The following is a 141253-nucleotide window of genomic DNA, read 5'->3' as shown; positions in this document are numbered from 1 at the left end:
ACAAAAATGACGTCATCCTAAAGAAGCATTTTTTCACCTTACAAAATTGTAGTGGTATTTTTGTAGCATTGAACGTTTATAACAAGGAGATGCATTGGGCTCTCTCTTTTGGTAAATCGCTTCAAGACGGGGGAGCTGGTCAATTTATTGCTGAAACATTAAAACAGAACATCTATGATTTCGTGGAAAATTTTGCTTAGTGTCTCGAGTACCTGTTACCTAGGGAAATTAAAGACAATACTTTCAGCCAGAATCTATTATTTGAACTTACTCAAATAAATTCTTGAATAATAATTAGTTCATACTTCAGATGAGAATGTTTGAATCATTTATGTACCTTCAAATAGTCATTTTTCATACACATTTTTATTTTGAATAATATTTTTCGACGAGGTCTTCATCAGGTTTACAAACGTTCAATTGAGATCAATGCAATGACCTCAACCTGATATGCGAGAGCATTGGTTTCAAGAACCTAGACGTCACATACTGACCATCGTCTAGATTTAGATCATGTTCACTATGTGGCACCGTCTTACGGAACTGGATCTCCATTGCTTCTCGCACCTTCCTATCAAATTTATTTTCCTCTTTTTTAAGGAGCGTTACATCATCCCATTTCAGTCCCTCTTTACATATCCTCGCATGATTCGCAATACCAGATAAATCCCACCACGATTATCGTAGCGTAGTACACTCTGTGAGCATTACCTGTTTGATAAAAATTTTCCCGTACGGAAACCTCTGCGATGAAGTATAATTTTAAGATATAATGGCAGCCATCAAAGCTACTACGACATTGGGGTCCATGATTGAGGGTCACTTTCTAAGCATGTTTTGGCTCCTTTTTTAAATGTTTTTGAGCCAATTTTACAAAAAGTTATACCAACAAAACACACTATAGCCTTCACTACAGCCCCCCCCCCCCACTATAGGCTTTTGCTCATCCTCTAGCGAAAAAAGTTTCTTATAGAGGCTGCTTAACCCTTAGGAGGCGAAAAAAGGTATATATACGTTTTGAAAAGGTCATTTTACCGATACACAGTCTTTTGGTCATAACTCCTGACCACTTGAGATTCAGAGAAAAAAAATCTGCTATTTTTTGTAGCTGAGAGAGAGAGCTTTCCAACGATACCAAAGTTGATACCTGAATCGTTTGTCCTGGTCGAGAAATTACCTTTGAAAGAATAAATTTCCACAAAAAAATGATGAACTTTTTGGCCTTTTTCAAAAAAGTTAGCGGCTTTGAAAGGTTAATACTCAGTAGATCCTTTTTCCCAGAATATGCCGCTTTTCGCCGAATTTCGGCGAACAACCTATTTTAGCTGGCGAGTGCTTATGATGATTAATTTGCAAAAGTACGTGGTTATTTTAGAAGCTTACAAAACCCCAGGTAGTATAGGTCTGCTTAATGATCTACCAACCGCTTTCCGGTTCGCAAAGGAAATCTTAGCGAGTTAATAATTTGATTGACATTGATGTGTACGCAAAAACGATCGTTTCGAACGTTTTCAATGGAATGTTTACATTCGAAATTCGAATCCCAGACCAGAAAAACAAAACAGAAAAAAGATAAAAAACAATCTGATGCGCGCATTATGTACAGTCTGTAGATTTATTTTTGACTTTTGCTTTTATAAGATATCTGGTCTGTAAATTTATCAAAACTTTTCTATCAGCTCTTCGGTCGAAGCTAAAAAAAATACAAATATGAACACGAAAGTGAAAGAAAACAACCAGAAACACTCCAATCTTTTCAAAGAATTGAAGCTAAGTACCTGAAAAGATACAAAGGCCACACAGTATTAAAAAGTAAAATGCCAAAGCTGAAGAAAAGTTCTTTGTTTGTTTTAACATTTAAAGGCCCTTGTTGAAGGAACAACAACACTCCCTTTTGTAGAATCATAAAGAACTAATGTCAGAAATATTCAGTATGACCCCCAAAATGTACTGTATATACATAACTAGAATACATTCAATACATTGAAATAATCTACAACACCTGTAGAACTGACAAAACAATTATCTGGAGCCAAAGTGATCAACGAATCCAGTGTGGTAAAAAAATATACACTCATACAAGTCCAAATTCAAGCATCAAAATGTAGTTTTATGAAGCAGAATTTTGTTGGTGTACACAGAAGATACATCAGGGCACTTAAATTCAATAAATCTAATTTCTCATCTTTCACAAAATCTCCACATTAAACAAGAAAGAAGGAAGAAAAACAAGCAAACTTCCTTCCGCCTACTTTTTTTTCGAAATCCAAATATATTTTCCAATCTATGATTTGGTCTAAAGGCGGCAAATCTCTGGACAAAGGAAATATAGCTTATTAAGCAGCCTCTATAAGGAGCACGAATCCGTTAGTGGATGCCAGCAGCCTACTTATGATAGGGAAAGATTGTTGTTTTAAGTATTTAATAGTAATATTATTTTGTGGCTTTATCTCTTTCCAGGGAGCCTTCTTTTCCCTTTTACTTTGTGTCTACTTAAAGTTGTTTGAAAAAGTGCAGCAGCAGATTCTCTGTTATGCTTTTAGACAGGAAGCTGAGGTCACAAAAAAATTGGACGGGGCGCGAACCATCCCAAAACACTTTTAATTGAAAATATACAACCTAAATATCTAGAAACCATCAACCGGAGTTGTTGAAATTATTTAACGAAAGTGAAAGAAAACAACCAGAAACACTCCAATCTTTTCAAAGAATTGAAGCTAAGTACCTGAAAAGATACAAAGGCCACACAGTATTAAAAAGTAAAATGCCAAAGCTGAAGAAAAGTTCTTTGTTTGTTTTAACATTTAAAGGCCCTTGTTGAAGGAACAACAACACTCCCTTTTGTAGAATCATAAAGAACTAATGTCAGAAATATTCAGTATGACCCCCAAAATGTACTGTATATACATAACTAGAATACATTCAATACATTGAAATAATCTACAACACCTGTAGAACTGACAAAACAATTATCTGGAGCCAAAGTGATCAACGAATCCAGTGTGGTAAAAAAATATACACTCATACAAGTCCAAATTCAAGCATCAAAATGTAGTTTTATGAAGCAGAATTTTGTTGGTGTACACAGAAGATACATCAGGGCACTTAAATTCAATAAATCTAATTTCTCATCTTTCACAAAATCTCCACATTAAACAAGAAAGAAGGAAGAAAAACAAGCAAACTTCCTTCCGCCTACTTTTTTTTCGAAATCCAAATATATTTTCCAATCTATGATTTGGTCTAAAGGCGGCAAATCTCTGGACAAAGGAAATATAGCTTATTAAGCAGCCTCTATAAGGAGCACGAATCCGTTAGTGGATGCCAGCAGCCTACTTATGATAGGGAAAGATTGTTGTTTTAAGTATTTAATAGTAATATTATTTTGTGGCTTTATCTCTTTCCAGGGAGCCTTCTTTTCCCTTTTACTTTGTGTCTACTTAAAGTTGTTTGAAAAAGTGCAGCAGCAGATTCTCTGTTATGCTTTTAGACAGGAAGCTGAGGTCACAAAAAAATTGGACGGGGCGCGAACCATCCCAAAACACTTTTAATTGAAAATATACAACCTAAATATCTAGAAACCATCAACCGGAGTTGTTGAAATTATTTACCGGACGTGTCCGGTAATATTTTTGGACCTGATGACGTCATGTGTGTCCATAGGCTAACTGAAAAATTTTTGAAAACCAACATAGACATATTATATACCGATCGAAGCGTTTTTTAACGTAGATTAAGAAAATGGTCAGTAACCATATTTGAATATTTTGCAAGAAAATGATAAAAAAAAAATGAAAAATTCAAACTTATCAAAATTGAAATCTAAGACCGCCATTCGAAAGCTCTTAAAAATCGATATAGAAGACTTTTAAGTGGATATGTATGATATCTCACAGAAAGGTCATATCTATTGAAAACAACTGTTTAAAGTTTGCGAGCAAACTTTGTAGCTACTGCACTTTTTTATGTGACCTCAGCTGCCTGACTAAATTGATAAATTTATTCGAATATTTCAATTCGGGAGGGGTTTATTTTTTCCAGGCTATATTCTGAGCCCTATTGGACCATTCTTGGTCCTTCTTGGACTTTTAGTTTCTCAGATCTTAAGGTCGTAAGTCATAAGTTTAGCGTTAAAATTCAAGAGTTAAAATTTTACCCGTCCAACTTAATTTCAGGGCGCTTCCAAATCGTTTGTGGTTGTAAGATTTCGTGGGAATTTCCTTTTTTTCTCAAATATTATGACTTTCATTGTAACAATGATCTAATTGTAGCATTAGTAACTTTGCAATGAATCACTATTCAAAATTTGAGACCAAAAGGACTATTTTATAAAAAGTTATTCGAGAAAAACCATTTTGTAGGTTTTAAGGGGTAAATAACTAAAAGGGCATTTTTCACTTCCTCGTGAAAAACTGAAAAATGGCTTCTACATCACTGCTAAGGAAGACAATCATAGACAGCGTACTTTCAACACAAAAAGTTCCAGCCTCAATTGAAACTAAATTTTCAGATAGAGGGTACCTCTATTTTTGTAGGTTTTAAGGGGCATCCACTGGTAGATAGTTAACTATCAAATATAAACTTTTCTTAAGATAACAAGTTTCTTTGATTTTTTCGAAATTGTTTACGAAGCACAGCTGTTGAAAATATGTTTCGCCATTGTTTCCTTGTCCCAACTTTTCTCATTAGAGGAGGACAAGGGTCAAATCTGATTCGAAAAAAGTGTCAAATGAAAGTTTATTTACTTGTCATTGCTTTTCGCACTGTATACACTACTAACTGGTAAAATCATTATTGGTTTGCACGCTTTTTTATTTAAGAATATACTTTATAAGAATGTCCATGATGAAAATAGCCAAAAAAATAAGAATAATGCTAAAAATATCACCATCATAGAATTTGGCTACTCATGCTAAGAACGCCATTCTACATTCTAGAGGATTTTCAATTACAAGTCGTCAATTACCCCCAAGTAAGGCTCACTTCTTTCACAAAAGTGCCATTTTATGCTTGAGACGTATGTACTAAATGTTAAATCTAGTCTGAATTAGGATTCTAACCTAAGAATGCTGTAAGAATATTTTAGGATGATTTTCCCAAAAAAGTTAAGAATATTCATGGTGAAATGGATTTACACCATTCTTATAAAAAAAGCGTGTATCTTTCGTTTCTTCTGTCTTTTTCTCGTCTTCAGCAAGGGCCTTTGTAACACGCATTGATCCACAATCTTGAGAGGTGTTCACGTTTCACTGTCGTTTTTAGAATGAGAAAACCATCAATATCATAATGACTGACAGGTGTCACTTTTAAGGACCTCGTGGTTGGATTTTCTAACTTCTTTTTGCAATACAAAGCCGTTCCTTTTCGTAGACCATCGATTATAGGGACATTCTATGAACAGGGCTGAACCGGTGTTGAAATGGACTTTGATCTTTCTTTAATTTTCCAATCTTTGGTATTTTCTTCCCGCCCTTTTTATTCTGCAGAATCGGAATTTGCAGAAAATTGAAAACATGTCTTTCGATGCTCTTTCTCTGTTTTCGCTGAAGGTAGCGATTTCAGTTTCTTTAATACGAAACAAGTGATTTTTCTGCCATCACCAGTTACTATCTTGCAAAATTTCCTTTGTTTTCTATGGACAACTTTTCCGTCCAAACACGAGTTGATTGTGCGTGAGTCTTTGATGCTGGGAACGGGACCAGATTTCGTTGCTTCTCACCACGACAAATATTCAAACAACTTATTCCAGTTTTTTATCTCTTGGAACCTTGTCTCTTTGGTTTGGGAATCCTACACTGGTGCCCGTTTCTTTTCGTACTGCACATTTTATATTTAAATTAGAAACGTAGGTTTGTTTAGGTGAGACAAATTCAGTTCATTGTTTTACGGGAAGACCTTCAGAAAAATATAGGTCGGTCGGTTAATGAAAATAGATTTCTTCAAATCTAGGGTTGGAAGGTCAAGATCTGAAAAATTTGTGACATTTCTTTATCGATGAGCGACTTTCGTGCCATTTCCATTGTGATATTGTAAATTCTTAAAATTCTGAGATAAATTTACACCTTGCAATTTGTTTTAAGATATATCTGCTGCAACGCTTATTAAGTCTATTATCCAGCTTTGCAAATTCAATATTATGATTTTATTCAATTTAGGAAAACAGAGTCTGTGCAGAGTCTGTGTGGCCCCGTAGAACCATTGAGTTTCAAGCTCGAAGGGCTAGAGGCGAAACTTTAAGCCTTCTCAGGCAAGAGAAATTGAAACTACTTATCTTCCCATCCAAACCGTGGATTGTATCTACTATCAAGGTCATAATATTTGAGAAAAAAGGGAAATACACCGGGAAGTTTTTGAACCACAATCGATTTGTAAGTGCTCTAAAGTAGGTTGGAAGGGTAGAGTTTTAACTCTGAGTTTTAACATGAGACTCAAGACTTAGGACCTTCGGATCTGAGGATCCAAAAGTTCAAAAATAGTCCAATAAGACTATTAGTCTATTATCTACTACAGAATATAGCCTGGAAGTCTGCCAACCCCTCCCAAATTGAAATATTCCATTAAATCAAAGAGATAGCCCAAAATCGACTTTCTCGCCGGAACTTTAAATCTTGAAAAACGTTAAAATAACCAAAATTCTCAATATATTATGACCTTTATTGTAGCGGTTCCTTTGTTTTGGAGGACTTACTTTATTTTCTAAATCTAGAGATAGAATTTAATTTTAACCCGGCGTTTTGTGTAAAAACTACTAGCGGGCGTTCTGAATGGGAAATAAGTGGTTTCATTCCCCATTCAGGAGTCTCGCCTCTTTAGCCCTTCGGGCTTGAAACTCAACGCGTAGAACAATAGATTAATTTGATCTCGCCTTATAAGTCGTTTTCTCAACTGGACGTCTAGAAGTGAAACGATTAGTTTGGAAATGAAAGTTAGTAAAGAAAAAATAAAGACTGTTTTTAAGTCTATGATACACATACCTCTATAGATCTGGGGGTGATTCAAGGTGAATGACCTACCGTACGTGTCTTTTACAAGTTTCCCAAAGTGCACTCTAAGGGGCCATTCAAAAAGTACGTTCGTCGCTGAGGGGGGGAGGGGAGGGGGTCAGCCAAAAAGCGAACGAAAACGAACAGGGAGAGGGGGCCAGAAATCTAAGATTAAAAACGAACGTACTGAGGCGGGGGGGTACTTCGAAACGAACGCCGACGAACAGAGGGGAGGAGGTGGTCTAAAAATAGGCGAAAATGGACGAACGTACTTTTTGATTCAGAGGTTGAAATACCCCTGAGTGGGTACGTATACTATATACTATACCGGGGGGGGGGGTACTTAGACAAATGAAGGGTACGGTTTGTGCTGCCCTTAACGGTACCTTTTTGGATTTCCAAAGTCCCGCTAAGGGTCGGAATAATCACAAAATTTTCTTTTGTTTTCTCCTTTTTAGTCCCGGTAAGGGTCTGAGTGTCGAAAGTCGGGTGGCAACCCCCATCAGCTCGCAACCCTAGCCCCCCCCCCCGGATACACGAATTATAAACGACTCCAGTCTAGACAGTGAGGAACAAGGAAGGGCTTCATAAATGTATGATATACACCCGGGGGGGGGGGGTACTTAGGCAAAAATAGGTGCTGGGTATGTGCGGACGGTAAGGGTCGGGTTTTTCACCTTTCAAAGTCTCTCTAAGGGTTACAAAAATCAGGAAATTTCAAAGTAGTCTCTCTAAGGGTGGGAAAAATCACGATTTTTAGAAAAATAATTTGATTTTGAGAGAAAAAATTACAAAAAAGTCTCACTAAGGGTAGGAAATTTTTGAAAATCAGAGAAAATTTTTCGAAAAAGTCTCTCTAAGGGTCACTTTTTCACTAAAATTTGGTCTCTCTAAGGGTCGGTTTTCGGAGGTCCCGTCCGCACATACACGTTTTTTTTTTTATTAGAACACCTAAAATTTGGCTGAGCCTGGATGTGCTTATTTTTTTAGCAATTTTCAGCATAAAATGTTCTTAAACGCGTTCTTAATTTTTCAGACTACTCTAAATCGGCAATATCATGCAAAAAAAAGAGCACTTAAAATTGGTAAAATTGGGACAATATTTGACTCTCGATTTTAGAAATCCATCCCTAAGCTAAGTTCGGTTAAAACTGCTTGAAAATAGGAAAAAATTGTAGTTTCTTGTAATTTTTTTTCCAAACTGAGGCTGGGCATCAGTGGCGTTGTGGCAGGGGGGGCCAGGGGGGCCATGGCCCCCCCAGCGTAGCTTTTTTGAAGGGGCGCCGAAGAGCAAGGGGCGCCAAAAGAGATTTTCTAAATGCCCCAATCTTAAAAATCATCAATCAATCAAGCCTTAAATTGCGCCCAGGACCAATTTTACTGAGATAATTTTGACATACTTGCATTTTTTTTCGCTCGCTTCGCTCGCAATAAAGTTAATTGGTAACTTCTTTGCAATCTAGGTATTTTACTTTTTTATTAAGTTTTTTTTGTACAATATAGCATAATTATTAAATGAAAATCTAACTGCGCCCCAAGACTAATTTGCTGACAACAATATTGAAATCATGAACCATCAGTTTTTCCGCTCGCTCCGCTCGCATTACATATTGTTTCTTTAAGTTTCTTTTCACTCTAGCAAGTGTCAAATTTGTCTATTTTTATTTAGTGATTTAGGGTATCTTGGCAGTCGATTTTTAAAAATTTTCTAGTCGGCCCCAACCATGGTGGGGCCTGTTTTTCCCTTTTTCCATTCATCAAAGATATATCTACTCTTCTCCATTAAATATTTCCTCCCTCATTATGCCTAGGCAAATGACTTAGTAAAAGTTTAGAAACTGGTGAGTGAGGGCACCACTTTCGAAAATTGGGGGTGGGGGGCGCCATTTCTAAAAAATTGACTTTGGCCCCTCTAGAAAAATTTTCCCACAACGCCACTGCTGGGCATGTTCTTACAATGTTCTTAATTTTTCGACGAATTTAAGCCTCAATGTTCTTATAAACTGGGTTCTAATAAAAAATAAAACGTGTACCCCTCATTCACCAACCTTAGTACCCCCCCCCCGGGTATATACATCGGATAATTTACCATTCGAATTTCTCTCTTTTACACAGAAGGCTCCTGGATATTAAAGTTGTCCATAAAAAAGCAAAATGAATTTGACATTATTTTGAATATATTGTGAATATTTTTTGGCTCTGATTTCCCAACCTCTTCCATCTGTGTCTCAACTTCGCGATAAAAAAAATTAGAAATTTATAGTCTAAGAAATTTATTGAAATTTGAGTTTTTATTTCTATTAAATTTTAGTACTACCAACCGGCTTTTAATTGATCCTTTCAGATGATCAGTCGCAAGTTTCGCCTCACAATTTCCAAAAACTTTAGTCCAAAGTTACTACTAGTGACTTGTACGAGGATTTTCTATTCTAAATCCGATTCTAATACACGCTTGTTTATAAGAACACCCAAAATTTTTGAAATTCTTATAACTTTTCAAGCTTTTCAAGCTTTAAACTACATTTTTTTACGTTTTCACCATTTTTTGAGCACTTCTGTGCTACTTCTGTCCATTTTTCTAAGAAATCGGGTGGTGTTAGAGTCCTGCAAAAAGTCTTTAAATATTCTTTCTTAACTTGTTCTTGAAATTTAGCTACGGGTTTAGCTATCAGAGCCTTTTCTTATAGTCCTTATACAGTTTATGTTCTTATAAAAAAACACGAGCAAAAACGTGTAGTTCCCGTTTTGTTTTCAGCAATTTCCATGTGTAAAGTTATATCATATTGCGTTCATTCTTAGGGAATCCCCTCAATAAAAATATTCTTCAGACCAAATTTATATTTTTTTTGCTTTGAAATTTCAATTCTTTGCATTTTTGCATTATTTGGATCAGATTATTTTATTCTTTATCTGAAAATATCAGGTACTGAAGAATATTTCATAGTCACGTTTCAGAAATAGGAATCACCAATGTTGTAAACTTTTCTGAGAAGAAAGGGGATATCAATATTTACAGCCCTGTCTACACATAGCCAATGTATTTTCTAACTTTGAAAATTGAGTCTTCACTAAATATTTAGGCATTATTTTTGCCGTTATGGGCCAATTACAAAAGTGAGCTTCACAAATTGTTTTTTTTTTTGTCTTTATATATCTATTTTTGACAAGTTATAGCCTTCATTGTTTCTTTCAGTATAGACAGAGCTTTATGTGGGAATCGCATATTTATTTTCATTTTAAAAACATTCTTTCATTGCTTGTGTTATGATTTTTTAACATTACAACTTTGGAAAGGAGATCATTGAACATTGTATTGAGATTGAGTACTCTGAAAAGCCTTTCATCATTTTCATTTTTATCAAGATCTTAGTGCTTGATAAGTTTTTTTAATCATAATTGATCTTGGTCACTAACCTTGCATGTCGCTTTTTCTGGTATGAATCTTTTGATCCACATTCTATCTATTGGGCTATTCCATTTTTAAACCATACAGGGGTATTGACGAACTTTTCCAGAGGGGACTGAGCCTTGATTTTCCAAGAAGCTTTTAATCATTTTCGGATTTTCCAAGGGGGTTATTAAAGGGATTCTCTCCTCAAACTGGCATCAATAGTCACTTTCCAGGCCCTTTTTCACAAAATTTCACGTTCCAGGGGTGTCGACTCCTAATTTCCAGAGGTATATAACCGCCACGGAACAAATTTGGGGCAAAGGTCGAGCAGCGATTGGTACCTGATTTCAGCCTGTGGTTAGGGGGGACTAACCATGTTAGGGGGTCACCTAAATTCTTTCAGAAGGACCTGGGGGCTAGATTCTATGTTTGATGATTGAATTATAAGCAGCCTACCAGACCATACCATTATATTTTAATCTAAGCAATGCTCAAAAACTGACAATTTGGTATCTATTATACCGTATTATATGCAGCACCGTAGCATGGGGGGGCAAGGGGGGCTATAACCCCAATAATTTTTTCAAAATGGTTATTTTGCAAAGTTTTTCTTTTTAAATTTGTCATAATAGTCTTATAAGTCTGCTTTGAGTGCATTTTCAAGCAATCTAGAGCTCAAATTTTCAAAATTTTTCCCCTCGGGCCAAACCGTGGTTGGCCCTTGCGGTGTCACTAAATGTTAGCCCCCCTAATATGAAAATTCTTCCTACGGCACTGATCTGTAAAAATTCTTTAATCATGTTGTATTTACTTAGATAAAAATCTGTCTGGCAAAGGATCTGCACTCTGACTTACAAAACCTTGATAATCTGGCATAAACCTTCAGTACTTAGCTTATCTCTAATTTCTTAGGGCATTCATTCTATTTAGCAATAACCTAAACTAACTATTTGTTTGATGGTTTGAGAAGGATTTTCGAAAAAAATTGACTTGTCATTGGCTTAGGGGTCACCAAAAATATTTGGCAACCAGGGGTTACCTAAATCTTAGGGGTCACCTGAATTCTTAGGGGGCACCTAAAACCTGCTGCCAAGCCATGTTAAAGGTGTTAATCGAGTGCATTTTTTTATTTATCCACTCTGTACTGGTATATTTTTAAGTTTCTAGCTCTTTCATCTTTGGCATTGCATTCTGCCATTGAAAAACTTTGCTCCTGTAAGCTATCATGAAACCGTGAAGTTGGGAAACTTGCATAGCCCTCAAATGAATGACCTGGCAAAGTTAAATCAAAACAAAATAGTAAAGTAGAGCTGCGAGCAGGGCTGCGTAGATTTGTTTTGAAATTTTGCTGCTTTGGTTGGTCAGTCATTTGAGATGGCTACCGTAAGTTAGTCTAATATCGACATCCCTCTTCTAATTCTGACACCCTTCTTTAGAGACAGGAATAATATAAAAGCTTGAATCGCTGATTGAAAAAGGATTATTCCTCTCTGACCGCTAAGCAAAGAAAAACAGTTTCAACCTTTCTATCAAGCTGATAAAAAGGGTGTCGGAATTAGAGGAGAGGTGTCGACATTAGGCCAAGTTACGTTATGCAAGTGGTGAAGGCTTCTTATAAAAACAAAAGACATATATATCTATTTTTTGGGTCCGGCATGCGGGGATAGTGTCAGGACCTGCAGGTCCTGAGGTTCTGAGCAAAGTTTTGGCTGAAGGTAAATCCTTTTTTAAGCATACGGGGAAATCAGGTCGCGGCTCAGTATTCAAAATCTTATTTTGAGCCTTAAGTTATGCTTATTTATATGCCTAAACTTTGTTTTGTTGATTTTATTTGGGAATTTCGAATTTTTAAGTCGGAACATTGATTTGGCTAAAAAACTTACAGTTTTTTTGTGATTTGGCGCCGCAGGCAAAAATCTTTGCTTTTGTCTAAGAAAGCTAAAACAACTTTAAAAGTAACCCTGAAAAGGTCAGCGTTTAGAAAAGCTGCACAAGTTTTTTTGCATTTCAGCTTGGAGGTATTCTTAGCATCATGTTTATATTTTACAGAGTTTGAGCCTGAGTATGCTTATAAACGTTATGCTTACAAGAAAAGAGTGTAATACATACTTTAATGGGATAAACTTTTGCGGGGATTTAATTTCGCGGTTGGGCCTATTGGGTGTCAATATTTTCACGATTAATGACTTTCACTGTCAAATCATACATGTTGGTTTGTTGAAATACACATTATTTATTTTTCTCTTTGATGCAAGCAACCATTCAAAAAGTATCTATTTGACATATTTTGAGCTTTGTTTAGAAATATTTCGCGGATCAGGCCCTTCCAAATTTCCGTTGGGACTTAATGTCGCGGATTTTCGCGGATGACACCCAAAGCCGTGAAATCCGCGAAATTTAATCCCTGCGAAAGTTTATCCCATTAAACTAGTCTCTCTAAGGGTGGCAAAAACTCTCTAAGGGTTAATTCTCGGCTAAAAAATACCCATTATCTTGCTAACCTCTTACCCCCACCAGTTTGAATATTAAAAGATACAATGTAGTTTTCCTTCATATTGAATTTCAGGGGTTGTCTATCGAAAATCTTCCCTAAAAGGAGGGGTGTTTATTCGAGGGGGCGTTTAAAAGAAGTAATATAGTTATATAGATTGTTTTTCCTTATTTACAGGTATAAATAACAAACAAATGTAAAAATGACAACAGACACAAGTAATAACGAGTACTTGGACCTTGATGATCTTATTGATGAACTTGATGCACGAAAACAATTGAAGGCAAACTCTGATGAAAATGTCACCTACAACAGCTTGTTGCAAACCATAACACAAATTGGCAAAATGGCTGATAAAAATGATAAACTTTTTCCTAACAAAAACCAATCACAAGACCTTACTGCTGATCTCTTTGCAAATATGTCAGACAGTGAGATGATCAGTCATTTTTTGCCCATGAGAGGAATTGATTTTGATCAAGGAGTTTCAGATGAAATTTCTTTAGAAAAAGAAGAGAAGAAAAAAAATGAAGAAATCAAACAGGCTTTCTATGCTGACGAGTTTATGCCTCATAGAATGATGCCCCAATTAAATCCACTCTATCATTTGTCAGCTTTCAAATCTATCGTATCCAATGCGAAATCAGGTAATAACAAGAGAAGTAAGAACGAAGTGTCCACAATTGACTTTGAAGCAAAAGAGCCTGTATCTCAGGTTGTAATTAAGGAGCCTGTTCCACCACAGATTGAATCTGAGGAAGATGAAGAGTCTGGTTTGGAAGACGATGAGCCACAAGCAAAGCGATCTGCCACACGTGTAATCAAAAGAAGAAAGCCACGCACCTACAAGTATAACCCAAAGCCATTGCAACACAAAGTGTGCCGATCATTCGTCCCAGATGATTTGAAGGATGGTGAATACTGGGCTCGTCGAAAGAGAAATAATGAAGCTGCTAAAAAATCCCGAGAGGAGCGCCGTAAGAAGGAGCTAGAAATTCTCAACAGCTATGAGCTCATGAAACAAGAATATTCTCAAATCAAGATTGAAAATATCCGACTTAAGGCGCGAAATTCTGTACTTGAGAAGCAAGTTACCGAGCTAAAGTGCAAATTGAAGTAAGCTGATTTTAACAACATTACAAAACAAGAGCGATAAAGTTGTTATTTTGCTAAAAGTATACTTTATTGGAAGCTTAAGCGTTTCATAAAAGCTTATAATTGGGAGAAATATGATTTGAGAAAACATTTGGAAGACGTGCTTCACGTTCGAATGAATGCAGTGTCATGGGAATGAACCTTTTGTACATAAAAATTATGGTATCAAAAGTTTTGATGGAAACTGTTTTTTATGTTTGACTTATATATAGAGTATGATTAAATTATGGCATGTGATTTTGTGTGATTCATTTACTTTTTACTGTGAAGCATACCTCGATTGATTATCTAATCAATGCTTGAGGGGTGTAATATTTTGCTTTTACCTGTGAGCTTGTATGGACCAATCTTGTTTATTAAAATAATTCTAAATGACTCAGAATGACTGAAATATGTGTTGCCTTAAACCAAAGTTTTTTATTTTTGGGAGAGCAAAGCTTGGCATCCAAAATGAAAGAACTGAATTTTACATTCGGTTTGATTTTGATTTTTAAAGCTTGATTCATGGAAATGTTTTAGTTTTCCGTTTCTTCTTTGGCTGTTTTCTTTTCGCAAGAAGGTAAGACAGTAAGTAGGAAGCTTCTCAAGAAAGAGAAACCACACAAAAACGAAAAAATATTATTTTCCCCATTTTCTTTCACTTGTAACATAATGTTTTTTTTCCAAGCTAAATGATTATTTTTTTCCTTTTAGGACGGTACACGTTTTTTTATAAGGAACCTTAACTTTGCTCTGAGCCTGGAGTTCCTTATTTTTACAGAGAATTTCAGCCTCAAAGTTCCTTATCGAGTTCCTTATTTACATAGCTGCTAAGTTTGGATTCGCAAAATATTTAACTTCTTTATAAGTATAACTTCTTCTCAGCCTGAGCAGTTCCTTAACAATTCCTTATTTTTTGGACCATTTTCAGCCTCGAGTTCCTTATAAACGTGTTCCTTATAAAAAAAAACGTGTATTCTCTTAAGAGGATCACCATTTATTATTCATGATTTTGACGTGTTTTAGTATAATTTATGTTTATGAATAGATTGCTTTCTTTTTTTAAAATAAATCCTGAAAAAGTACTACACAGTTTTTTCTTCGAACGCAAATATTATAAATCTTCTTAGCTGTTACCTTGAGATTTTGAAAAACATTATGTTGTCCAGCCCCCTTTAAGTTTCTGATTTCCTGGATTTTTTAACCAAAATTCAAACATTTCGTTAATAGATCTAGATTTGGCTAGGTTTGTTAGCTAAAAAACGTTCACCCTATTTTTCTAAAAAAATACCAAAAATGCTAAACTTTACTGATTTGAAGCTTAACCCTATTCGTACTAGGGGAGGAGCTGTTTCTGTTGGGGGTGAAACTAATGGTAATAGTTCCTGAAATAATTTTGGCATGAAATTAATTTTCTGTAAATTCCTAACTTTTATTTAGTTTCAAAATAAAATAAAAATGTGACACGTAAAATTTTACTCACCGTGAGCCTAGGGCCGTCCATATAGTACGTACGCAAAAATTTTCAAAAAATTTGATACCCCCTCCCCCCTTTTACGCAGAGAACAATAGAAATGATATCATTTAAACAATAGATGTACGCTTTTGCTAAACCCCCCTCTCCCCCCTTTACTGCGTACGTACTATATGGATGGCCCCCTAGTATGGATAGGGTTATGTAAATTTGAAGTATTTTCCCTTAGCAGTTTCCTAGCCTGTTCCTCAAATTTTCAAGATCTATCCCCCTTTTAACAATTTTGCTAAAAATGCTACCAAAGTCGAAGAAGTAGTTATTTTCTTCAAATTTAAAGGGTTAATCAGATCTAGCTAGGTCTATGACCTGTATATTCTTTACATGGTCATGAGCAAATCCTCCATAGCTTTTTATCGTACTATTTTCCAAATATTCAGATACTGAAGTAAATTATCTGACTTAAAACTAGGAAAAATAGAATTTGACGTTAAATCTATGTAAGAGAACCCATTTTCAATGTATGATGATTTAAAATTGTATTTTCTTGACTCAAATATGATAAAATAGTTACTGTAATGTAATTCATATTTCCCCAGGGTGGAGGGGGGGTACCTAGGCAAAAATGGGTATGTGCGGCGGACGATAAGGGTCGGGTTTTTCACCTAACGGTCGGAAGATTTACAATCTTTAGGAAAATATTTAGTTTTTAAGGGAAAATTGTAAAAAGTTCTCAAGAAAATGTCTCTTTTTAGGGTCACTTTTCACTATAATTTGATCTCTATACATGCTCAACCTTCTCCAACCTTATTATCCCCCGGGACATTGGGCTCTTCCAGAAAAAAATTGAATATGGAGGGTGGAGGATATAACATTTTTTAGAAATTTATCCCCCGAACATTGTGACTTTTGACCCCCCGAGCAGCAAGTCTAACCCCCCTGACAAGCATCAGTTGACCCCATGGACAATTAAAATTACCCTCAAACAGAGCAAGTTTACTCCCTGGACACTATATCCTCCAACCCCATGTACGGACATTTTCTGGAAGAGCCCATTGTCATGTTTGATGTTTTACTCGGCACTACCGAAGCGTTGCGGGGGCCAAAAATCTCAAAACATCTGATTTAAATCACCATAATGTGAAGCAAACTTATTTTCAAGTACTTCTATGTTTTCATTAGATATCGAAAAACTATTTACAGCTCTAAATGTAAGTCAATTTTCATATTTTAAATAAACTTAGTGTTTCTCATCATCGTGAAATGGTAAATTCTTAGTTCAAATTATTTTGATTTATTTTGTTCAACGTTTCTCAGAACTTGTTCAATCACTGCTCCGTCATTATCATTCGAATCCACCTTCATATTATCTGTTCGCTCATTCGCTTCTGACTGATTTTCTTCGTTTAGTTGTTGTGACTGTCCACTACCACCATTTGATGTTTCCACACTCCTTTCTTGCTGTTGTTGGTCCAAATATCGTAAAACGTTCCCCGATTGCTGTTCATTGTTGTTCAGCATGGAGACCAACTTATTGATGGATCGATCATCGTTGGCAGGGATGCTCCTGATGGCACCACGTATTTCATCATCGTCTCTTTCTCTATCTACTGCTCCATTTTGCGCCGTTTCGACTGGACTGGCATTAACGACCTCTTGGTACCGTGTACCTTTATCAGATTCTTGTTGTTGTACTGGAACATTCTGGTGGTTGTCAGGGAAACGGACCGCTGGCTTGATGACGTTGTTTTCCATCATTTCATGTGGTTGAGACACTGGTGGTTCATGCTGTTCGTCTTCATCAATGTTTATGTTGATGAGATTGTCATGGCTACCTTCTCCTCTGCTATTGACTTCACTTCTTGATGAAGAAGGTACGCTTTTTTCCTATTGATGAAAAGTTTTTGATATTTTATATACACGCTGTACGAGGGCATAGCCGAAAATTCTTGTTGGCAATACCCAATTCTTAGACAAAATATCACATTTCAGAAGCAAATAAAACTAATCAAGGTTTAAGCCAAAATTTTTTATGGCGTTCGTATTTATTGAGTAATTCAAATTCTATGAAAGTATAGGGCTACTTTTCAAGCCAAAGGGCGACATTATGGATTCGTAGAAATATTTTTGAAACACATGTTGAAAATCTCCAAGGAACCTTTTGAAGAGTTATAACACAGAAGATTTCAAGTAAGTGGGTTCAAAAAGTTCATTAACAAATTCGTGCAAGTTGAATAGAACAAATAAGCCCTTTCTTCTTTGCTAATGACAGTTGATCTACCCGATATCGTCATTTACTTCAAAATTGACATATATCTGGAATAGTATTTTATGTTGACATAGGTCATGTTAAGGTCATTTGTCTTCTTCGCTCATCTAAATTGATAACAGAGGACTTGCTATTGTCCGTTTCATATTTGTCATACGCCCTCTTAATAGTCAAAACTGTCCTCAAATCTTGCTCTGTCAAAAAGATTAAAGCTGCAAATTACGAAACTTAGTCACGTTTTAGACCCAAAAAGAGTCAAAATATACCACGTATTTATTTTTTCTCTTAAACTCATCAAAAAACTTTTGAAACGATTTGAAAATCTTCGACCTCGCTAACTTATATCTTTTTAAATACCACCTGTCCCACTGGAAAATTTGGCAAAAAATTTCGTCCTCGTTGGGAAAATACTCTGGAATTTCAGCCCACTGGGAAATCGACTTTGATTTCATCCCTATTTGAATTCAATGTTTAAAACTTGTTCTCCAAAACCATCTTCACTGGATTTTTTAACCTTGGAGTCTATGCCCATTGGGATTTCAATTGAAATTTCCTTTATCCCCACTTATAAGGAAAAAAGTTCCGCACGGGGCTGTGAAACAGTATTCTGAATCCCAGACCTCTATAGATAAACCTCCTACATAAAAAACTTTTTGCTCCCCCATCAATTCTAAAGAGGCTTGTATCCATCTTTTATGAAATTGAGTTTTTTTTGCTTTCCAGAATTTCTGGTTCGATGGCTTTCAATTTTAAAAAGGCCAATCAATTTTTGTCATCCATTATCCTTTTTCAATATAAGGGCTCAATTCCATCAAAATGATTTGTTAACCTGATTCCATAAAAAAAATTACAAGGGCCGTCTGAATCATGCAAGATTAATCACCTCTTTGTCCATCTTCATAATATCTATTCTAAATCTAACAGTCATTTACTTCATTTTGATACGTCATGTTACTAGGTTTTGTGATTGTAGCGGTAAGAATTAACCCGTCTTACAAAGCTTGGATTAAATTTAAAGAGCCCTCAACTCATCTAAGCTGCACGCAATCCTTTCTGATGTCTTTTGGTATAGGGGATGGTAATCGTATATAAAATTCCCGTCCGAGAGTACACATACAGCGCTTGCTTCAAAATAACTGAATTTTCCCTAAATTGGATGGCTTGGAACAAACTCAATAAGCTTAAAAATGTAACGAAAGCATGCAAAAAAAATATCGTTACAAGTTTAATAAGATGTTGCAAATAGATTTTCATTAGCCATTTGATCTGAGAAACAATCCCTCAGATAAAAATAGTTTTAAAATAGTGCATGTAAGAATTATTTTGGGTTCATAGCTCATCTAGATTAGAACTTATGAGTTTATTACGAAACATGAAATAAAACTTAGCGAAGAAATTGTTAGAAGGGTGAAAGAAAAAAAAGTAAGCTCTCTGTTGTACCAGAAAACAAGTAGAGCTGATTTTTTCGAATCATGCATTTATTCATTTGTCAACAAGTAAAAAAATATATTACTGGTCAGTTTTAGCCGAAGGACTTTGAATGTAAAATGATTCCTATCATCCCTGTTCCATTCTTATCAAAACTATCATTTTACATTGGAAAATCCTTCGGTTGAAACTGACAGTAATACACCTTTCTGAAACTTTGAGCCCCATTGATTTCAAAAGTGAATTCAGATCTCTTTTGGGTCAAAAGTACAATACAAAACAATAGGTCATTTAGAACATTTTTAAGCAATTTATCAACCATTTGGACCTTTTCAGGAATATTGTAACTTTTGACCAAAAAAGATATGATTCCTTTATTTAGCGTTTCAAAAAGTATTTCGAAAAATTTTCTAATTCGAATACCAAAAAGATATGATAAATACCAATTATTAGTCAATATTTGGACCGTTCAAAAGAATGAGAATTTGAACATCTTGATATTTATAATAATTTTTTCGAATCATACATTCATTTTTCAACGAGTAAAGAAAAATGAATTAATAAAGTTTGTTCATTTTCAAAATTTTACGAAGATTTTTAAAATCTTAACAAACCAGCCGATCAGAATTATCTTTCCAACGAGGAAAGTTTAAAAATAACGGACTGCCATTTTTTGGAACAGTTTTTTTTTGCTTCTGCAAGTTTGTTTCTCGATGGAAAACATCTTCCATAATTTTCATAACAATATGCGTAGATTCCCTTTTTTTACAAGTTAAGACCTTACCAGACAGACATGAATGATTTCATTATTTACTTCTTGCGTCTTAATTTGCCCGTAGACCCCGAAGAGTTATTTATACGCTGTGTTTCCCAAAATCGTTAAGGATTGAAAAGTCTGTATATGTTTCATGTTTCATTGTAAAGTTTTCTTCAAGTGGTCGTTCTACTTTATTTCGAAACAATTTTCTCAGTTAAAACATTTCTCGGTCTTTAGAAGTTTCGAGAGAAAATCTAACTAGAGCCTTACCTGATTTCTTTCAACTTCGTTGCCTCCTTCACACCTTGCGTTTGAACAAATTCTTTGTAAAGCATCATCTGCTTTCAGGTGAGCGGCATCAACGACACTGACTTGTATGGACGTTTGAGGTGGTGCAACATAAGGAACACCGATCCCGTTTCGTTGGTGGCTTTCAATTGGCTCTATGGAAGACAAAAAAGGTATTCTCTTTCATGGATAGTCTCTACCCTCTTTTTTATAAGTAGAACTTCATAAGAAGTCCCCCCAGCGGTTTGCGTAAATGCATGAATGGGCTTTTTCACTTGCGTGAATACGTGAAATTATAAAAAAATGTGTGAATGCGTGAATTGGAAAGCTTTGCGTGAACAAAAAATGCGTGAATTGCGAAAAAAAACGTGAATTTGGGGAAAAAATTGCGTGACAACGGGGGGGGGGTCTCTAAGAACCATAATGCTCAAATCGTCAAGAAATAAGAACAGGGCGGAGCGTGGAATGTAATTTTAAGTTAAGCAAGGGTCAAAATAATAGTGAAATTGGATCAAAGCTCAATTTTGTCCTAAGAATTTAAACAGGATAAAAACAGTTTGAGTCTCAAGAAAAATTCACTTGTTCTCACTCACAGAAAAGAATGTATTAGAGGGCGTACGGGGTTTGCGATTTCCGCAATACCGAATAATTTTGCCAAAATTTCCGAAATTCCGTAAAAAATACTTGTGATTCCGATACCGATTTTTTGGGTATTTTTCGTCTTTTTGACTAATTTTTCATCAAATTTGATTTTTCATGTATGAATTCCGAAAAAGGGGGATAAAAACTACCGAAATTTCGAAGCAAAAATTCATGGTTTCGTGATTTCCGATACCGATACAATTTCAAAATTCCGAATTACCGAAGAAGTTCTGCCCGATTTCCGAAATTCCGAAAAAAAGGGTCGGTTTTCGCAATTTCGAAATACCGTACGCCTCCCCCCCCCACGTATTACATACGAAAACCTTAACACGTATAACTTCGAATGCAATTACCGGCCCAACATCCACACAGTTTAGAAGTCATAGCGCAAAATCTGCTGTTTTAGAAGACTGGGCCGAATTTTTGTCGAGGTTTAAGTGTTAAAGTGTTAAATTTTCAATTTCGCAATGGATCGGTGGTGTTTACCACCCGTTTGTTAAAAAGCCAAAAAGGAGAGATTTTACTCAAAAGGTGGAATCGGCATAAGCTCTGCTTTTTCTGGCCACCTGTGTTCATTTTTCTGTATTTTCGTACTCTTGAAAGGGAGAATTTTAGAGACTTTTGGTAAACCCTTGTGTACCTCGCCACCACACACAAGTTTTTTACATAATTTCTTTCCTTGCAATAACAAATCTCAATAAATCACGTGTATACAAGGTAAAGTGTATCCTGGAATGGACTTTGTCACATGATTTGTCTGGTGATTGGTATATCGCTTATTGACTTATTAGACCGTTAGACTATCTGCAATGAAGCAACAATAGTGGTGTAATGGGAAATTTAAAAATACTCTAGTTATACAACTCTGAGTGATAAGTCCTAACTAGTCATTATCGTACTTCTTTTTATAGGAATATACTATATAAGAATTTTATTGATAAAGTGTCCAAAAATTAAGAACATGCTAAGAATATCACCATCATAGAATTTGTTAGCTAGACATATAATACCTATAATTGCCAATTTTAGAGCATTTATTGACAATTACCCCCTAAAATGATTAAGAATACCATACCATATTTTTGCCTAAGGTAAGTATTACATGTTTAAACTGATATACACGTTTTTTTATAAGAACAAACTATATAAGAACATAAGGCTTCGAAGCCCAAAAACCTAAGAACATTCTAAGAACATACTAAGGCTTTGGAGACTTAAAAACATGCAATTTCTTAAGAAATTACATCAAAATGCTCAAAAAATGCTGAAAATAAGAACATTTTAAGAACATTTTTAGGCATCAAATCCAAAAAACTAAGAACATTCAAAGGCTTCGAAAATTTTTGACGTTCTTATAAAAAAAAAACGTGTATTGGGTTTGGATTCTAACCTGAGAATACTATAAGAATATTCTAAGATCATTTTCCCTAAGAAGCTAAGAATATACCATGATGAAGTTAAAAAGCACCATTCTTATAAAAAAAGTGTGTATTTTATTTTGATGGCCACCATGGCCTTTTCCTAATAAAGTATTCATTTTATAATCAATGTTTATTCTAGTAGAAAAATGTGTCAACTCGAAAATAATCCCATGGTTTTCTCTCATCAATCAAACTTCTCTCTTTTATACTTACGTAACCATACAGTTGAATCAGGCCATTGACATGTGTTATTGGGGAACATGCATGGTTAAACCATGAAGGGTTTAACTTCAATAATCTGTCCGATTTACGAGCAAGATTGTAAAAATTTTGAGAAATGAATTTTCATTAAATAATTCTTGTCATTTTCAAAGATACCAGTGGCTAGCCTGCACCACTATAGTGTAGTACGATATATAAACTTGCGGATCACAAAGATAATTCCCTTTTTTATGTGTTTCTCAGTCTTCATGTGTTTTTACCGTCAAAAAACGTCCTATAGGTTACAAAATTAGTCCACAATCAGTGCCATAATATATTGGTATTTTTGGTTAATTTACCATTTTTCGAAAATTGAAGTTCGAGCGACAATTTCAGGCCTTCGACTTGATTTCATCAATTATTTCGATATGTGAGGGATTTATTGGTTTCTAGGCTATATTTCAAGCCCTAAGGATTATTTTTCAGTCTTAAGTCTAGCGTTAAAACTCAGAGTTAAAACTCTACCCTTCGAACCTACTTTAGAGCACTTACAAATCGATTGTGGTTTCAAAACACCGGTGAATTTCCCTTTTGTGCCAAGTATTTTGTCACTGATTGCAGATAGTTTTTCAATAAAGGATCAGAAGGTTGGCATTAGTTTCATTCTGCAGGGTCTGAACCATGAAAGTTGTGGACAGAACTTACAACAACCTCCTTCCGATCTGTTATTTAGGTCACCAAAATGAAATCATCTTTTAGAACATTGAAAATCTTAATCGAAAAAAATATGCACTTATTGAAAACCACCTGATCTCTTGAAAGCTTTTCATTACTTCCAATTTACATTCCATTAATACTTTAAACTTCCAGAAGTCGTAATGCTTATCTAATCTTATGTCAGAAGAACCTGACAGTAATTGGTATTTGGGTAGTATTCATTTGCTGGCAAGTCATATTGGATTGCTGAGATTGGACAATAAACCCAAAAAATATCGGGTTAGCAGAAAGAAAAAGTTCTCCTCACCGTTGTTCGTTTGAAACCATTGCTCTCCATACCGATCATCTGGGTCAACTCTCACCCACCTTGATCCACCATCACCACCACCCCCACCACCAAAGTATGGCTGCCCTTGCTGTCCTGTGATGTAGGTCTTCTTGTGAAGTAGCTGCCCCTTTATCCTCATTGCTCGCTTCTGTTGTTTGAGCACTGAATTGATTTTATTTTTCGATTCTGGGTTTTGTTTGATGTATTGCTTTTGGTGGACCAAATCATTGATTTTGTTTTGGTTTTGTTTAGATGGTTCTGAATTTTGATCCATGCTTTTTCCTGGGTTTCTTCTTGAGGAGGATTGTTTAATGTCGGTCTGATCTTGCTCACGTCGGCTTTCTTGATCTGCACGCTGTTCAAGTTGAGATGGTGGCTGACTTTTCTTCTGCTCCATTGGTTGTTTTTCATTTGGCTGCTGTTTTGCACCTAGGTATGTTTGTTGACTTTTTTGTCCATTTTGTTTTTTTTGCGTGCGATCCTTTGCAAATGTTTTGTTCTTCCATCTGACATGCTGGTTTTTCCTTTTGGTGGCAGTGATTCCCGATGAACTTGAGTCTATTTTGATCTGCTTATGGAAATGTTGTTTTGTTTGACGAATCATTCCGTGTCTAAATATTCAGAAAAATGTACAAGTTGACGAATCAGTATCAGACCTATTCCGATAGAATTGCTTGTGTGTTTACTCTAAAAGTTTAGTCGTTTGATAAAACCTTTTGTTTTCTGCAAAGTCAAAAAAGAAACAATCGGATCGATTTTAGAATTCAGCGGAGTTCTCTATTACTCGAAAACGCACAGAAAACGCAAATTTATTCGAGTTAAGGAAATTTCGAGTCATAGAGTAAGTTTTATGAGGCATTGTTAACCGTAGGGGTCAACAATTTGCTCGATTTAAGGAGACATTCGAGTTAAGGAGACTCCATTGTATTTATATGTCATAGATCAGCTTAATAGAGACATATATTGATTTGCACACACGAAAGAAAATGAAAATAATCAGCTGATAGATTCTCCCTCACCTTTCAATTTTTGCAGAAGAGAATCTCAATTTATGTTTAGCTTTCGATTTCCCTTTCTTCTGCTTCTTCCCTCTCTTCGAATGCTGTTGTTTCGTGGCCAACCGTTCGGTGAAACGCCCGAATATGGGTAATTTGTCGACCGCTCTCCTTTTATGTTTTTCACCGATCGAGCGTCGTTTTCGAATCTTTCTTTCTCCTTTGTTGTGGAGGTTTCTTTTGTTGATGTCTGGTTCATCTATTTGAAGTAGCTCCATTAATTCGTTGGCTATGGTACCAATGGCTTCTTCGTAATCGTTTTGTAATGGTGGTGTTGAGATATCCGATTTCTTCATCTTTCTGGCTGCAACTTTATTGGTTTTGTTTTCTTCTTTGGTCAAGTGTAACTTATGACGATCATCCCCTTCTGTGTTTTTATTGTTGCCATTCGCCATGCCAAGCATATGGAAATCTGGATTGGCATAAGGTGATTGGGCACTCCTACCAATCTTATGGCGAACTTCTGCGTTGGCTTGTGAGGAATTGTTGCCATTCATTTGATTTTGGTCATCTTGCTTTAATGAATTGTTTGTTGGTGGAATCGATGTCCTGTTAATCATGTGTGGTGCTCGCCCTTGCACATTGAGAACTTCAAACCACTGCAAATTGTAACCAGTGTTCGTCAAGGTGGTTGTATTTTTTGTTTGATTCTGATATCCCTTTGTATGATTGGATAGTGTTGTGTTAGTCCCGTCATGCATTGCGTGCGGGGGTCGAACGCTGCTCCTCATTGTTGCATTATGAAGTGTTGGGAGACTAGCAAGGTTTTCTGAGATGAGAAGTATTTGGTGTTTTGCCTTCAACTGAGGACTGTAAAACGTCTGTGGTGTTTTACTTTGAGACTGGTTTCCCTTCATTGATAAGGGTGAAGGTTGACCCGATGTTGATCGGCTTGGAGTCTGTTTGTTTGATTTTCTTTGTTCCGATTTGTTCAGTCGATCTTTGAGTTTCAAAAGTTTTCTCCGGTTGGAAATATATTTCCTCGTCTGAGGAGGCAAATTCTTGCCAGTGCTGAGAACAGGTGGCTGATTTTGTTTCCATAGGCGATCTGGGATCCACGAATTCTGTTCCAGATCGTCCACTACTGGCGTGAATTCGGTGTGAATGTCATGGAGAGATATCGGTGATGCAATCATCTCTTTGATTTGTGGCAAATTAAAATCTTCTTTCAACACCAATGTAGGATCCAAGATCTCTGGTAACTCTTGTCTTTTGATGGTCGCATAAGGATCGTTTTGTTGCTCGGTGGTATTTGCGTTCGTTATGTTCGGATCACTTCTTTCATTATTATTTTGAATTGCTTGGTGTAAATCTGTTTCTGTTCCGTTGTTTCCGTTTGTTCCGTTCTCTTGATTTCCACTTATTCCTGTTACATTTCTTTCTGTGACTTTGTGTGCGTCCGTTCCAACTGTTCCGTTCGCATTGTTATCTTCGTGATTTTTGGTTCCATTGGTTGAATCATTGCGTTCACTAGTGTTAGTGGTGTCATTTGTGCTGTTAGTTAATTCGTTAACCTCGTTCTGGTTTGAAAGTGAGTCCATCTCTTCCTTTGTATCAGGACCATGACTTCGTTTTCCATCATCGTGCGTAGTGACAAAGAAGTCGTTCATCTCTACTTGATCGACCAGACTTTTCAATTTGATTTTTATTAAGCGCAAATCATGTTGCGATAGATTCTCCAATGATCGCCTATGGACAAAATTGACGATGCGATGGATCACTTTCTGTATTTCCTTGAGGAGGTGATCTGTGTCAGCTCTGGTAAGATTGGTGTTAGTTGAGCTAGTGGTGGAATTACCAGTACTGCTCCTCTTGGAAAGGTCATTTGTTGGTTTGTTCACTTGGTCTTTCTTCCTCAGGTAAAGATAGACATGAGGCCTTTTGCCAGAAAGGTCGCGAAATTGAAGACGAATTCTTAGATATTTGTGGTTCTGCTTTACCACATCAATCTTGTCCTCTTTATGTTGTTGTTTCTTCTTTGTAATCGTTTTGACATGATGGTATTGTTTGTTCATCGTTTTGACAGGATGGTATTGTTTGTTCTTCTGATGCTGGACTCTCACATTCTTGGAAGTTTTGCTTTGATGAAGTCGTTGAGCTTTTCTCCATTGTTTTCTTGGTGCATTTCGATTGTTTTTCTGTACTGAAAGTATCGCATCCACTAACAAAAAGAAAAAAAGCCAGTAAAGAAGTCTCATCTTTCGTCTTTCATTATATTGACGATCGAAAACAAATTTCTATAAGATATCTATGTTTCTATTTTTTTGCAACTTTTCTCGCATTTTGTGACTAATGAAGCATTGCCGATCACAGCAAGGAGCAAGGAGAGGTTTTTATTTATTCTCACTCCCACTGAGTTGGTTGTTTGTTCTTTATTCTTATTATACGCAATATGTGTAGCTGAATTTCAATGAGCTGCTGCATTGACACTCTCTTCTATTTATCATCTAGCCTCTAAGGATAACTTAAAAAGGAGCACTCTGTATAAGCTTGAACTGCGACAACTGCTGGGACACCGTTTTCCTATTTTTTTTTTGGCAAAAAAGGCGCTAACTAAAAAGGGGTATTGAATTTACATTGCTCAGATGCTAAAAATGGTCAAAGATTTCATTTTTCAACTTTTAAGTCGATTTACTCGTTACTTGCACGACAATATCGTGAAAATTTTTTGATTTTGGAATCTACATATACAAATTCGCGAGTCTCCATAAAAAAAATCATATCTCAGACATGTATCACGAAAATCGTTTTCTAGCCACTTTTTTGACATCGTCAGCGCTATTATATTATATATTTCCAATCGCAAAAGTCTTGTGTTACAATCTAATATCGCTTCATAAATGAAGATAAAAATTAAATAGTAAAAGTAAATTTCAAGGTCAAATGAAAAAGGTATGAGAATTACTGACATTTTTTCATGTCATAGGTGTTCATATAACCCTTGCTTCTGATAGGCCGGCTTCTTAACTAATTCTAGATTTCTAAGCCGGGGAGTTTCTAGCAAATCCAGTGAATATGTACTTCAGGCAGCCAAACGAATCATTAGACCAGCGAATTTTAATTTTTTGATTTCTTTGCTTGAACCTGCAAAATTCGCCGTTTGCCGGGCCTAAATAATAGCCCTGCTCATAGTGAATAAACTTCCCTATTCCACCTATTTTTTAACAAAGCACTAGTAGCTTTAACAATGTACCTTGGACTACAAAACTTAGTTTTATTTTTAACCCGGAATGTTCTCTCCTCTGTCATAAAAGAAAGTGGCGCAAAGGTAATAAATCCAGCTTCGGTGTGCAAGATAGTGGGTTCAAGCCCCATCCGAGTTTTACCAATGACTTCGTACTTTGTAAGAAATGGTACTTGATGCTCAGCAATTAAGAAAAGGATCAAGGTCAGATAAAGCTAACCAGAGCCATCCCCTTCATCCGACTAGATAACTATCGAAAGAGTAGCCTGCGGGTCCTCTCTGACTCTTACAGACTCACTCCCTTATAGGGTTGTATGTCGTGCTATTTTTAGATGGTGAATTCGTTGAAAGCTTCATAAATTGTAATTTTAATGATTTTATGGATGTTATAGACGATTGAAAGTTTTTATATGTTCATGGACTGGCCGAGGCTGAAATCAAATTTAGATTAAAATTTTATTCTACTCTACCAAAAGTCTTGAGTTTATGCTTTTATAAAGTTTTAACTTCGCTTATTTAAATGACGTGTTCGGATTTTTTGAGAATAATCCCAAGCTTAGACAGACCTCTGAAATTTATAGAAAGTGCTGATTTTTTTCACTCTTAGCCCCATGTACGGCATGTAGGATCTCAATAACACAAAAATGGCACAAAAAACGTAGTGTACTTGTACTGATGGTCTTAGGGAATTTTTTGAGTGAAAAACGTTAGAGAAAATTGATACAATAATTCTTAAAAAGCGAGTTTAATAGGTTTATTTTCTCGAACGTCCGTAACACATCCTAAAACCCCTCCACAGATGGATAAAGAGTTGCTTTATTAATCTCTCTGTGTCATCTTAATTCTCAAATGAGAAAGTGCGTATTTGTTCAATTCACACAAATCGATTTTTATAATTCCCAAGGGAAATAATCACAATCACTAAAAGAGGAATTTAATGATATCGCTCCTCCGTTGTGTCTTTTCTTTCGGCGCTCCTCACAATACCATAATTTTGCGTCTTGTTCCCACGAAGGAGGGTGACCATTTCACCATAACATATAAATTCAATGTTTCAGAAAACAGAGTCACTCATCATTTGAGATCGCATGTAGCATCAGAAAGTTGGTCAGCTTTTTGGAGGTGAACTTAACTTATTTTGTTGATTTTTTTTCTCAATATAAAGCATCGATAGGAGTAGCACTTGAAAACATATACATCTTTGTTCGCATTGAACCTAAAATGTTGTTTATTACCTAAGATTTTAATGGGTGGATTGTTTGAACCTTCCTTAATTCTTCTACAGTTTTTGATCATCAGCCAAACAATCATTTCATTCACCTTACCTTATCTTAAAACTTTTATTTTTATTTCAGTTTAGAACACATTTGATTTCTCAATATGCCATTGGAAAAGAAGATCAAAACTCACTTGAGCATCGTGGTCATTGGACATGTCGATTCTGGAAAATCTACATCCACTGGTCATCTCATCTATAAATGTGGAGGAATCGATAAAAGAGCTATCGAAAAGTTCGAAAAAGAAGCTCAAGAAATGGGTAAAGGATCTTTCAAATATGCTTGGGTTTTGGATAAATTGAAAGCAGAAAGAGAACGTGGTATCACCATCGATATTGCCCTCTGGAAATTTTTCTCCAACAAATATGAAATTACTATCATTGACGCTCCTGGACATCGAGATTTCATCAAGAATATGATCACTGGTACATCACAAGCCGACTGTGCGGTTCTTATCGTGGCTTCGTCTACCGGTGAATTTGAAGCTGGTATTTCTAAGAATGGACAAACCCGAGAACATGCCCTACTCGCCTACACTCTTGGTAAGGTTTTTTTGGGAATTTTATAAAAAGAAATGTGTAATCTTAAACTTGATGAATAAAGTGATGAATAAATTCGATTTATATCCCCTTCTGAGGCAGCTCTCTTACTCAATCAACTATTTTTTAAATGTAATAAACCAATTTCATCAGTTCCTTGTTATTTCTTGTGGGTAGTGCGTTATTCACTTTTCTTACAAGCAAGTCTTGCAATTTCAAATCTCTGAAAAGTATTGCGTTTATGCTTTCTATGTGTAAACATCTTTTTATAATTTACAGGCGTGAAGCAGTTGATTGTGGGCGTGAACAAGATCGACAACACTGAACCGCCCTACAGTGAAACAAGATTCAAAGAAATCTCCAAAGAGATCGGTACCTACGTCAAGAAGGTCGGTTACAACCCCAAAGCCGTTGCCATAGTTCCCATTTCTGGTTGGCATGGAGACAACATGATCGAATCCTCGACAAATATGTCTTGGTATAAAGGTTGGACAACTGAAGGAACAACAGAAGAGAAGAAACCATTTAAGGAAAGTGGCAAAACTTTATTGGAAGCTTTGGACGCCATTCAACCACCCAAACGCCCTGTTTCCAAACCACTCCGTCTACCATTACAAGATGTTTACAAAATCGGAGGTATTGGCACCGTTCCCGTCGGTCGCGTTGAAACTGGCGTCATGAAGCCAGGAATGGTGGTGACTTTTGCACCTGCAGGCTTATCAACAGAAGTGAAATCGGTAGAAATGCATCACGAGTCGCTCACTGAAGCTGTCCCTGGTGATAATGTGGGTTTCAACGTGAAAAATGTTTCAGTAAAAGAAATCAAACGGGGTATGGTTGCTTCTGACAGCAAAAATGATCCAGCTAAGGGCGTCGAAAACTTCACTGCTCAAGTAAGAAAATTCAATATTTCTTTTTTTTCCTAGGTCAATTTGATTGACATTCACTCGTTTGAAAGAAAAGTCAGATTTGGCTTTATTTTTAAGAGCAATAACATCTTATCAATGCTGTTACTTGTTTATTGGACTTTGTTAAACGAGTGCCAACTCTGTCTCGCTTATAAATTGCATTACAACTTGCAAAATAATTCAATACGTTTACAGTGTCTTACAAGAGCTCACTCAAATATTGGTTGGAATTCAAAATTGTTCTCGTTTGTTCATTCATAGGTGATCATTTTGAACCATCCAGGAGAAATTCACGCAGGATACCAACCTGTTCTTGATTGTCATACGGCTCACGTCGCTTGCAAATTTGCCGTTCTCCAACAGAAAATCGATCGTCGTTCAGGAAAAGTTTTGGAAGAAAATCCAAAGATGGTGAAATCAGGTGATGCAGCCATGATCGAGTTAGTTCCTTCGAAACCCATGGTCGTCGAATCTTTCAGTGATTATGCGCCCCTGGGTAGATTTGCCGTTCGTGACATGCGACAAACGGTGGCTGTCGGAGTTATCAAAGCCGTCATGAAGAAGGAGAAAGCCGACGGAAAATCCACCAAATCTGCCACGAAAGCCAGCAAAAAGAAATGATGTTTATTTTCCAACAAACTACTTCATGTTGTTGTTGCATTCAATCAAAATGTTTATCGAACAATCAAATTTCATAGAAAACATTTTCGTAGGATATCAGTGAATTTTTGAAAAAAGAACGATTTTACGCTTGTTTTATTATTTCAAATTTCAAATTTTGAGTGAATTTCCTGACTATTTACAGTGAATTCGTTGTCGAACTTTGTACTTTTCGTGGAATAGGCATTTTCTTAAATTGTACAGTACAGAAAAAAAAACAGTTTTGGCATAACCCATCAAGTCGATCAAGAATTCAGGTTTGACAACCTGTTTAAGATGAAGATGATGAATTTTCAAGTGTCTTAGGTTTAAATGCAGAGAAAATTTTGCAAAATTTGAGCGAAAAATCAACCCTAACGGTACATTTCCTTGAAAATTTTTAACCATTTTCAGGCAAAATATGCTCCGATTTTCGTACACATTAATTAGCGTGCAATTTTTCTCATCTTCATCGACCCTTGCAGTACACTTTGGGGAGTTTGGAAAATATACCCTTGTAAGGGCCACACGTATGGTAGGTCATTTACATTGAGTGGCCGCCTTCATCCTATTTTATCCTATCTGATCATGCAAATGCTTATAATCCCTCATTGTATATAAATACCCAATAAATTCTAGCTCGGGATGTCCTGTTCTCAATGGTTCAGAATTTTGAAGTTTCCTTTCGAGGTCAGCATTTCTCTATATTCTTGATTCAGTCTTGGTCTCGTTTGATTTTTTTTTATATTTGCGAGTTGAGCCTCAGATTATTCTTTACTATAGTTCTTAGGTTTAGCCAACTTCCAGCCTGGCCCGGGAAGGGGGGGGGTATTACCCTTGTCGTCCAGCGGGAATGCTCCGCTGAGGTTCGAAAAATGGACCATACGTGGGACATACGTGGAAATTTGAGTAAAAAGTGACCCTGAATGGGACCGTGAAATTCCAAAATTTTCTCAAATTTTCGCAGCATCCCCGCAACCCATCTTGCCCTAGTACCTCCCCCCCCCTCGGGCAGCCTGGCCCTTGTGTTCTTATATAAAATTGTCCTTTCGTACATAAAACGAGAGAAATGATATTTTCGTTTGCCCAGTGGGTGTGCTGCTGAGGTAAGGAAAAATAAACCCAACGTGGACCTCGTTTTTTTGAAACTTTTAAGTAAAGTTTTTACCAAAGTTTGCAAAAACAAGTGACCCTGGTCTGAATGGGACTGAAGGGTGAAATTTCAAAATTTTCTCAAAATTTCCCACTTTTTTCCCAAACACCCCGAAAAAAACATACCCTACACGAGTGACTGAATTTTCTATTTCGTTGGGTTCCTACAAAAACACAAAAGTGCACAACCGGGTCGTTTGACGTTATAACTATTGTTTCTGTCGCTTGTTCTTCGTGCTGCGCAATAAACAATAATGGTAGGAGGAGGTGTGCGCAGCTTACCAAATAAAGTTTTTCAGTCAGCTTCTACATAAACTATTTAAACACACTAACCAAACAAACAGAGGAGTAATCAAACGACCAAGAAGATTATTGACTCTAATGCAATTCAACTGAATTAGTAGTAAGTTTCATTTTTTTTTAATATAAAGGCGAGGCCAATTTAATTTGTTCTTTGCTTTGGTTGGTGGTCCTATTATTGTTGAAATGATGTCACATATGTATGACGTAGTATCCTGCAGACCAAACTTTTTTCATGTTTTTTGAATATCTTTGAAAGTATCTTGTGTAATAATTGGTTTTGCTTTGCTTACAGAGATTTTCAATTTGGTTTCGATAGGCAGGTTGTATAGCTAAAGGTTGCAAGATAAGGCGGGCATCACAAATAACTTGTGTTCGCGTTGTTTTTAGGTCTAAAAACGAGTCGCAAAAAAAACGTCGGAAAAATGGATTTTCAAACCATGACAGTGTAGCCCTAAAGCTCTAAACCAGCATCTAATAACATGAAAACCAGAACATGATTCTTCAATGGGAATCAAAACTATAAAGTGCACTTACAAACATCAATTTGTCAGATCTAACAAAATTAATAACCGCACTGTCATCATTGACAATAAAACAAACAATTTTCTGTCAAGAGCCTTGTAAACATTCCAACAACTTCCATCGAAATGATCTATCAGAGCTCAGTCTACCATTTTTAGCACGGTCCGAGGATTGAGCTGAGTACGCTCCGCGAACTCCTGCGCGGGTAAAAAACTTCAATCTGTCAATCATTTCTCAAGCGAAGAGTACGCGAAGCGATTCTTGCTTTACGATAGTGCCGCGGATCATCAATGGATAGTATTCAAATATTATTATCCCTTTATTTTCATAGACCTTTTCGCCTTTGAGTCCGCCATATTGAATTGTATGCAAAAATTATGGTGGCCGAATTGCCGTGGTGAAATTCCCTTAGAAAGTATGCAATACATATGCAAAAAGAAAGTGTTAAATAAAAACTTACATGCATAATTTGCATTATATTAAAGTGTAATCTTGTAGAAAAAAGATTAAATTTGCTTCTCTTGAAAACTAAAAAGAATTATATTCACTCATCTCTTAGAACAAGCACTTCAAAAGACCATGACATTAGACAGAAACTCAAACTGAAAAATCACCCGCGAAGGTAAAAAACAATCCTTATTCGGCTGACGGCAAATTATTCTCCTGGGAATAGAGCCGCCAAATGATCAAATCAAAACATTGATAAAGTGTGACGTCATAATTACTGCTTTCAGTTTGCGTGTTTTGAAAGTTTGATGTGTGTACTCCGTCTTCGTGGAATTTTTGAATGGCATGAAAACAGAATATGCAATGTCTTTAAGAACAAATTCCTAAAAGGCTTTTGTTGTTCTGTAAATATTTCCTTTTGGATTAAGAAATTCCATCTTTTATTGTTCTAATGATTATAATATTTATTTATAAGATGCTTTGTTGTCTTTTTAATCTTTGTGTAAACTTGCATATGTTTTGCATACATTCCAAGTAAATCCAACCACGGCATTTTCGTTCCTGTATTTTTGCATACAATTCAAGATGGCGGACTCAAAGGCGAAAAGGTCTATTCCTAGAACTTTTGCAAAAAAAGGAACAATAGAAAAGTTGTATTTTTTACTGCTCTATTCACATATACTGAATTTGAAAGATCTTCTATGTGGCGTTTTTTTGCAAACTTCAAAAAACTGATTTTTGTCCCGCCTTTGCGTGACTTTGGCTTAAGTGCTTGAGTGCAGCATAGGGTACAAAGTCCAAACATGCGTTTCCTGTAATTTTTGTGTGAAGAGTTAGGTCTACACTGCATGAGTCGGGCGAAAATCAAATCTATCGAAAATTTGAAAAGCTACGCTAGAGTCACACCGAAAAACAAATAACTTTTATAAACTTACCTTCCCAAAACATTGAAGAAGCCTATACTAATCAAAGTAAATGAGAGAAGAGAGGAAAAAACCTTAAAAAATCAACCAGAATTTACAACATTTTTTCCAAAGCAAAAAGACGTACTTTTCTTGCCGCTATCTTGAATTTAAAATGAGAATTATATTCAGCCCCAGTTCACACAATAATTTTTTCATCCATGTGACTCACGTGGTAGAGTTACAGGCATTCTTGATTCCACTGCCAATTATATCTGGACAGACTTTAGCTGTGGCACTGTGGCATTGATGACCAAAATAAAATTCCATTAAAATCTCCAAGGAAAAAATCAAAGACCACTTATTGTAGCGCTCACTTCTTCACTTTTTGCTTTAGCACGCTATCCAAAATCCTTTCCCTGAGCAATTTAGAGGTGGTTTCAGAGTATAACATTTTTGCCTTAAAAAAAAGGCTGTTTAAAGTTGTGATGGAATTCCGCCGTTGCAAACCTCAGAAAATGGCAACCTTTGTAGCAGGCCATTTGTTTTGATTTTAGCGGGAAGGAAAGTTTTGGTAAAATTTTGGTCAAATCATGAAGACCGTTTTGAAGGTGGGTAGGTATGTTTTGAAAGTAACGGTCTTTTCCTGTTACGTGTGGCAACTTTGAATATGGACGTCGCCCCTAAAATGGGCCCAATTATCCAATTGCTTTGTCGAAACCCAGTTATGATTTAGTTATCTGGAAAAGACTATATTAGAATTTTCTTGGATCTTGTTGTCTGCTTGCCAGGCGTATCCTTCCACTTATAGCAGCCACACTGTTCATCATGATGCAATTTCTCCTTAAGAGTAAACTAGCAAAAACACCCAAACTAGCCGTATTGTATAAGGGTTGCGAAGTAATCCAGACTCAGAGATTTTGATCCAAAATGTCAAACAGCTTAAAGGAGGTCTAAAAAGGTCACAAAAAATTATGCTCCTTCACCAGCCTTTACATCTTATTGGGAAAACTTATGACTTTTTTGGTCAATTTTTGCTTGCTTGTTTCAAATAAACTTTCAAAGGGGCATTTAATTGAGAGGGCGAATGTTGAAAATTTTCTCTTTAAATCAGACAATCTCAATGGAACAGAATCGACAATCATACCAAATCAAATGCAATTTAGCGATAGACCTTTCGCTAGGTGCAATGTCATGTTAAAGGATTAAAAACTCCAGCATCCCAACAATTACACATGAATGAAAGCATATTAGTAAATTTGTGTATTAAATATTTTCATTTCTTAGTTTTGACACAGGAATTTTTGATTATGCAACATGACATTGCGCCTAGCAAAAGGTCGAATCTCAATCAAACGTCAAAATTCTGGGAAATCAATTTGTTTGATTGTCGTTTGACTGTATTCAATTGTTGTTCCACTGCAAATAAATCTAATGATTGACCATTACTGTTGGAATCAGCTCTCCTGAAAGTGTCGTCAAGCCAGAAAATTATTGTTTTGCCTATTTTTCTGAAAAATTACAAGGTCTAAAGATCTAATTCTAATTACTAAAATTAAATAATTTTTGGAGCACAAGCTCAAAAAGTTAAAGGGAATACAGAGTTCTGCTAAAAGATAAAAAAAGGTAAAAATTTAACCATTGTAAGATCATATTTTGCTGAAAACCTTTCATGGTCAAAAGCTCAAAATGCAATTAATACATTTGAGAATTATTGAACAGTGAAATAGCGTTAATAACTATCAATATAACATTCAAATACTTAACAACAGTTTGTTTTTTATGTAGCTTTATATGATTCAGTTCGAAAAATTGAAAATTCGGAATTCCGAAAAATCGAAAAGTAGGTGTTTTGAGACTTTGTTTTTGAAAATTTTTTGAATAGTTTTAAATTTTAAACATTTATAAATTTGAAGATGAAGGGTTTGCTAACAATAAGCAAAGTTTAATGGATGATGTGCAGCAACCTTTCTTATGTAAGTACCGGTTGTGCCACAAATAAGTTACCCTCTTTGATTTGATATTACAGGCAGTAGCAGAAAGATTTTTCAAATATATATTGTTTCGGAATCATTCAGAGGAAAGCCTAACTTAAAATTTGGTGTATTACTATTTAATTTTACTTCATTGGTTCAAAAGTTATGTTCAAAAACCTAAAATGTCAATTTTAAAAAATGTCAAAAGAGGCTACACGGTGTGAGTGGATACAGATTTTCTTTATCTGCTAAGAGCTTTTAAGAATATTTACTTTCAATGTTACTTACCGTTACTTTACTGTTACTTTCAATGTACCAATTAATAGGAGTTTGGTTTTAAAATTTCTTGAAATTCATAAGCTTTATAAGCATGAGCTTTTAAAATTCATGTTATAGCATGTTATTGATCTTTGACCACTTGTATACTCTGTCAAGGTCATTTGGAAGAACCTGAACAACATCTTGACCAGACACTTCTTCGATCAGTCTAGTTCGCAAATAAGGACAGCACGGTATTATAAATATCATTGATATCCTGAATCATCAGAAGAAACAGGATGCAACCTAGCACAGAAGCTCGGGGCACCCCAGATAAAACATTTGCACTTCTGGAAAGCCTTGTGTTGACTGAGACTCTCTGTGTTCTCCTTGTTAGGAATGATTTAATCCAGAAGAGAAGTTTGCTATTTTGTCAAGTTTATGCAAAAATGGTCAATGCGATCAAATGCTTTAATGAAATCGAGGTAGATAACATCATTCTATGTTGTTGTCACCATTTTCAATATGATGGATCAATCATTCAGTATGGGCAAGCAGTTGGCTAAGGCAAATCCGTGTTGGTTGTTATTGTATAGGTTATTTCTCTCCAGGTGGAGATGGAGATTGCATGTTTTTTCTTACGATCTTTTCAAAAAATTTGGTTATGTGTTGTAAGAGCAACAGGGCGATAGTTTTCTGGTAATCCTTGATTTCCTTTTTTAAATATTCGGGTGATGTAACTTGTTTTAAGAGCCATTTTCTGTAAGAGTGGGGCAGGTCGAGATAGTAAGGAATTTTAAATGATCTCATTTTTCGATATTTTGTTCTTCAAGGTGAAAAAATGAGAAATCCAAAAGGACAAGTCTCAAAAATCAATAATGGTGGATTTATGGGGTTTTAAAGATTTTGCGAAAATTCAAAAAAGCCAAAAATTAGCTGAGATAGCAATTTCTAGCCCTAATAACTTTTTGCGCCCTAAAGATCACATGGATTTTTTTTCATATATTGAGACTATATCAAAAATACTACCAAAATCTGAAAAAATAAATTTGTGACCATAAGGGCGCGTGCAGCTATGGTGGCCCAAAAATGCAACTTTTCAATTTTCGGTATACTTTGAGCTCATTTTGCAGTCCATCTAGAAGAAATTTTCACAGAAAATTGAATAAGGATATTATAATAATAATAACAATAATAATAAAGCTTTACAGGTTTGCAGGCTACCGTGAAGAAACATGGACCTCTATAAACCGCTCGTACTTTTTACAAAGATCTTTTTTAAATAGAGTTTTTTTCGCGGGCTCCCCCGGACTTTCCATTTTGTGTTGTCTCCTTTGATTTTAGCATTCATTTTTTCGGCTTCCTTACTTATTCTTTGTTTATTTGTCTTTCATTTTTGGTCAAATCCTCTGTAAGGAAAGCCTTTTTGCTTTTGTTATTGCTTGCAACACTGTGTTCTTGTCCTCTTCGTTCATAAATGTGACTTTGATTGGTCGGTATCTTGCTTTATCTTCTCTTTCTTTCGTAAATTTCTCGATCCGCTCCGTCTCGGTCTAGTTATATTCCTCAGATGGCGCCGCCAACCAATAATTTTGCCATGGATAAATTCTTCGTCCTTGATTTTCGTTTCTTCTTCAGATTCATCTGTCGATTCATCTATCCCATGATAAATTAGGTTGCGTGCTGTCGATCGAATCAGCTGCTCCTCCTGCTTTTCTTTTCGAATTGCATCTCCAATGTTTTTTTTCTCAATGTGTTTGGATGTGACTTTAGCATAGCTCATTGGTGGTCTTTCCTCTTCTTTCTTTACGATGATCTTTTCAATCTTCTTTTCAAGGAAGCATGGTTATTCTGGTGTCCATAGTTTCTTTCATTTCGTTGACCATAACATTGACGTCCTGTGCTTTCAAATGGTTTATTTCTTCGTCCTGCCTTTTCATTATATTCTCACAGGCTTTGATTTCGTTTTTGAATCCTTCAGTTTTTGATGTTTTATTTGAATTATACCTTTCCATTACCTGTGGTGCGATCTTGGTACAGTTTTGACACTGGAAACTTCTTGATTTGTATGACAAGCATATCTGGATTTGGTAAAGTGGCAGTTCTGTACAAAGATAATGGACTAAAGGGTGGCACTTCCTGCATTGTAGGGTATCTTTTAGTGCGTTTTCTTCATTTATCATGTACTTTGACGCGCTGCAAAAGTCGTTTATTGATGATGATTTTTTTATTATTTTCCTGAATTTTTCCGCCGTCTTTGTGCATTTTTCAGATGACAACCATGAAAGAATGAAAGAACACCATTTGGACTGCCTAAAAATCAAATCTTCAAAGTCTTAAATTTTCTCAATATGGCGCCATTATGGTTCAAATGCGGTAATAATTTCCAAAAGCAGCATCTTTGAGCTGCGCCAGCCGTCTGCGCCCCAAAATCTGGAAAATTTCACTATGAGGGTCTGATAGTCCACCAAGGTGACTTTCAAAAACAACAAACAGAACGTTGTGATCTCTAACCATCATGGAAAAAAATTATATTGAAAATTTGTTTTTGCATGTCCGAGAACGTCACTATTTTGCTATTTTGACAAGCTTTGCAGCCTTTCAACAGCAGTTTGCAAACATGAAATTTGACAATCTATTAATGATTTACTTGAAATATTATCTAAAAGACCCAAAAAGTGATTTAAAACACTTTTTATCACATAAAAAGGTTAAAATATCTGTAATGTGTAAAGTGAATTTTAGGTATATAAATTTGGTGAATTTGGGTAATATTAACCCTCTCCAGACGCACGGGCCACCGGGTGGCCCATGAATCATGTTCCTATATGACGGAAGGGCGCCCGGTTGGCCCATAGCTTTGTAAAAGATTTTAACCGTTTTCGCGCCATAATACAATACCATGGTTTTGAATAATGATTTTGACATAAATTTCCCGTAACCTGCAATAAACCGCTTTTCGATATCTTGTTTACAACTAGAATTATAAATTTTCAATGTTTGTTGTAAATTTACTCAGGCTAAATCTGTAAGGGAAAAATTGCTCAAAAATTTGGACAAAAAATCACTTTACTCAGATTCTTGGAAAGCTTATGACATGAAATTTTTTTCGCCCGGTCAGTAACTCAATTCTCTAAATCATTTTCAAAGTTCAAGGCGTAAAGCAAATGCCTTTTACTTTCTTTCTTTATTCAAAGACCGATTTTTCGGTCACGTGACCAGGTGTCAGCCATATTTCAAATTTTTTTTTTGGTATTTCAAAACCCCTATTACATGTGAAAGAAATGATGCATTACTTATCGTGATATCTTTTATCAGTCACTTTCTATTGCAACTTTAGTGAAGCTAGTCAAAAATCAAATTTTTGTTCGCGTCATATAGCCGTGAAATCATGCATCCGGAAAGGGTTAAAAGCCATTTTTTTTTATCTAAAGAACAAAGAAAGAATGATACCTCACCAGGCTCTTAGATTTTGATGAAATTTTGACCTAATGATCTATCACACAAGAAAATAAGACTCTGAAAATTTCACTTTGATATCTCAAGTAGTTTTGGAGATACAGTGTCTCAAAGATAGGCTACTCAGCGAAAATTGACCCCTAAAAATCATGAACTCTGGTGGGGAGCAGATTTTGAAAGCCAATCAATTTTTATTCAAGTACATTAGAAAGCTGATTTACAGTGGATTTCAAGAACTTTTTGTAAGGAATCAGAAAAAATCAAATTGAGTCTCTAAAATTTTCCCCGAAAATCTTTAGCACCTCCTGTAGAGGGCTTCAAACTTTGCGTAATCTGGGTTTAGAAGCACTTTTAGCTGTCTGCTGATGGTCCTTGTGACTCTTTTGAAGCAAAATTTTGACTTGGAGTGGTTTACATATTCTGTACTTAAAAATAAAGAAACAGTCATAAAATGTCATCTGTTGATGGAAATGACCTGAAATCTTTTACAGTTGTTCCCTTAATGCCAATGATTATTTGGCTAGAGAAGATCAACCAATATTTTGACAAAAATTAACCTTAAGAGACCTTAAGTGGGCCCGATTTTAAGAGGGAAAAAACAACAAAGGTAAGCAAATTTTCAATCGATCATATCTTTAAGAGACTTCAAAAACCCACTGTGATTTTTTGAGGCTATAAACTAGACCTACTAAGGAAGCCTTGCTGAAAGTTTCAAAAATACTTGTTGTTGCCGCAAAAAGATACGCCATCTTGAATTTTGCTTCAGATCTGCCAAAATAGCTATTTTTTCGGTCATTTTTGACGGTTACCTAAAGATGGAAATCCTGAAAATATTATTTTTGTGCCCAAAACCTAACAGTGAACCACTCCAGGTCAAAAGTTTGTTTAAAAAAGTCACAAGGACCATCAGCAGACAGCTAAAAGTGCTTCCAAACCCAGATTACGGAAAGTTTGAAGTCCTCTACAGGAGGTGCTAGAGATTTTTGGGGAAAATTTTGGAGACTCAATTCGATTTTTTCTGATTCCTTACAAAAAGTTCTTGAAATCCACTGTAAATCAGCTTTCTAATGATTTTTAGGGGTCAATTTTCGCTTAGTAGCCTATCTTTGAGACACTATCTCCAAAACTACTTGAAGTCAAAGCAAAAACAATGAATAAATTTTTTGCTAATATTGGAAAACGACTTGCGACACCTCCACAGACTGACGAATATGGATCTTTGAACTCGTACATTTATCGAGTGACCCCTACTATATCTACAATCCAATTCTCAAAAGAACTTCTTCAAAAATCGTTCAAAGCTGCTGTAAAAATTGGTAAAGCCGGGGGTCCTGATAACATCACCGCTAAGGACCTATCTTTGAACCCGAAAGCCTCAGTTGAGGGTTTACAGTACGTTGTCAAATGTAGTTTATCGTCTGGTACTTTTCCAACTCAATGGAAAACTTCTAAAGTATCTGCAGTCTTCAAGAAAGGCTCTAAATTGGATTGTTCGAATTACAGGCCGATATCATTACTCTCAATCCCAAGTAAAATTGTTGAACATCTTGTCTGCTCACAATTAACTGACCATCTCAGAGAGCATTGTCTCGAATCCGAACACCAGTGGGGCTTTAGACCAAATCGATCGACCGATGACATCCTACTCTATATGACCGAGAAGTGGAGAAAAGCCATCGACTCCCGCCAATCAGTTGGTACCCTGTTCATAGATTTTCGAAAAGCATTTGATAGCGTATCCCACCCAATTCTACTAAAAAAGCTAAGCGCTTCAGGGGTATCAGGTGACTTTTTAACCTATCTTGAGATGTATTTGTCGAATCGTAAGCAATTCACTGTTATCAATGGAGTCAACTCAGATTGTGCTGATGTGGAATTCGGAGTACCGCAAGGGTCACTTATCGGCCCACCGTGCTTTTCAGTTAATGTTAACGACATGAGTGAAAGCATTGATTGTGATCTAGATCAGTTAGCCGACGACTCAACAGCGTACACATCAGATCCACATAGCGATATTGTCATCAAAAACCTTCAAAGAAGTGCCCGTCAACTTGAATCGTTTGCCAAGAAAAACTCGTTAACCATCCACCCTGACAAATGCAAAGTTATGCTTATGTCTAAAAATCGCTTTGTTGGTCCTCTTCAAAATATAACTATTTGTCATAAAAATGTTGAGATAATAAACTCAACAAAATGTCTTGGAGATACAATCGATGACGAATTGAAATGGGATGTTCATGCTCAAAAAATTACTAAAATGTTTGGTGTTAAAGTCAAGAAGCTATACCAAATGAGAGGGATGCCAAAGTCTACCCTTTCAACCATCTATTTTCAAGGAATATTACCATCCGTCCTGTATGCTTCATTCAGCGGATAAAGAAATCAGTCCCAGATATCTATGTTCTGTCACAGGCCAAATGGAAGGAAATTATTTATTATTATAAAAAGAGCATTGCGTGTAAAGTGTACAAAATATACAACAGTCTCAGCTCACCACTTTTATCGGAACTTATCAGCAAATCAAATACACGTGGAAATAGAAAATCTTCAAAAATTGACCAGGTAAAATTAACCTTTGTTGATTATAAACGATCATTTATGTACAGAGCAGCTATTGTTTGGAATAACATTCCCAGCTCAATACGAGAAATAAAAACTTACAAAGCTTTTACAAAAGCCTTGAATAAATCTGATTGTTTGGATAAAATTAATTTTAATATGACGGGTCGTGCACTATTATATAAAGATTATGTTTATTACTAAATTACATTTACTGAATATATATTTTTTTCTTAGCAAATTTTTAGCTTATTATTACCTAGAGTTTATTTATGTACTTTTATATATGTATATTTCTCCTAAATTCTCCTGAGTCTTAATCCTAATCAACTTTTTGTTCCTATACAAAAACTCCTAGATTCAACTAACTTTTAGCTTGATTCAACCAACTTTTAGCTTGATTCACAAGATTTTACTTTTTCGTTTTTTAGCCAGTAGGTCCACATCAGTTTTTTACTGCCAATATGTACAGAATTGTGTATAATAATTGTATATAGTTTTGTATATAGAACCTGACCTGCTTTACCAAATAAATTAATAATAATAATAATAATAATAATAATGAGATATCAAAGTGAAATTTTCAAAGTCTTATTTTCTTGTGTGATAGATCATTAGGTCAAAATTTCATCAAAATCTAAGAGGGCGAGGTATCATTCTTTCTTTATTCTGAAAATAAAAAAAATGGCTTTTAATATTACCCAAATTCACCAAATTTACCTAAAATTTACTTATTTACAGATGTTTTAGCCTTTTTAAGTGATAAAAAGTGTTTTAAATCACTTTTTGGGTCTTTTAGATAATATTTCAAGTAAATTATTAATAGATTGTCAAATTTCATGTTTGCAAACTGCTTTTGTTAGGCTGCAAAGCTTGTCAAAATAGCAAAAAAGTGATGTTTTCGGACATGCAAAAAAAAAATTTTTAATGTAATTTTTTTCCGTGATGGTTAGAGATCACAACGTTCTGTTTGTTGTTTTTGAAAGTCAACTTGGTGGACTATCAGACCCTCATAGTGAAATTTTCCAGATTTTGGGGCGCAGGCAGCTGGTGCAGCTCAAAGATGCTACTTTTTGAAATTGTTACCGCATTTGAACCATAATGGCGCCATATTGAGAAAATTTAGGACTTTGAAAATTTGATTTTTAGGCACTCCAAATGGTGTTCTTTCATTCTCATTCAATTTTCTGTGAAATTTTTTCTAGATGGAATGCAAAATGAGCTCAAAGTGAGTACACCAAAAATTGAAAAGTTTGCATTTTTGGGCCACTATAGCTGCTATTTTATTTCGGATTTTGGTAGTATTTTTGATATAGTTTCAATATATGAAAAAAAATCCATGTGATCTTTAGGGCGCAAAAAGTTATTAGGGCTAGAAATAAGCAAGTTCCATTCTTGTGAAAAGGGTAATTAATAGCTCTACTCTACAAGAAGTTCAATTTTACTTGTTCATTTTTCTTCACTTTGTTGAACGAATTTTGAAAAACAAATGAGTAGAGAATATATAAGTGCATTTATATCTTTCCAACGATTTCAAACTTTTTACTATACGACACGCACTTGGAAAAATTGGTCAAAAATAAAAACACATCACACCTTTTTAACACGGACTAGAAATTGCTATCTCAGCTAATTTTTGGCTTTTTTTAATTTTTGCAAAATCTTTAAAACCCAATAAATCCACCATTATGGATTTTTGAGACTTGTCCTTTTGGATTTCTTATTTTTTCACCTTGAAGAACAAAATATCCAAAAATGAGGTCATTTAAAATTCCTTACTATCTGGATGCTCAAATTTTGCCCCACTCTTACAGAAAATGGCTCTTATGTATCTTTGGGTGAATCTTTTATCGAGAATATTCTGCCATATCAGCCTGAGTGGTTTTGCAAGCTGTAACTTGCTTTTAACGAGAAACAGAGCTGGAACGAATTTTTGGCTTTGTTGTATATGCGTTCGTTCGATAAATGGTTAGCCATTCTCTGTTCGATAGTCTTTATTCGATAGTTCCGGGGGAAAAGGATTTCAGCTTTTCCATCGCAAGATTTGTTTCCAGGAATCATTTCCGAGCTCTTTACTGATCAGTCAAACTTTTTCAATTAACAAACTCATCATCAAAAATGTTAGATCTTTGTGATTGGTAAGTCATTTAATACAAAGAATCCATAAATGTTTTTCACTTGTTGCGTGTTATACTGGCGAATTGGAGGGAATTGAGGCAAAGATCTTTTGTTCAATGATGTTTTTTTGGGGGGGAACTTGCTTTTGTTTTGTTATTGTGTTAAAATGAAAGTCAAAGAAAAGGACCATAGAAAACTATTTTAAGGTATTTATTGCCTAATTGCAATTATTTTTCCATGATTTAGTTATTTTTCTCATTTCATTCTTTGTTTTCTTCAGAGGAATATGACTTAGAAAAAACACCTAACTATAAAGTCTTGATCAAAATGTGTCACTGTTGTGAAATCTGATGACCAGGACACCAAACAAATAGCTCTTTTCAAAGTGCTTAAAATGTCACTCCATGTGTTGTCCTCACTCAATTCTGTAGTACACTTGTTGTTAGGTCTGTGGGTCGAATGAAAATATCTTCTTTTTCCTCCAATTCAACAAATTCTTTAATATCACAGGTATGTTTTCAAAGGGTTTTCAAATCGATGCATAACTTTTCGTAGCTGATCTACTTTGTGTTAATGATTTTTTACATGATCATCCAAATAATTGACTTTGTTGATTGTGGTTGGATAAGTGAGATTTCAATGGTAATATATTTATTATAAAAACAATGCGGTGAGTAGTCAGAAAACCACAACTTTTTCTAATGATTAACATATTCCGTAATAGCTAATCATACAATTTTGATTTAGTTTGAATTTGTGCGCGTCAAAGCTTTTTATCGGAAGTTTGTTGAATTAGCTTATTTTTGGCATAGGAGTGTCAATTGTGCAGGCTTGTATCTATTTTTCACACTTCCAAAGATTGAAAAGAATTCATGTTTGTTTTCGAATGTGTATTGCAATACTTTTTTTGATTGTGTCGTGATGGAGTTTGTCGCACTATTTGTTTGATAGTTTATAGTTGAATGTTTTGCAAGAATTTCTTCTTCTCCTTCATTTTTTCCTTTTTTTGTGAAGAAGAAAGTTTATTGCAATTGTAACGGAATAGAGATTTGTGTTTGGTGAGAAATGAAAAGAAACGAAATATTCTGTTTGAAAATGATTGTCAAATACGAATGATGGACGAATATTTTATCCCTTTCCTTTCCTTTTCTTTTCTTTTTCATCTTTGCTTTTTTGTTAAAGATGAATGAAAAAAGGAAGATTTTGTCCTAACTTCACCGACAGAGTAGAATAGAATTGTGAACTGTCTCTCTCATTTTCTTTTTCCATTTAATTTTGGTGGTTGATTCGCCCTTTGACAGCAACAAAATTGAATTTAATCTTATTTCCCTCTTTTTCGTATGAGCTTCATATCCATGTAACGTTTGATTGACATTGCTTTTACACGTTTGAATAAACTACTAGTGCAAATCGCATGTAACCTTCCATCTGTGGTGAAATATACTTTTGAAAACATTATGTTTTGATAGTAAATTAGGAAATCATTTGGGAGGTACAATCGAATTCTTAGTATTTTTAATGGTAAGTTTTTCTACTTGGCAAGGAGATTGTTCGTTTGAAGTTTTCTTCTGTTCTTTGTTGAGGAACGTCTCAAGATCCCAAACTGTTTCAATTTTCGAAAAAGGAGAGTTCTCTTACGTCATTGACTCATTAAGAAAAAGAAGGAAATTGGCGATGTGTTGATTATCATAACTGATGCACTGTATGGAAACTGATGATGTTCATTTCAGCTCGATACATCAATCATTTGAATTATTTTGCTGGCTTAAGCATATTTTTAAGTGTCAGGAAATTACGAAAACAAGAGTGCATACTTCGTTAATCACCTCAATTTCATCCTCATTTTTGTGTCTTTGCTGATTTATGCAAAAAAACAGGAGTCATTAGCGCCATCAAAGGATCGTAGAGGTTTTCATTAATCACCATTTAATAGATGTTGCATTTTGTTGACAACATGCGAACATTGCTGATGAGTAGACAACGTCTGGGAAGAATCAAATTATTTATGAAAAAGTGGTTTTGACTGTTTTGAATTTTTCTGTCTCTAATGACTATTTGTCTATTTGCCGCCCCCTCTTTTAGAGGTCTACCTCAGAAAAACCTTCTTCCTCTGTTTATAGAAAAGATAGAATAGCTTTCGGATAGTCCTTTCATTTCGAACACATTTCTTTCCAGTTTTTCATCTCTTTTCATATGACGACGCTCTTCTTCTCACCTTTCGTAAAATTTTGTTCTAGCGTAATTTTTAACCGATACTGTCAAAGCTACCAACAATTGACACTCACTCGCTTTAAGTTGTCTTTTAATCTACCTTTTAATCTACCTTTTAATATAGAGTTAATGGAAAAGTCACGACTATTATGACAGAAATATCTACTTGAATTTTCCTCTCTCTGTCTGTGGGAGAATGTTTTAACATCGTTCCACATTTCTTTTTTTTCGAAAACTGAGGTACACGCCTCCGCTAAAGCATTTTCCACCTTTATGATTTGATTTTTAAGATGATGATTTTTCACTACCTGAGATGCTTGCCATTGCTTTTTGTCTTCCTCCAAACCTTCTTCTACCATTACGTAATGTTTGAACCTTCTACTTGAAGAGTCTCCCTTTAAAAGAAGTGAATTTATAAAAAGTTTCTCCATCATGATCAAGGACAATGAGCATAATCTGTGGATGCTGTTTCTTAATGCTAACCTATTTTAATTCTCTATTCTTTAACCTGTTGATAATTCAATTAAGTAAAGAGATTTTACAAAATTAAAAGACTGTGTATTATGTAAATAAGAACAAGTATTTCAGCAATGGATGTTCTACATCTGTGTTATCCTTTTTAACATATAGTGAGAAGTTACAGAGAGGAGTACATGTCGCTTCTGAAAACTCTTCTAACTACCAACGTAACATCACAACAAGGAAAACACTAACAAACACGTACACATCCATCTAACGTCCATTTCTGGTCATGGAAATCCAATCACTTTCATTGAACGGCCAAGTAGCGCCACCCTCTAAACACAAAACACATACGTTCAAAAAGAAGACGTTCAACAAACCAACATACTGTCAACATTGCACGGATTTGTTATGGGGTTTGACCAACCAAGGTGTTCAATGTCTCGGTAAGATCACTACCTCACTCATCTTTCATCTTTCAATCAATGTTGAATCTTTTATGCTGGATTTTCTTATAATAGCAAGTGAGCCTGCGACCGCAGTGGAAGACGACTTGAAGGCTCCTCTTTCGATAACTATCTAACCACTGTTCTTTCTCCCTGGACTGCATTTCTTACCCTTGACCCTTATCTTAATTGCTGAGATTTAAGCAGAGAGGCATGAGTTACCATTTTTATATAGTATGAAGGACTACATATACTACACACTGCACTTGTTGCTATAAAAGCCATATTGTTGAGTATCGTCAATATTGTGTAGTCTAAAGAAGCCCTATTGATATGACCTTGCACACCGTAGCCGAACGCACTAAATTTGCACTACAAACTTACAATAACTTGTTATTACTTTTTTTGTAATTATTGGTGAGCCTTTCCAAGAATGTCTTGTCCATATAATGCACATGAACGGTTGCATGCAAACTATCATATTCATTGTATACTGCGAACCTTTGGTTTTACGATAAACAGCAAGAAAAATTTCTTTCTCTAGATTGCAAGTACATCAGTCACGATCGATGTCGTCAAAAGGTGGTCACGCCCTGTCAACGTTCGGGCGCCAACGATAATAACAATGAGGACAATTGTATTGAGGACCAATCAGAATGCAGATCAGAAATCACTGGTCATCTGTTCAAACGCAAAACGTTCCACAAACCGACTTATTGTCATTACTGTTCAGATTTATTGTGGGGTTTGAAGAACCAAGGCTTACAGTGTAATGGTAAGTTCACACATTGTTCGTTTGAAGACATATTATTGGTTGTATTGGAAAACCTGTTCTTCTCTGGGTTAAACTGATGCACCTTCTAATAACTCAATCAAACTTCTCTGTATTCTTGTGTTCTTCCTTCCACCGAGTTACCTCCGACTGCAAAGAAGTTGATCATTCTCAAGCTAAGACTGATATTATGTTATAGATTGTGGATATGCAACTCACGAAAGATGTCAGCTTCAAATCACAACACTTTGTAATTTTAAAGCGCTTCGACAGGTTCAGGTGAGTTTTGCAAAATCATTTTTTTTTTATTAGATCTTTAGTAATAATTGATAATGTTTGACCTAGTACATGGCAGATCCTTTTGCCGAAAAAAATGAAAAATAAATCGATTTTCTTCTGTTGTTCTTTCAGCATCCGAAATTCCACTCGTTCGTCAAAAGCGAAATGGACAAGAAGCGTTTTTGCAATGTCTGTCGAAAAGCAGTCAACGATAACGACCTTTCTTGCCAAGGTGAGAACCCAGAATCACATTTTACGAATTTCTAAACAAAGTAGAACTTACACTTTCATTTTCATCCATTTTTGAGCTGGATTATGCAATGTTTTTGTTTTTCTTTTCAGCGTGTTATTACTACACACATGAAGGTTGTAGGAATAGAATCATCCACAACTGTAAAAGAACGTCCACTTATTCGCATGCAGTTGCTCAGGTAAGTTACGTAAGGACTTTTTGCTTGTCCATTTTATTAACCTCAATTCCACAACAATTAAATCGATTGAAGTTCCATTAAGTTTGGGTGAAGTAGTACTTGAGTGTTTAAATATCTAAAAATCAAGGTTTGAAAGATTGGGAGAGCTCCTTTGGTGAACTCGTTTTTGTTATTGTAGCTAAAAGTGAAGCAACAACATCATTGGAGTGAAGGCCATTTACCGAACAATTCAAAATGCAGTGCATGTAACAACGCGTGTTCCAGTAACGATTGTCTGTACGGCTTGAGATGCACATGGTGTGCTACCACGGCAAGTATTTCTTTTGATCTGTGAGTAGTGGACTATTTTCTGTGCATCTTCGGAATGTGTTGTCTTCAAACACACTCTTCAGCTTTAAGGGTACCATTGGCCAGAAAGAAAATAAATTTTGATTTGAAATAAGATAATGATTTTGCTAGAGGTCTTTTTGTGAATGATGTAATTCTCAATTTAAGCTAGAACTAATAATAAATGGCTGGATGAATAAATTGAGACAACATAAGGGGATATCTTTGAAGATAACGAACCTTGCTTTTTGCCAGAAGTAAATACTGAAAAGGGGATTATAACTACAAAAGAATAAGGAGTGATGTAACTTTGGAATGCGCTTGAACGATGATGATATACTGGAATGAAAGTGATAATGTTGATGAAAATGCAGGGGGAGATTCCATATTATAAGGACATATCTTGTCTTTTTAACAGTGAGTGCTGTCCAACGACCCAAATTTCTTTTAGTTAAGTAGCAATATTTCTCTCAATACCATAGGTACATTCCTATTGTGTGGGTCGAATGACAGAAGCTTGTAACTTTGGTATCTTACGAAGTGTGTTGCTACCACCATATGCAGTCAAAGAAAACAACCCTAAATGCTTCCTCCCTCCGCCCTCCCTTGAACAACCAGGTAAGTCCATCCACTCTCTTCTTATTGGTTGTGTCCTTTTTTCTCACATGGTATCTGTCCAAGTGCAATATCATTCATGTGCCATATGACACTCTTAGTAAAGGTTAAAACTTAGCTGGTGAAAAATGATGAAATTTTTAGGCACTTAACCCCTGCAGAAAACTCTTTTGGCCAATTTTACGACGGTGGTAACGAAGATTCTTACCAAAGTAACGAATTTTTCCCGATAAACCTTTTGGCCCTTCAAATTCATTGAAATGGTTCAATTTGATCACATACCAAAATTGCTCTATAATATGAAGCATATTTTGTGTTTTCTTCAACAAGTCGACAACAATCTTTCTTTAGAAAATTCACCTTTGACAAGCCCTGAAAGAAAGTCAAGCAGAACTGGTAAGTGCTCTTAAAAGTTTATTCAGCTAAGAAGGAAAGCGTGATCACGAAAATACACGTTGATATTTTCCTTCCAGAATTTTCAAAGTATAGGTGATGGAGCCGTATCCTTTCGCCATTGCGTGCGACTGTCCCTCTTATCCTGTAGATCAGCTTGTGTATTGAAGTTTGCTTACTCAACCTTCCAATTTTCACCTTAACTATACTGCTGAATGATTATTCTTCGCAGATCAATTTCAATTGCGCGTTCACGAAGGACCTGTCGACCGCCCCGTCTTGTGGCGTGAAATTACGATCAACAAAAAGTCCACCACCAAAGACGTCCTTGTAAGTAAATCCTTGCACCTTGGTGAGGATGGAAAATCTTTATTAGGTGTATTAAAAAGATGAAAATGAACATCTTTTTGGACCTACCCCGGTGGGGTGGAGGTCCTATAAATTAACCCATGTTCGTTCGTTAGTTAGTTAGTTACCAGCTTTTCTCGAGATTGACTCATTAGTTTTTTCTGATTTTTGGCACAAAGGTGCATGACCATAAACCCTCGAATGTGACGGAGCCCGATTTTCGAGAAAAAAATTTTTTTGAGCAAATTTGGGCCAAAAACGGCTTATAAACGGGTTTTTTGGACTTTGTGAAAAATTGGATCATTAATTTTTTCTGATTTTTAGCATGAAAGTAGGGTACAGTCATAGTTAAAAGATGGCTCAAGCAGATTTTTGCAAAAAAAAATTTTTGGCTCAAAAATCGCATTTTTATCTATAAGAACCACTTTTAATAAGAATACATCAATGTATTAGTTAATTAATTAATTTAGCCATATTATTATTATTATTTTTATTAGTTTTTTTTAAAGATCATAATGTCACGGTGGAGGGTAATGATTTGAGTTTTCTAGAAACACTTATTTTTTTTTTTTGGCTGAAAAACAAGAAAATGTCACCTTAGAGCGCGATGGTTTGAGTTTTCTGTAAACACTTTTTTTTGGCTGAAAAATGAATTTTTATCTATAAGAATCACTATTTATGAGCATAGATCAATGTTATTAGAAAAGAAAAATGTCACGGTAGAGTGCGACGGTTTGAGTTTTCTGGAAACCTTATTTATTAAGCTGTGCATTTTTCTGATAGTGGTTTTTATAAAGAAAAGCGCTTAATAGCTTTTTTATTTCTTTTTCAAAAATATTTTTCAATAGTGTTGATAGTTTCTGCTTTCATTTTCTTTATTTTTTTGTATTTTGACCAGTTATGTCTTATGTGTTTCATTGTTTCAATGTTCACTGATTAGTTTGATAACCAGGTAGGTCCATAAAAGTATCGCTTGTTTTGTTTTCCTTCATGTACAGAGTGACATTTGTAACACGTTCAATTGTAAAGAACAGAAGACGTTGTTCTATCTGACAATCGTCCACAAGAACGGCGTGGAAACGAAGTTGAGCAACGGTGATATCCTGACACGGAAAGTGGACGTCGCCAATGCGGAAACTAAACAAGTAAGTGTATTCAACAGAGCCAAGTGAGGTCTCGGCATGTTTTCTTGACAGAAAGCGATTGCCGAACGATTATCGACAAGTCAAAATATTTGAAGATGTGCATTTACAAAACATTAATTTTCATATAAACATACCTTAAGTGGTTAAAAAATTCTCTTAAAAGCCACAGATCTTGACTCGTATTTAGTTTTATGGTATCGAGGCCCCCGTTAGAGAGCTTTAATCAAAAGTTTTCACAACCCTCAGGTTTTCCTTCGTCACACAAACCTTGGTGACAAAGAACTCAAGATCACTCTTTACGCCAAGAACATCGACACCTCTTTACCCAGTGTCCAAATGAACGTCAACATCATGGTGGAAGCCAAAGAAATTGTCACACAAGCCGTTAAACTATTTCAATTATCTGATGTAAGATTACTTTTTCTTTTAATTTTGTAGTGCTCATAATTCCAATAAAAGATAGACCTTACCCTAGTTAAACCACAAGACAAGGCGTTTTTGTTGCTTTAAGGATTTTCATATTTACGTTTTTCTTTTTGTATGAGAATAATAATAAAATTTTGTGGGGATTAAATTTCGCGAATTTCGCGGATTTTGGTTTCATCTGCTAAATTAAGTCTTTATTATCCGCGAAATATTTTTTTCAAAAATAAAAAAATGAAAAACTACAAACTACTTTTTGAATGTTTACAAGCGCTAATATGCGTATTTCAACAACCAACATGCATGATTTGACAGTATAACGCAGAAAATCGTGAAAATATTGTCTCCCATAGTATTGCCATCTGCGAAATTAATGAGATGGGCTAAACCGCGAAATTTAATCCCAGCGAAAATTTATCCTATTAAAGTACTTATTTTTATCATACAGACAGCAGAGGCGAATGGAGCACATTATTGCATCACACAAATGAAAATCGCACCTAATTCAGGTAGAGTGTTATTTACTGACTGGTTGACACAATAATGGCTGATGAGCCCTTAGAAACCAAATGGAGAGGGACTGAAAGGTAATTAAAAGGAAAATGTTTTGCTTCTCTTTCAGTGACAGAAAGTCCGATCAACGATACAGATTCTTTGTTTCAAGTGCTCATCGGAAAACCAGCACAGGTAAATCTCTCTCTCTTCGCATTCATTTTTATCACCTGTAGAATGATGACACATACATTTTCTGCTGCTCCTTTTGAATTGAATTCTGTGAATTAGGGCGCTGTAATGTAGTATTCAAATTGGATTTCCCAAGTTAACTCACATACCCATCGATCGTTGTAACCTAGTTGGTTTCCAAGAAAAGGGTGTAACAGTTACCTCCTACGCACAAGGAAAAGAAGTTTATGTTTCCATTTCGTTTGCAGCAAGGGAGGAAAGAAGCAGTTGGCGAGTTCCATTCCACCAGGTTTTATTTGTGTCCACGTGAACCGAACACGTTCGAAGCGTTGTTGTTTGTGGGAAAACTCCCTAACGATCTGTCTCCTCTCCATTATAAAAATCTTCTCACGGATATCATCGGCAAATGTAAGCCTTCTTTGTTTGTTTTTTTACTATGTGAAAATTCTTTTACGTGGTTCATGTGTTGGACCCTCCTCCAACATCAAACTTTTTTTTTAGTATGTGAAAGTTCTTTTACGTGATTCATGTGTTGGACCCTCCTCCAACATTGGACATTTTTTAAATTCACAAATTGTCACAATACTATGAATTCACTTTCGATAAAAAAGAATTCTGTTCATTACTAACACGTAGGTAAAAGTCGGTGTAGACCGGACTTTTAAGATGTTTGAACGGGTTAAACTATCCCAACTCCCTTTTCGTTCTTTTCAACTTTTAGTAGAATTTCTCCTATGTTTGTGACAAAATAAAATAGCAGACATTTTCTCATTTTCTTAGGGGACAGTCAGAGCATGACGATGGAGCACACCTTTCCTGTCCACGGTGAGTAGACAACATTATCATTTTGCTTGAATACCTGAAAAGAACTTTATCTAGCTAAGTTCCTGTAATGGTATGACTTTTGTTGATCTTTCAGACATTTCATCCAAGTCAAAACTAGGTTTCTGAAAGATTTTGCTTAAAGATTCTAGCTTCCTGTAGCAACGCATGGTCTCAAGAGAGACATCAATATTGATTTCAATGGTTAGTTAACATTGTTATTTGCCAGGTGCCGTCATCATTCGCTTCAAGTCGATGGCTTCCTTTCAAAGAACATTCACTTGTCTTCAGTCCGCAAAAGTGGAAGAAAAGAGCGTTTTTCTGAAGGTTTTACCTGAAATCAAGGTAACGTATTTTCTAGTTTGATTAAGTGAACATAGAAGGAAAAAGACTTCGATTTGAACAAAAGGGGAATTAAACTCTTTTCATTAACAAGGCACGTCAATGCTTGGAGAATCTCAAGTTCATACGTTTAGACTTACCTGAAAGTGATTTTTTTGTTTTTTTTCTCTTAGGAGGATATGTTGGCGAGCAATTCGAACCCTCTCCTACTTTTCGTGAACAGCAAGAGTGGTGGCGGACAAGGTGCCAAGTTGATGAGCAAATTCTCCAGGATGTTGAACCCGCATCAAATTATCGACCTTCTGGCTGAAGGACCTCTCCCAGCGTAAGATTTCTATTTTTGTATAACTTTTGGGGATCCAACCTTCGTGATTCGGTAACCTTGTCCGCTCGAAGCATACCGGAAGTGTTGGTTATTTTCAACTTCGAAATCAGAATCAACGAGGTGTGAAGATTCTAATTTCGTTTTTCTCCTTCCGTAATATATTCTAACAATTTAAAGCCTCAAACGCTCATGACCGACACTTGTGTCTTTTCGTTACAGATTGTACACGTTTCGCAATTTGAGGAGGTTTCGTATCTTGATATGTGGAGGTGATGGTACTTTTGGTTGGGTGTTGAACGTGCTGGATGACATTCGACATCAGGTGTTGAAATGTGAAGAACCGCCTTCCGCTTGTCTCCCTCTTGGCACTGGTAAGTAAGGGCTATTATACCTTCTTCGCTGCCTTTTCAGGGGAGCTTATAGTTCTTTATATTGCAAGAACTTCTGATACACATCTGATGATTGCGATAAGCATGAAACTTTAAGTAATGTATTTTTTTAACCTTGTGAATTTTCGAAAGATATAATTTATGATTCGCTCTACGAAGTATTGAGCACTATTTTAATGGTTGTCCAACCAAGATGTTATTACAAGAACTCTTTAATCTCCATACCTTGCATATCATTTGTTACTGTTGAAGCTCCGTAAGAGGGTCTGACCAGGTTGGCGGTACAGATTCCAAGTCTTTTACACATATCATATCTCCATATTCGCACATGTCCCTCAGAATTATCATTAGAATTGCTTTCTTCAACTCAGGCAACGATTTGGCGCGTGTATTGAACTGGGGTGGTGGATATACCGGCAGTGAAACTTGTTTGAACGTCCTCATGAATGTCATGACCGCTACTGAAACCATGCTCGACAGGTACCCGCATTCATCATTCCACTATTAATTGACTTTATCAGTTCTGAGAGGGGGGGGGTACTCAATTAAAAAAAGGTTGGAATAATTATTGATCCTTTACATCCACTTCTCATGACAGGTTTTGGAAGAAATAATCAGATTTCATATTTGACAGATTTCACGTTTGACAGGGGCTTTATTTGGCTTTTTTTTCTGGGTAAATTTTTCTCTCAAAGTCCAACTCTTTTTGAAGATTGATAACTGATAGAGTCGACTTTTCGAACTCCAGTTAGTTGTTCCCTTAAGTCTCAATGAGTTGGTCAAATTTAAATTTCCGGGGGATGCAAAATTCTTGGCGAGGAGTATTTCCTGGGGACAACTTTCCTAGAATCTAAACTCCTTATCGTACTTCAAATGGTCTTGACTCGGTGATGATTTTCGACTGTTCTCCCTTGTGCAGGTGGAATTTGGTGTTTGACAGTTCATCCTTCTCCGAAAACAATTCAAGCGACAACATCAACATGTTACCGATGAACAATTACTTCAGTGTCGGTATCGATGCTGCCATTTGTTTGGAATTTCACCTGTCTCGTGAAGAAAACCCTGAAAAATTCAATAATAGGTCTGTCCTTATAAACGCTGATAGTTGATTATTTAGGGATTCAATAAATTAAAAGACCCTAATGTTTCTTCAAAGGCTATTGTCCAGCTTAAAATCTGTTGTCTGTCTGTGATGAGTTATTTAAACTCTAAAAGCCCTCATTCCGCAATTATGAGTCAAATACTTCGGCTCTTGTTTGTTATCAATATCTTATTCCATTTAGTCAATGGTAAACTTTGAAATTTATACAAGTTATGGTCTGTCATCTCTTAGAAATCCTTTTGGCGATTTCAGCTACTTCCAGAGGAGAAGTCGTTATATAAAAATCAAAATATTTTAATGTTTTTACAGATTTCATAACAAGGGAGTGTACGTGAAAGCCAGTCTGAAGAACATGAGTAAAAGCAACATGGCCAACCTTGACGAACGAATGGAGTTGTGTGTGGACGGTGTGGATGTTCCCCTTCCCAACATTGAAGGTCTTTGCGTCCTCAATATTGGCAGGTATGTTGCGCTTTGTTTTTGTTTTAATACTCGTAATTCGATTTGATGGTGAACTTTTTATATCACGGAAAAGTTGTCATTTCGCCAGTTATAAAATAAACAAAATTGCTTCAATATACGACTAATTTTATTGCTCAAAGACAAAGTATAAAGCATTTAAGACTTACCTCCCTCACTCGTTGATTGTCAATCTTTTTTGGACCTACCTCCGGGTACCCCGGTGGAGATCCTATAAATTAACCCATGTCCGTCCGTCCGCTCGTTCGTTCGTCCGTCTGTTACCAGCTTTTCTCAGGATTGGCTCATTAGTTTTTGTTTTTTTTTGGCACAATGATATATGCAAAATAGCAATGCCCAAAATGTGACGGAGCCCGATTTTTGAGAAAAAATTTATTTGGGCAAATTTGGGCCAATAACTACCTAAAAATAGGGTTTTTTGGACTTTTTGCAAAATCCTGTCATTACTTTTTTCTGATTTTTTGTACAAAGATGGAGGGCAAGATTCTCTAAAGAATGGCTGAAGTGGTTTTTCCCGGAAAATTCTTATTCGCCTTAAAAAACGGATTTTCGTATTTTGGGGAAATTCCCTTTAACCAAATAAGAAAATATAGCTTTTCTCAATGTTGACTCATTATTTTTTTCTGATTTTTTGCATAATGATGCAAAATGGCAATGCCTAAAATGTGACCGGAGCCTGATTTTCGAAAAACATATTTCCGGCCGAAAATGCCGGAAATATGCCGGAAAAACCGGTTTTTGACATTTTTTTCTCGAATTTTCATCTTTAGTTTTTTCTGATTTATTGCAGAAAGACGCGTATTCGCAATACTTAAAACATGACCGAGTTTGTTTTTTTTTGAGAAAAATTCTTTTCCGGCTGAAAATGCCGGAAATATGCCGGTAATCGCCGTTTTTGCAGATTTTCAATTGACTTTTTCCTTATTTCTTTGTTTTTTCACACAAAAACATTATTGATAACAAGCATGATTCAATTGTCAATAAAACTGATTTTTGCAACCGGAACTTTCTATTTCTATTTTCCCTACTCCCCTTCCCCCTCCCCCCATCAACAATCAATAATAAAATTTAATGTGTTATGCATTTTCGCAAAACGCTATATTGTCTGACTGATTGTTTTTATTTTTCTCCTTATTGCTATCTAGCTTTCATCGTCAGGTAGGTCCATTCAGCATGTTGCTTTTTTTCATTTCAGTTGGGGTGCAGGAGCTGATTGTTGGGGCAAAGATCAAGATGGCGTAAGTTCCCGTCATATTACCTTCCTTTGAAACATCTAGTCCTCCTTCCAAAAAGTCTCGATCCAGGTTGCGAAGGGTAGAATGGACACCTCCAAAAGCTCGAAAAAAAGTCTATCTAATGTGAATTGAATGGAGATTGCTTCGAACTAAACAGCAACACAACAACAACACAGTCTCTCGACATTTCACTATTTTCGTTTTAGAGATTCAAAGCGCAAAGTTTTGGCGATGGTTTACTGGAAGTGGTCGGCTTTACTGGTGTTTACCATATGGTATGTTTCTTCGTTTCCTTGTTTTCTTTGTGAAGAGATACTTTGATAAATGTCATAAAAAATTATCCGAAGATTTGTTTTGTACTCTTTTCTACACCCATTGGAAAATTCCTGTTCTGGAAAATGTCTGAAAGAGCTCTTTTGTGATCTTCTTGTTGCGAAATCTGTATTCACTCAAAACATCCAAATTGTCTTTTTTTTTCAGGGTAAAATCCAAGGAGGTGTTTCGACGGCCGTTCGCATTGCACAAGGATCACAGGTAGATTTCCCTCTCCGCCTACCCTTCCTCCTCAAGCCAACGTAATGTTCTTCGAAAAACTATTGTTGTAATTTCAAATCCTGCGATTCGTCAAAGGAGAAATATCCCTTTTCTTTTCTAACTACCAGTGTTGTTTCCAATAAGTCCTAGGGAGGGACAACCTTTTGATTTTGAATTCGGTGTTAATATGAACGGACTGAATGTTAAGCTTTAGTACGCATCGCACTTACCTCCCGTATTCAAATCCTTGTTAAATGACTATTCCTTATTGCACTTTATCAAGACAGTTTTTTTTTTTTTTTGCTGACAGATCAATTTATTACTACGAGAAGACGTTCCCGTTCAAGTGGATGGTGAACCGTGGATGCAACCTGCTTCTCTGGTTATCATTCGCCCCAATCCTTTCTCACAGGTACCACGCCCTTTTATAACATTTCATTCTTGAATTTTTTTACATGAAAGCGATACGCTTAAGTAAAGAAAAGTACATGATTCTGAGGGGGCACATTTTTCGTAATGATAATGTATTTTGGCTAAAGAGTGAGATATTTCTTAAGAATTTACCAACATTTTTTTTCAAAAAAAGTTTTTTTTCAGACTAAGCTCTATTCAGCTTTAAATTATACGAGAAAAATCTTTTTCAAATATTTATGAACACAAAGAAAATTATAAGTGCTTCCAGGCATCATTATTACGTCAAAACAACTATCCTCATAAAAATCTGTCAAACTTTGAGGTATTTTTAGGGTGCTCTTACGATTTGGGTAATTCTCACTCTGAATGTCTTGGTAAATATGTTTTAATGGCTTGTTTATTTCATTCTCCTTCCAGGCAAGAATGTTGATGAAAGCACAACAAGTGAGAAGTATTACCAATGCATCATGAACGCCTGGCTGGCGGGGGTGGCGGGGAGTTTAGTTTATGTTCTTTTTGTAATCAAACAATTTTCGAGCTGGTCTCATCTTGGATTTTGTGTACTTTTTTATTTATTGGCAAAGCTCTTTAAGATTGCCAGTCAGATGGTTTAAATGTAACCCTAGGCTGTTGGCACTTGATACTACCCGCTATTTTGTAGAGGTCTGCGATTGGAATAGTTGATAAAAGGTGTACTTTCACGGCTTACAAAAGCTTTGATTCTCTTACAATTAAAGAAAAATAATTTCTCGATAGCTTTATTCACGCAAGCACAAGCATTGATATATTTTTCTCTATCTTAAAATTTATAGTATTTTTGTTGTTGTAAAATTCTCCACATATATAGTAGTCACGTGCAGTTTTATATTTTGAGGAAAAGATGTATAGCATATATATAAAAATTTTTGATATCATTTTTTATATTTATTGTTTTCTTTCAATAAACTATTGAGAAGAATAGATTATTTTTCGTTTTTCTCTTCCATTGACAAAACATTCGAAATAATATTGCACAGTGTCAAATAGCGTCATGTGACATTCGCAAAATTGCTTCAATTCAGTTCTCTGTATTTTCCATTCAAATTCTCTTTGTTCCGTTCCTACAACCTCGTGGCCTGTATTTCATGCTGTGGAGTGTTTTTACTTTGTTGTTGAGTACGACACAAGTGTGCTGACAGCAACCAACTGGTTTCACCATACCATTTTTCGCCATCTCTCCTATTCGTATCAGTTAAGAAGGAAGAAAGTTAATGACATTGCTCTGCTCAATGGTCTTGTCTCGATTTGTTGCAAAGATGGAATTGAAAACACGACTCAAAGGTCTTTGCTTAATCGTTTCTAAGTTCAAAGATAAAGAACGCTCTCGCTGAATGTCTTTTGAAACACTCCTTCGATGTCTCAAAGAAGCTCGTGATTTCTTGATCGGTGGATGCATGTCTGGTTGTCGATCAACAAACAGTTTTGCGTGTTCAGTCATGAGAGCGTAAAACCAAGTGTTTCTTGAATCTTCCATACGATACCCAAGTGTCACTGAACCCTTATCGTTGCTATCAAAGTTGATTTTGATGTAGAAGATATTAGAAAGTCTTTTATCGTTGATTTTTCCAACGTAAATGGAGGGTCGATGAAGTAAAGCAACTCGAATGTGAAGTCCTTGTTGGTGATGTTCTTTACTTTCAGAAATGACGCATGAACCTCTGCTCACCACTGTGTAGACCATGTTCCACGTCTTTTGACCACTCTGTTTTAACGTGTAACCGTCCATTCTACTCTCTTTTTTGCTAAAAGAAAATATAGTAGTAGTTGTTCAGAAATGAACCAATTCAAAAACAAGAAATTGTATCTCACAACTCACTTGTTCGACTTTCAAATTTACTTTTAAACTTTTTTATCAGATCATGTCATCTAAGAAAAGGTTAATTCCACTTTTCATACATGACATGATTACTTTTTCTTTAAATCGAATTAGAGTTAAACCCTACTTAGCAGAACACTGTCAAACATTTAGTACACCAGCAAAGTGTCATACCAGTCGCCTCTTTTCACGTTCACTCTCTCTGTGTTAATGGGAGAACTACATCTACTCGACATCTACTTCCTGAGGCAACGGATTTCTGTTTTTAAACATTATCAATTATTCAGCTTTATATCTCTTTATTTATACTTTTATGTTTTCCAAATTTATCGACTTCCTATTGATGGACGATAGGGGGTAATGCCAGTAGGGAGCATCTCAATACCTTCAATCAAACACCTTACTGTAACGTACGATAAAAAAGAAGCCAAAAGGAAAATTCCAACGTGACGATGTAATAAATGCCTATTCATCATTAAACAAAAGAGGTTACCAAACTGATGGAATGATGCTATTATGTTTTATCAGAACGTTATAATAAGATAAAAGCGCTTTCTCGTTCACTGTTGGGAGAAAAGAAATTGCTGCATTCCTGTTTTATTTTGAGACTGAAGGGAAATCTTGCGATGACAAAATGCAGAAAGTATTTCTTTCACTTCCGCTAGATAATTTTAGGGTAAAACTAAGCGGACGCAAGTCGGAAAAAGGTCTATCCTGTTCTAACTTATTTTTTGTCGGTAGACTTCAACAGAATACATAAATAAATAAATAAACCTGATGTATTCAACATGTCATACTGAGAACGAAAGATATCAATCCTCTATGACGTCATCAGTTAGTTTTACAAAATTGAATGGTTATAATATATAATTTTCTATTGAACTTTATGGACTCGAGAAGCTCATTCCACCCCTGTATCACTAGCAAGAACTCAAAAGCACATTAACCAACTCCTCCCCGTGTCTGAAGAAAAATGGAAAGAACTTCTTGCTCCTTTAGCTTTCTCCACAGATCTGGATCACTTTCTCTTCAACTCTCTTTTATATTCGTGTATGAAAAAATCAGCATTGTTCTGTATGTTGCAGATGGCATACATCACCTTTCGCAATAACCTTCTTCCAAAGGAAAAGGGAGACAATGGAAATCAAGTTTCATTTTCGCTTATTTGAGAAAAAGCAAAATCTTTCATCCTTCCTTCTGTACACAGACCCGACATCTACTCTCGGGTACCTAATAGGCGTCCCCCGCTAATTAATTTCCACCCAGGACATTCTTATTCCAACCCCCCGCTTATTAATTTTTGGGAAAATGTTTTTGAAAGTTCCCTTTTTTTGTCTTAATTCTGCTGTATTAGCCTCATTTACAAACATTTTCCACCCAGGACATTTTTATTCCAATCCCCCCCCCCGCTTATTAAGTTTTGAGATTTTTTCCAACCCCCCTGCTTATTCCAACCCCCCGGCTATTAGGTACCCGAGAGTAGGCTAATTTCAAAATTCATTGTCGTAGAGGGTCTTTGTCATTGTCTTTTCTGATTTGAGATTTTTCAAACCGACCGCTGCGATGGAGTGCGATCGAGAGAGAGAGGGGAGAAGGGAAGTGTTGTTATAAATCATACTTCGTTGCAGCATGAAGGCCCCCCCCCAGCGGTTTGCGTGAATGCGTGAATGGGCTATTTTGGTTGCGTGAATGCGTGAAAATAGAAAAAAAATTGCGTGAATGCGTGAATTGAAAAAACTTGCGTGAACGTGAAAATCCATATTTCTATTGCGTGAATGCGTGAATCTGCCCTGTTTTTTGCGTGAACGAGTGAATTTTTCCTTTTCACAGTTTGTAGAAAACCCCAAGGTGCGCACCTATCCCCAATTCAAGGGATGCCAGGTTAAGGTGCACAAAAAAATCAGCAACATTCAAATTCTCTATTTTATAAAACGATTCATGATTTAGATGCGCTTTCTAGCAAGCAAGACACCTTAAATTTCCAGATTTTTTCGCTCGGGCCAAACGTGTATTGGCCCTCGAATCTTAAATAACTCTAATTTGCCCCCCTTGAAAGTGTTTGTTTAAGATAAAACCATGGTTATGCATGACGAGTGATCAAGAGCCAGGGCCAGAGCCACTGGGGGCGGGAGGCGGCCATGACTTCACCACGTTTTTGCAAATAAAAAGAAACTTATTTCAAAGAAATTTTTACCCATAATGTAGACTTTCGATAACCTGATTTCATGGCAAAATTAGTCTGAAATGGAGTCGTATTTAAGCACATCAGAGGGTTAAAATAGAAATTTTCTCCTGTCGGCGCAAAACATGGTTGCGCCTCCTTAGTCACTATGTTTTCGGCCCCTCCACGTTAGGAAATTAATTTGCGAGCCCTGATTAAAACCTTTCTTTTAAATTTTTTTTGATCGCTTCGCTCGCAACAAATGATAGTTCTTTTACCTCATTTTACAAGCTATCAAGCGATTGTACCTTGCCTCCAACGAATTTAGACTACATTCTTTTTCAATTGTGTTAAAGAGAGCATTTTTAGCCAAACACTAGACTAGTAAACTAGTCGTTGAAAACGGACCCCCATATACAAAAAATCAAGCTCCAAATAAAAAGAATCGAACGGGTGAAGTTGCGTCTCTTTTCTGAATTATGGTTATTAATGGTTATTTTCCTTTTCTCTCACGCGCGTTGAATATTTAATTAGTGTTTACATTATTTGATTGACAGTTTTATTATAAGGTTATAAGTAATAACCGACTAGTTTACTAGTCTAGCCAAACACGAGTGACAGAGATGCAAAACTTTCCTCTCTGCGTAAACCATGGTTGCGCCTCCTTACCCCTGAGCTAAGCATCATGGTGTCATACTCGAGTTTGTTTGACCTATTTTTGATAATGTTTAAGCTATTTTTTGTACAAAAATTCGCCTGCGGCGCATATCTTTTCACTTACTATCGCGATACATTAACTGCAGAAGCTTCATCTTTTCCAATCGATCGTGACAAGTTAGAAGAATCAAATATTTTGCGTGATGGCATGTGATTAAAGTTGAAAAATTACGTAACGCTTTCTATTTGGGGGCTTCTTATGACGCTACCACACACGGTGTTTTATAGTCAGGTCTACAGGAAAAAATCACTACTGAGTTAAGTTTTTCTCAAGTGCATGACCAAATCCGGTCGAATAATATCTCGAGTACAGCCTTGTCATACTTTTTTATGCAAATCGAACGTTTTACTCCATAATGGCGGAAATTACGTAAATTACGTAACTTAGCAAGACCTCTATTTTTGACATTTTCCCCGATTTTTTCCGAAAATTTCTCCGATTTCCCAAAAAATTGGGTTTACGTGAATTTCGAGAAAAACTTGCGTGAATGCGTGAATTGTGAAAATTTTTTGCGTGAATGCGTGAAATTTGGGTCCGCGGGGGGGGGGGGGGGGGGCCTCATGAAGGTATAAAGAAAAACAGGAGTTGAATGTGTCGGTAGTAATTAGTCTTTTGATTTCTTTCATGCAATATATCAAAAGAAAAAAGAGAATGTTTTTATAACATCTTATTTCATGTTGTTGCTTTGAATATCTTGGCTCAAATGAAATTTCTCGGACTTACTTTTCTTTTATATTGGACAAAATTATCAGTTGGTTATGGTTTTTGAAAATACTAATTAAACATTAAAAATGCACGATATATGAGATCATGAGCATGCATACATTGTAACTTTTCTTAATCATAGGGCGAGCTTTGTTACAATAGCGTAAATCTCCTGTTTCTTTATACCTCCGTGGTCGCAGACCTTTCCGTACAGTATATGGCCCCCAAAACGGAGACGGCACCCAAAACGGAGGTCGTCATTAAAATGAGGATTCTGTCTTGTAGATTTATCAGAATTAAACGATTTTCGTTTATTTTGAAAGAATGATGGTTATACTTAAAAATGAGCATGTTTTTGATGGTTTGAGACAGATTCAAAATAACATATTTGCGTCTGAAGGAAATATTTTAACACCAAAATTAGATAAAAATTGCATATAACTCACTCTAGCTCCTTGGATATTGAAAATAAGTTATGAATATGGGGTATAGGAAACTTTCTAAACCTAATGCCCTTCAGAAAATGCAGATACATCTGTGACTTTAGAGGATGGATAAAAGATATAGCATCTTAAAGGTCAACCAGTATTTTGGGGCCCTAGAATCAGCATTAATAAAACCGAAAATTCTAAACATGAATAACAGCAAAAAAATCTTGGAATTCCATTCCTATTTAGCTTGAGTTAATAGTTTATAACAAAAAATTAACATTATATATAAAATTTTTCGCTGAATCAGCAAAGACGGCAAATTCTGTCATTTTTTAACAAAATGTAGGAGAAAAATACCTTTAAAGCTTAATATTTTCAGTTTCAGTTAAGCTGTTTTTCTAAAATTTTCACAGCATATTCCATACATGAATGGAACTATTTTCAAAAGAGATTGGTTTTCAGAAAATTGATTAAGACGTTGTAAATCAAAATTGTCATTTCGAAAATTTCAGTTTAGACTTTGCATCATCGAAAATCTTGTAATATTTTATAAAAATCATAAATTTTACATCCATCGGGTCGTAAATTTAAGGGAAAACACAAATATGTTCATAGTTTCTCCCCCTATTACCACTGGGCTTAATAATTTGATTTTAACCTCCATTTTGACAACCAGGGGGTATACTGTAAATATTTTATCAAACAAATTTATGCCCAAAACCCTCTAAATCACATTTCAAAACTATGGTCAAAGTTTTGTATTCATTTCTTAAAGATATCTCGAGTAATCGCTAAAATTGCAAACCTCCGTTTTGGGGGCCATTAGAAAAAAGCTACCTATCTTTAAGCGATTGAAAAATATTGTTGAAATTGAAAATTTTGAAAAAGAACTTCCAGGAAATAAAGTAGAGATGTTAAAGCTTTTCATGCAGCAAAAATTTTTGAAAAACCTATTTTCCTCTAGATTTGAGAGAAATTTCAAGTTTGATCGACGTTTTGGGGGCCACATACTGTACGTGAATTTTCAAACAGTCAATGCACACAGAGTGAGATGCACTCTGGCACAGAATATCACAACACTAAATGATAGCCTTAAAGGGGCTCTGATACTGAAATACCGGCCAAATCTTTTCTGAATTCTGCTGTAAAAATACCGTACGATAACATACATAATAAGAATTTTACACTGTACATTGTAATTTTTCCAATGTTATTTTAGGTAAATATTTTGTTGAATTAAGTTTGAGGAGTAATGTGTTTTTAGGACTGACGCCACAGGTAGAACTTCTTGACTCTAAAAATTTGACAATATTCAAAGTCAATAAAACCCAAAACTACCAATGGAAAGCTCTGAAAAAACGATTAAGAGGAATAGTTCTCATCTCGAGAAAATGAACGTCAAAGTTGCGTTTTGTCCTGGGTGGAAAATTTTTGAAAAATAATTAGCGGGGGGGGGGGGGCGGCAATTAGGTACCCGAGAGTAGGATCTCAGGATCTAATAGGTAAAAAATGTTCCAATAAGGCTGGGAATAGTCGAACGTGCGCAATGCACTGGGCTCAACTTCAGTGGCTTCAAATTATTCATAGGCCCAATTGTAGACCCCCAGATATTCACCCAAGGAACAAATGTGCCAAATTTCAGCCAAATCCAACCATTTTTTAAATCTTCAGGGTGCCCTAAGGTTTTAGCCTCGTTTTGGCGAAAAACTCGTCCCCAGGCCCCAAGAATCAAAATTTCCAAAAATTGAAAAAAACACCCACAGAAGCATTGCTTCGTTACAAACAACTAAAATCTGGCGGACTGTTTTACAGTCCGCCTAAGCAAAAGCATATTACCATATACTACCGGGCCACTTAATCGCGCCATCCAGTCTAGAAAAAAAGCTTTAAGTGGACCCCGGGCTACCAAGGAACAAGTGTGCAAAATTTTAGCCAACTCGAACAATTTTTGAAGTCTCCAGGCTGCCCCAAAGTTATAGCCTCGTTTTGGCGAAAAACTCGTCCCCAGGCCCCAAAAATCAAAATTTTCAAAAAAAGAAAAAAGCACCCCCAGATATTCACCCAAGGAACAAGTGTGCAAAATTTCAGCCAGATCTAACAATTTTTGAAGTCTCCAGGCTGCCCCAAAGTTTTGGGACATACACACAGACACACACACACAGATCTGTAAAGCCCGAAGGGCTAGATTTTCGGCTTTTATCGAAAAGCGAAGCCTAGGTTTGGAAGGATTTCCTACCAAAGTCACGTGACTAGAATATGCAATTTCACCGGTTTGAGAGATGTGAAATAGTGTTTGCCGCCTCCTTTTTTTGATCTCGCGCTCCAAAGACAATTAAAATGCTAGATCCTATCCATCGGCACGAAATTTTAAAAATTCAAATTTTTGCTTCACTTTTTTTTGCTGGAGAAAGCTTAAAGTTCATGCCTATCTAGCCCTTCGTGCTTTACAGATATCTGTGGACACACATTCTCAGATTCTAACTCATGCCACTTAACCCCTCCCAAATCGAAAAATCCAATGAAGCAAAGTGAAAGTACTGAAACTGCGATTCTCGCCTGACCTTTCAATTCTGAAATGTTAAAATACCCAAAATTGCCCATTTCGGAGCTGATTGTAGATTTTCGTTTTCAAATCTTTAGGAAATTCTAAAAAGCCACTCAATTTTATCTTTCCAAAGAGGTATCACTTTTTATTAATACAGTTGACTCTCGTTAATTCGAACTCGAACGCAGTATCTTATTTGTTCGAATAACAGAGAGATTCGAATTATAGAAAATATTTTAAGAGGGTTTCTTTTTATGGGGGACTGAAATAAAAATTTGAATAATAAATGTTTGAATTAGCGAGGATTCTTTCTCTCAAGAACAATGTTTAAAAAATGTCTGGGCTGCCAATTTTTCTTGAACAGACTTTAACAACGGATAAGAATTTGTTTAGACAAAAGCAATTTTGAATATTTTTCCCGTGATTTCAGCAGATTTTAAATCAAAGAAATAAATAATTATGTACACCCATCACTCCCTAGAAAAGATATAAAATATTGTTTGGTTCTTTCGGTGATTTCATACCAACTACACACCCAGCCAGCCAATCATGATTCAGCAAACACGCGGCAACTATCGTCAAATGATTTGCAGGGAATCTCACACTATCCCGCTGCTCGCCTCGTTTAGAATGATTCGTTCAGTTCTCTACAGCCATTGGTTCATTTGGATGTCATATGTCTCATTAACACATTATTCAACTTCTCCAGTTTTTTCACGTCTTGCGCTTGGTCTGTACGGTATTTCAAACACTGAAAAACGGAAGGAGAGATTCAATTAGCAACCTTTTTGCGAATTTTGGCGTCATTCATATTTTTGGAAAAATGAGCCTTTTTGACGTCAATATCTACATGTTTTTATTTTATAAGCATACAAAAATCCGAAAACAGGCTCGGAGATGCTTAGGTCGAAAGCTTAATAAGGCTGAAAAATGCTTGAGGGGATGCTTAAATCTAAAGCATAAATTTAGGGAAAGACTGAAAATCCGTAAAATTCCAGCCAAAAAAAGCCAAAATCAGGAAAAAAACATTTTTCGTAGGCTCAAGTAATGCTTGCCATATGCTTAAATTTTCCCTATATCTGAGCCTAGATATGCTTATAAGTGCAATGCTTATAAAAGAAAAAACATGTATTATGAGTAGAAATTTTAAAAGTTTTCATCTTTTCCAGTTGAAGTACTTTTGGCTCAAGGAAGTTACGCTTTGAACCAATAATACAATATTGCAGAAAGTTAACTTAAAAAGGTACTTACAACTTTATCATCTGTCATCTTGATGACCAACTTCCCATCGCAATGTCGATATTTGGTGCAAAACCGTGCCTGAAGAGAAAAAATACGATACGATAGCAAGATACGTAGCAAGAATTGTGTGAATTATTAAGGTATGTGTTCACATTCTCTTTAATTGATCATATCTTTAGAACAACAAATTTTTATGTATAAAAAGTACACAATAAATAATAATATATAAAAAGTATATATTTTCTGAAAGCCAATAATATTCTCTTTCTAATGGTAAAAGTTTCAGCTGAATTTAAAAAACTGGGCAGGATATAATTAAAATCTTAAGAATTTTAACCTTGCCTACTTTAAAGAAGTTAAAGTCACCCATAGCTTTTGAATTTTGAAAAAATAATTTCAATAATATGTTCCCAATAGATCGAACTAAAAAAGTCTCTTAGGATTTTTTTTGGAATTGATTTTAACTCTTTAAATCCTAAATTCTGTAAAAATATCGATAAAAAAGTAAATTTAAATGTGATTTTTTCAGTTATCTGTAAATTGAGGAAAAACAACTCGGTTAGAAATAAAATCCTAAGACACTTTTTAAGTTTGATCTTTTGGGAATCTCATAAAAAAAGAATGAAGTCGATATCTAAATGCTATGGGTGACTTTAACTTCGTTAAAAGTAGTATGGTGTGGTAAAATTTCGTTTTTTTCTACATCAATTTGAAATTTTTAACGAGATGATTGCTGTTTATTTGAGTAATCAGTGAAATGTGTCAAAAATATTACTATTCAATAGAGGTGAGAATAAACATCAGCTGAATTCTCTCTTTTGTCTTTGTTGTTTCCGAAAGAGACATAAGAGTCATAAGACGAACTTTGTTTTGAAATTTAAATGGTTATAACTCTGGATCAAAAAAAGATTTTAAGATCGCGATTTTACCAAAATGAAATCCAGTAACTTTTCTTCCACTTTGACTGAAAAAAATTTTTTTAACAAAAAATCGGAAAAAAGGTGTACACATACGTTAAGTAAACCAATAATTTTCAAAGTTTTCCTGTGCATGCAACCTTTTTGGTATTTTAGTACTTGATGAAACAGGATGAAACTAAAAATAATTTCCCGGTGTTACCACAACGTCACTAAGCGCGATATTTGAGATCTTAATACTGACCGCTCCCCTGTTTTTTGAGGGATTTAAAGACAGCCTTGGGTCTGTTGAATAGGGTGTTTGTGTAGGATGGTTTCACCTTGATTTTGGATTTAAAAATCCGTCATCCGTCAAATTAAATTTTTGCAAAAATTAGCTTTTTCATTGATCCTCCAATTCAAATTTCTGCCAAAATTTCTTCACTTACCAGAGACATCCACAGCATCTTATCACTTTCAAAATGTAAATAATAAGCAAGTGAGATTCTGTGCTGAATTTCATCGAGTTTGGCTGAGGGAAAACCACTCAAAATGTGCTAATTACCTTAAAGGAAGAAATTTTGGCGGAAAGAAAATTTGGCGGATTTGGCTGAAATCCGCCAAATTAAGTTCCCGCCATCCGCCAAATTAAATTCCCGCCAAATTAAACATTTTGAAAATATGATCTCTTTTAAGGTGTTTTTGCTATTTTTTCGCTGTCTTGACGCCATCTTAAGGTTAAATTTTTAAGCGACCGCCAAATTAAATTCCCGCCAAATTTAGTTTTTTCATCCATCCGCCAAATTAAATTCCCTCTAAAAAAAACTTTTTTGGCCATCCGCCAAATTAAATTCCTGCCAAAATTTCTTCCTTTAAGGTAGCATACCACACCATAAGGTGCCGTGGTATAGTGGTAGTCGACCTTGGCTTCTGTGCAGGAGGCCAGGGTTCGATTCCCACTCCCGGCAGTTCACTTGGCAAGTGAACATTCCTTCGCCCGGGTTAACCCATGCAATGTGAGGGGAATTGGGTAGTCAGTTCAAGGTGCTGACGGGACGCTCATTAGTAAGCGTCTATAGTTGCGAAATAGGCCTCTAAAGCCTCCTGCAACTCAACCAAATGGAAATATGAAATGCTTTTTCTTGCACGAAAAATAGCCAGTCCCAATTTGAAATTTGTGCTGTACCTAGCGGGCGCCGCTTCGTGGAGAAAAATTTTGGCTTGTGTTTGCAAAATTTTAGTCTCTGCATGGCAGATTATTGAGGATGTTAATTTTCAGAGAACTCGCCAGAGAAATTACTTGAAATTTTGGTCAATGGTTCAAATCTTGACTAAGAAAAAGTTTCTTTAGTCTTCTGAATGCTGATCGAAGCAATACCTGAAAAGATTTAGGTCAAAGTTTCTGCTCTTCTTTTTAGCATACTCCTTAGCATCTCCTAATTTGATTACTACTCTCCAAATTAGGTATCTTCTGGAAATCAGCCGGGTGAATTTATTTTTGAAAGTCAAATGGCCGCAAAAAAGAAACTTTTTTTGTGCTGTCAGGAAAAAAAATTTTTCAAACTGAATATTCATGATATTCATGACGTAATGTTTTTTACGGAAAGACCAAAAGGCAAAAATGGATGATGGGTATGTGCGGACGGTAACGGTCGGTTTTTTCACCTTTCAAAGTCTCTCTAAGGGTTGGAAAAATCAGAAAGTTTTAAATTAGTCTCTCTAAGGGTCGGAAAATTCAGGATTTTTAGGAAATTTTTTGATTTCCATAGAAAATATTTGTAATAAAGTCTCTCTAAGGGTATGACTTTTTTCAAAAATCGGAAAAAAAAATTCAAAAAGTCTCTCTAAGGGTCACTTTTTCAGCAAAAATCAGTTGGTTTTCGGAGGTCCCGTCCGCACATACCCCTCATTCGCCAACCCTAGTACCCCCCCGGGGACGGTTGTAATCAATAAAATCGATATCTATCTAAATTAAATATCTACTGACAAAAACCAGGGTCTTTCCGTAGAAAACATTATGTCATGAATATCATGAAAAAATCTAATAATGTGAAGAAAAAAATTTGCGACCCACCAGGGGAATTTTTTTTTTCATCACCCACATCTGGAAATTTGAAATTTTTTTGGGCTGAACTCTGACCCCCTCGATACAGTATGCCTAAAACTATAAAATCCTAAAAACGATTAATATATATTTATCTTTCAATAACGCTAATTCAAAATTGTATATAGCTTCAACGGTGCATGTTTGAGGCAAAATCAAAATTTTGTGACCAAAAAAGGTATGAAAAAAGCCAACCTTGTCCCAGTGTATCCCAGGCTTTATTTACGTTACTTACTGAATCGCCGAATTCCGACTTGAAAATTTCAATAAGGGTATATACATAAAAAAACTAAAACGGGACTCAATGTGGGTTAAGGGCCGTCGACATTCGACTTTCGAATTTTTTAACGGCATTTGGCCGTTATGGTTCTGACCCCCTCCCCCCTCTACGTTAACGGCGGCCATCAAATTCTCTAAAGTTAAAAAATTGTCAAAAATCGATGAAACTCCAAATTTTCTCCTTCACTTTCATCATTGTTTCGTCAACCATCTTTAATATCGCTACGGCTTCGCTCAGTTTACATTTTAAAAATAACGGAGATAATTTCTAAACTTTTTTCTGAAAGTTGCGTGAATTAATTATCTCCGTAATCATAATCAATAGAATAGCGGCATTTCAAAGAAAAAAGACCGACCGTCTGCGAAATTCAAGGGCCGCGCAGACCGTCTAAACAAATGGAACACAAACATAAACATTGGGTCGTTTGTTTTGGATAAAATTATTCTAAAAAATAGCGAAGTGAATACTTGAGGTATGTGACTTTAGCAGATCTTAGTTGATAAAAGGAGGAAAAGAAATATGGAAAGTCAGTTAGGAACATTTGGCGAGTTCCTGTACGCGGCCGCAATCAAAAAAATCATAACGTCACTCAATAAAAAATGGCGTCTTTTCGCACTTTTTTTAGCCTAGACGATGTAGCAAACATAGTAAGTATAAGCACACTGTGCTTTTTTAATTGGCTGACAATTTCTTTTGCGTCGGAAAAACTTTTTCAAACTTTCAGCGATGATTGATCAAACTGTTACAATGAAAATTATCCAGTGCATTTTTTATCTTCTTACCTTCTTCATCTTTAATGAAGCACTCGAAGTTTACTGAAAGTAAGCACATAAGATATTCTTATAATTAATGATATTCATTTAAACACGCTTCGTTATGCGCTGTGGTGGAGTGCACAACGTAACTCGCGCGGCAACTAACTCGCCTTCTGTTTGAAGATCATATTGGGCGTTTTGGCGTTACCACCCTCGACGCAGCGAGCGCCTTTGTCTTTCCGCAACTCTTTCCATGTTGGCCTTAACAATAGATCCAAAAGGGCACCATAATCTTGGAAGATAATTTGTTTTGGTCTCTGGCTTTGGGAAGTAGCAATGTTTTTGGTTGTTTTCAATGGAAAATGGTAAGAAACTTAAGTTTACAAGTGTCATTTAGTTTTTGCTGGCTTATAGAATGACAGGATCCTGGATGGTTTCCCTAACTGAAAGTAACATTTGTATGGAATAAACGTCTCAAAAATCAATATTTTCAGGTGAAAAGAATTGATATGTGGTGAGTTGACCCCTAAAGAGATTTTCTACCTTCCCTTAACGGCACATGGTTGACCCCCTGCCCCCCTTAACGGCCAAATGCCGTTAAAAAATTCGAAAGTCGAATGTCGACGACCCCTTAAGTAGGGTGCGCACTCGTCGGGATTTTTTGCGCGGAACGAGGAAGAATTTACAAAAATGAACTTCAATGCATTAGTACTTACCTTTAAATCATCCAAATCTGTTCATTCTTTTTTTAAATCAATCAGGAATTATCAGGGAAACAAGTAAAAAAACTGCATCCATGTATCTATTTTCTTTCCAAAGATATTCATGTTTTTCGACGTCAAGGTGAAAACGCGATTTAGCGCTGACCACGGCACCGGAAAATTCTCGACCCACATTGAAACAAATGGCTGTCGTATTGAGCTGGTTCATCTTTTCAATCGCGGTTTTTTTAGTAAACCCAGGGTAAGATTAGGCTACAATCTATCACAAAGTGCTTTATTTGAAAATCTACAGGCCGTCTGGAATTTTGAAAAACAAGAAGAAATTGCGTTTTTTTAATAAGATTGCGGATTTTTTCGTTTAAGCACCATACACCATCTGAAAGCTGAGGATTTCAGCTTTCTAGTGGTGAAATTTGTTTTTAGCTATCATTTCCAGCTCATTAGCGATAAGCTAAAGTTTAACAGTCATCGGGCCGATTTTCAGACCGCGCCAGCAAAACTCATCACGCCCCGCCACGCGGAAGGCTAGAATTCACCCGCCATCTTTATTGTTTTTTGGTGCTGTCCAAAGGTCATTTCTTGGTTGCGCGTGGTAGGGAGACGATTCCTTGAAAAGGTGGTTTTTTTGTGGTTTGAAAATGGAATAACTTTGGAACTACTTAACCAATTTTAACAAATGACCCCTCATTTTTCTCACAAAGGTAAGGACTTTCAAATGAAATTAGTTTGGTTTTCAAAATTTGAGGGGAAAATTTTGACCTGTCCACCCTAACTTAAGGTAGGGTGGTCAGGCCAAAATTTTCCCCTCAAATTTTGAAAACCAAACTAATTTTATTTGAAAGTCCTTACCTTTGTGAGAAAAATGAGGGGTCATTTGTTAAAATTGGTTAAGTAGTTCCAAAGTTATTCCATTTTCAAACCACAAAAAAACCACCTTTTCAAGGAATCGTCTCCCTACCACGCGCAACCAAGAAATGACCTTTGGACAGCACCGAAAAACATTAAAGATGGCGGGTGAATTCTAGCCTTCCGCGTGGCGGGGCGTGAGGAGTTTTGCTGGCGCGGTCTGAAAATCGGCCCGATGGCTGTTAAACTTTAGCTTATCGATAATGAGCTCGAAATGATAGCTAAAAAAAAATTTCACCACTAGAAAGCTAAAATCCTCAGCTTTCAGATGGTGTATGCTGCTTAAATGAAAAAATCCGCAATCTTGTTAAAAAATCGCAATTTCTTCTTGTTTTTCAAATTCCAGACGGCCTGTAGATTTTCAAATAAAGCAGGTTGTGATAGATTGTAGCCTAATCTTACCCTGGGTTTACTAAAAAAACCGCGATTGAAAAGATGAACCAGCTCAATATCGACAGCCATTTGTTTCAATGTGGGTCGAGAATTTTCCGGTGCCGTGGTCAGCGCTAAATCGCGTTTTCACCTTGACGTCGAAAAACATGAATATCTTTGGAAAGAAAATAGATACCTGGATGCAGTTTTTTTTACTTGTTTCTCTGATAATTCCTAATTGATTTAAAAAAAAGAATGAACAGATTTGGATGATTTAAAGGTAAGTACTAATGCATTGAAGTTCATTTTTGTAAATTCTTCCTCGTTCCGCGCAAAAAATCCCGACGAGTGCGCACCCTACTTAAGTAAAGAAAAACTTGTGGCAAATGATATTCAAAGAAGTGCTTAGCTATCAAAAAACTTTTCTGACATTTTTCCGACTTGTCTGACTCGAGATTAATGTTTTGTGAAGGTGAGTCGACGTCCGGTCTGGCCACACGAACAGAACATATTTTAGATTGCCCCCTTATTGACGCCAGAGAATACCCTGGTGTTGGCTGATGCAAGATCCCCCTCTCTTACGCATTGGAAAAGCAGACAATGCCAGTGTATTATCTAGCGCTCTATCAGTAAGCATAAAAAAGCTGATAGTACGCAGGGAACGAGGTTGGCTGGAAAAAAGCAATAAGAAAAAGTACCTACTTGCGATGGATTTTCAATAAACAGTTGCTCGGCAGCTTTGGCAAAATCTTCCCAATTTTCGATGTAAGTCATCTTGAAATATATCTATCAAAAATATTGAAGGGCGAGAGAGAAATAACAGAGATCGTAGTGAGATTTTAGACCATGTGTTTCGTTTGCATTCGTCGTCAGCCCGCTCGCCCGCACTACTGACACATCAAATGTTCGTTTGAGCAATATCAAATAGAAAAATAGAACAATTTTGAAGCATAGTATACTTTAAAGGGACACGAAGAAAATAATGATTTCATCAAAAAATTGGTTTTTCCAACTTTTATTCAGTTTAGATAAAATTATTTACAAAAAGATTTATCTAAAGGACTATAAAGATAGATTTAAGGAAAGTAGTGCAACTTTTTTTTCTTTTCGGATGAAAATAATCATCTTTGCATTTTAACTAGACGGTGTTCCTAATTTCCACGACAGAGGCTAGTGAAAACAAACTTCAAACAAGATGGCGGCCATAAAACACGATTTTCAAGGAAAATCTAACAAATCTTCAACTACTGCACAGGTACCAGGCGTTTTTACTTCCGAGATATTGAAGTCTGTCGTTGAATCTGTTGGCTACGATAAGCCTGCAGACGAAGCCTTACAATACCTTTCTGAGAACTTAACATTTGTCATCAAAGAAACCATTCAAGAAGCAACCAAATTTCGAAATAAATCAAAGCGTAAAATGCTTTCTCCTGCTGATATTGATCACGCATTGAAAGTAAGAAATATCGAACCAGTTTATGGATTTACAAACAAACACTATGTTCCTTTTCGACATGCGAGTGGTGGGGGGAGAGAGATATATTTTCAAGAAGATGTTGATATTGATTTAGAAGATCTAATGAGCCAGTCCCTTCCAAAGGCTCCTCTTGAAATAACATTGAAATCACATTGGTTGGCTATTGATGGAATTCAGCCATCAATCCCAGAGAATCCTCCTCCTATCAAAAAGGAAATGCAACTAAATGAAGTTGTGAGTCCATTCTCAAAAAGCAGGCATATAAAAGAAGTTGGTGTTGACAAAGTTGGTTCACTCAATAAAAACTCAACAAAAGAAGGAAAGAAAGAGTCAAAAAGTGACAAACGAAAAGCAGAAGAGTTGAAAAAGATAGCAGATGAAAAGGCTGACTCTCAAAAGTGCAAACCACTGGTAACTCATGAACTTTCAGTTGAACAGCAAATGTATTATAAAGAGCTTACTGAAGCAAGTGTTGGATCTATTGAGACAAAACGAACTGAGGCATTACAAAGCCTTTCCAATGATCCAGGATTGTATCAACTTCTCCCGCGATTTATCACTTTCATCAGTGAGGGAGTTCGTGTGAATGTTGCTCAACATAATCTTGCCATCTTAATTTATCTATTAAGAATGATTAAATCTCTCTTGGAAAACTCTACACTTTATCTGGAAAAATATCTTCATGAAGTCATTCCTGCTGTGATGACCTGTATTGTAAGCAAGCAACTCTGTCCAAGGCCTGATTTTGATAACCACTGGGCTCTAAGAGATTTTGCTGCACGATTAATGGCACAAATCTGCAAACATTTCAACACTCCAACAAATAATATACAACCAAGAATCACAAAATCTTTATCACTTTCACTCGACATGGAAAAAGCTCCACTTTCAACCCACTATGGTGCCTTAGCAGGGCTGTCAGAACTTGGATTTGAGGTTTGTAATTTTGCTCAATTATCAATATCTTGCTAACTTCAAAATTTGTAAAGTACCGTAACTTGGTCTAATATGAAAGCTTGAATCACTGATTGAAAAAGGGTTATTCCTCTCTGACTACTAAGCAAAGAATGTTTTGACCTTTCTATCAATTTCAGCTGATAAAAAGGTGTCAGAATTACAGTAGAGGACGTGTGTCTACATTAGACCAAGTTACTGAATAGATCCGTTAAAAAATTAGCAATTATAGTTTGATGGCCAAAAGACCTGTCATGGGAAACACCTTAGCCCCATTAATTTTTGCACACCTTTTTTGTCAATGGCCTATTTAAAAATAAGATCATTTTATTGATTTAATTACGAGAAAAATGTTATTTATCTTATAGACGCTTTACTATTTTCAATCGAAATTTTTAGTTCCTTCAAAGCTTCCCACTCTCTTGTTCGGTTGCCACTGTGAAAAAAGCAACATAGAATGAAACTCGAACTTTCGAATTTTTTGCAGTCAAATATCTGCTTTAAAAACACATTAAAAACACGATAATAGAGCTAATAAAGAATTTCGACAAACTTAGCTTTGAGCAAAATTTTTGATATTTTACATTCGAGTCTGCCAAAAAAAAATGTAGATGTGTATTTTGCATAGTTCTACTCTAGCTAAAAAAATAATCTTCCATCTCAGGTGATCAAGAGTATCGTGTTGCCAAGAATCAAGAGCGAGAGCGGTTTGATAAAAGAAGCCATTAATGGAAACAACAGTGCTGAGAAGAAAGCTGCTGAACATTTGCAAGCTCTTCTTGTCAAGCATTGCACACCCGTTATTTTCAAAACCCTTTCTCATGGTGTGGTGGAAACGCAAGAACAATTTGTTGACAAATTTGGGTTCGTTGGAAACCTCATTTTTCAGAAAGTGAATCAAATGAAACTAACTTCTTTGAACAGACAGCAAATCTCTGCTCTTAATTGAACACGGTTACTGGTTTGTCGTTCTTTCATAGTTTTGAGACAAATCTAAGTCAACTATGAATACCTTAACCCTTTAAGTGCCGATGTCGTATATATACGACATGGGCTATATAGGAGGGCGAAGCCCTCCTGTAATGCCCAGTTTGAGTTAGAAATCGTTATTTTTGGTCGAACTCGTAGGAATTAGATTGTCCTTTATGGTCAAGCAAAAAAAATTTCAAAAATGAGTCTTTCCAGCGAGATTTTAAGCAAAAAAGTCCAAAAAATGCAAAAAATTGACAAAAATTCACTTTTTTGAGATTCTGACCGTTTTTTGACTATTTTTGGTCAACGAGTGATCCAAGAACCTCCAAATTTGGCCCTGTTTTACTTTATTCTGTCTTCTAGTGAATTGATTTGAAGTTTTACCACTGGGCACCTTCCATCAGTTCAGTCAGGTCCGCGCAGCGGGCCTGACTGCTTTAATTCCCCTAACGTACCCCCCCCCCTTGGCCGCCGCCCACACGCCCTTCCTCAATTGGGCGGCGCCGAAGGCGCCCAAAAGAAAGAGGAGACTCTAAGCTATCCAACGAGCTATATACGAGCTTCTAATTCTTTCTAGATCAGGAGATATAAGCCCTTAAAGTTTGAACTAGCGATTTTTAAAAAAAAACTTAGAAAAAAAGACCCTGGCACTCAAAGGGTTAAGGGAAGAAATTTTTCGCGGAATTTAATTTCGCGAATTTGGGCGTAATTCGCGAAATTAAATTCCGCGAAACACACCGAAATTGTTAAACCGCGAAATTAATTCGCGAAATTCGATTTTTTTTTTCTTCTTTTATTTTGTTGTTTTTGACCAGGTATTACCAAAAAAGATGGACACAATTGATTTTTAAGCATTATAACGTGTATTTTTATCAAATATAAACAAATATAAACTCCGTGATGCTTAAAAGTTAATCAAGTTGATAAATTCTTCTCAATCGCGAAATTAAATTCCGTGAAACTTTTAAAAGCGGCTCATTCGCGAAATTAAATTCCGCGAAATTTGCCATTTTGAAACTCTGATTCGCGAAATTAAATTCCGCGAAAATTTCTTCTCGCGAAAATTTTGTTCCCTTAAGGTAGCCTGAAACATTTGTACATTTCATCATAGTAATGTAAATATTTTTTAATATTGATTAATCGTACACGGGGACGAAAGTCGTCAGAGTTAAGATATTTAGCTTTCTTGATCAACCATGATAAAAACCCGGGGGGTACTAGGGTTGCGAACTGACGGGTGCCACCCGACTTTCGAACTTTGGACCCTTACCGGGACTAAAAAGGAGAAAACAGAGGAAAATTTTGGGAATTTTACGACCCTTAGCGGGACAAATTTGACTAAATTTCAATCTTTAAAAAGTAGCACGTGGGTGAAATTTGACACATATTACATTTTTAAAGGAATAAATTTTGCTGGATTTGGCCAAAATTCGCTAAATTAAGTTCCCGCCAAAATTTATATTTTCCGCCGTCCGCCAAATTAAGTTCTCGTCAAATTTAACTTATATAACGTACCTCCAAATTTATTCCAAAATTGGGTTTTCAACGATTTTGCTATCATTTTTTACCCTAAATATCCTGCAACAGGCAAATCAAATTCCCGCCAAATTTATTTTCTCGGCCATCCGCCAAATTAAATTCCCGCCAAAATTTCTTCCTTTAATGTAGAAGGTTCCTTACAGTATAATTTGCCCCCAAAACGGCGACGGCACCAAAAACGTAGGTCCTTATTAAAATGAGGATTCTGACCTTTAGATTTTGCCAAAATTAGACGATGGTGGTTTATACTTAGAGTATATTTTTGACAGATTCAAAATAAGAAGGAAACGTGTGAAGGAAACCAAAACAACACCAAAACTAGATAAAAATTATAGCTTACTCTAGCTCCTTGGATATTGAAAGTAAGTTATGAAAATGGGATATAGGAAACTTTCTACACCTAATGCCTTTCAGAAAATGCAGATACATCTTTGACTTTAGAAGATGAGTAAAAGAATAGCATCTTAAATGCCAACCAGTATTTTGGAGGCTCTAGAATCAGCAATGATAAAAACGAAAATTCTAAATATGAGTAACAGCAAAAAATCTTGGACCTACCAGCTTGACTTTACTTTAGTTTATAACAAAAAATTAACATTATATAGAAAATTTTTCGCTGAGTCAGCAAGAACGGCAAGTTCTGTCATTTTGTTGCAAAAAAAAGGAGAAAAATAACTTTATTCATCAATGTTTTCAGTTTCAGTTTAAGCTGTTTTTCTAAACATTTCAAGAATGGAACCATTTTTAAAAGAAATTGGTTTTCAGAAACTTAAAGGTTTTATTTTTACATAAGTGTTCCCGTTTCATATCAGATACACCTTTTCCCCTTTCTGTGCCCAATCTTGCTCCACATCCGTGTCATTCCAATGTGAAAAAGCTTGTGAATTAAAATTGATGAGTAAGCAAACGATACTTTATCACTCCTATTTAAAAACAAAACATTTAATTAAGAAGTCGTTCAAAGGAATAAAACATTTTCAGTTTAGGCAAAAAAGATGCAGTGTTTCCGGAATGCGGGTGAAGGAAAAAAGCTTTCATGCAGCCGGCCGGAATTTTAGGATCATTGAAATAGAATGTTCATAGCTTCTGCCCCTATTACCACTGGGCTTAATAACTTTGTTTTAACTACAATCATGGACAAAATATTTTAGAGAAAAAGGATTTCAAACACCACACATGACTTTTAAGCGCTTTAAAGTACAGTTGGAAAGTTGAGTTTTAACACGAGACTTAAGACGACCTTAGGATCTCAGGATTTAAAAGCTCTCCAAAAATCCAAATATTCAATGAAAGAAAGTTGAAGTGCTAAAAAAGCAATTCCCGCCCGAACTATAAATTTTAAAAAACGTTAAAATACGCACTAAAATCTCACTCAATATTACTCGAACATGATTGTCTGAGAAACTAAATAATGCTTAAAGGGATGATCAGATGGTCTGAGATATTTTGCCTGTAGATAGCTTCTAGGATTTTAGGAAAAACCTCTAAATTTGTCGGTGTATTTATTTTCTTAACCCAAGTTATGCCAATTTGAAATCTCGGAAAATGGGACTTTTCAGGGACTTTTCACATTTTTTCTATTGTTTTCAAGCAAATAAGTACACCGAAAAATTAAGAGGTTTTTCCTAAAATCCTAGAAGCTATCTGTAGGCAAAATATCACAAACCATCTGATTATCCCTTTAATCTCAACTTTTAAGATCAAAAATGGTTGGAGTTTTCAATTTTTCAGACAATCATGGACAAAGAGGATTTCCCTGCGAAATTTTTAACACCACAAATGACTTATAATTTAAGTGCGTTAAAATACAGTTGGAAAGTTGAGTTTTAACATGAGACTTAAGACGACCATAAGAGCTCAGGATTTAAAAGCTCAAAGCCACCAAATTAAAAATCAAAATATTCAATGTAAGAAAGTTGAAAGTGCTAAATTAGCAATTCTCGCCCGCGAACTTTTAAAAATAAAAACATTTCTGTTCATTTAAGTTTAAATTCTGAATTGAATAACGTTAACATGCTGTAAACTCTCAATATATTTCGACCATGATTGTACGTCCACGTTTTTGGGGCTTCAAAACTGCGTTTTATTTAATGACCACTATGTATAAATTTTATAAAACAAATTTTTGCCCAAATTTCCAAACTATGGTCCAAATTTTGTATTAATATCTTGAGATCTTGAGAAATCGCAAAAATTGCATACCTACGTTTTCGTGGCTATTAGAAAAAGCTACCTATCTTTAAGTGATTGAAAAGATCGTTGAATTGAAAATTTTGGAAAAAGAACTTTCGCAAAATAAAGTAGAAATGTGAAAGTTTTGCAGGCAGAAATAATTTTTGTAAAACCTCTTTTCCTAGAGGACTTGAGAGAATTTTTAGATTTGATCGACATTCTGGGGGGACGGGCCAAGTTGTAGTGTTCAAGACTGCAGTATCTCTATTGTATTATCTTTCCCAAAAGTTGTTTTACAAAAGCTATGATTGCAACAATATTTTTTAATCACCCAAATGCAGGTTTGCGACCCCTAAAATATAGGTTTCTTTAAATCCAAATTTGGATTATAGTGAAGTAAACAGAAAAACCTGTTTACACATTCTCCTTATCCAATAAATGTACCGGCTGACTGGCATAAAATTGATCGTTTTACGTTGAAGAATTTGAGTTTTTTATACGCAAAGCCAAGAAACAAAATTTCAAAAAGGCAGAAATAGCAATTTTTAGCGGCTGACGTCAGTAAAAATTTTACTTCGGAAACAATTCTTGTCGAATGTGGTGTATCTTGTCAAAATTCTATGATTAACGCTTTACTCAATAAGAAGATATCACACTTTGAAAGAAATTTTCATCCATTTTCTACACAAAAATGAAGAGAATCCAAAGATGGTGATTTTCTACACAAAAATACTGTTTTTGAGATAAGTCATTCTGAAATAATAAAACACGCGTAAAATCGTTCTTTTCTCAAAAACTGACTGATATCCTACGAAAATGTTTTCTATGGAATTTGATTGTTCGATAAACATTTTGATTGAATGCAACAACAACATGAAGTAGTTTGTTGGAAAATAAACATCATTTCTTTTTGCTGGCTTTCGTGGCAGATTTGGTGGATTTTCCGTCGGCTTTCTCCTTCTTACTGACGGCTTTGATAACTCCGACAGCCACTGTTTGTCGCATGTCACGAACGGCAAATCTACCCAGGGGTGCATAATCACTGAAAGATTCGACGACCATGGGTTTCGAAGGAACTAACTCGATCATGGCTGCATCACCTGATTTCACCATCTTTGGATTTTCTTCCAAAACTTTTCCTGAACGACGATCGATTTTCTGTTGGAGAACGGCAAATTTGCAAGCGACGTGAGCCGTATGACAATCAAGAACAGGTTGGTATCCTGCATGAATTTCTCCTGGATGGTTCAAAATGATCACCTATGAATGAACAAATGAGAACAATTTTGAATTCTAAATACTGTACTGGTGTTGTTATGTGGATTGTAAAGAAATTCATATGCCAGAGGTGACACTCGTTATCATGAACATGTCGCAATATTGAGAAGTTGTTTTTTTAATCTAATTTTTTCGAGCACATGTAAATGTTATTTAAATTGGTCTGGAAAAGGAAAAATTGAAGTCTTACTTGAGCAGTGAAGTTTTCGACGCCCTTAGCTGGATCATTTTTGCTATCAGAAGCAACCATACCACGTTTGATTTCTTTTACTGAAACATTTTTCACGTTGAAACCCACATTATCACCAGGGACAGCTTCAGTTAGCGATTCGTGATGCATTTCTACCGATTTCACTTCTGTTGATAAGCCTGCAGGTGCAAAAGTCACCACCATTCCTGGCTTCATGACACCAGTTTCGACGCGACCGACGGGAACGGTGCCAATACCTCCGATTTTGTAAACATCTTGTAATGGTAAACGGAGTGGTTTGGAAACAGGGCGTTTGGGTGGTTGAATGGCGTCCAAAGCTTCCAATAAAGTTTTGCCACTTTCTTTAAATGGTTTCTTCTCTTCTGTTGTTCCTTCAGTTGTCCAACCTTTATACCAAGACATATTTGTCGAGGATTCGATCATGTTGTCTCCATGCCAACCAGAAATGGGAACTATGGCAACGGCTTTGGGGTTGTAACCGACTTTCTTGACGTAGGTACCAATCTCTTTCGAGATTTCTTTGAATCTTGTTTCACTGTAGGGCGGTTCAGTGTTGTCGATCTTGTTCACGCCCACAATCAGCTGCTTCACGCCTGAAAAATTATAAAAAATTCAGAAATATAGCGCATTAGTTGTCTACTTGGTTTAAGGGCTCTGACCATAGTGAATTTTTCATAATTGCTGTGTTTAAAATGTGTTTTCTGACTGATGTAACCAACAAAACTATGGCACGTTATACATTTTCTGTTAGACAAACTATTCCTGAATCAGAAAATTCAAAAATTGCATTGAAAAAAATTGATGAAGAAGAAAATGAAGACTTTTGCGAGGAAGAGTATTTCAACTTTGAAGAGCTTAGTTTCGGCGAAGAAAAAACATTTTGAAAACTTTTTCGCAGTAGATGGTGTATCTTTAACTGAACAATAAAAATTTGTGCGGAAAATTTTTGTAAATGCTTCTTTGTCTCGAAATCTTCAAAATAGTGGTTTTTCATCAATTTTTCATCTGGATTTTGCTTAAAAAAACAGTCATAACTTTTGACACATCTTTTTAGAAAATTTTTCCGCAAAATTTAAGATAGTTCAATTCTTTGCGGATAGTGTAAAGAAATTTTGAAACAAAAAAGGTTAATTACCCATTAAAACTAAGCACTTTTTGTAAAAGAGGGTGAAGCAACATATTATTAACATCTTTTTAAAGTTCATAACGTCATTTTTGCAATTAAATTCTTAATTACTCTTAAGGGATTCGATTAAAAAGCAATTTATAAAGGCAATTATTTGTTAAAAGTGTTAAGGAACCTGAAATATAACTTTTATGTTCAAATACCAAAATCAATTTTTGGACTATGGTCAGAGCCCTTAAGTCAGGCTTTTAAAATGAATAACGCACTTTCCACGAAAATTACAGGGGTCTTTACTACATACATAAATCGTTCTTTGTTGAGCTGCCTCAGAAGGGGGTATACATCGAATTTGTTCACTTTCAATATCAATATTCTTTTCATAAATTTTAGAACCACAATTCTCGTACTTTTGCCTTTCATTTTGCAATATGATTATACCAATAAAAATCAGCCGAGATAATTAATTGGACGTAACTCACGTAAATCACGAAGAACAAGTAATTCAACATAGAAATGCGCTAAATTAAGCCCCCTTCCACATGCTTTGGAATAGCTTGAGAACTATTAAACCATTTCTAAATGAAACATTTGCCCAAAGTTTAAGGCTACACTTTTCCTTCTACAAATTTCCCAAAAAAATCTTACCCAGAGTGTAGGCGAGTAGCGCATGTTCTCGGGTTTGTCCATTCTTAGATATACCAGCTTCAAATTCACCGGTAGACGAAGCCACGATAAGAACCGCACAGTCAGCTTGTGATGTACCAGTGATCATATTCTTGATGAAATCTCGATGTCCTGGAGCGTCAATGATAGTAATTTCATATTTGTTGGAGAAAAATTTCCAGAGCGCAATATCGATGGTGATACCGCGTTCTCTTTCTGCTTTCAATTTATCCAAAACCCAAGCATATTTGAAAGATCCTTTACCCATTTCTTGAGCTTCTTTTTCAAACTTTTCGATAGCTCTTTTATCGATTCCTCCACATTTATAAATGAGATGACCAGTGGATGTAGATTTTCCAGAATCGACATGTCCAATGACCACGATGCTCAAGTGAGTTTTGATCTTCTTTTCCAATGGCATATTGAGAAATCAAATGTGTTCTAAACTGAAATAAAAATAAAAGTTTTAAGATAAGATAAGGTGAATGAAATGAAGGTTTGGGCTGATGATCAAAAACTGTAGAAGAATTAAGGAAGGTTCAAACAATCCACCCATTAAAATCTTAGGTAATAAACAACACTTTAGGTTCAATGCGAACAAAGATGTATATGTTTTCAAATATTTAGTGCTTCGAGAAATAATCTGTAGAAGTGAAAAAAAATTATAAGCTTATAATTCAAAGTTTAATCCTTAACTAAAAATACCAGCAAGATATCAAAAATAGATGCATTCAAACTGGAAACAAATTTCAGGATGTGGTTAGGTTAGGATAAAATTTAAATGAAGCTTCACCACCTCTCGATCTATCAAAAAATAAATCGCAAAGCTTACCTCCAAAAAAGTCGTCCAACTTCTTATTGCCGCTTGCTTGCAATCTCAAATGATGAATGTATTATTTTGATCTGTAAAAATCAATTAATACGATAAAATTGCTCTCCTTCGTCGAGACGAAGCACTCATTACAATGTTAAGTAGTAAAAGAAATGCACAAGGGTTGAGCGATGCAATTCAATTCCTCTCTTGTGGGTTATTTTTGTTTCCCTTGGGAATTAAAAATCGATCGAGAAGGTTTATACCCTCGTAGAGTACGTAAATACAAACTTACGACACAGTTTAACGATACAAATTAGACTTACATTAAAAAAGGACAAGAATGAAAAGAAGGCTCATCAAGACAAACCAAGGCATTCATTTGAAGTTGAGGTATCCAAAATTTTGAAATGCGATCTCCAACCTTTTACTATTGTCCGTAAAAAGACTTAAAAGTCATTTAAAAATTCTAAAATCTTTACCCTCAACTTTTACACTTCGGGGACAATCCAAATAGTTGCCAAGTTCACTCAAGAATTTAAAGAAAGTTATTTACCAAAAAATTTTCCCTTTTTCTTTCGTTACCTTACGATAAATTAATTCTAAATTTACTATTTACAAAAGTTCGACGGAATATATACGAGAATTTTCCACTATTCGCCAGTATTCCATGCAAAGTGATTGTAATGTTCTGATGTAATAATTTTCGTTGTCTAATCTCCGGAAGGACACCAACTGTAACCGCTTGCCAGCCAAACGTTCACAATGCTTTGTGTGGAAGCTCTGACTTGCGTATATCTTTACAATAGCGTTCGATGGACGTGCTGTAACATGGAACTCGCCTAACAGCACATTCTGTTCTGGAGTATGAGTATAGGTTTGTCAGCTTGTTCACTTAGAAATTTTATACTGCAAGACCAAATCAGAACTACTTTTCCAGATGAAACTTCGTATCGTCCTCAAATCCATTTTTGGGTCCAAGTACTGAATCAAAAAATACAAAAAGCGATCAGAAATAAAAAATTAAGTGGAAAATGATAAACACGCAGATTGTTCCAAATCTTTTTTCAAATTTGAATTTTTTACTCGTAGATTTTCCTGACTTAAAAGACCGCAAGTTCGTTTTCTGAATATGATGAGGTGAAATCGTTTTCTTGAAACATGGACCAACTTTTTATGACAGTCAACTTGACTTGACTTGACCGATGAACATGAAAACGAATGGACAATTATTGGAATGATAAAAATTATTCAAAAAGTACACACACAGATGAAATTCTGCACTGCAGCGTTGTAAAATATATTGCAAACTTAACTTAAAAATTGTGAATAATTATTTTGTGACTTACAAGTTCAAGCTCTATCAATCATTTTAGCTAAGCAATTCAAAAAATAATTTTATGACGGAATACTGTCGGATTTTCGGACCAAATTTGAAGTACAGGCGACAACGAAGCTCGCTTCAAAGGCACAATAGTATTTTCGGCAGGGCGGCCGGGAAGATATTTTATGGAAAATCGGACTTCCTTACATTTTAGATATTGCATTTTGCACTAGTGTGCAAAATTTCATGACAAATAGACAAGCGCAACTCGTGAAATTAAATCAGTTTCATTGAAGATTGAACCATGCTAAATCGTGGCCATTCTTATAAATAAACGGCGATTTACAGCATATTTCCGTCATTTTCGGCAGGAAAAAAAATTTCCTCGAAAGTCGAGCTCGGTCATATTTTTGGCATTACTATTTTGCACCTTTGTGCCAAAAATCTGAAAAAACTAACGGGTCAATCTCGAGAAAAGCTTGTAACAGACGGACGAACGAACGAACAAAAGTTAATTTATAGGACCTTCAGGTAGGTCCAAAAATCGAAAACATTGAAGATGAATCTTTACCATATCATTGCAATGAATTTCGACTTTGGACTCCGCCAGGGCGGACAGTTCTTCGGGCGGCATCTTTTCACTGTTGTTGGAGTTGTTTCCATTATCTGAGAGAACGATCTTCTCATACACATGTTCCATCACCTTCTTCACGTGGATCATATCACTTGCCGTCAACCGATCCCTAACAAGGCCAAGAACAAAGGAAAGCAGTAGAAAAAATGTTATGAAATAGTTTTGAGAATCCGAACTGTAAGTATCATTAATTGAAGAGGAGTAAAACAACAACGAAGAAGCACCAATATTTACACTTTCCCTCTCAACTAGCCATAGAGATACATAAACTCATACCGTTTGTTGTTCTTGGAGCCATTACTCAAAGGTACCAAAAGAAAAGTGATCTTGGTGAACTTCGGCGATGCTTTCTATAAAAGAATGACTTGTTTAGCCTAGGGTCTCAACAAAAACTTCAAGTTTATGAAAAATTTTAAACCGTTTTACACAAAGTTTACACAAAGTTTACACAAAGTTTGCACAAATTTCAATTTATACGAAGGTATGGAAATACAAGGTTAAGCAAAAAATCAAAAGACTCTTTCTGAGTCGAATTTGATACTCGAAACCAGTAATTTTCTCGTCAATTCGTGCCCCAGAACGAACGTTTTTCAAGCGTGAAACTTTTGACTGGAGATGAGCTGTTAATCAGCAGTTCCAGTAAGAATATAAATCAAGCATCAGTTATGAAAGAAATGTTGGTCACCTTGACGACCACTTCATGGACCCATGGAGGAACAGTTTCAGAAAGTATGGCACATTCGTTTTCACCGACAGCATCTCCCACAAGCAAACGGAAGTACGTCCGCCCGCATCCTCCGCCCTCACCGAAGACTAAAGGCGTGTGCGATGGCAATGAAAAGAAACCATTGCATGGTGACGATTTCTAGAGGAGAAGCAAAAGAAATCATTTAAATTACCAATTACTCTCAGGTGCTTAATAAACAGGTCCTCTCGTTTGTTAACTTTTCGATTTTCTCAAACCTTATAAGGTATCCTTTCGTTTATCAATATTTTCAAATTCCAAAGAAAAATACCTTGTTCTGCTCTAAATCGACTGTTTTCAGACTTATTTACTTCACTTTTTAGGTATTCAATAGTATAAATTTCCGGTGCGCAGCATTTTTTGAAAAATGTGTGAAAATTTGCAACTATTTTTTTGAAATCCAAAAACTGGTATGAAAGCTTGAGAGTTAAACAAAAGTTTTTGGCACCATTAGAAAGGTAATTTTATACTCTCTCAAAAAGCATTCTGTTTACGACCTTTTAAATTAAGTGATAAGGAATTATATAGCCTTGAGTCTGGAAAATGGTATTTAGACCAATTTTGAGCTAAAATACACGTCTTTCGGGTTGAAGGGTCGAGACTCCCCTCGTTTATTTACGGCAGGAACGAAAAGTAATTCATTCAAGTTGACTTATTTGTTAAAATAAAAGAGCATGACAGTAAATGAAACAAATAGGACTTTCTTGTGGAGACTTGACAAATTGTAAAAGAGAACTCACCGAGCCGATATCAGAATGAACATCTGGTCCTGGAGCTGAAATAGTGAAAGCAAACAAATTATAAGACCCAAACCTTAAAATCCCAAATGAAAGAGGGAACAGGATTTAATAGAAATCATGCACTGTTTTTCTGTAGACTAGTAAAATAGTCGTTGAAAACAGACCCATAGAAAATCAAGCTCCAAATAAAAAGAATCCAAGGGGTGAAGTTGCGTCTCTTTTCTGAATTTCAACGATTAGAAGCTACTTCCCTCAAAAAAACGTTGTTTAATTTTACAACTTTTTTTAGGTTTTTGAGAATCCATCCAACTTTTTCAACTAAATGATATTTCATAGTAACATTACATACAGAAATCTGTATGTCTATCTTTACGATTTTAGGTGAATAAAAAAAGGCGTTGGAAGTAGCTTCTAGTCGGTTATTTTCCTTTTCTCTCACACACGCTGAATATTTAATTGTAAGGTTTTAAGTACAAACCGACTAGTTTACTAGTCTATGGTTTTTGTAAAGAAGAGCTTTGCAGCGTGTTTTTTGATCAGTATTAGTTTACAATCAACCACCTTAAGTTTCCATACATGCAGGTTGGTTTTAAGAATTTAGTCAATTTAGTATATTTCGGACTTGTCTGTCGCTTCTTCTGGATTTGGCCATGATTGGTGATGTGTAGTGTTACAAGAACTTTTTACGAGACAGCTACTCAGAAGCCTAAATTTCAGTTTAATAACACAAGCAACATTTTAGCTCCTACTTGATAAGCACAGTTTGAAATTCGTTTAGAAGCGAAAATAAATTGAATACAAAATGGAATACCGAGTGTTTCTTCATTGGTGCCAGGAGACGCTTCGTCAGCTACTGGTGTATATTGACTCTCCGGCCAATGTGCCAACAATGCACGTAATAATAATACTCCGTAATTAACTATAAGAAGAATAAGCAGTGTGGTGTATTCAATGAGAGAGGGGGTAAAGGTTGGAAACTTTATTTCGGCATATTACGTCCCTCTAAAATGACAAGAAAAAAATGAAAAATGGGAAATCTTTCCACTGGCTAACCAAAATAAATATGTTACGTTAATTCTTTAGAGTTCATGTTCATGGTTTAGAAAAGGAAATATATCAATTGCTGTTTCAAATTTGAACATTATCTAGTTGGCCAAGAACACTTCCAGCCGATCGCTCTCGAAATGAATAATGTCTTACTGAATCTGCTGTCACCGATCACTGAAACGAAAAGAGAAGGTTTTAAATATTTAATTTACATGTAGCAAACACAACGATGATAGGCGAGAGAATACCAGGGGGAAACGCACCTTTCTTAGGGTCTTCCATGGGAAGTGCAGGAACATCTTCAGTGACCATCCAACTGGAGAAGCAATCCGATTCATCCAACGTCACATTTAACATCTGAAAAGATGATAAGAAGATAAGTAAAATTATTGCATTCCTTCAGGGAAGATAGACCAACTGTACTTTGGAGGGTTGCACTGTAACCCTTGATCCAAGGAAGATATGGAAAATCTGACAACAACGTTAGTAGGCAAGCAGAGGCAAGACCTTTTGATGATATCCCACGAGTTATAATTCAGACTCGGTGTAACGTGAAAAGAATCAGATAGGCAAATATCTCTATACGGGAAAACATCATAGTATAGGCAGAAGAAGCAACTTACTCCAGTTTTGGCATCAACGGTGAACCAGTTGGGAACATGAACCATTTCTTTTCGTTTCATGCATTCATCTTCATAATTGATCTTTCCGAAATCCGTCAATTTTACCGCCTGCAAAAGAAAGTAGAAGACCCGAGGAATGTTTTTTACTTAAGTTAGCCTCAAAAAACTCAACAACACAAACAAAACTATAAAATGATACATCTTGGAACCATTATCATTCCATCATGAAAATTTTGTGATGGTCAGCAAAGATAACCCATTGCTCACCTTGAGGACGTCCCACAGAGCGACATTGTCATTAGAATCTTTGGTCAACACATATCTTTTGTTGCTGCATGTATGGATTTGCCTGATACCAGTGCTCCCTACGCAGAAGAAATACAAAACATTTTCTGTGTACATTAGAACAAATAAAGAACTTTTCCTTAAATATATATTAAAGGACAATCCAGGACAAAAATAGGAAAAAAAATAGACCTAGTACAAACTCCACACATATAGTCTGTTTCAAATAAAGAAAATTCCGAGGATACCTTTGATGGTTTTACATGGTTTTTCGACGAGAGGTTTTGATGATTCCAAATCAATATCGTCCAACAATACTGGAGGATTACCAACTGGCTGAAAATGAATGCATGCAGGCTAACTTTAAAGCTTTAAAGAAAATAAATTGTACTATTCGGTGGTTTACTTCGATACAGTGTTCAAATCATTTGATGCTTTTTCTTTGTTCTTTACGTATAAAATATCAAGTAAGTTGGGTGGAGAGAAGATCAAAGTAGTAGGTAAAAGTGAAAATGAAAAGCGAAATAAAGTTCTGTATACCCAGCAGTTGAGATGGGAGTTAGTGGTGGCTACCCACAGCATGGATTGCGGTTGACTGTGCACCAACTTCATCTAGTGAAACAAGAGAAGATTTCGTGTATAAGACTTTTATCGTAGCTATTAGCTAATGACTGTATTGTAGCAAATTTTGGCTAATTTGGGCATCTAATGGTCTTTTGGATGATAAATCAAGTCACCGAGTAAAAAAGAAGAATATTCATTATGGTTCCCTTTTAACCTTTTGTTGTTTTTGTTTGGAAACTTCGCAAAATGACAAGCCCGTGATTGCTCGTCCACTTCACTCCTACTTTCACTTCATTAAGATCAAAATCATCAAAAATTGACAGAGGAAAACTTCGATGTTAAAAAATCTTCGGACTACCAAAGACTAGTGCTAGTGATGGAAAACCCGATTTATTGCATTTTTCAAGGGTTCATATGCCAGTGAACGATGTTGATAAGTGAACTCCATACTGAAGTTCAAAACAGATAGAAGGAGAAAAGAGAACATGGTCGACAGGCTTACCGAGAGAACAGGATGCGATTCTTCAAACAAAAAGGTGGGATTCTCATCCATGTTCAGATCAGTGTAAAAGATACGTTTATCCTTGCCACTCGAATAGAAGTAATTGAAGTTGTCGTCGGCGATCAATGACCACACACCCGCATCGTGAAATTTGTAGGTTGCTATGCAACGCTGTTGACCGATCGACCATAAACGTACCGTACCGTCGGAACTACCCGATAAACACTACAAATCGAAAAGCAGGGTTTAAACAGTCATTAATATATAGTCCCCCAAGTTTTGCAAGATAAGGCTTATGTGTTCTCCCTGGAAATCAAAGAAATGAAGCAATTTTTCCTGGAGTCGGTTATCATAACTGATAGTGAATGTTGTCAAAATATATCTAACAGCCTCGTTATCAGATATTCTATAGGCATCTCCATGACCTGAAGAAATGTACTTTAGGTGTACAAAATTTCGCGAGGACGAAAAATTGCGAAATTCACGACATTTACTTTCGAATTTAACGGAAAAATATATCTGTCGCGAGCATAAACTTTCGCGAATCAAGACGTAAAATTGAGAATTTTCACATGAAAAAATGGCTTAGAGGGACAAATACTTCTTGGATTGGCTTGAAACATTTGTCCTTTGACTTATTAATCTTTTAGCAATCTAAAAAGTGTCATAAAAGTTACATTTTATTCATAGTTTGAAGTTTTACAGATTTTCTATTTCGTCAAAAAATTGTCGCGAGCATAAACTTTCGCGAATGACCCTTGAAAGAAATTTTACAGACATTTACTTTCGCGAAAGTTTGTACGCCTAAAGTAGGAGCCAGGACGGCTGCGCCCGAAGCAGCCCGAAGGAAGAAATTTATGAAATGATACTCCAGAATCTAAATTAAAAGCTATTCTGAACGTAAAAAGGACATTTCCCCGATTATTCCTGAATTTTCTAAAAGGCCGTAATTTTTCAGTGCTTTTGCTCTGCCGTAAGGATTGACTTTTGACTGATTGACTGATTTCTCTTCTCAAATACTTCAACAAGTCAGTTATTTAGACGTTTGTATAGTTGAAGATCAGGAATAAAAAATCTGTGAAATAAAGTTGCAAAAAGGCTAGATGTGAAAGCATGACGTCTTGATATATCATAATATATTATTGTCGCTCACCTCAGTTCCATCTGCTTTCAAGATGACCGATTTGACGTTATCACCATGCCCTTTCAATTTCATCGTTTTGGCACACGTTCTGGGGTCCCATATGCGAAGCACCTATTATAAAAAACACGTATGGAGCTCTTTTTATGATCACAGGCACAAGACATCACCTATTTCCGTCTGTTAAAAATGTCAAGAGCACTTCGTTTTATAAAATATGCAACCCTCAGAGTTCAAGCTTGCGTGTGCAAGACAACGAAAAGAGAAAATATATACCTTTTCAGTTGAACCAGAAACAAGAATTGTTCCAGCGGCGTTCATGGCGATGCTGTAAATGGATTCTTTTTGTCCAGTTAATGAAGATGCTATGAAGAAATGGAATGTGAAAGAGTTGGTAATTTCACAATCAGATGTGAGGAAAGTTAACTCTCGACAGATAAAATGGAATCGTTTTCCATTACTAACTAACTAATATGAAGAATTTCTTTATAGGCTAACTTACTGATGACAGTATTGTTTGTGGCAGTAAGAGCAGTCAGCACGTTCACATCCCATAAGAAGATTTGTTTATCGAATCCACCGCTTGCTACGAGTTCTCGATCTTTAGCGTACGCTAATGCTTTGACGTAATCTTTATGCGTTCGTAGCGTGGACATACAAAAGCCACCGTACGCGTCCCACACTTTGACCGTGGTGTCTGAAGACGCAGATAAGACTGAAAGAGAGAGAAAGTAAGTTAGGATATAACTGTAGCCGCTGCTGTCAGAAGAGCAACACTTGAATTGTGGAAAACATTGCGTGTGAAATATAAAACAAACATGACTTACGAGTTCGTCCATCACGACACAAGACCAAATCATTTACCCAATCAGTGTGGTGTTCAAACGAATGGAGGAAATGATTCTATGAGAGGAAAATACAATGTTCGCGATCAATGAGGTACTTTTAAAAGAATATTTTCGGATATTATAAAAGTTGGTGGATACTTAAAGTTAAACATGTACGTTGAAACAAAGTCAAAACACTCACTTTTTCCACATCAGGATTCCAGCATCTTATGATGGAGTCGCGACCAGCCGTGAACAACCGATTGACTTTGTTATCGAATTGCAAAGCATTAATGCCCAACCGATTTTGCGGTTCGAATTCATCACGAAGTGTGTAAGAGACGACGATTTTCCTTTTAGCAACATAGCCACTTCTATTTGTTGTCATTCTGTATTTTCATGTTTGGTTCTGTGTTTTTGTTTGTTTCTTTTTTTTATTTCAGCTAGTGCGAGAAATGGAAGAAAGTTGGTAGCACAACGAGAAATGGAAGAAAGTTGGTAGCACAACTTCAATGTCAAAGGTATTGGGCAGTGATAATTAGAAATAGACAAAAATGTTTCAAAAAGCAAAACGGAAATTAACGATCAAAAAATTCGTCATTTCAGCCCCCCCCCCAAAAAAAAAATGAAAGTGTGAAATATCACAAAGGGAGATCAGCCGCTAATATCCTGCCAGAAAAAAACTAAGAAAATAATAATATATAATTCTTTTTCCACCCACCCCCCGTTCAATTATAAAATTAGGTACAAAATACATTATTTCGCTTAACAGCATTTCTCAAGAAGGGTTGGCATTACTAAGCAAGTCTTTGATTTCATCGTCATCACACATATCAAAAGCACTCATTCCATCCATATCTAGCAATTTGACATTCACTCCATGTTTCAACAGCAACTTCACCACCTCCAAATGTCCACAAGATGAAGCGTAATGTAAAGCACTTTGTCCTTCATCATCCACCGCGTTAACGTCCAAAGAAGTTTGTGTCAATACGTACTCAATGACGTCACGATGTCCTCGATCCGCCGCCCAATGTAAAACATTCAACCCGTTCTCATCGACAGTATTCAAAGAACATTTATCGCGTCCTAAACATTTTTCCATCTCATCCAATCGGCCATCTTTGCACCAGTCTAGTATGGTTTTATCTCCATCTTTTTTTTCATCGCATTCATCACGTGCCATTGTGCTGACGGAAACTCCGAACCCACTTTTCCGCGCGCTCTCTTCCACATCTATGGTTTCATCCCATGTATTATCCAACTTTCTTACTAAAGCAATATATTTTTCTTTTGCTTCATCTTGACTTACATCACCAATCGCTTTCCAGCTTGTCCATTTCGCTTTACCGGTGAAATCCCAGAAAGCTGGTTTTGAAATGTTGCAAGGACCGTTCAAGGCTTGTTTGTACAACCCATACAAGTTCAACATGTTTTCTTCCGAAACATTTGTCAACGTTTTCGCATATTTGGATGCTTTCTCAAAAAGTGCCTCGTCCACCATCCTTCTTTTATGTATTTATTTTTCCATTTTTCTTTTTCTCACCCTGCAAAACAGAAGGGAGATGTGTAGTATTAAGACCTGATGAGAGTGAGTGTGATTTTTTTTCAATCAAAACTTTTAATAACCATGAGAATGAGCGGCCGAAACGAAATACAAAAGGACAATTCTTCTTTGTCAATATTTCCTATTCGAACAATAAATACTAAATATAAATTTGTGAACATTTAGAGGTTAGAGATTTTTACTATATATTACAACATCAAAACCAGTCACATGGCACTCCAATGGGTGATTGATAATAAAATACATCAAGCTAAACAAACACACAGAGCACGTGGTCAAACTTCTTCAATCTTTTCATCCTGCACAACTTCGACGATTGGCGCATCGGAGGAAGAGTTATTAAGGACCAGTTCAGCAACCACGGTCCCACTTTTAGCGATCTCGTTCAGTTGTGATTGGATGTCTGCACCACCGGCTGGCGCTTCTTCTAACAACTGCTTGACGACAGCGTTCATGGTGGCTTGTTGCTCAGCAACCGTCATGTTGCCATCCTCATCACCCATCAGTTCCACAAGCACATAGTTGCCAATGTCTGGAACGTCTTCCGTTGACAGCGTGGCGCGGAGTTGACCGGATTTCAACGGTTGCAATGAGGTGGCAGTAGCGGTGGGTGTGTGGTGATGTTGCGGGATGGCGGTCTGCTGGTGTTCGTGTATCTTGTGTAAAAGGAGTTCGGTTGTTGAAGGTTGTTGATTGTTTTCTTCTCTTTCCATTTCTTCTTCAGATGATGAAGACAATGAAAAATCTTCTTCCGATGGAAAGTAGCCTGTAATGTGAAAGTAATGCGTTACACAAAATTAAGACCAATTTTGTAGGGCACACTTTCTTTTTGAGATGAATAACAATAGAAAAGGATGCAGGTGTCAAGGGGGGGACTTATAGCTGACTCTCGCTAATCCGAACTTGATAGGTAAAAACTAATTTGTTCAAATTACTAATAGAAACATAAAAGCACTTTCTTCTCTACCATATTCGAAATTTCTTTCTAAAATGAAAAGATTCGAGTAATGGAACTTCGAATGAAAGTGATAAGTCCACTGAAGAGAAGTCTGAAAGTTATACCTGGGTTTTTGCGGTGTGATTGGAAATGATGCAACACTTCACGATGAGTGGTGAACAGTTGGCCACAAATACGACACGGAAATCGAGGCTTGGTGGTGGCCTTCTTCGGTCTTCGTTTGCCCATCTTCTCTTTCGTCCGCTCGATCTTCCCATTCACATGGTTCGTCACTTTGAACAGGCGTTGTGTCACATCTTTCTCTGTAAGAAGGAAGAAGCTTTCATATTTAGGTTGGTGTTTACTTAGCTGGATTATAAGGTTAATATTGAAAACATTCGACAGATTGTAAAACAGTTAACAATGTTAGCTGCTACAGTTAAAGAGCATATATTCTTGTGTAACAATATCGAATAAAATAAAAAGACATTTCGCGAAAGGTGGTAATAGGGCATACCATCAGGACTTGTGGGTTTATTCTTTACTGTACTTGTGATGTCGACTTGCACCAGTCTTGCAACATGTTTACGATTGGTGTGATCCATCAGATCTTTGTGTGAACTGAACACTCTTTGTGGACATAACGTGCAATAACCTAACAAAACAAGTCATAAGGAGGTCACTGTCTGAACACTCTTTGTGGACATAACGTGCAATAACCTAACAAAACAAGTCATAACGTGCAATAACCTAACAAAACAAGTCATAACGTGCAATAACCTAACAAAACAAGACATAACGTGCAATAACCTAACAAAACAAGTCATAACGTGCAATAACCTAACAAAACAAGTCATAACGTGCAATAACCTAACAAAACAAGTCATAAGGAGGTCACTTGTGTGAACTGAACACTCTTTGTGGACATAACGTGCAATAACCTAACAAAACAAGTCATAAGGAGGTCACTGTCTGAACACTCTTTGTGGACATAACGTGCAATAACCTAACAAAACAAGTCATAACGTGCAATAACCTAACAAAACAAGTCATAACGTGCAATAACCTAACAAAACAAGACATAACGTGCAATAACCTAACAAAACAAGTCATAACGTGCAATAACCTAACAAAACAAGTCATAACGTGCAATAACCTAACAAAACAAGTCATAAAGAGGTCACTGTATGTGTTAAGTAGTTTAAAGAGATGGAAATTAGGAAGAGAAGATTGAAAGAATAAACCCTTACATTTGACCACTCCATGTGTTCGTTTTTCATGCATTTTGAGTAACTTCTCCATCTTGAAAACCTTTTTGCACTTCTGACATTCATAATCTTTCTCCACACCATGATCTCTCAACATGTGTTCCTCTACACTCTTCTTTTTACGAAATGTCTGTTCGCACAATTCGCACGCAAACGGCCTCTCCGAACAGTCCACGCGTTCCAAATGTTTTTTTAGATTCCCTTTCCGATTGAAGACCGTTCCACAACGATCACACGCGTATTCGCCTTGTTTCCACGCGTGCTTTTCTTTCTTGTGCTCCAGAAGTTCGTCCTCTTCTTCAAACTCAGTGAAGCAGTCCACACATAAGAATGGCTTGTCCGCATCACTGTGGTGCGCATTCCAGTGAGAAACTAGGTCAGACAGCTTTGGATATGCATTGTCACACTTGCGACATTTCCGTTGTTTATTTTCGTGAATCTGTTGATGTTTCTTCAAATGTGGTAATTGCCGGAAACTCTTCGGGCAATGTTCACACTGAAACGGCTTTTCACTGGAATGCGTCAACACGTGACGCTTAAGCATTGATAGACAAATAGATCGGTAATCACAGAGGTGACATGCGTAAGGTCGTTCCCCAGTGTGTGTTCGTTTGTGGATTTGGAGCGAGTAAGCAGTAGTAAGCACTGAATCACATTCATTGCAGGCGAATTGACCACGCTTCCTCTTCCGCCCGTACATGATGGTGGAGACGTCGACGAGGGCGGTAGGTTCGGGCTGGTTCTTGTTGGCTGCTGCTTGCACTTGATCAAAAGCTAAGAGAGCGGAAAAACCAACTTTAACGGATTGAGACATTCTTCGACGATTTCTCCTTATACAGCATTTCAGATATTTACATTGAGGATGTTTTAAAACGAGAAGATTCATATAAAAAGGATTCCTTGAAATGTTTGGGCATCAGTTCGGGAAAACTGCATAGAATCGCACTTCCATTGGAAGCGTTGTATAGAACGAATCGTTGTAAACAACCAGCACACTCGTGTGGTAGCTTTGAGAAAAAACAGCAACGTTCCGAAGTTTTGCAACTTGCCGAACTGATATGAATGGGAAAACATTTAGCTGAGTATTCAGCTTGATAAAAAAAACCTAAATACGAATAATGATAAAATCATCAAATTTTACTTGGATACAAACTTACAGACAGAAATGGTATGAAAGTTTTGACAATGTTCCATAACTTGTTCAATGCTTTCATAAGTTTCATCACAATGAGTACATTTGAAGGTCTGCACTTGATTGTGAATTCTTTCGTGTGTCTTCAATAAGACAGCTGCAACGAACGTCTCACCACAAATCTGACATTTATGAGGCTTCTCACCAGGGTGTTGACGGCTGTGACCTGGAAAGGTTAGGTGATCACATAATATTTTATGTCAGATTTTATTGAAAGTGTAGACTAGAAGTGTTGAGGGATATAAAATGCTAAATTAGCTTGGAGCTCTCAAAATAATTAATTTGCTCAAAGGTTTGCTAAGTCGATGGTTTTGGCAAAGATCCATGTCTATTCGCACAAGTATTTCCAAACATTTATTCTAAAGATCGTGAAAAGGCCACTCTTTCGATAAACCACTCACAGAGAATGTGCTTGCACGTACGAATTTAAAATGGGCACCTTTAAGTGAAGTAGTTTGAGTGAATCCCGCACCACAAACATCACATTTGAAGGGTTTTTCACCAGTGTGTTTTAACATGTGTCTTCGCAAGTCTGTCGGGTGAGTGAATTTGGAGGTACAAACAGTGCAATGATGAGGTTTCTCTCCTGTGTGAATTCGCGTATGGATCATCAACGAGTACTTAGTGGCCAACACACGCGAACAGTAAGAACAAGGAAATCCATTCAGACGGTTTAATCCTTTCAGGATGCCCGATTGTAGAGGTTTCTCCAGGTTGGTTTGGAAGACCAATTTGACGGCGTCCTCTTCGCTTTCAATTTCTTCTTCCATACCGTGCTCCACGATGACATTCTCCTCCGCAATGCATTGTTGTTCCTCTTGCATTTCAGGATCATTCCCATGATGCTCTACTTCTTCATAGACGGTGGTCTCAGTGGTGGTGATGTCTTCATCTGGTGACACATTGGTGACGATTTGAGTGGTCAATTGGCCATTCTCCTTGTCATCAGCTTGTGAGGCGAACCGAACCACACCATTCTCCTGGATAACTATCTCGTGTGTGTTTTCACTGCTCGCTTCTTCCATTACATTCGATGATTCCACCGACTCGGCAACCATGGTTTGAAACAAGGCCTGCAGTTTGGCTTCCATTTCGTTGGTCGTCGCCATCTTCTTCTAAGAGTTTGTTTTTTATCTATTCTTTTTATTTTTACACTGAAAATAAATAAAACAGAACTAAAAGGGAAAGAATCTGGTCAGATTGCCACATGTTTCAGCAGTTGAATACGATTCAGAAAGCAGTGCAGATAGGGATACAGTGTCATTTCGAGACGTGTGCAACACAGAAAAGGAGAAAAACCAAATCAAAATATAATATCATCAACACAAGAATGCGTTACAAAGCAAGAAAATAAAAATAATCAAAGAAAATGTACGCAAAACGTAAAACATGAGGAAATCCTAAAAAAAATTCTAAAAAATGTAATAATCAGAAAAGAAGCTACGAAGATGAGTTTTCAGTGGATATGAGCTGTATGGTGGTTTCTTGGTTGTTTTGTGAATCGCAGATGGCGTGTAAGATTTGTTGTTCCAGTTGTTCAGTAGTGGCGATCACTTGCTCTTCCTCTTCAGTGGACGGTTGCAAGACCACATGGATCTCATTCTGCGCATGCTCCCCGTCATCACGCATGACCGACTCGTTGATCACGTGATCCGCATCCACCATTTCTTCTTCTTCAACTTCTTCTTCGACGTGTTGTTCTTCTAGTTTGACTGTCTCTAAATCACCGTAATGACCTGCAAACACATAATGAGGAGGATTTGTTACTGTCATGTGGAAATATTCCCAAGCTTCTTAAAACCTTCTTCAAACTATCAACAAATTGAATGAATTGGAAATGATGACAAAAGAGTATTCGCACATCTTCAAGAGAACAGTATTGTTCACAATCAATTTGAGAAACTCTTTCGACTATCTTTAGATTACCGTGAAAAAATATTGAAAGAAGAAATACCTGGATTTTTCCTGTGACTTTGAAAATGTTCCAATACTTCGTCTTCAGTAGCGAATCTTTTGTCACAAATTCTGCAGGGAAAGTAAAGTCTGTCCTTGTCTTTTTTCGACTTCTTGGGGAGGACGTTGGTTTTCAATCGCGACACTTTACCTTTCAGACAACTCGCTATGCTCGCTCGATGTGGCATTACATCTTTTTCTAAACGAAAAGGACGAAGGAAAATATCACATTGCGGTAATTTTACATCGAGTAGAAACGCATTTTAAGGTTTACAAACAAGTAGGTAGACTTGAGTACGATTACAAAGATGTGAAAAAGCATAGGATGCAAAAAGCATGAGAAGAAAATATTTGTGATGTATAACAGTTGGCATAGTCTCTGTTCATTTTCACTGGTTATGCTGTCAACGCAATGAAAAGATGTTCAGTGAACAAACTGAAACAAGCAACATGTTGAATGGACCTACCTGATGATGAGAGTTAGATAGCAATGCGAAAAGAAAAATGAAAAAAATCAGTCAGAAAATATAGCGTTTAACGAAAATACACAACACAATAAATTCATCATTGATTGTTGATAGGGGGGGGGAGGGAAGGGTTGCAGGGAAAAAATAAATAGGAAGTTCTGGTCGCAAAAATCAGTTTTATTGACAATTGAATCATGCTTGTTGGTGAGCATTGTTATCAATAATGTTTTCGTGTGAAAAACATAGAAATATAAGGAAAAAATCCAATGAAAATCTGCAAAAACGGCGATTTCAGGCATTTTCCGCAGGAAAAAAAATTTTCTCAAAAATCGGACTCGGCCATGTTTTGGGCATTGTTTATACACATCTTTGAGCAAAAAATCAGAAAAAACTAGTGATGAAATCTCGAGAAAATGCCGAAAAACCAGTTTTTCCGGCATATTTCCGCCATTTTCGGCCGGAAAAATTTTTTTTTCGAAAATCGGGCTCCGTCACATTTTGTGCATTGCCATTTTGCATCATTGTGCAAAAAATTAGAAAAAACAAATGAGCCGATCCCGAGAAAAGTTGGCAACAGACGAACGAACGAACGGACAAGAGTTAATTTAAAGGACTACCTTAGGTAGGTCCAAAAATGTTCTTTTTGAAGGAAGAAAGGAGTGCGTGCGGAAACTGAGAAATTGGTCCTTACCGGTGGAATCTTTGTCGCCTGGCATGTTGAACTTGCATAAAGGTGCAAAGTGTGTTCGCTTGTGGTCGAATAACGCTTTCTTGGATGAAAAGGACTTTTCCGGACAAAGCGGACATTTCACTGTAAGTATGAATAGACGCATAGAATGCAAAGGAAAAATAGCTAACAAATAGTTACAGGCTACCAACCGTCGAATGATTTGAGGAAGGAAATGGAAAGTTTTGTTAAGATTGCTTTCATAAGAGGGTTTTCAAACAGAGAGGACAATATCAACCCTAACAACGGTTTAATTCCATGGTAAAACTAGCCTTAGCTATGCAATAATTTATCATTCTTATTGACCCTGGACTACAGACTTGTCCAAGCTAGCCTACTGGATAATGTAATGAGAAGGGTCAAACTTACCACCATTAGGACCATGTATTTTCTTTTCATGATTTTTCAAAACGTATATCTGTGTGAATGATTTGTTGCATAGAGAACACTCGTACTTTTTCTTACAACCATGCACTTTCCATTGGTGTTCAGCTAGCTTGCTTTTCTTCATGAAATTCTCATCACATTTATCACATTGAAAAGAACCATTACAACTGTTCTCTAAATGTCGTTTTAAATTCCCTTTCCTGTTGAAGAGTATTCCACATTTGTGGCATTTGAAGTCTTCAAAGAGATGGGTGTCGGTGAAGTTGAGGTGTGTTTGTTTAATGTGTTCCTCCAACTCCTCTTCTGTTTCAAAGTCATCGAAACATCTGGTGCACACCTCCGGTCGTTCTGGGTTACCATGGTTTTCTGAGTAATGCTCCATCAGGGCGTTCATACCATTAAACTCTTCTTGGCATTTCGGACAACGGTTTTTCTTTCTATCGTGTAATAACATGTGTTTTTTCAAATGACTTTTTTGCCTAAATCCTTTTGAGCAAAGTTCACATTCGAAAGGTTTTTCTTCTGAATGACGCAACATGTGTCGTTTTAAAACTGACGGACACGTCGAGCGATAATCACAGATCTCACACCTGTATGGTTTTTCTCCCGTGTGCGTTCGCTTATGGATTTGCAACGCGTACACTGAGCTGAGCACTTTGCCACAGATATCACACGGACTTTTCCTTTTGGAGGGCTTTCGGCCGTACAATATGCTGGAAACGTCGACAACGGACGTGATGCCATCCTCCACTTCATTATTTGGATCTTCTGCGTGGAAAAGAAAGTAATTTAAACATTTCATTCAAACTCGTAAGAGATACTTACAGACTATTATACAAATTTATATATGAAGATGAACGTGAAAGCTTCAAAATGTCGTTCACATGACAAAAGTTTCTTGGTGAACTTAAATTTTTAACTTCCATTTCTTTTGTGAGACTTGTCTTTTTGTTGCATGGAAACATTGATTTTCCTATGTATGAAGAGTGTCTAATCTCCTTATCAAAGATAAAAGTTATGGTATAACTATTGATTTTATAAGGACTAATTTAAGACAAAACATCCTTCTAGTGAAGAAGTCTTTTTCTCCTCACATTTAGAGCATTCATATTAGGAAGCGACAAGACGCAAGGCAGCAAATATTGGACATTAATTAAAAGTTTACCATAAGAGATCATGTGATGAACTTGACAATGTTCCATTACCAACTCCACTGTGGAAAACATTTCATCACAATGTGTGCATTTGAAACGTTGTGTGGCACTGTGGAATCTCTTATGCGCTTTCAACAAAACTGCTGCAACAAAAGTCTCTCCACACTCCTCACATTTGTGAGGCTTTTCACCTGGATGAAGCTTGCTGTGACCTTTCAACGAACCACTCTGCGTGAACCTCGCATCGCAAACGTCACATTTGTAAGGTTTTTCGCCAGTATGAATGACCATATGTCTTCGTAAGTCACCGGGAGTTGTGAATCTCGAAGAACACAATGTGCATGCATGCGGACGTTCTCCTGTGTGGACCAATGTGTGAACTTGAAGTGAATATTTGGTGGCCAGTATACGTGGACAATGGGGACATTGAAATCCATTCAACCTGTTCAAACCAGCAATGAGTGATGCATGAAGCGGTTTATTAGGAGAGGGTTTGTACACCTTAATTTTGTTCGCTTCTTCATCTTCTTCTTCGACTTCTTCCATATCTTGAACTTCACCGACGATTTCACCAACTACTGTTTCACCCTCCATTGCTTCCTCACCCTCAATCACCAGATGTGGAGGACTGGCCACAACCTCACCATTCTCATCTGTCATGCTGTCTTGTGCAGCTGTTGTGATGCATTCAATTTCCTGAGCATCTGTTGTCATCATTTGAACTATTTCACGCTCGGCTTCTTCATGGTTCATCTGTGGTTCCGCAACTATTGTTTGTAATAACACCTGTAATTTCTCGTCCATTTTCTTTTTTTATCCACTGAAAAATAAACAAACATGAAATAAGGATTAACTTAGAGGCGCTTCAACCTTAAGAACGAGAGCATCATAATGACAAAGAGCAAAGAAAGTAAAAGTGAAGAATGAGTGGAATTGCCTAAGAAGGTCTAAGAAGGTCATCTAAAAACGACGGTAGCTTTTATTATTTGTGATGAAAGAAACATTAAAAAGTCATTGCTGATTATTTTAAAAACAATAAATACAATCTTCTAAATTTTAATCTGCCTCAGTATCAGTAATAGTTGGAGTTTGCTCTTTTTCATTAGGATCGAGGGCAGCGAATATTTGAGTTTCTTCCACCACAGATTCGTCTTGCTCATCACATTCAAGGCGATCATCCTCATCCTCTTCTTGTGTGGAGTCAGTGAAATTGATTTCAATTGAAGCTTCCACCTGTTCTTGCATGTCTTGGATGATTTTTTCTTCATCTGATTGCACCGGTGATTCATCTTCATCCATTGCACTCTCATTGTTTTCATTAACGTCCTCCTTTTTAGAATTCATATCTTCATTTTGGTGAAATTTCTTATGTCGTCTCATATCACATCTCCACGCAAACTTTTTATCACATAATTGACAGGAGTAGGGTTTCTCTCCTGTATGAACTCTTCTATGCTCCACAACTGACCTCTGACGAAAAAATTTTGCATCACATACATCACATGCAAAAGGTTTTTCACCATTATGGCGTAACATATGTTGCGTTAGGGAAGACATTACAGTAAAACCTGTACCACAAACCTCACAAGTTAAAGGTTTTTTCGCCTGATGGGTTAATTTGTGTGTTTTCAAATAAGTGTTTCTGGCAAACTTAGCATCGCATAAATCACAAGCAAAAGGTTTTTCACCAGTATGACTTCTCATGTGAATCACTAGGGAAGCTTTGGCTGTATAACAAGTTCCACAAATATCACATTTATGGCTTGCTTTCTCATGCACAGAAAGGACATGGCGTTTCAGGTCATGCTGTCTAGTAAATGTCTTTTTACAATCTTTACATTGGTTTGGATGGTTTTCATCAGGTGTGATGTGTGTTTTGGCGTGCATCCGCAGAGAAGATTTAGTTTTATACACTTTGTCACACTTGTCACATTTGTAAGGCATAGAACATTGATGGGCAATGATTTGATGATGGTTGAGGTATGCTTTGCGTGGAAATGCCTCTCCACAATCAGTGCATTTGTAAGGTTTCTCACCAGTATGACTTCGAAGGTGGTTTTTCAAGGATGAACCTGATGTGTAAGACATCTCGCACATTGTGCACTGATACAGTTTTACACCAGTGTGATTTTGCATGTGATATTTCAAATAGCTTCTGCGAATGAAACTGGCATCACACTCAGTACATTTAAAGGGCTTATCCCCCGTATGAATTCTTGCATGGATATTCAAAGAATATTTTGTTGTGTAGGTTGAATCACATGCATTACATTTGAAAAGTTTTGTGAATTTGGGCTCAGCTTCTTCACATATCATTTTCTCTATGGTTTCATCATCCTCACTTTTGATTTCTGCTTCTTCACTCAATTGGATACAAACAGGAACAGGCTCACCTTCAATCTCTACTGGATAAGTAGCATCTTCTTTGGAACCTTTATCTTTTAAGCTACTCAACATATTTTGTATGACAGAAAGGTCTTCGAATATGTAACTTTCAGTATTATTTTCTTTTCCATCGTCATTTTCATCATTATTTTGTCCATTTTCTCCATCTTTATCTTCAGCAGATTTTTCAACTTCACTTGGCTCTTCATTTTCTTGTAGCACGATGTTAATATTATTTGAGCTTTCTTCCAAACTTTCTATACAATCAGGTTTGACTTTAGCAACACTCTCTAATCCTTGAAGGACTACATTTTGCAAATATGTTGTAGTGTCCTCATCCCCTTCAGGTAAGGGGGCTACCAAACTTGTTGGTAACGCTATCTTTGTTTGCACTCCTTCATTTTCAATGATTGCCACTCGTGTTTGCTCAGGGTCAAGATCAGCTTGGTTGACTTTTTGAACGGTAAAAGTCAATCTATCACCAGTTGATTCAGATTCATTGAGCATAACAACCAATGCATAATCATGATCTGATTCAGACATTTTTTTAGTTTTCTAAATAGAAAAAGGGGAAGAATTAGAAAAGCCTTAAAAATATTTTAGAAAAATATTTTAGAAAAATATTTTAAAATAGTTCCTTGTTTATCTTGAAGTAATATCATATTAACCTTAAAGAGGCTTATCAATTTCAAAGCAGGTTCCTCTTGTCTTGTCTCTTCTGTCTTGTTACTGCAGTCTAGGTCTAGGTTAAATTCCTTTAAATATTTTCGTGCTAGCTTCTCTATTAACTAACCAATTTCCAACGAAGCTGTAAAATCTATTCAAAAACCTCAATTTCATCAGATTTCATAAGAAACATATCATCTTGTCTGTTGAAAAACCTACAAGAATGCTTCATGAGTGTCCCTCAAAAGCCATGAAAAGAACAAATATTAGGCCAACTCTTTGCAAAACCTTATTAAAATGAACAGAAAAGTTATACTTTTATTGATTTACCTGGCATATCAACAAAAAAATCTAATGAGAAAATCTTGATGAATTCCAAGAAACTTTTTTTTTCGAGATATTTTTGGATCAGGGAACCAAAAGTCACCAAAGGATGCAAAGTTTTGAGTATCACCATGAAAGATCTTTTTCTGTTAAGAAAATTTAACAACAATACAAAAAAACTGATGAGGCACATTTCTGGTTCTACAGACTGGTCAACATTTGTTCTCAGGAAACTGATTTTGTTTTGACACATTGATAGCAGTACCAATACCCATGTACAAAAAATCAGGGAAAACTAATGAGAAAATCATGAAAAACCACTTTGTCAAGGACATTTCCATATATGGTGTTTTTTTTAATCAGGCTTCATCACATTATGGGTATCATTGCCACTTTGCATTGCAAAAATCCCAAGTCAATTATATAAAAATTGGAAGCTTGAAACAAAACAACTCTTATTATAAACTACCAGTTTGACTCTTAAAAAATCTAATACGTCAAAAAAACTGTTAACCATTCCATGGACAAAAGTTTCATAAATCGTCAAAAAAAGATTTTTTTCCAACCGACCAACCCACCTCTAAAATCTACTAACATTTTTTAAGTCCAGCCTGATTGCTAAATTGCAGCAGACAGATAATCAACCAACCAAAATTGGTTATTTACTTCAGAGATACTTTGCGCTTTGATTTTTTAGGCCATGATTACACAGTGCAGTAGGGTACACAGTTGTATTTTTGATCCCAAAACTCAGTATTTAACTTCCACTGATGCAAGTTACCCGACTTCACGTTAGAATACTCAGGAATACTAAGAAGTTGTACCGTGAGTGATACTAAATCCGACAGCCCTGCCTGAATCCGATGGGGTCTTTCAAAGATACAAACTAAAATAACAAACCTTTGGCTGTGACACAACAAAGAAAAGATACCAAAGTGTCAACTAAACTGAGAAATTTGATACACTGAACCAATTGAACCAAATAAACAAAACAGAATTTTTTATTACAAAATTGTCCGAATTGTTAACGTTAACACAAACAACGGATTCAGAATGCGGAATAGAGGTAATTATTTTTACAACTCACACGTTTTTGATCACACTAGTTGATGCCATCTTGACATTATATAGTCATATTGTGAGATGTTTTGTTTTGAGAGTTCTTGCAATAGTTTATTGTTCAACTTGGAGAGAGAATGTTTGTAAACATAGAATTTTTTTTCATAACAGTTATTTGGGGGGTCGAGTTTAGGGAGGGCTGTCAGATTTAGGACCACTCACGGTAGTATACTAAGAGATTGACAGAGATTGATGTCTTAGAATGCTAAGAGAGTCCTGGAGAGTCGACAATTTTCTCAGTTCTGTAGCGATGAAGACTTTGTTGGAGTTAATTTAAAAGTCTTTTTATTTAATCTAGAATTACCTCTAACCAATCGCACAGGTGTCCTTTTTGCAAATGCTGGGCTGAAGATATTTAGGATAGAATAGAAATATTTCAATCAACGGGTAGACCAAAAGCGGAGCGGGGGAGTAGTTTGTTCCAGTCCCATTCTTTACCATTTACGACCCTGGACACCGCCGTACATTGAACGGTGTTGTCCAGTAGGTGGTTTTTTAATGTACGGTGGGATTTTAGGTTAGAATGCCAAAACACCATACATTTTCCCACCGTACATAAATTGTCCCACCAGACGATGTACGGTGGCATTTTTCTATGCTTCAAGGCAGCCAAGCGGACCGCTTTCAGATTGCTCGTAAAATTGCATGTCCCTGGTCAACTGCAGTCTTTAAAAAATCCATCTCTGTTTCAGAAAACAATCTAGTAAGTCTGATCACGTCTAATCTTTTTTTGAGTGGTTTGTTTTCTCAGATCTTTCTAGTTTCAAAATTGAAAGCAGTGTGTTCATTCTTATACTATTGTATTCAATTCTAAAACCAAACAACTTCTTAGATTCATTTACCAAAACAAATATGTCCAGGGGATGTCAATCGAACATTCGATTGCCAATTGAACCAATCGAATTAATCGAATTTACTCGAATCCAATCGAATGATTGATTTTCGATTAGCCGAATTGATCGAACACCAATCGAATTCTAATTGAAACCGAAAAACATGTGAGATTCGATTGGTTTTGATTGAGTTCGACGAGCTTCGATTAATGTTCGATCAACTTCGATTAACGTTCGATCAACTTCGATTTACGTTCGATCAACTTTGATTGACGTTCGATCAACTTCGATTGACGTTCGATCAACTTCGATTAACGTTCTATCAACTTCGATTAACGTTCTATCAACTTCGATTAATGTTCGATCATCTTCGAATTTACTTTAAAAAGTTTAATTTGGAAAATTTTTTGTAACACCACCATGAAATTCCCTTCCGTCAAAAGAAGTTAGCGGAAGAATGTTTGCTTAATTCCTGTTGAGGCGCTTATCACATGGGAGCGTAAAAGCCCTCTGGGGGGTTTGCGATTTCCGAAATATTTTTTATATATTTTTTATATTTTTATTTATATTTTGTTTTTGCCAAAGTTTTAAAAATCCCCGCCACTCCAATACCGATTTTTGGGATATTTTTCCTCGTTTGACTAATGTTTCATTTTTGATTTATCATGTATGTATTGAATTCCGAAAAAGGGGGATTAAAAACTTATGATACCAATAGTTGGAAGCAAAAGTTCATGGATTTCCGATACCGAAAAAATATCAGAATTCTAAAATATCCTACCGAAAAATTTTCCCCGATTTCCGAAATTCCAAAGAAAACAAGGTCGAATTACGCAATTCCGAAATACTGTTCGTATCCTATTTCAGCGCTAATTTCGAACTTAAGATTTTATTTATATTTCTGGAGTGTCTTTAATTATTACTACTGAGATAGTTCTGTGGGGTTGGTTCCCACGTAATACGCGAGCCGTACTCGATCAATCCGGCGGTTATTGGATGGCCGGGCTTATTGGGGGAGGCGCTTATTTCGAAACTTGAGCATAGTGTCCTAGTAGGTTGGTTCCCCTCTAGAAAATGGAAAAAATCCCTCTCCCCCCTTTTAAATTTGCCCCCTGAGATTTGAATAAAAAAATCCCCCCCCCTATAAATTTTTTTTTCAATTTTTGCTCTTGATGCTTCTATTCACGTTATCTCTGTTATATATACAATGAAAAATTGAAAAAAAGTCTAGATTTTTGAAAACCATTTTGCCCCCCCCTTCTCCTATTTTCTAAAAAAAAAATGGAGACACTATGTTGAGATTACGGTGCAGCTCTTATATAGACCTTTTTTCAAAGAGGACGTCCTGTTGAATAATTATGTAATCCAGCCATAAAAACAATGATAGAGCCATGCATAATTACTGTATCGTGCATATTGACATTGTAATAATTATGCCTGGTTTTATCATTGTTTTTCTGCTGGACTACATAATTATTCAACATGGTGGCCTCTTTGAAAAAAGGTCTATTAAGGGAGGCGCTTAAAACAGGGTGGCAGTATTAGAGTAAATACGGAACCACGAAAATCGAAATTACAAAAAAACCGGAACAAAATTTGATCGAATGCCAATCGAACATAAATGGAATCAATCAAATGCCAATCGAATGCCAATCGAACATAAATCGAATACCAATCAAACATAAATCGAATGAATCGAATGCCAATTGAACATAAATCGAACATTAATCAAACTAATTGAATCAATCGAAAAGTATATGCAATCGAAGCTAATCGAAACTAATCGAAACTAATCGAACACCAATCGAATCCAATCAAAAAAAAGATGTGAAGTTCGATTGGCGTTTGATCGATTCGCCTAATCGAAAATCAATAATTTGATTGGCTTCGATTAAGTTCGATTGATTCCGTTATCGAATTTTTCGATTGACATCCCCACTGGGATATGTACAGAATATAAAAAAAAACTGATCTATGGACGAAGAGAACCAGGTATGTAGTAGCTACACCGGGCGAGTACGGTGGGAATAAATCTTTGAGGAATAGTTCCCACCGTACATTGACATTGTACGGTGTAGCCGTTGTACCTTGTACGGTGGTCAAAATACGTTGCCCACCGGACAACACAATGAAATGAATTGAATGTTAAAAAGATGTTACAATGATGGTATGTCTTAGTATACAAAGATTACATCAAGGTCTTAGTATGGTACAATTAAACGTGACTGAAGGTGCAGTAAATTTTAGTAAGTCAAAACATGAATACGACCCTCGACATGGCCCGAGAATTCTCGGGCCAAAACTTTTATTGGAATTCGCGTAAAGCCCGAGTATGGCCCGAGCTGGCCCGAGAATTCGGGCCACACGCGGGCTACGCACGGGCCACACTCGGGCCAATTTTTGAAAACATGATTTAAACAGGCGTGTAATTTCAGGACTGAATTTTTTTAACATTTTCTTTGAGAAAAACTTGGTTTCTCTTAATTATATTAAATATATGAATGTTGTAAATTCATATAAATATTAAATGTCTTATTTGGTATGAAAACATAGTTATAAATATACTTAGGGTGGAAATGTTTGCTAGTAAACTGGTCCTGGTTTTAAACTGAAGCGTGTCCACGGGCGGGAAGCTCGTAAAGTTTTTTTGAGCGATATAAACAAAACAGACAAATCTTATTTTGTACTATTTTGTTTGACTGGACATGCTGAATCAATTTAACATTTAACATGGCCCGAACATGGCCCGAATGACTCGGGTCATGTTCGGGCCAAAAGAATTGATAGGGTCTCTCGGCCCGAACATAGCCCGAAGAGGCCCGAGAATTCTCGGGCCATGTCGAGGGTCGTACAGGAGCTAGCTTTCTCCAAAAACATGAATTATTGTTTATGAAATTATTTAAGGGTATATGCAGCAATATTCAACAGAATTTTATCCAATACTATTAAACCCCAAGCAAGAGCACAAAGACAAGTACATTGTGCTTAAAGAAAATTTCAGGATTTTAGATTTCAGAGCTCCAATGCAAGTGCAAGCAAGGTCAACCAAATGTAAAGTGACTGGTGGAGGATCAGGATGCTAAGCTAGCAAAAAAAAGAAAAAGGTATAAACCTGACAACAGCTCACAAAACTCTATTTCTGATTTTTTGGATTTCAAATAAAAACAGTAGACCAAGGATTCTCTTACCTAAAAATTTGTTTAATTTTTCAGTAGTTAACCATGAAAATAATTTAGGAAGATTACAAACCAAAAATATATCAAGATGATTTTAAGTGATAAGTTCCAAGTTCTGTTCGCACAACGAGCTTCTTGGGAAGTAAATGGGAGTAAAAAAGGGAGCTGGAAAAGAGAGTTGAGTTAGAAACGAAGCGCGCGCATTGTAAATCAAAAATGATGACGTCAACCGGCACAACCGGCACAGAAAGGTCGGAAAGCGCGCGCCAGTATATTGTGTAGTAGTAAAACAAAATTCTCATTCATTGTTTATGTCCATTTTACAGTGGACTTTTTCTCCAGAAAAAAAATGATTATGGGGGGAGGGTGGAGGATATAACAATTTTTAGTGATTTACCCCCCGGAAAAAGTGACTTTTTTTCCCCTGGATCAACGGGTTTTACCCCACGAACAAGTATCAGTTGACGCCCCGCCGGACAACACCCAAATTACCCCCGGATGATAGAGCAAATTTACCCTCCAGGCGGACAAGGCAAATTTTGATGATTTTTCGCTACCCCGGACAATATTATCCCCCACCCCCCCCCCCCCCATGTACGGACATTTTCTGGAAGAGCCCATTTTTATGAGCTAGTTACTTGATTTATTTTAGGGTAGGTTTTTCGAAAACCTCAAAATGCACTGTAAGGGTGTACTTGGATGGAGTGCACTTAAAGGGTCTTCTTTTAGCTAGATACACTGTAAGGGTATGTTAGGAGAGTGCTGAATCGCAAGTCTGACAGTAAACTAAAAATCTAACGTGTGTCCATCTTGATTCTGTTTTGTACATTTTCTTGATATCTCAGAGTCAGACCAGGCTCATTTTTAGATGGCTTTAGCAAGCTACACTGGTAAGGGTACCTTTTCACTGCTCAAGACCTGCACTGTAAGGGTCCAATGTTTTGAGCCATTTTTTGGTGGCACATGCTATCGTTTAAAAATCGAAATTACTTAATGCCCTTAATAGAACTAGAACTAGAACTAGAACTTTGAGTTAGGCCTAAAACGCCTAAAATGACCAAAACCAGCAAAAAATGACCTACTTACTTTACAATAATGTAACTTTTTACCTAAGAAAAATGCGAAAAATCTGAACACGGATTTGAGATCAGCCAACTAGTTCAAATATTCATATTCATATGTCATTATTTTTGAGGACGGCGGAATGACCGAAGCGATTCGGAAAAACCCGCAGTTCTAGCTTGCAAAATCGAGGATTTACTAGTAGTCTACATAGGCTTCTGTTCATCCTCTAGGGAAAAGAGTTTCTTATTGCAAACTAATCTATAGAGGTCTGCGATTCAGACTATCGTCCTTAGTCAGTCAGGATGTAGACATATTTGAAGCTTGCCGTCTCTGTCGCAGAAAAGCATAGATACACAAACTTGCTGATAATTCATTGCTTGCGGGCAAGACAAGAATGAAAGAATGTTAAATTATATGAAAAAGATTTCCCTTTGTTCTTTCATCTCATCTCTCTCAAACTCTCTTCACTATTTACAAAAAGATAACAAAAAAAAGTAACAACAATAATGGTAAAAATCAATGCACGGAATGTTGTTACACGAGTATGTACAATGTAGCGGCTCTTCATTTCAAAAATTCTTCATTCTTTTTAATTCCCTGACGTTGGTCTATCGGACGTATTAGAACTGGTCCTGATATGACCAGCGCGCTGACGTTCGGAGATGTTTCCTGAGAGCGGTCTCTCCTTTGGTAGTCCCATCTTTCGAGGTAGCTTCGGGCTTTGCGTTAAAGGGCGTGGCACCTTCTATAGAGTAGAGAAAATTGGGGAGAAGTTAAATTGTAAATTCCGTCAATTATAAAGCCGATAGTTATTCTAAACGGCATCGAGAGACGAAGCAGGCAATTAAAGAGTAATCTTCCCTGCTTTACACTAAAGCGCATGATCGGACTTAATATTAAGGAGAGGGGGGCACAATGTGCGATAGTAATCATAATAAGTTTAAATGAAATTTAATGCAAGATGTCAGAAAGCGGGATGGTGGACTCACATGGATAAAAGGCGGTGATGATCCAGTAGTGCTCGAGTTAGATGAGGCACGACCGCTACCTAGTGGTGAAGGTGGTGTGAAAGCCGTGTAACTGTTCGGTGGTGTGGGGTGCGTCGATGAAGAGCTGCCCGCTACGTCTGTAAAGTGTAACAAATATAAACAACATATAGTGATTGTAAATCTAGACGTAATCTGGGAAATTGATTGGTAAGCTTATTTTGAAAAAAACAACAACAATAAGTTCAGTAAACGTTATTCACATTGAATATGAACAACAATTGTTGGGAAAAAGAATTGAGTTCGGTCATGTAACAGTGGCTACTTTACCGGAAAACCCAAATCTTAAAACTTTCCCCAAAAGAAAACTTGTTCAATGAAAATGATCATACTAGTGGGCGACTTTGGGCGTTGATGAGGCGTAAAGGCGTTGGCAGTATTGGTTGAAGTAGGTGATGGATAGGGAATAGGACTTGAGATGGCTCGATCACGAAATCCACTACTCCCTCCATGTGCAGTCAACTCATTGAAATGTCTACAAAAACAAATGACATAAGAACACTCTTCCATATACAAATAGCAAATTACATAGCAAATCGAATGGGCCACAAAGATTTGCTCCTCAAATTCATTCAAATGGGTCAATTCACATATTATATCAAGTTACAATCTGAATGGCCCAATATTTGGTTCTTTTTGAAGGTAGGTTAAGTGTTAGGTTTTTTTTATGACTGTCGCTTAAACATCTGCTATGTTATGACCTTATGAAGTTATGACGTCATATTCTTTTCCGTTGAAGAATAACTTTATGATACCTTTCGTCATCCATCTCAAGAGAGGATTCACTTTCGGATAACTGGCGACTCAACTGCTCACGTCTTTCCATTTCCAGCAGCAACTTCCTTTGCAACCGGACGTTCTCCTCACGCAAATGGTGCTCTTCTGTCTCAAACTTTGTCATATCTTTCGTGTCTGCAACGAAAACAAAATCAAGAGAAGTTGTGAACAGTGATAAAAAACTACGAACAGCAAAATTATGTACAACAATTTCTTTTAAATAATATTATATTACTTCAAAGAGCATCTTTTTTTGAAATTCGAGAGCAGAATTGAAAATGAGGCGAGAAGAGCTCTTGTTTTGTTTTGACAATTATTCTAAGGAAGACAATCTAATATCAATCGAATTTCGAAATCATTTAACAATAGCCGACAGTGTTGGAGGCATACATTGAGAAGCGTAACAGAAGTTAAGAGAGTCGTACGTTCTTGTTGTGCAGCCACCAGTTGTTTACGTAATTTGATCACTTCATCACGTAACACGTTGACGTTGACGGAAAGATCTTCCACGTTGATTTCTTGAAGCTCGATTTTACGTGGTGATGCGGGCTCAGAGAGAGGTTGATCTAGTTTCCCTTGCAACATCCTACATTAATAAAGATTGAAGTAAAAACTCGCTACAGTTGATTTTTTTCGCTGAAAAAGCAACAAGAAAAAAACTGAAAAGGTAATTATGAATTTGTTTGGTATTCACAATGAACAAAAAACGGGCAGGATATTAAATTTATGGTTATCGTTACTCACTTGGGAGCATTAGGTCATTTTTTCTCCGGAGCTTGTCAAATGTTGATAAGTGTGCTGCTTAAGAGAAGCCTGTAGAACATCGATTTCTTTCAAAAAAGAGCCATGAACTAAACCTTATGATTACCTCTTTTCAGTTTCGAGTTTTTCCATGCGTATCCACAACCTGTTGACGAGAGCTTCTTGTTCTTGCTCCAGAGTGTTCTCCAAATCAACTTTCTCTTTCCGTAACTGCAAAAGTCGAGAGGTATAAAGTAAGACATCCATTCAGTCAAAAGATATCTTCGGAATTTTGCAAAGATAAAACAGATCTGGCGAAAATACCGGAATGTTTCAAAGAATCAAGAGATTTAATTGCTATCGAACGCTAACTTTTTTCTCTCAACTTCTCTATCTTACCCGATCCTTTTATGTTAAAGCACTGAAATTTTCCGAGACCTTGGCGAATTGAACCCAAAATCAAACACATAGTAGACGAATGCTTTTTGCAGAAAAATTCAGAATTTTTGCATCAGTACACAAGGATTACTATAAATAATTTTTTTTGTGAAAAAAAACTAAGAAACAAAAAACCCAATGAGAAAAAAGCTTACAAGTGAACGGGCCGACGAACGGACCGACGAACGGACCGACGAACGGACCGACGAACAAACGAACGAACGGATAACGGTTTTAATTTATAACACCTCCAGGTTGGTCCAAAAAGTCACAGACATTGAGTTAAAAAACCGAATGGCTAGAGAAGAATCTTCGACCTTTCCAAAAAAAAGGACAAGTGGATCCTCGAAGATTTTGGCCGAAATTTCAGACGACGTACCCACATACTTTTGAAAAATACTTCAAATGTTGTCTCTGTTGTATTTTGACAAATTTAATTTCTAGCTGTTTATAGGAAAGAAAAAAGTCACCTGTTCGAGTGTTTGTTGCTTGGCAAGCGTTTCAGCTTCCAGTTTTTCTATTCTCCTGATCAATTTGTTGACTTGGAACTCTTGCTCTCGTTCAAGTGTCTGCTCCAAGTTGACCTTCTCTTGACGTAACTGAAGATAAAGCCAAGGTTCATCTAATCAAACAGAATTTCAGCACTGGGCGTAGCCACGAGTTTTCGGTTCCGGGGGGGGGGGGGTCGAGATTAAAATTATGTTTTGCTCTAAGCGAGCTCAAATAGCTTTAAAAGGCCTTGAAAAGGTTAGAGTTAGCGAGAATAACTCATAAAAAGTGCAAAAAGCATGAAATTTCATGTGCAAGAAAGTTTTGGTTTAAGAAAAGTCAGCTTAAAGGAGGCCTCTTCTTGATCAATCAGAAGCGGGTTTTCGAAAACAATAGTAGCAATATTTTTTGCAATATTCACTTTTTTTTGCTTGAAAAATCTTAAAGCACTGGACAGGATGCGGTGTACATAATTGGGGTACTGGACTGCAAAAACTATAACGATTCAGAGAATGACAAAAAGGCATCTTGAATATTACAATGACAATATATTCAGGCAGGTAATGAGACTGGGGGCTGCCCTTGAATGCTCAAATATTTGAGATTTGGGGGGACCTAAATTTTAGGGAGGGGGCTCTATTTTGTTCGCGGGCTGAACAGAGGACTGATGCTATATATTTTGATGGCAAAGCAAGGTAGCACACCAAAAATACATATTGTAAATAAAATTCTTCTGAAAAAGGGTAAAAAAGCTCAGTGCAAAATTTTTTTTACTTAATACCTATTTTAAAAGTTTTACTAAAGACAGTGTTGGATAATGAGGGAAAATAATCAACCAATGATTGTTTGAATACCCCACTTAGTATCTGATACTAATTTATTTATACTTTTAGTTTTGACCAACCATCATGAACCTTAGTACAGACCCCCTCCCTGCCCTGACACTTTAGACCCAAAGATCAAATGAGGAGACGAACCTGCATCAACTTTTTGGAGAGGTCGTTGGTAAGATATTCTTCTTCTTGCTCATAATTCATGGCTAGAACCTCTTTCTCCTTCTTCAACGAATTGATTTTCTTCATCAGAGTGTTGGAGATAAATTCTTCTTCTTGCTCAGCTTTCGCTTGCTGTTAAAGAAAGAACAAATAATCAAATATAATATAATCTTGTTAAGTTCTAAAAACATCTAGACACCTTCTTCGCAACTAAACCAGACAAACCACTTCTCCCCACTTTTTCACTCTTAGGCAAACCATGAGCATATAATCGACTGGACGTCTATCTTCTATTGTCTCTTTGAAGCGAGCTTCGTTGCCACCTTTATCTCAAATTTAGTATAAAAATCCGACAATATTCTGTCAATATTCACAAAAGAATTATTCTCAATTTTTTTTCATAGGTTTGCAATATATTTTATAAACATATTTCAAGGCTGAAGTGTAGAATTTCAACTGTGTGTATTCTTTTAAATCACTTTTGTCACTGTTGTAAGTTTTTTTATGACTTGCAAAAATAGTGTGCCAACTTTGAGAGGTTGTAGGGTAGGCATATCAAAGTTTGAATGTGAAACTCTCAAAATTATTCCACACTTTGAAGTCATATTTAGAAATACTAATTGGAGTTTTGACAAGGTGACGATGATTTTGCCTCTGTTATTGTTGTTATGATATAGATAAGATTTGAGAAGAGTAGAATAGACTTATGTCTTGACACTGTTAGCAAGATATTCCCAAGAGGTATATCATTAACCCATTGTTTCATGTCCAGTCGTTTATACGTTTGTTACATTCATTTACTAGCCAAGTGAAAAAATGTACGCAAATGTGAGGTAGGTGTTTTTGTCAATTTTAAATGTAAATAGGGATCGAAAATGTTTTATATGGTTCAATAAGATTGTTTAGGCATTACCTGGTTTGATAACGATGTAAAGGCTTAAGGTTCATACCATATTTCTAAGCTGGAAAACTGTCTTGATAAAGATAAGAACAGAATGAACGAGGCTCTTTAATGTTTCTAGCCCTGTATTAACTGATTTTCACTAGATTTTCATGAATCTTTGTAGATTTTTCATTCTAACCATTTAACATGCTGGATGGACCTACCTTAGATAGATAGTCAGAAACATGTTGAATGAAGATGAAAATGTTAGAACGAAAAAGAAAAGATAACAGCATAGCATAGAGATACGTAAGCTTGAAAAACATGACAAAGCTTGTTTCACACTGGCTTTCCGATGTTTTAGATGTAAGGAGCCATGCTAAGTCTTGGGCACAAACAAAAAACAATCCTTGCTTTCATGTAGATAACTCTAGCTCTTTAAAGATAAAATCTAATAGAGCAACTTCAACAAATCAGAAATTTAGCCCTGTCTTTCATTTTAAGAATTACAATTTTGCATCACTGTGTAGTCAGGATAAACTAAAATAGAATTTCACACAAAAGTCCAAAAAACCCATTCTTAGGCACTTTTTGGCCCAAATTTGCCAAAAGATAATTTTTTTGAAAATCGGGCTCTAACAGATCTTACTCTCGGGTACTTAATAGCCGTCCCCCCCCCCTCTAATTAATTTTTCGAAAATGTTTTTGAAAGTTCCCTTTTTTGTCCTAATTCAGCTGTATTAGCCTCATTTTCAAAAATTTTCCACCCAGGACATTTTTATTCCAATCCCCCCCCGCTTATTAAGTTTTAAGATTTTTTCCAATCCCCTTATTCCAACCCCCCCCCCGGCTTAGGTACCCGAGAGTAAACAATACCATTTTACATCCGTGCGCAAAATATCAGAACGAAATACCAACTCAATCGCAAGAAATGCTCATTTTCCCAAAATATAACAAAAGGGAATTCCCCCAAAAAAGAAAATCACATATCTTTCAAAAAATGACTCATCAAAATTCATCATCCTTTCATTTTTCAAATAGTTATAGCATGACTTTGAGTGCAATACAAGAAATACCTTATGAGAAAACAAAAATAAATTTATATAGTAAAATATTGAGTATTACATGTTGACCCCAAAAAAATGTCCTGCTAAATTTCTTTTTGTTTTTGTTTTCAAACTATTTCTACCTACTTTTTCTGTTATAGTTTCGAATAATTTTGTTCGGAAATCTAATTCGAATGTTAGATTCGAGCAAAAAAATGATATCTTCCTGCCAAAAATATTCACACAAAAACGAAACAGAGAAGCAATTTTTCAATCCAGCAGCCCTTAAAGTGCAGTAGATTTTTCAGAGATGTATTTTTAAAGGTTTCTAGATCGATAATTTAAAATGCAGATGATGTATAGTATTGTTTCGGTAAAGAAGAAAAACCTTCATCATTGGATTAATCAGATTGATAACAATAAGTTTTCTTTATGTTTTTGTTTCGATGCATGGAAAAGAATAGCAGAGGATGATGGAATGATAGAAAATGTATACTTGTAGTAATAATGGTTGAAAAACAGCATTTTTGCAACAGCAAAACAATTTGGTGAATTTCTTGATGTAAACGTTTCGAACTTTAGAGAGGGGGGCGTACAACCGAAACACCGACGCATATTTCTTGGATTACCGTCAACACTGACAGTAAAATTTGGTAAAATCCCTATTTTCGTCACCGTATGGCATGTTTGACACCGAAATACTGTCAATTTTTTCTTCAAACACCGAAACACCGACAGAAAAAAGAGTTAATACCGTCACACTGTCAAACCCGTACGCCCCCCCCCCTTTAGAAGGAATAAATAATGATTGTTAAGGAATTGATGCTTAAAAAGTCAAGGACCTTTTTGTTGAGAATCGGGAGAGAACTTGAGAGATGTTATCAGAAATCTTTTTGGAATTTCAAGTTGTTTTTGTGCATTGATAAAAAACTCAGACAAAATTACCAAAAGCTGAAAATATTTCAGTCGTGTCAAGTAGTTTTAAAATAATTTCTTTTACTTTCCCTAACCCCTCGCAGGCAAAAAACGCGTTTTTTTACCTCCCAAACAATCTTATACACAACGGTGGAGCGCACATTTTCCCAGGCCATTTCTGGGAACTTTGAATTACAGGAACTAGGTGTATTACGGGAAATGCATATTTGGACTTTGTACCCTATGCGGGACAAAAATCAGTTTTTTGCAGGGGGGGGTCAACATCCAGATACCAGACCCATAGCCGGGTGGTGGTGTCTTTTTTTCCTTTAAAAGACTGAAAAGTCAAGTTGGTATTGATGGGGGTGGGTCCCCCTTTTTTAGAAAAAAAGAGTTATCCTCAGTTGGTATTGATACCAAAATAGGGGGTGGGTACCCCTTTTTTTAAATAATATGATTCAGAAAGTTGGTATCCATATCAAAATGACAGCAAAACTTTCCTAATCTTTGCCCTTTAGCTAGAAAATACCCCGGGTACATAAACAGGTTTCAATTGGATTTGTTATAGCTTTTGAGTATAATGACTGTAAATGAGTAATAAGTATAAATGACTTTGAAGTTTGTTTATTTCGGACTTTTTCGATATTTTCAAGTTTTATTTTTGATCAAGCCTGAAGCAAAAACATTTTTTCTGTGATAGCATTTGGTAATGAGTGAATCTATTCTGTTCTAAAAGTATGTACTAATAATAGCTTCTCCTAGTTTTTGCACATCAATTATATTCAGATAATATTGATTCAGATTGATTTTGCTAGCTTCATTGGGTTTGTTTTTATCATATTGTCAGTTTTCAGTCATTTTCTATTTTAGCATATGACATTTTTTGTGTTGTGTTGAAGAAAGAGTATTTCAAAAATGAGTTTTTTTGAAGTTTCTCTTAGTACCCTGTTTATGTGGGAGGGGGTGGGTTCCCTTTAAACAGCTTTAAACTCAAATTTGTCAGATTGGTATTGGTACTAAAGAAGGGGGTGGGTCCCATGATATTTTGTCAAATTCAAAAAGTCACGTTGGTATCGATACCAAATTAAGGGGGTGGGTCCCCCTTTTTTCTGAAAATTATGATTTTCAAGTTGGTATCGATACCAAAATAAGGGGGTGGGTCCCCCCTTTTTCTGAAAATTATGATTTTCAAGTTGGTATCGATACCAATTTTGGGGTGGTGGTGTTAACTTAGCTCAAAAGGTCAAAAGTCAGGTTTTTGGGCTATGGGTTGGTATTATAAATGTTGACCCCCCCTGTTTTTTGAAGTTTGCAAAAAAATGCCACATAGAAGATCTTTCAAATTCAGTATGTGAATAGAGCAGTAAAAAATACAACTTTTCTATTTTGCCTTTTTTTTGCAAAAGTTCTAGGAATGAAAATAAAGGGATAATGATAATTGAAAAAGTTTTTCACACTCATCCATTGATGATCCACACTATCGTGTAGCTAGAATCGCTTCGCATACTCTTCGCTTGAGAAAATGATTGAAAGATTGAAGTTTTTCACCCGCGCAGGAGCTCGCGGAGTGTTCTCGGCTCAATCCTCAGACCGCGCTAAAAATGGTAGACTGAGCTGTGATGGATTATTTCGATGGAAGTTGTTGGAATGTTTACAAGGCTCTTGACAGAAGATCGTTTGCTTTATTGTGAATGATGACAGTGCGGTTATTAATTTTGTTAGATCTGACAAATTGACGCTTGTAAGTGCACTTTATCAGTGCGTCACAAACAGCAATATTTCGATCACATGAAAGCGCTTCAAAACACCAGCTTTTTTGGAGTTTTGTCTGTTTTAGTCACGTGCGTTTGCGTAGGGTAAAATGGCGAAATGTGAAAATCGATTTTGGCAAATTTTTTTTGAAAAATGACCCTACAAGATTTGACTATATCTTTTTATTCCATGAAGAGATTACTTTCAAATAAAAAATATATTGACAATGAATGGGTAAGCTTTCTAGAAATCAAAGCATATGTTGCATAGCTTTTACCAAAAAATAGCACTTCAGGATCAGAAACAGTCAAAAACCATCTCTTTCCAATTTTCTTCGAGTTACAGGAATTAATTCCTTGTTTGTTTTGATCTGAAATTTTCAGTAGGGGTGGCAAACATGGTTCCCTTGCTCAAATCAGGGGGGGTGAGACGGGGGTAAGAGAATTAAAGTTTCTAAGTAAAATCTTAATTATCACCCAAAAAAGTGCCTTTTTTTGTCCATGGACACTGTCATTTAAATGGTACAAATCATGCACCATGCCAAAAAAGGCTTAAAATAAGGTTTTTGTAATAACTTGCCCAAATTACATCAAAAATTAGGGAAAATCTCAGAAAACCTCTATATTAACATTAGAAAGGGTAAAAGATGGTTAAAATCACTCCAGGGGGTTAAATGGCCCATTTGTTGTCCAGACAAAAATATTGTCCTAAAAAGGGCCATTTAAGCTTAGTCTATACCAAACCTAGTTTAAACTAAAGCTGAATGGTTGTTCTAACTCCTAATAGTAAAAAGGCCCACTTTTTACATTCTTGGGTCCCAAAATAGGACAATAAAGTTTAAGGACTTAACTTTATTGTTTTACATTAGTTTTAGTATCTAAATTATGAAAGTGGTCAAAACTGAAACTATCAAGTGATCTTTAACACAAAAACACTATGGTTAAACATAAAACCTGTAATGTGAAAAGTAAAATGGGCAGATAAAAGGTCCATTTTTGGACAAATTGTTGTCTTTTAGCTCTTCAAAAGAGGAATTTTTTCTTTTATCTTTAGAAAAAGGTAGAGCTATAATAAAAAAGAGTGGAACAACTCTGTCTCCTAATTTATACTGTAAGAATATAAACTAAGAAATACTAAATTAATTTGAATGTAAAAGGGTCCAAAGTTAGACAAAAAATTGTCCTGCAAATGATATCTAAAAGCTCCATAGTCTATCTGTTTTCACCACAACTACAAGACAACATTTTGTCCATTTAATGGCCCGTTTTGACTTATCCCTCATGTTTTTATCATGATTTGGGGTATAATAGTACCAGCTGTAGCTGTTTTAGAGTCAGATATAGGTTAAATGGTCCATATTTAGGACAATTAATTGTCCATACTTTAACTGTTATATTTTACAAAAAGGACAATTCATTGTCCTTTTTGGGACCGAATAACCAATATTTGTTATCTGGACACTAATTGTAAACCATTCATACAGTTTTGTGCAAAATTTTAGCTTATATACAGTAAGCTAATAGTTTTAATCATCTTATGTTTGAGATATTTAGAGCCTGATCTGAGAGGATCTTGAATGAATTTTTGTTTTAAAGTTGATTTTGATGACAATGAATTGCCCATACTTTACAACATCTAGGACAATTTATTGTCCATTTTTGGACCGGCAAGTACAAAACGCCTACTACCTACCATGGCGTCCTCCAGCTTTTTGGTCCCCCCTAATATGAGCTAAAATCCCCCATCTGGCCTTTCCCCCCCACCTGTCTTAAAAATTCGTGCTCCCCCCCTAATTGGGAAATCCCCCTAGCCGTATTGTATAAGGATTGCGAAGTGATGATCCAGACTCGCCTCAATTCGCAAGCTACTATAGCAAAAAAAGACTCTCAAAATCCCAAGAAAGACAGGCTCATAAGCCTGAATGCCCAAACACACCAGGAAGGTCTGTATTTATCCTATTACTCCCCCCACTAGGTAGAGGACTGAATATACCCCCTATTCGCCTTTCTCCCCCCATCAAGCTTGAAATTTTCACTCCCCCCCTGGCACCAAAATCTGATTCCGCCCATCTTCCTGGGGGGGATGATCCCATGCCTACTACTTAATACTTACTACCTACTACTTACTACCTACTGTAAAATAGCTCCAATCGGTTCGAAATTACCTTTAAAATATTCAGCATGTTAAAATTAGCAAAATGTGAAACTTTGGTGGTAAAAAAGTTAAAACTTCTTCTTTTATCGTACTTTGAAGACTTCACAAATATTTTCTCTTTTATTTTGTTTAAGACTTTTTCCCGCGCTTTTTCTATAAAGTTTACAGACGCACTTCTTCGTAGAAGAGAAAAATATTTCCTTTGCACACTTATTTATTCATGTCAGTTTTATTTATAAGAATCGATCAATCTAAAAAGTTAAAATACTTTAAGTAAGTAGACCCCTATGTTTCACTGGGTATTTGCTGAAAATCCTTTGACATGTCTTTGACATTTATTGACAAAAAGACCTTTTTGAACCAAACTTTAACAGGGTCGTTAAATATAACCTTTGTAGACTTCATTTTATGTAGCAAAAATTCTTATTGTGCTCAATAAGATGCTTTCAGTATCGCAAGGTAGAAATTTTCAGTAGGAAAATACTACAAAGAGCTGTTTTAGAGGTGTCAATTTGACCATGTCAAAGTATTGACGAAATGAAATTTTTGATAAAAATATTGACACAGTTATTGAATATTAAAAGCTTCGCAAACCAATTCCAAGAAATATTTTGACACCATTTGATATGATGCAGATCATACAATAGGATAGAGATAGATTGACCCCATATTTATATTACAGAGCCTTTTTTTAGACATTTACATGTATTCTTATCGTCATATAATAAGAGTCATAAGAGGGAGTATGTTTAGGAAAAAGGAAAGTTCTTATAATAAGGCCTAATAAGAGTCATAAGAGAGAGTAGGTTTAGTAAAAAGAAAAAATCAAGAGAATATTTACTCACTACGTTTTAAATAACACTTTTTTCAAGTAAATATAAAGCAAAGACTTGTTATGTGTTAGCATTCAGATATTACAAAACCAATTTTTTGAGAATAGAGATTTCGAACAAGCGAAGGAGAGTTCTGGTCTGTAAAGTATACAAACTGAGTAGGTAGTAAGTATTAAGTAGTAGGTAGTAGGCGTTTTGTACTTGCCGATTTTTGGACCTTTTTACAAGATTTTATAATTGGAATCTTGTTGTAGGATAAGGTTCTTCATGTGTACCAAATTTCGACTTGATCGGAGCACCCTATCAAGACTTATTGATCTTGGATAACTCATTATCCTTTCAGTTAGGACAATTCATTGTCCTTTTTAGGACCGCAGTTCAAAAGCTTATATCTCTTTAAGTATCCCGCAGTCTTATAGATCTTTTCGCCTTTCCATCCGCCATATTGAATTGTATGCCGTGGTGAAATTCCCTTAGAAAGTATGCAAAACATATGCAAAAAGAAAGTATTAATATAAAACTTACATGCATAATTGGCATTATATTAAAGTATAATCTTGTAGAGAAAGATTAATTTGCTTCTCGTGAAAACTAAAAATAATTATTTTTGCTCATCTCTTAGAACAAGCACTTCAAAAAACCATAACATTAGACATAAATTCAAACTGAAAAATCATACGCGAAGGTAAAAAATAATCCTTATTCGGCTGACGGTAAATTATTCATTTACTATTATTCAATTACTCATTAATATTGTCGAACGTATCCGAAACTATCTTGACAATGGTGGGTTTGCCTGTGGTGTATTTGTCGATCTACAAAAGGCTTTCGACACAGTTGATCAAGAAATTTTACTTGAAAAACTCGATTACTACGGAGTCAGAGGCATTGTCAACGACTGGTTCCGATCTTACCTCACTAACCGCTCCCAGTATGTTTCTCTTGCAGGCTCAAATTCCCTTTTAAAATCTATTAATCATGGAGTTCCTCAGGGTTCAGTCTTGGGTCCTCTGCTGTTCTTGTTGTATATAAACGATCTTCACCGCTGTATAAGAACCTCTGAAACATATCATTTTGCTGATGATACTCATTTACTAAATTTTTCAAAAACTGTATGGAGTCTTTGTGGTAGGGTTAATGCTGATCTTAGAGTTTTAGTCAGCTGGCTTAATGCCAACAAAATTTCTTTGAATGCTAGTAAAACTGAGTTTGTTATTTTTCGTTCCCCTTAAAGACATATGGACTGTATTCCAAGAATTAAGCTTTGCGGAAAATTCTATCACCAAGTAAGAGTGTGAAGTATTTAGGTGTTCACCTTGACAATCATCTAAACTGGAAGGTTTATACTTCTTTCGTTGCTGCGACATTGAGAAGGGCAAATGGGGCAATATCCAAACTTCCTCACTATGTTCCAATTCACATCCTTCTAAACATTTATCATGCAAATTTTGCTTCTCATGTTCGCTATGCTAGTCAACTCTGGGGACTGTGTGACAATACTGTCACACATAGGATTCTTACTCTTCAAAACACTGCACTAAGACTCATGACCTTTAGTGAGCCAAGAACTTCTGCCACTCCCCTGTTTGCTGAGCTTAAATTACTCAAAATCTTTGATCAAGTGAAAGTAATGAATATCTTATTTATTCAAAAATATCTCCAGGGTAATCTTCCATCTGATGTCGACTATCAACACTTAATTTTGATGAAATTGATCACAAAACTGGCACAAGGGGCAAAGCTATTTAAACTACTAAAACTTTCAACGGTCAAAACCACAAATTTTGGACTTAACTCTTTCTCTCGTCTTTCGTCAAAACAATGGAATGAGTTACTAATAAATCATCCTGACACTGATTTTCACAACCTTGATACTGAAGAACTAAAATCTTTAGCTACAAAATTCTATTTAGACAAATAAAAAGCTGAAGACGAATAATCTTTGTGTGTGTGTGTCTGTGTGTGCGTGTATTGTGTGTGCGTGAACTTAGTGTGTTTTCCCAGGGTAGGAGGGGTGGGTGGTGTAACAGGAAGAACTTTATAGATAAATCTACTCAAAAAAATTGTCATAAAATAAAAGTAAAAATATTTCTTATATTCACTATTTTGTTGTCACTATTAATATTATGATAATCGTTTATTCATTTTTTCTTCAGCTCTGTAATAATTTTTCAGTTTCTTCTAGGTTCCCCATTGTATTAGAAAAATCTATTTTTTTTTTGTAAGGGGTTATCCTGCTGTGTTGCAGCGAAAATATATTCAATTCAATATTCAATTCAATTCAATTCAATTCAATTCTCCTGGGAATAGAGCCGCCAAATGATCAAATCAAAACATTGATAATGTGTGACGTCATAATTACTGCTTTTCAGTTTGCGTGTTTTGAAAGTTTGATGTGTGTACTCCGTCTTCGTGGAATTTCTTAATGGCATGAAAACAGAATATGCTAGGTCTTTAAGAACAAATTTCTTAAAGGCTTTTGTTGTTCTGTGAATATTTCTTTTTGGATTGAGAAATTCCATCTTTTATTGTTCTAATGATTATAATATTTATTTATAAGATGCTTTGTTAGTCTTTTTAATCTTTGTGTAAACTTGCAATGTTTTGCATACTTTCCAACTAAATCCAACCACGGCTTTTTTGTTCCTCTATTTTTGCATACAATTCAAGATGGCGGATGGAAAGGTGAAAAGGTCTATTGGACTAGAGAAAGCGAAAATGAAATTGTGCGATCTGATTGGATGAAAATAAAACCTCAGGAGCTGGAACCGAATGGAATTCTCTAGAATTCTCATTCGAAAACAAGATGGCGGTGAGAAAAGCACGTCTTTTGCTTTAGATGAAAGGTTGTAAATTCTGGTTGATTTTAAGGTTTTATCTCATCTTATCTCATTTACTTTAATTAGTAGAGGCTTCTTCAATGTTTGGGGAAGGTAAGTCTACGACCCTGCCTATGCCCCGGACAGTCCGGGTTTTTTTTGATGCGTGCCCGGGGTCCGTATTATTTGTTTTTGAGAGACTACCCCGGACGCCCCAGACAGCCCGCGCGGTCGCTTTTTATAGAATCGCTGACCGCGCGGGCTTTTTTCTAATTCATTGAAATATTCTTCCGTGGACAAACGCCGTCTTCCAAAAGATCTTGTAATGTCCTGATTTTGGCGTTTCGTGTGTGAGGCCTGTATTTGAACCTTAAATCTCAAGCGTGGTTTGTTCAGCAATCAAATTCTAAAATCTAACCGAAAGCTGAAAAATGGTGCTCGGCGATATACGTCCGGGGTAAATTTATGGCGCAAAAATTGGAGCCCCGGACGTAGGTCCGGGGAAAAAGTTATTTTTTTCAGACCCCAGACATTTGCCCCGGACTGTCCGGGGCATAGGCAGGGTCGTGTAAGTCTCTAAAAGTTATTTTTTGTTTTTCGGTGGAAAAAAGTGTTTAAAAAGCATTTTTTGTGCTCAAGGTTTATTTTTATTCGCAAATTTTTGTCTTCAATCTTAAATAGATGATCGAGTATTTGACTGATGCTTATGATTTTTTCACAGAACATAGTACTGTAAAACTATTCAGGAACTTAGACCTTTTTACAGAATTTCAAAAAATCTGTTAGTTCTGGAGATATATTGAAAAGTTTAGACATGGGTAGTTCACGTTCGTGTTTCGCGTTCCCAAACCAAACGCATGTGTAGTAGTCACTTACTTCGGCCACGTAAATAAAAACATGTGTATATGTTGAAGCCGACTGTAGACTGACACCGAAATTACATACATAAATTATTGTGGAAGTTAACGCTTTAGGCCGATGGAATTTACATATGAGTTTAGCGTCGTTTGCTTACCTAAAATTAGATGCGGCATGTTTTCATTATTCATTATTCATTATTTTATTGTACGGCCATACCAAGTCAAACAAGGCACTTTCAAGATTTCTCGACCATAAGTTGTAAAGACCGCATATATACCCCTATCAAATTTAAAAAGTTCGCGTTCGGAAACCCGGGGCTTCGAATTTCCATGACGTGGTCAAGATCGCGGCTTTTGATTGGATCTTGATCTTGATCACGATTTTGATCACATGCGTGAATTGGTGCCGTAAAGTTTTTAAAAACAAGAGGGCGGCAAAGAAGGCTTCGGTAGGTAAAATTTTTACGCTCAAACTGGTGTGGTAGTGAAACGCTTCAATGGAAACTCAAATTTTGAATCTAGAAAAAGAAAATAATGAAATTTTTTAGCCTTTCAGAAATAATGAAATTTTCAAGCGGGTGCTTTTGAGAGGTGCGGGCGGCCGACGCTAAACTCATATGTAAATTCCATCGGCCTTAGACGAATGTTTGAGAAATCAAAAAGACAACTTTTGTGAGAATGTTGAGTTTTGTTTATATGGCTGTTTGTGACGCACTGTTTATAGTTTTGATTCTCATGCATTGAAAAATCATATTCTGGTTTTCATGTTATTAGATGGCTGTTTTAGAGCTTTAGAGCTAGGCTGCTTGGTGTTAACAAAACATAACATTTGAAAGAAAAATCCTTAATAATCAACTTACAATTGAAACACTTGCTTGTCTCAAATTCTTGTTTTCTTCCTGCATTTGCTTGCATCGCAACTTGTACATCTCCAGCTCCATCTTCAATACTCTATTTTGTTGTTCAAGGGATGTGATCCTATTTTCTTGGGATGCACCCTTTGACATGATTCCCCCTTCATCAGCACTCATATCGCTAAGAGCTTCTGAAGATGAGCTCAAAGAAGGATTATTGACAGCCATATTTTTAGTTTTGAAAAGAGGCAAAAACTAAAATTTAAATTGCATGTCGTCAGCAATCAATTTAATCAACAACCTGCCAAGATTTAATGGTTAATTATTCTCTTTATATCACCAGTAGCACTCCTTTCTTCCTTGAACGATTTATTGTCTCTCAGAATTATGATATTGTTCGAAGAGTTATGAAAGCTTTTGAAAAATGGAGGTCTTCGGTCTTCCTTCTGGAAAAAAAATTTGAAAGTGTTACTTGCTTGCCGCTCACTCCTCCTACTTTTCCCATTGAGGAATATGAGGCGCTGAATCGAGTCAAGGACGATATGTGGAAGAGATGCACGCTTTTCGTGCCTTATTCCGATGGCGCAGATTATCTGATATTCCGATGGCGTATTGGCGGCCGCCCACGCTAAAGCTCATATCCCGTTGATAAAATTTTCCCGAACTTGGAAAAAAACCGACCCTCGACTAAAATACAAAAAAAAGATGTTTTATTACTGTGAGTGGAAGATAATATAATCTTTCGCGCGTAAGTTAAGCCTAAAAGCCTAAAATGGATACGAGAGGCTGATTATACATGGTGGTCAATAAATATGATGCCCAGAGGGGGGGGGGCTTGTGAAGAATGGATCTCATCATCTCATCCTCCTCTCCCCCCCCCCACCGACGACTATTTTCTTAAAGTATTCTTTAAGTGTTCTAATAATCAGTTTATGGAATATTCATCCAAAAAAATTCTTATAAAAGTCGCTAAAGCATTTTTTTACCCAGGGTCGGCTTTTTTCAAGGGTCAGGGTCGAGGTCGAGGTCGGGTTGATAGAGATTGCCCACTTCCAGTTCTTATAAAACTTGTTCTTATAAGACTTTTTGTCAGGGCGGGAAATAACGAAACCGAGTTAAAAAACGAGAAATGACTCGAAAATTTAAAGGAAGGACTTACTACTTGAGTTAAGATACCATCAGAAATAACTCAAAATGACGTCAAAATTTCCGAAAAATGACGTCACAACACAACTCAGTTTTTTCGTAACTCGGTTTTTAACTCGAGAAAAATAACTCGTGATTTCCGAGCCTTTTCACTATTATCATCAACTCATTTATTATAACTCGGTATCTATTTTGCTGACCAGAACGGCTATCTTTCGAGGAGGACTTTGCATCTCTAAAATAGTTTTAGAAGTGCGCAGTGTGTCTTATGAGCCTTTTGGACCAATCCCCTAGACAGTTCTAGTTCCCAAATTTTATAAGAACTGGAAGTGCGTGGTGAGCCTTAGGGGCCATCGTACTTTATATGGAAATACTTTTCCAAAAGAAAGTTTCCAGCTAGGAGGTAAAAAAACTTTCGGAACAGGTACTATATCACCAGGCGATTGATTTTATGCGAGTTAACTGTTCTTATCTACCAGGGCTGACAAAATCTTATAAGAACAGATCGCTAAATTCCAGCTCGACATTGAAGGACTTTTAAGAACAGAAACTTAATTTCCAGCTGCTAACAGTTTAAATATCTGTGCGAACAGATTCCAGATGGAAATTCAATATCATTACTTTTTTGATTTTAGCAAAAATAGGTCGTCGGGCCAGAAGCAAGAACAACAAATTAAATTGGTCTCATCTTATAATGATTCTTGTAGCTAAAGATTCATGGTTTATTAAACCAAACTTTTGCAAAAATCTGATTCTTTAAACCTTTAAACTTCAAAATTTATGGAAAGAAACAGCAAAAAACAATGACAGATTTTCTCCGAGAAAAGCTGGTAACGAACGAGGTTCATTTACAGGACAGGTAGCTCCAAAAACATAAAAGAAGTTTTCCACTCATTTTAGATGCACAAAAAGCTAGACGCATCCTAATCCTTGTCTGTACACAAACCCGAGATAATCGTGAGATACACTCTGGTACACACAGAGTACCTAATCCCAGCCCGAGCTAAGTTCTGCATCGACAGGGCCGGGGAATCAGTTTTAAAGTGAGGGGCCTAAATGATATATTGACTAAGGAGGCCCCACCATGGTTGGGGCGGACGGGCGGGAAAATTTTTGAAATTATGGTACTCTACATTGGCCTAGAAGTGATCTAAATTTAATTTTTATGAAGTTATTGGAATGAAAAAATCAAAGAAGTTAGGCGTTTTTTTATACTGATAATCAGCAAAGAATATACTACTATATAATAACAAAATGAAACTAAATAAAGTCGATGAAGCGGACTTTTACATGTTCAAAATTCATAAGTAAAAGTAGATTGAGGGTATGCTTTAACAGACAGTAAACATACAGTAATAAAAATTAAAATTGTCCAAAGTAATTAAAGCGATGTTCTCGAGTCGACACAAACTCTCTACCAACTTCATCTAAATCAAGTTTATCCGTTAGATTTTTATGGATATGGAGCAAAGAAAGATTGTTAAACCGTTTTGGCTTCATTGTTGAGCGTAGCCCTCTCTTTCTCTCTCTCACTCTTTTTTTTTCCCCTAGCCCCCTAGCCCCCCCCCCAGTTTCGCCGGCCCTGACGAAGGATTAAGGTTAAGAACACTTACATAAAAGCCATCAGACTTAGCTACAAAAAAAAAGTCAAGATAAAAATTATTCTATTCATCATATAAAAATCAAATATATTCTACATCTAATAATCATTTTTCATATAAAAACTAACAAACCAACGATGTAAAAATAATAGATAACCAACTACCTCTAGAAGGCACTTCTCCCAAGAGAACAACCATTGTTGTCCTATTGAAATGAACACTCTATTAAAAAGCTCTGTGTGCAGTGCGTGTTATGCTTTTAGCTAGATTTTGACACACTTTTTGACATCCACTGAATTGATAGAAAATTTGAATTGTTATTTACTGCAAATTTTGGAATTTCTTTTAAAAGATAAAGGTACCAATCTTTAGACAAATTGACTACGGATCGGCCTGATACCACTTAATCTTCATCTGGATAAATAAACGCTCATAAAATGCTGTTATCTGAAAAATATATGTGTGATTTGAAATGCGATATCTCACGTATGAAAAGTGGATGAAGGTTGCATGATACAAAATAAACAGATGAATGTTTATAGAACAATAATATCTAATTAAAAAATTCCTTCTGTGAGGCTGCCTATAGGAAAATACACTTTTTCTAACCCAAATTTTGGAAAAATATACATCACGTGATCGATTTTGTCCAATAGAAGGTTGCAAATGAAGCAAGTTTTTATTTAATTGCACTTTTTACGATGCAAAATGTCATTAATATTTTTACAACCGTAACACGGATGTTTTTTGAGAATCAAGGCAAGTTGGTTATCTATTATTTTTACATCGTTGAACAAACAGAGATAATTGCATTATGTTACAAGTTGCCAAAAAAGATGAATAACGCCCTGAAAAATCCAATGACTGTAAAGAGAATCAACGTATTTCACAATATGTGTATGAAAAGACCAATATTGCCATCTAGTTTTGTTGATCTGGATGTATAGATGTAAAAGTTTCGCAAGCTCTCTTTCATCGCAAAAAGAAAATCGAGATTTTGAATCTTAGTTGGATGGGTTTGCCCAAGCAAACCGTTGAAAAAGTTGCAATATTGAAAAGAGTTTAATCATTAAAAAACATTTTAATAGTCACGGTAAATAAAGCAATTCCTTAATCATTATACCCCCTATCATTTGAGACCCATTGGCCAATTTTGAAGAATGTGAGAATGGTTCAGATGATGTTTTACTTCGCCTTCTTGCCTTCTTTTCGTCCCTTAAAATCGTTCATCTGTGTGTGCAGCTTCAAATAATCAGACAATGGCTTCATCAATGCGCTCGGTGCCAAACTGAAAAACAAAACAAAAACGAAGTCAATTTTTACATCCAACTGTTCCAGGGGATTTTCAAAACTCTTTTCCCTACCATTGTTTCTTCAGAAATTTAGTTTTCGGGTGACAAATGAAATATTTAGACGAACTGAATTTGAATTGAGAAAGATCTCTGTGATCATAGGCGATATAGATAAACCCCTTGATGGTCAAGAGGGACGTACGCCAGATTATTTAAAGTAATCTATTTGTACTTTGGCTGTACAAATTTTAACTAGTAAAAAATTTCCCAAATTGGAAGGAAATATAATTTCTGTCGAGGATAAACTTCCGCGGACCATACTGTCAGAAAACCTCACCCTCTTTAATGTGAAATTTGCGATTTTAGCAATTTTAACGATTTTTTTTGATAAATGCCTGAATCACATGACATGAATGCCAAAATTGAAACTTATCCTACCAAAGTTTGATCCTTTAAGATTTGATATGTGCTTTTTACTTACTATCAAAAGGTTTTAGGACTGAAATACTTAAAGTCGTTAGAGTTATATCATGATTAAGAACATTTTAGTGTCAAATTTTGATAAAAGTTTTCGTGGATGTAAAAAACTTTTGCAAATCGACAGAAAAGACATCAACTTTCGAGAAAAAGGTAAAAAAAATCATAAAAGTCTGCACTGCTAAAGTATAGTTTTACGTTAACAGCTGAAACCTCGACCCTACCAAATGTAAAACCTGACACTTTCCAAGTTCACTGCCAAGCCCTTATTAGAAATCGAAGAATCGACTTTCTTAGTCTTTGAAAAATCCTCACCATTGGAAAGAAGGAAGGCTTGAATTGTGAGCTAATTATACATTAAATTTGGTACTCCCGCCAAAAAATATATCGAGATTACGAAAGAAATTTCGTCAAAAAACATCATTAAGAAAAGGGTTACGAAATTTCAAATTGATTAAGTCTTTAAAAGTCTTTTTCATACCTACTGAACATTCAAAGATTCCAATGATTTTCCAATGTTAAGATTAACAAAATAAACAAGAAAGAAGAAGACCGAAAAGTATTTTCATTACAGCCATTGATACTTTAAATTATGTCACAACAAAAATCACACTATTTTCTAGTGAAAGAGGATACAGAAGGATAACTTTTATAAATTTATAAGTTTTGAGCGGCCGAACCAAATTTATAATAGCTCAAAATGAACGTTTGAATTCTTTTTTTCAATGCCAAAAAGTTCAGATTGATAACAGTTTTTTCAGTATTACGATACACGTTTTTTTAAACAGCCGGTAAAAGTTTTGTTTTGGGACAGAATGGAACGAAGCTTACTTTTTGAGGATCATGAGAGGTAGAAGCATTCTTGGAACGTAGATGGTTTCTTCGTCATTCAAAACACCACACACTATGCTCTCCACTGTGAAATCCACCTCCAACAGTGGCAACAAGATGGGAGAACTAAATAATAATAAAAAATACCTGTTAGATACCAAGTGAAAGTTATCTACATGGCATTGAACACTGATTGTTTGCCTATACTTATTATGACACTTTTATTTTTCAAAAGTTAAAAGTGAAGAATTTCGACGTATTTGAGATCAAAGAAGGTAACCCATCAATGCTGTAGTTTGTGGCATAAGACTGTCGAAGAGGAAAAGACAAGCTGTTTTTATCATAACAAAACATATACTGACCCACTAGACACACCATCGAACATGCCAGTCTTGATGAAGAAAGGACAAACACAAGAAGTTTGGATCTTATTGTCAGGAATACCGATCAACTCGACAGTCAACGATTCGTGAATACCAACAGCACCAAACTTGGAAGCACAATAGTCCACCATGGCAGGAGCTCCCGAATGACCGGCAATGGATGAAACTGTCACAATGTGTCCGTGATTCTTCTCCAACATAGATGGCAAGAATGCTTTTAAAGTCTGCAACAAAAAAAGATGTGTATTTATTCTGCCATAACCTCTTCCTGGATACATCAAGCATAAAATATAAACAACTCAGGACTTATCAATCACGGCGCAGGAGAGGATGATAAGGCTTACCCAGAAATGTGAGATGGTGTTCACTTCCATAGTTTTGACCATCAATTGGTCAGGTGCGTCCAAAATCTTCTTCCCGGTCACTATACCTGCATTGTTGATCAACATGGTGACGTCACCAACTTCACGTTTGATTTGTTCAGCAAGTGCGTACACTTTCAGACGATCTGTCACGTCTAACTGATAGCTATATGCTTTACCGCCATTTGCTGAAAATCAAAGAAAAAGATCAAATAATGAATGGAAGATCCAAACTGCTCCTTATTTTTAGGTTTTTACTTTTCGAAATCGACTTGGAATAATCCAATATCCCAAGGAAAAACTTCAGTACGACTTGAATATTTGAATAATTCATTTCTCTTACATTTGATTGTGTTAGCGGTTTGTTCAGCTGTTTCGGCATTGAGGTCAGTACAAATGACGATTGCACCCAATTCAGCAAACTTGATGGACATAAGACGACCGATACCGCTTCCTGCACCCGACATAAATAGAATCTAAAATGATAAAAGTTTGAAATAACAACCAAGTAATTAACGTATCATATCGTAAATCCTATAGCAAATAATGCCATATATTACCCTACGTTAATTACCATTTTTCTGGTTTACTTGAGGCCCAGGTGCCACTTATAGCTTTATGCATTTTGAGGAAAAACTGTTTCAAAAATGATTTATATTAATTTTAATAAAGATCTTACCTCCCCTGAGATGTCTTTCTTATTTTTAGGCAAGAAATACTTGATCATACTCCACGGCCAAATGATTGCCATTTGAAAAAGCAAATAGATAAGGTTGCATGCTTTCTGGAAGAGTTCACCTGCTGACACCATATTTTGTTTAACTTTTGTTTTATTTTTATCTATTTTAAAAACTATGAAATAATTCATTCATTCATTCTCTACTTGTAATTCTTTGGTTAAAATCGATAAGTAGCCACTTTTGCGATTAGTTCATCGCAGGTCACAGGTCACAGGTTACAGACACAGGTTACAGACACAGGTCACATGTCATAAACTATAAACCAGAAGATTGTAACAAACTCATAACAATTTAAATTCATAACATAATCTGAAATTGTATGCAATAGAAATGTTTTGTACAAAATATTCCATTTGAAATATGACCATTTCAAACATAAGCTGGGTACACTTTTGTTTATAAGAACAAACTATATGTTACTGCTAACGCAGTAGCGAGGAATATATCACTGATCCCGATGAGTATATTCTGACCATATATTTCAGGGACGCTAAAAACAAATGCACAAAATTAAAAGTTAGAAAACTTGCCATAAACTAGTTACAAGAAACTGAAAATATCCTAAGTTAGACCCAAAGAAACGAAAGGCTGGCAAACAGAAAAGACGCAAACCCCCAAACAAAAGCACACTGAAAACGAAGCACTGGAAAACACACAGAAGACGCAAGCCCAACAAAGAACTAAGCATGTACACAAACATTAAGTGACGTCACAATACAAATTCACAAGGGACAAGACAAGACAAAGACAATATATAAAACAGACAATAGACACGCACGAAACATTGAGAAATATTAAATACGTTACGGAGGAGAACCATATACTCCCGCGTAGAATGGAGGCCTACTCGCACTCAATGCGGGAACATCTGGCTCTCCTCAAGATTCTACAAAATCTTGACAAATTCATTTTCACCTATAAATACTATAAATGTATTGACAAATTCATTTTCTACAAATTATTATTCTTTCTGACTTGAAGCTCTCCCGCATGGCAATCTATACTGGGTTTATGTATTGGAGTATCGAGGGCGACTATACGTGAAATGATACAAAACAAAGTCGATAGTTGATGTATGGCACTATATCGCCTTTGCTCACCTAAACAGACAACGGTATCTTGGTGTTTTTACCGTCATCAAGCAAAGTAGACAGTGATTTTGGAGACCTCAACTTTGCTTTATACCGTCCCCCTCGATTTATCTAGAATACATAAACTTGCCCTGGAAAAAGGCCGACCAAAATACAATAAAAGCCAAAGTTGCTTTAAACGTAGTGGTCTAAAGAAACGACTATTCTTTTTTAGAATCAACCTTACAATCTAGTTTTTATATTTATAAAAACTAGATTGCTGACGTGTGGAAAGGAATGTCGGCGCGTGACTGATCCTTTTGTTTCGATAATAACATCAAAGCGGGAACTAATTTTCTTCTCGTTTCTTTCTTTCCTTTTTCTTTCTCATAACTTCAAGCTTTCCCTCAGACTATCCCAAGCGTGGTTAGCTCAAATGGTTAGAGCATCTGTCTCCTAAGCATGGGTTTCCGAGTTCGATCCCTCTGGATGTCAAATTTTCCAATTCTTGATTTTGTTTTCGTGCTCATCACTTTAATTTTGAATCACATTTCATGGGAGTGAAGAGATATCGACGCGTTATGTAATGTTAATTGCTATTAGTAATTACGCGTTCAATTTGAATCTATGATCTGTTCCCTCTTAGTGAGGAGTTTGATACCCTTATAACAACCGTATTTTATAAGCACTGAATAGTGAAATTCAAATGACGATAAGAAAGATAAGCAAACGATTGGATCAAGTGTCAAATATTTTGACCCGGAAATCAATTATCATGCTCGCTCACTCACTGGCTGAAAGTGAAAGTGAAAGTGAAAGTAGTGAAACAGAAACTGTCAGTCACCAAACGCAGGCGCAAACGCCTATAACCGTTCTTCTATATCTCAGCCTTGAATAATCGCTTGTGGTAAAAAAAAGATTGAAGAAAAAAAAAAATTTAAAAAGTTCTTATTAAGTGATGCTATCATAGCTTATCTAAACCTTACACAGAGAGCGGAGGTAATATATGCTAGTTACTTGTTTGATTGACCTTCATTTTAATAGAAAGAGAATTAAAATAAGAAATTTGAAGAATTGAAAAATTTGACACCCACAGGGATCGAACTCGGAAACCCATGCTTATGAGACAGATGCTCTAACCACATGAGCTAACCACGCTTGGGAGAGTCTGAGGGAAAGCTTGAAGTTATGAGAAAGAAAAAGGAAAGAAAGAAACGAGAAGAAAATTAGTTCCCGCTTTGATGTTATTATCAAAACAAAAGGATCATTCACGCCGACATTCCTTTTCACACGTCAGCAATCTAGTTTTTATAAATATAAAAACTAGATTGTAAGGTTGATTCTAAAAAAGAATAGTCGTTTCTTTAGACCACTACGTTTTTAGCGACTTTTATAAGAATTTCTTTGGATGAATATTCCATAAACTGATCATTAGAACACTTAAAGAATACTTAAAGAATAGTCGTCGGTGGGAGGGGGGAGGAAGGAGGATGAAATCATTCTTCACAAGTAATATACTTTATTATTCTTACAAGCCTCCCCCAGCAGGCGGGGGTATCTTATTATTGACCAACATGTATAATCAGCCTCGTATCCGTATATCCCAGGCTTAACTTATTAAAAACTCATAAAGTTGTTGACTTATACTGTATCCGCATATTCCAGGCCTAATCTTATCTTCCAGTTTAAAACATCAAAAAGCAGATAATACAAACCAGAGACGACGAAGTTGACATATTCTTGTAAAAAAAGCGTGTGTATCCCACCCCCTGCTTGTCTGCTCAATTTTTAATATTAGGATATGTCAATCTCATTTTAAGACACTGCCAAAAAACTGTATTTTACCCATGGTTGGCTTTTTATTGTATTTGAGTTGAGGATCAGCTTTTTCCCAAGGGTCGAGTGGTCGGCCTTTCTCAAGGGTCAGGGTCAGGCTCGAGGCCGAGGTTGGATTAATATAGATTGCCCTCCCGCATTTTGCGAGGTGAAGTTGATGAAAGCGCTATGCTAATTGAAGCCTAGTTAAAGGAGTGGTTCGGTAAAAATTTCATTTTTTAATATCTGTCTTATTGGATTCTCCTTTTAAAAAGACACACAGAGATATAAACTGTTAAAAACTAATTGATTATTCGTTTCCTTTAAAAGGCCACTCACTTTTATATGCCTTTTAAACGAGACCTTTTGCTGACATCACAGACGCTGTTAAAAACTGTAGCTGTGTTTACTGAAGTGAATTATAAACCTTTTCCTGGGTAGAAAAGTGGTTATTTCTGCTAGAAACTGAAGAAAGGAGTGGTTAATTATGATAAATTTGTACTATAATCTTTTTGAATACTTGGGTAAATGTATTCTGACTTGGAAAGCGATATATTCAAGCTATGAAGAATATGATATCAGTGGAAATGAGGCAGATTCTGAGAGAGAAAATGATTCTGAGAGAGAGGATGGAGAATGCAAGAGAGATATGGATCTCCTCATTAACAAGATGAAGACATTTAATCTCTATCTCTATGAGCCTGAACGAGAAGTATCGAGTAAGCAAGAGTGACATTTCTTCATCCAAAGACAAAAAAGACTATGAAACTTGTTCTGAAGGTAGAATTGAGAGTTTAGGATTGTTTCAATGAAAAATTTGATCATGGAGACTTTCAGTCCATTATTGATAGGCAACAATTCCCAAAAATGTCCATCGAATAGATTGCTAAGATACATAGCATACAGGCAGTTTTCATGGTGGGTTTTCAAGAGATTGAGAAAAAATAATCGCTGAGTTCTCCCATCACCTGAAAAAACTATGGCAAATAATTTTTTTGATTGATGGGTCTGTCAATTCATCCGTTAGTGCAGTGCATTAATAAGTTCATTTTCCAGTTTGCATTGGATTAACATCCTGAGTTTCATCGATATCGTTTGGGTTTACTATTTATTCAATTGACACAAGCTTTGTACTAATTGATGATGTTGGATGGGTCCTTCATGGACCTGAAGTTTAGCCTTTTCTTGTGCTCTCCTTTCATTCGACTTTCTTTTAGTTGGTTGTTTATCTTTGTTGTGATTGAACAAGTTTTGGATAGCGTCTTCCTTAACAGTAGTCTATGCGGCGCAAGCCCTAGGATGACTTTGTGCTAAAAATACCAGCTTTTGGTGTTTTTTTTTTCTTTAGTGTTTCGTCCCTAGGTAGCTTGTACAAAGATACTTTCACTC

The 141253-nt window shown here is 36.1% G+C and overlaps 13 protein-coding genes across 15 annotated transcripts in view; 5 read left to right on the top strand and 8 right to left on the bottom strand.

Annotated features, from left to right (window-relative positions):
* Positions 1–311, top strand: part of LOC136798273 (uncharacterized) — a 3679-nt gene extending 3368 nt beyond the window's left edge. For both annotated transcript variants that reach the window (XM_067054855.1, XM_067054854.1), the window contains exon 2: positions 1–311. This exon is cut by the window's left edge and continues 1258 nt beyond it. In XM_067054855.1, coding sequence (XP_066910956.1) covers positions 1–200 — 200 coding nt within the window. In that variant the 3' untranslated portion in view covers positions 201–311.
* A 12706-nt stretch (positions 312–13017) lies between these two features.
* LOC136798272 (uncharacterized) lies at positions 13018–15084 on the top strand. Its single transcript, XM_067054853.1, has one exon. The coding sequence runs from the start codon at positions 13068–13070 to the stop codon at positions 13983–13985; it is 918 nt and encodes a 305-aa protein (XP_066910954.1). The 5' UTR covers positions 13018–13067; the 3' UTR covers positions 13986–15084.
* A 1510-nt stretch (positions 15085–16594) lies between these two features.
* On the bottom strand, positions 16595–26807 carry LOC136798270 (putative transcriptional regulator cudA). Its single transcript, XM_067054851.1, has 4 exons — positions 24541–26807; positions 23501–24132; positions 20195–20367; positions 16595–17357 (listed from the first exon to the last, which is right to left on the bottom strand). Exons 1-4 carry the CDS (start codon positions 26772–26774, stop codon positions 16755–16757), a joined length of 3642 nt encoding a protein of 1213 aa, XP_066910952.1. The 5' UTR covers positions 26775–26807; the 3' UTR covers positions 16595–16754.
* A 2006-nt stretch (positions 26808–28813) lies between these two features.
* LOC136798271 (elongation factor 1-alpha-like) lies at positions 28814–31380 on the top strand. The gene is made up of 4 exons (XM_067054852.1): positions 28814–28882; positions 29116–29579; positions 29856–30469; positions 30746–31380. Exons 2-4 carry the CDS (start codon positions 29141–29143, stop codon positions 31103–31105), a joined length of 1413 nt encoding a protein of 470 aa, XP_066910953.1. The 5' UTR covers positions 28814–28882; positions 29116–29140; the 3' UTR covers positions 31106–31380.
* A 1129-nt stretch (positions 31381–32509) lies between these two features.
* LOC136798269 (diacylglycerol kinase theta-like) lies at positions 32510–59960 on the top strand. Its single transcript, XM_067054850.1, has 27 exons — positions 32510–32678; positions 47661–47938; positions 48483–48713; positions 48910–48989; positions 49122–49221; positions 49332–49420; positions 49599–49730; positions 50230–50365; positions 50714–50758; positions 50988–51085; positions 52102–52248; positions 52495–52656; positions 53120–53180; positions 53294–53358; positions 53604–53763; positions 54136–54180; positions 54407–54522; positions 54693–54844; positions 55064–55215; positions 55605–55713; positions 56153–56314; positions 56645–56797; positions 58011–58053; positions 58257–58325; positions 58531–58584; positions 58895–58996; positions 59416–59960. Exons 2-27 carry the CDS (start codon positions 47782–47784, stop codon positions 59467–59469), a joined length of 2874 nt encoding a protein of 957 aa, XP_066910951.1. The 5' UTR covers positions 32510–32678; positions 47661–47781; the 3' UTR covers positions 59470–59960.
* A 7837-nt stretch (positions 59961–67797) lies between these two features.
* LOC136798268 (signal recognition particle 9 kDa protein-like) lies at positions 67798–75596 on the bottom strand. Its single transcript, XM_067054848.1, has 3 exons — positions 75393–75596; positions 68665–68733; positions 67798–68164 (listed from the first exon to the last, which is right to left on the bottom strand). The coding sequence occupies exons 1-3, from the start codon at positions 75462–75464 to the stop codon at positions 68075–68077; spliced, it is 231 nt and encodes a 76-aa protein (XP_066910949.1). The 5' UTR covers positions 75465–75596; the 3' UTR covers positions 67798–68074.
* Positions 75597–75842: 246 nt separating this feature from the next.
* Positions 75843–78215, top strand: LOC136798267 (transcription initiation factor TFIID subunit 6-like). The gene is made up of 2 exons (XM_067054847.1): positions 75843–77103; positions 77786–78215. The coding sequence occupies exons 1-2, from the start codon at positions 75886–75888 to the stop codon at positions 78068–78070; spliced, it is 1503 nt and encodes a 500-aa protein (XP_066910948.1). The 5' UTR covers positions 75843–75885; the 3' UTR covers positions 78071–78215.
* A 4301-nt stretch (positions 78216–82516) lies between these two features.
* On the bottom strand, positions 82517–85531 carry LOC136798266 (elongation factor 1-alpha-like). Its single transcript, XM_067054846.1, has 3 exons — positions 85065–85531; positions 83273–83886; positions 82517–83064 (listed from the first exon to the last, which is right to left on the bottom strand). The coding sequence occupies exons 1-3, from the start codon at positions 85501–85503 to the stop codon at positions 82705–82707; spliced, it is 1413 nt and encodes a 470-aa protein (XP_066910947.1). The 5' UTR covers positions 85504–85531; the 3' UTR covers positions 82517–82704.
* Positions 85532–86420: 889 nt separating this feature from the next.
* Positions 86421–94769, bottom strand: LOC136798263 (WD repeat-containing protein 48-like). 2 transcript variants are annotated; one of them, XM_067054842.1, is made up of 18 exons: positions 94528–94769; positions 94326–94401; positions 94001–94213; positions 93775–93863; positions 93511–93612; positions 92358–92582; positions 91832–91903; positions 91540–91627; positions 91274–91371; positions 91007–91114; positions 90647–90740; positions 90537–90557; positions 90148–90255; positions 89337–89371; positions 88537–88716; positions 88128–88201; positions 87789–87960; positions 86421–86877 (listed from the first exon to the last, which is right to left on the bottom strand). In XM_067054842.1, the coding sequence occupies exons 1-18, from the start codon at positions 94711–94713 to the stop codon at positions 86785–86787; spliced, it is 2034 nt and encodes a 677-aa protein (XP_066910943.1). In that variant the 5' UTR covers positions 94714–94769; the 3' UTR covers positions 86421–86784. The 2 variants fall into 2 exon arrangements, with proteins under 2 accessions (XP_066910943.1, XP_066910944.1); XM_067054843.1 differs by lacking the exon at positions 90537–90557.
* Positions 94770–95017: 248 nt separating this feature from the next.
* On the bottom strand, positions 95018–95901 carry LOC136798265 (acyl-CoA-binding domain-containing protein 6-like). Its single transcript, XM_067054845.1, has one exon. It carries the CDS (start codon positions 95827–95829, stop codon positions 95104–95106), a length of 726 nt encoding a protein of 241 aa, XP_066910946.1. The 5' UTR covers positions 95830–95901; the 3' UTR covers positions 95018–95103.
* Positions 95902–96002: 101 nt separating this feature from the next.
* Positions 96003–106944, bottom strand: LOC136798282 (zinc finger protein Xfin-like). Its single transcript, XM_067054869.1, has 13 exons — positions 105037–106944; positions 103989–104784; positions 102806–103591; positions 102401–102520; positions 101244–101441; positions 100734–101025; positions 100665–100689; positions 99729–100404; positions 99255–99455; positions 98080–98871; positions 97347–97484; positions 96955–97152; positions 96003–96658 (listed from the first exon to the last, which is right to left on the bottom strand). The coding sequence occupies exons 1-13, from the start codon at positions 106903–106905 to the stop codon at positions 96168–96170; spliced, it is 6582 nt and encodes a 2193-aa protein (XP_066910970.1). The 5' UTR covers positions 106906–106944; the 3' UTR covers positions 96003–96167.
* A 7011-nt stretch (positions 106945–113955) lies between these two features.
* LOC136798264 (coiled-coil domain-containing protein 6-like) lies at positions 113956–130648 on the bottom strand. The gene is made up of 9 exons (XM_067054844.1): positions 130154–130648; positions 118014–118163; positions 117018–117146; positions 116237–116340; positions 115794–115954; positions 115347–115503; positions 114924–115066; positions 114535–114671; positions 113956–114290 (listed from the first exon to the last, which is right to left on the bottom strand). Exons 1-9 carry the CDS (start codon positions 130373–130375, stop codon positions 114135–114137), a joined length of 1359 nt encoding a protein of 452 aa, XP_066910945.1. The 5' UTR covers positions 130376–130648; the 3' UTR covers positions 113956–114134.
* Positions 130649–133864: 3216 nt separating this feature from the next.
* Positions 133865–137114, bottom strand: LOC136798262 (epidermal retinol dehydrogenase 2-like). Its single transcript, XM_067054840.1, has 6 exons — positions 136919–137114; positions 136583–136715; positions 136222–136427; positions 135857–136101; positions 135495–135620; positions 133865–134182 (listed from the first exon to the last, which is right to left on the bottom strand). The coding sequence occupies exons 1-6, from the start codon at positions 137105–137107 to the stop codon at positions 134080–134082; spliced, it is 1002 nt and encodes a 333-aa protein (XP_066910941.1). The 5' UTR covers positions 137108–137114; the 3' UTR covers positions 133865–134079.
* Between the last annotated feature and the right edge of the window lie 4139 nt (positions 137115–141253).

The sequence above is a fragment of the Clytia hemisphaerica genome, unplaced genomic scaffold (genome assembly GCF_902728285.1).
Source record: "Clytia hemisphaerica strain Z4C2 unplaced genomic scaffold, Clytia hemisphaerica genome assembly, whole genome shotgun sequence".
NCBI classification, from domain to species: Eukaryota; Metazoa; Cnidaria; class Hydrozoa; order Leptothecata; family Clytiidae; genus Clytia; species Clytia hemisphaerica.
Note: the sequence above shows the minus strand (reverse complement) of the source record. Positions and strands in the feature narration are given on the sequence as shown.

Bases quoted from the DNA above. Each gene is read 5' to 3' on its own strand.
- LOC136798271 (XM_067054852.1), top strand. From the start codon at position 29,141: ATGCCATTGGAAAAGAAGATCAAAACTCACTTGAGCATCGTGGTCATT. The intron at 29,580-29,855 runs GTAAGGTTTTTT...TATAATTTACAG, and splicing joins CCTACTCGCCTACACTCTTG to GCGTGAAGCAGTTGATTGTG. The intron at 30,470-30,745 runs GTAAGAAAATTC...GTTCATTCATAG, and splicing joins TCGAAAACTTCACTGCTCAA to GTGATCATTTTGAACCATCC.
- LOC136798270 (XM_067054851.1), bottom strand. From the start codon at position 26,774: ATGAGACTTCTTTACTGGCTTTTTTTCTTTTTGTTAGTGGATGCGATA. The intron at 24,133-24,540 runs GTGAGGGAGAAT...CTGAATATTTAG, and splicing joins TCTTCTGCAAAAATTGAAAG to ACACGGAATGATTCGTCAAA. The intron at 20,368-23,500 runs GTGAGGAGAACT...TGTCTTCCATAG, and splicing joins ATGGTTTCAAACGAACAACG to AGCCAATTGAAAGCCACCAA.
- LOC136798282 (XM_067054869.1), bottom strand. From the start codon at position 106,905: ATGTCTGAATCAGATCATGATTATGCATTGGTTGTTATGCTCAATGAA. The intron at 103,592-103,988 runs GTAAACTTTTAA...TTTTCCACGCAG, and splicing joins TCATCACATGATCTCTTATG to AAGATCCAAATAATGAAGTG. The intron at 101,442-102,400 runs GTAAGGACCAAT...CTTTTCGTTTAG, and splicing joins AGGCGACAAAGATTCCACCG to AAAAAGATGTAATGCCACAT.
- LOC136798269 (XM_067054850.1), top strand. From the start codon at position 47,782: ATGGAAATCCAATCACTTTCATTGAACGGCCAAGTAGCGCCACCCTCT. The intron at 50,366-50,713 runs GTAAGTCCATCC...ATCTTTCTTTAG, and splicing joins GCCCTCCCTTGAACAACCAG to AAAATTCACCTTTGACAAGC. The intron at 52,657-53,119 runs GTAAGATTACTT...TTTATCATACAG, and splicing joins AACTATTTCAATTATCTGAT to ACAGCAGAGGCGAATGGAGC.
- LOC136798262 (XM_067054840.1), bottom strand. From the start codon at position 137,107: ATGAATTATTTCATAGTTTTTAAAATAGATAAAAATAAAACAAAAGTT. The intron at 136,428-136,582 runs GTAAGAGAAATG...TTTGATTTTCAG, and splicing joins AACCGCTAACACAATCAAAT to CAAATGGCGGTAAAGCATAT. The intron at 134,183-135,494 runs GTAAGCTTCGTT...TTTGTTTTTCAG, and splicing joins CCTCTCATGATCCTCAAAAA to TTTGGCACCGAGCGCATTGA.
- LOC136798263 (XM_067054842.1), bottom strand. From the start codon at position 94,713: ATGACAACAAATAGAAGTGGCTATGTTGCTAAAAGGAAAATCGTCGTC. The intron at 94,402-94,527 runs GTGAGTGTTTTG...TTCCTCTCATAG, and splicing joins GGAATCCTGATGTGGAAAAA to AATCATTTCCTCCATTCGTT. The intron at 94,214-94,325 runs GTAAGTCATGTT...TCTCTCTTTCAG, and splicing joins GTGTCGTGATGGACGAACTC to TCTTATCTGCGTCTTCAGAC.
- LOC136798267 (XM_067054847.1), top strand. From the start codon at position 75,886: ATGGCGGCCATAAAACACGATTTTCAAGGAAAATCTAACAAATCTTCA. The intron at 77,104-77,785 runs GTTTGTAATTTT...CTTCCATCTCAG, and splicing joins TGTCAGAACTTGGATTTGAG to GTGATCAAGAGTATCGTGTT.
- LOC136798266 (XM_067054846.1), bottom strand. From the start codon at position 85,503: ATGCCATTGGAAAAGAAGATCAAAACTCACTTGAGCATCGTGGTCATT. The intron at 83,887-85,064 runs GTAAGATTTTTT...ATAATTTTTCAG, and splicing joins GCTACTCGCCTACACTCTGG to GCGTGAAGCAGCTGATTGTG. The intron at 83,065-83,272 runs GTAAGACTTCAA...GTTCATTCATAG, and splicing joins TCGAAAACTTCACTGCTCAA to GTGATCATTTTGAACCATCC.
- LOC136798265 (XM_067054845.1), bottom strand. From the start codon at position 95,829: ATGGTGGACGAGGCACTTTTTGAGAAAGCATCCAAATATGCGAAAACG.
- LOC136798272 (XM_067054853.1), top strand. From the start codon at position 13,068: ATGACAACAGACACAAGTAATAACGAGTACTTGGACCTTGATGATCTT.
- LOC136798264 (XM_067054844.1), bottom strand. From the start codon at position 130,375: ATGGCTGTCAATAATCCTTCTTTGAGCTCATCTTCAGAAGCTCTTAGC. The intron at 115,504-115,793 runs GTACGACTCTCT...TTTTCGTTGCAG, and splicing joins GGTGGCTGCACAACAAGAAC to ACACGAAAGATATGACAAAG. The intron at 115,067-115,346 runs GTATCATAAAGT...TTGTTTTTGTAG, and splicing joins CTTGAGATGGATGACGAAAG to ACATTTCAATGAGTTGACTG.
- LOC136798268 (XM_067054848.1), bottom strand. From the start codon at position 75,464: ATGACTTACATCGAAAATTGGGAAGATTTTGCCAAAGCTGCCGAGCAA. The intron at 68,734-75,392 runs GTAGGTACTTTT...TTTTCTCTTCAG, and splicing joins TTATTGAAAATCCATCGCAA to GCACGGTTTTGCACCAAATA. The intron at 68,165-68,664 runs GTAAGTACCTTT...TCCGTTTTTCAG, and splicing joins AGATGACAGATGATAAAGTT to TGTTTGAAATACCGTACAGA.